This window comes from Micromys minutus (assembly GCF_963924665.1).
Source record: "Micromys minutus genome assembly, chromosome: 33".
Lineage (NCBI taxonomy): Eukaryota > Metazoa > Chordata > Mammalia > Rodentia > Muridae > Micromys > Micromys minutus.
This window is the reverse complement of record NC_137968.1, coordinates 19,147,790-19,291,968: the sequence shown is the minus strand read 5'-3', so window position 1 is coordinate 19,291,968 and position 144,179 is coordinate 19,147,790. Positions and strand designations below refer to the sequence as shown.

General features: G+C 42.8%; 4 protein-coding genes and 1 pseudogene across 9 annotated transcripts in view; 2 read left to right on the top strand and 3 right to left on the bottom strand.

Moving 5' to 3' along the window:
* The window catches only part of SNTB1 (syntrophin beta 1), a 242,172-nt gene extending 220,774 nt beyond the window's left edge, over positions 1-21,398 (top strand). Inside the window, exons 5-7 of the mRNA XM_080909349.1 lie at positions 12,754-12,950; positions 15,623-15,813; positions 18,536-21,398. Coding sequence (XP_080765475.1) covers positions 12,754-12,950; positions 15,623-15,813; positions 18,536-18,628 — 481 coding nt within the window. The 3' untranslated portion in view covers positions 18,629-21,398. The remainder of the gene's footprint in view (positions 1-12,753; positions 12,951-15,622; positions 15,814-18,535) is intronic.
* A 7,238-nt stretch (positions 21,399-28,636) lies between these two features.
* LOC308414225 (G patch domain-containing protein 4-like) lies at positions 28,637-29,830 on the bottom strand (annotated as a pseudogene). Its single transcript has one exon. The product of its transcript is annotated as a G patch domain-containing protein 4-like (transcript).
* A 4,981-nt stretch (positions 29,831-34,811) lies between these two features.
* On the bottom strand, positions 34,812-104,694 carry MTBP (MDM2 binding protein; the record flags this gene model as incomplete). 4 transcript variants are annotated; one of them, XM_080909357.1, is made up of 22 exons in its annotated part: positions 34,812-34,974; positions 35,648-35,713; positions 46,138-46,251; positions 46,846-47,083; positions 48,360-48,626; positions 54,144-54,239; positions 58,204-58,359; positions 62,221-62,338; positions 65,356-65,517; positions 72,107-72,214; positions 74,641-74,811; positions 85,156-85,273; positions 89,250-89,322; positions 90,668-90,762; positions 92,237-92,371; positions 93,755-93,872; positions 94,676-94,820; positions 96,321-96,379; positions 97,881-98,032; positions 98,190-98,263; positions 103,757-103,837; positions 104,577-104,694. In XM_080909357.1, the coding sequence occupies 22 exons, from the start codon at positions 104,692-104,694 to the stop codon at positions 34,936-34,938; spliced, it is 2,703 nt and encodes a 900-aa protein (XP_080765483.1). In that variant the 3' UTR covers positions 34,812-34,935. The 4 variants fall into 4 exon arrangements, with proteins under 4 accessions (XP_080765483.1, XP_080765485.1, XP_080765484.1 ...); XM_080909359.1 differs by having other exon boundaries at positions 74,755-74,811; XM_080909358.1 differs by lacking the exon at positions 72,107-72,214.
* A 107-nt stretch (positions 104,695-104,801) lies between these two features.
* On the top strand, positions 104,802-124,790 carry MRPL13 (mitochondrial ribosomal protein L13). Its single transcript, XM_080909352.1, has 7 exons — positions 104,802-105,054; positions 106,806-106,929; positions 111,574-111,667; positions 116,632-116,692; positions 119,510-119,596; positions 120,625-120,746; positions 124,552-124,790. The coding sequence occupies exons 1-7, from the start codon at positions 105,028-105,030 to the stop codon at positions 124,571-124,573; spliced, it is 537 nt and encodes a 178-aa protein (XP_080765478.1). The 5' UTR covers positions 104,802-105,027; the 3' UTR covers positions 124,574-124,790.
* An 18,861-nt stretch (positions 124,791-143,651) lies between these two features.
* The window catches only part of COL14A1 (collagen type XIV alpha 1 chain), a gene marked incomplete at its 5' end in the record, with an annotated part of 113,635 nt that continues 113,107 nt past the window's right edge, over positions 143,652-144,179 (bottom strand). For both annotated transcript variants that reach the window (XM_080909345.1, XM_080909344.1), the window contains one exon: positions 143,652-144,179. This exon is cut by the window's right edge and continues 290 nt beyond it.

The window sequence follows — 144,179 nt, the reverse complement described above, 5'->3', positions numbered from 1 at the left end:
AAAATGGATGAATAATGAATTTTTTTCTTTAAAAACACTTTCAGAAACCAATTATATTTGCTGGGAGATAGAGGTAAATGGTTTGGCCAACCTGAGTTCAGACACATAGTAAAGCTTCATTTAAAGTTGGCATGACCATGAGGTAGTTACTTCTTTCTGATCTCACTTTTGTGTGTAAAGGGGAAAAATAGCATGGATTAATAATGTCTACCACAATATGAAAGTGATTATATAATTAATGTATTAGTCAGTCAAAAAACATAAATGTTGGGGGTTTGTTATGTGAAATACATTTTTGAATTTTGCTCATAATTTGTAACATTTATATGTAGGTATTTGGGAGAAGGAGCCCTAACACAGAAAAAAAATTATTTATGTTAAATGTGCATCTTATCAGTGCTCATGATGTTGAATTTAGAGTTTGAGAAACAGAGTGTTCGACCTACAGTTAGTCTGGGGAAAATAAACATTAGGAACTCATTCGCCTAGGACTCTAGAGGCTGAAAATCCAGGGTGAGGGTTCCAGGATTATTGCTTCTGATGATGGTCCTTTTGATGGTTTAGAACAGATACCTTCCTTCACGGTCCTCACGTGACCTCCCTTTTTGTACATATCTGGAGAATGTGCCAGCTCTTCAGTGTTTCTCCATTAAGTACGACACTAATCTTGTGGGATTGGTGCTGTTCTTTATGACCACAGTTACCTGAATCAGTTCCATAGAGGTCCTAATTCAACATGTGATCAAACTGGGCCATGAAGACATTAGCATATGAGCTAAGGATGGTGCACAGTCATTCATTCACCACTTTGCTCAGAGCAGTGACCTGAACAGCCTTATTTAATGGAATGTCTGGTCAAGGCCACCTGTGAAGTACCTTCTTCCCCTCAGCAGTGGTTTGTTTGGGTACACACAGAAGGTAGACATGGGCTGCGCCACAGCCAATATGAAAGGGTTCTCTCTAATCTAGTTCCTTCTTGACTCACCCATTTCAGAGCTTACTTATTAGGTTAGGTTTCCTTTTTGTGTTGTTTTAATGACCAGACATATGTGATATGTATTGAATAGAAAATTTGATTGTTTTCCATAGTGGTGGTACCAGAATTGCTCACAGCATATTTTTGATGTGAGTTACCACACAGAAGTTTACAAGCATCTGTCCTACTTACAAGCATCTGTGGTCTCTCTGAGTTCTGGGAATTTCGGTTTACAAGAAACTTCCTATTTACAAGAGCACACTCAGGACATCTGAAAACATGCTATAACTTTAGCTGTTTTCTCCCTCTACTTTTTATGAGTCCCTGGGAAAAGATGTTTTGCTTAGCTAAAGTTTGTTTGAGATTGCTGAATAGTTTTCAAAAGATCCACTTACCCACACGAAGTGGGTATCATCATCATCATCATTATTATTTTCCTAATTGCTAAGTCACGTCTACAAAGAGTGAGGATTAAGGTCACAATTTTTCTAGAATTCTCAGGAAATTTTAATGAAGAAATTGTGCTCACCCAGTCCCAGTGGTTGATGACCGTTAGGAAACACAAAGCTTGCAGAGAACGAGGTTGTTACATGCACCTCACACTGACTCGTGGGCGTGACAGACGGGAGAGGGCAGGCAGCAGAGGGAGTGATGAGTATGCACTTCTCTATTTTCATGCCACCTGGCAGCCAGGAACATAGAACGTTAGGCAGTGCCTTAGGAATGAACCTGGTTTCTAACTGCTAAAAGTAGTCAAAGCCTCAGGCCAACCTTCACAAATTTAGACTCTCTTGCCCCCTGGAGAATATGACCAATTGCATTTGTTAAATGTTAAATTAGAAACAGACTGTGGTGTTCATACTTAGCCCAGAAGGCGTGCTCACTCTGGGAGTTTAGGCTATTCCACAGGCCTGCCCTAGGGTGGCATGTACTTAGTACGTAGGTTGTACTCAGACAAATCATCATATGAGGTGTGCCTTCTCCCCACTGCCATTCCATCTGGGCCTAGCATTCTCTCTTTGGCTGGTGGCCCCTGCAATCCTGCCTACTAAACTAGGGGTAGTCAGGGAATTTACTATTTAGCTCAGGTTAGCTTCCAGCTCATGGCCCCGGCTTTGAAAGTGCTAGCGTCTTTGGCATTAGACAAACCAAGAGTTGGATGAATCTAGAGGCTCACTTATAGTATAAACTTGGGGAAATTAACATCATGTCTCAACATTCCAATTTTCTTCATCTGTGTAATGGAACAGTCTCATCCTCTGGTTCCTACACTTATTGCTAAACCTCGTTGAGATTATCATGTGAATGTGAAGCTTGAAAATGAGACGTGCTAGACCAGCAGGTAGTACTTGCCTTTAATTCTAGCACTAGGAATACAGAGGCAGGCAGGTCTCTGGTTAGAGGCTAGCCTGGTCTCTAGGGTGAGTGCTAGGACACCCATAACTGCACAGAAAAATCCTGTCACAGAAAATTAAAAAACAGGAAAAAAGAAAAGAAAAGGAATGAGAAGTTGTTGGGATCTGAAACTTTATCTCAGATAAAAGTGCGAATGTCTCAAAAGTAGGTTGGCCCACATCATTCTAAAGCAATCGCCACGTTGCATCAAAGATACCTGATGTCTTAGTGTCACTGAGATACGAAGACTGGGGCTAAGAAGAGTCATTAGCTGCTCTGTAGAGGGGGACAGAAGGTGTGAAAAGGCTCTCATACCACAGAGCCAGCTCTGAGTGTGACTGAGACACCACAATACTGTAGGTAAGGTGGCCATTGGGTGGCTTCTTCTGAGGCCATGCATGTTCAGAACTCAACACTGCAGAGAGAGATGTCAGCAGCAGAATTTTTGAGAAACAAAAATGTGGGAGAGAGAAAACTGGGCACTGTAAGAGCTGTTTGCTCAGGTGATCATACGTGGTTCATTTCCCCTAGGAGAACAGATCTGATTTTGATTAACATTGCCTTACACGGGGATGTTCTCAAAGATCTCCTTGGAACATGTCTTCTGTGCAGGCTGAGGCACATGTTGAACTCATTAAAACAGAGATGAAATAGGAGAATATTAAGAGATGACTAGAAGTCGCACATGATGTCGTGAAACGGGCAGTTCTAGCAGTGCTGCATAATAAAAGGACAATGAATTTCAGAGGACAGTTTCCTAAGGCTTTGTTTGAAGGATTATAAATGAGACTATCCATAAAGTTACATGTCTTGCTTAGCTATAGTGAGGAACATATAATGAATAAAAGAAACCGTTTTTATTTCCTTCTCTATCTATATCTGATGTCCTGGAGCCCTCCCCCTTCCCCCTTCTACTACAATGGATAAAGTATGGTTCCTGTCGGCTTATAGAACAAGGTTCTAATTCTAGACTGTAAATATGGGTTCCTGGGCATCTAGTTAACTGCACATAAACTTTTTATTTAAGTAAACTCCAAAATATCATGTCCAGAAAGGTACTGTAGAAACAGGTTCTTGGTGAAAGCTGCCATGGTGATAGGTCATGGGTAAGTCAGAGAAGAACAGCGGGCACCCAACCATCTCCATTTGGTTAATACCAGAAAATAGTCAAGAGCAGGCTCCAAACTGCCACCCTGTTCATCCTCATCCCTTACGCTCATCTCTGTGGCTAGTCAGAATTGCTCAGTACTGCAAGCTTATTGGAAGATAGGGTCCTGAGTGATGTTCCCCACCATATTCAGACGAAAGGATTTTAGAAAGTAAAAACCTAGCAACTAATCAGCCTTTCCTGGCTGGGAAGAAGTAAGATCCTAGACCACCACTCACACCCAACTGTCTGATACTTGCTATTGATTGTATATTTCTCAGATGTCTGTGGACAGCTGGTCCCCACTGGGGTGAACAAGGAAAGAAAGTATTTGAGGTCAACAAAAACTTTAGAAGATCCAAGTGGCTCTTTCTTTTTTTTCCTTCCCTCCTTCTTTCCTCTTACTTCCTCTATTTTCCCTCCACCATCCTCTTCCAACCCCTTTCCTTCCTCTGTCCCCCTCCCCCTGTCTCCTTGGTTTGCATTGTGGCATCTGTTGGGAGATGCTAATTACAGCAATTAAGTAAAATGAGTATGTAATATTGCTTAGCAACAGAGTTACCTAATATGTAATTTTCCTAATTTGACTGAATCTGTGTGCTGCAACTGTTGTTGTGTTAATTAAGGATATTAATAATAATATTTGTACATGGAACATTTTATGCAACATTCTCTAATATCTATCTGAAATTAAATTAGTGTAGAAGTATCGCTTGTGAGACAGTTTTTTTTTTTTTTTTTTTGCTTGCTTGTTTTTTTGTTTTTCTCAAAGAGCAGTCAGGCTAGGAACCATATCTGAGGACTCAAAAATGAATTTGTAGCCTATTTTATATCTTCTCGGCTGAGGAAGAAGCACTTGCCATGGTCTCCTGCAAGAACAAGTATCCTAAAGCAAGTTTCCCTAAATATTAAATAAAAAATTGGGCTTAAAAGTGGTCTTATCCTGCAGCTGGTCTAAGTGTCATGTAAACTACACTTTGGGCATGCAAAGTAGCCTCTCTCTCTCTCTCTCTCTCTCTCTCTCTCTCTCTCTCTCTCTGTGTGTGTGTGTGTGTGTGTGTGTGTGTGTGTGTGTGTGTGTTCAGGCAGGTACACTTGAATATGTGAGTAGTTGTTTATGAAGGACAAAGGTGAACATCCAGTGTGTCCTTCATGTGCTACACTTGATATTTTTTTAGACAGTTGACTCTTACTGAGCCTGGATCTCAAGAGTGCAGCTACAGTGTCTGGCCAGCAAGATCTCCTGTGGTGGGCTATGAACATGAGACACAACTCTGACTTTTACATGGGCCCTGGGGCTCCAGCTCAGGCCACTCCGCCTACACAGGACCTGTTTTAATGACCAGTAACTGATGAACTGCTCCAGTCCCAGGTTATATGACAATTTTAAATTATCATTTTAAATCTCTCATGGGGACCCATTTTCTATATATTTCTGAGTAGGAAAATCATATCGATGAATGGAAAAATCTTAATGAGTTTCACGTTTTTGAAAACAAAAAGTGAACTTCTACCCACTATGCCAACCAAACTGATCAATTTAATTCCTTAAGACAGAACGTTACTACTAAGAAACACTAACTGCTGGAGATAGACTTAAAGGGGAAAAAATAGGAGTGGCAGTCAGACATCCTGGGAACTAATTCATTCTCATTACCGTTAGGTCTATTCTGCCTACTCCGTGAGCAGAAATCCAAGTGCTTTGGATTGAGATTTGCTATTTTTGCTTTGAGTGGTTGAGGGACTGAGGGCAGGGGAGTTGGAGTAGAGCTGCTGCCGTTGGCCACAACTTTTTATGTAGGTGTCTACTTGAGAATCTGGTTCTTCCTTCAGCCATAGAGTTAGTAAATATTTACTGAGGTCTACTCTTGCCTGGAACTGTTTGGGATGCTAACGATACAGCGGGAAGTGACCACACAAACAGTCCTACCCTCCTCTAACTTACATTACAAAGATAATGATGGTGCCCTAGTTAGGGCTACTGTTGCTGTGGTGAAACACCATGACCAAGGACACTCAGGAAGAAAGGATTTAACTTCATTTATACTTCCTTAGTACTGCTCATCCCTGAAGAAAGTCAGGATAGGAACTCAAAAAGGGCAGGATCCTGGAGGCAGAAGCTGATAAACAGACCATGGAGGAGTGCTGCCTACTGCCTTGATCCTCGTGTCTTGCTCAGCTTGCTTTTTATAGAACTCAGGACCACCAGCTCAGGAATGGTACCACCTATAATGGGCAGCACCCCCCCCCACACACACACACAACTCACTAATTAAGAAAATGCCATACAGCTAGATCTTATGGAGATATTTTCTTGATTAATGTTTCCTCCTTTCAGGGACCTGTTGCTTGGGTCAAGTTGTCATAAAATGAGCCAGTACATTTGCCCTCCAATATATATTCTGTGCTAAGCAGGGCTATGTGCAGCATTCACATATCATGTTACTTAATCCTCACATGAGGTAAGAAGATTATTATTCTTGCTTTGGAGTTGAAGGAACTGAGCTAAGCAGAGTCTGAGAAACCAGCCAGCCAGTAAGTAGTAGATCTAGGTGTTAAATCCACGTGGCCAACTCTCCCCACCAAGCTTCTTCCTGCCTAAGGGTTCAGTCTCCTGCCCCTTCCCCCAGTGTTAGATTGTCCTACTCAGTTTGCATTGGTTGGCTATTTACTCATATTCTAACTAATGAAAATGTAAAATATGGCACAAGGTTTTGGCTTGGCTTCCATCCATGGGAATGCACATCTGCGTGTTACAAACAAGGTACAAAGTCATCCTTGAGTTGCTCAGTTTCAGACGAATCTTGGAGATTGTGTCTGAATGGCAGCTGAAAGCCCGTCTCGGGATGCCAGTGTGCTTTTCTTACTGGGTAGACGAGTTACCTTTTTAGGATAAAGCATTTCCTTCGTTGCTATAGTTTAGTTCCTGTTACAGATAAGAAACAGATGGTCATATTTTTAAAGATACACAAATAACCTAAAATGTAAAATAATTGAAAGATAAATAGTAGCTATTTCTGGATTCCCCCCTTGAGACTGCAGAACAGGAAAAAGTATCTTTGGGAAGAATCTTGGGAGGGGAATAAAGCTGCTGGCAGAATAAGAAAAAACTCAGGCAGAGAGATGTCAGCCCTGCCTTTTCAGTCTCCAAATGATGACTTAATGTCCCCTGTCATTTCCTGAGCATGTGCTTCCTCAAATCTAGCTGTGGCAATGTGCTCCCACGGGTGGTCCACAAATAAGAAACCCACTGAGAAACTCCTTAATGGGCCCAAATTTTGAAAGCATTTCAAAATAGATCAGTTATATACATGCATGGTTTCCACTGCAAAAATTAAACTTGAATTGTAAAAACATTTAGAAAAGCGCACATCTGTGCTGTTATCCAAGCTATGTCTACCATGTGTCAGGAAAAGTGTTGAGATCATTGGACCAATGAGGCATTAGAGCAGGCTCCTGCTCTGGTGAGTGTGGCTAAGACATGCTGATCATGAAAGAATAGAACTATGGCTTGGTGATGATACCCGAGAAACCAGAGGAGGGGCCTTACCTTCAGAGAGGTACTATACTCAGTAGCAATGAGCTCCATTGTCAGGACTACTTTGTGGGCTGCAGAGATGGCCCAGTGAGGGAAAGCACCTGCATGCAAGCAGGAGGACCTGAGTTCAGATCCTCAGCACCCATGTGAACAGCCAAGCATTGCCTGTTTGAACACCTAAGGTCTCAGCACTGTGATGGATAGAGACAAGACACTCTTGGGAGCTTGCTAGACAGCTTGTCTAGCTGAAAATATAAGCTTCAGATGCCAAGAGACTCTGAATCAATAGACTAGCATAGAGTCTAAAGGGGGAAGAAACTCAGTGTCATTCTCTGGCTTGTGGATGTGTACCGACCAAGTACACACAAACACACACATGAGCAACTGTACTTACCAAATGAATATCTTCTAAACAACTTCAACCTTGCTGGAAGTATTACCTCATCTGAGTTACCAGGGGAAACCATGCATCCTCAGAAGGCCTCTGCTAGATGAGCCAAAATCCAGAGAATATAGCAATGGAACCATACACTCAGGTGTGTCAGGCTGCTACAGTTCTGATGTGATCAGATCAGTGCAAAAACACAGGACTGTCACCTTCTTAATTCTTGTTATGTAGGGGTTTCATACAGTGTTATTGGCAGCTCTGCCTAAGTACACAGTACTCAGAGACTTTCAGGGACTTGCTGTAGGCTCCTTCTAGGCAAGAACTTTAATCACTTTAAAGCAGGGTGTGACATTTTGAGAAGTGACACTTCCAGGCTTGCTCTGCAAGCCTTCTTGTGTTCAAGTTGAAGCCAACACCACTGATAGCAATAGATGTAAAGTTGTTGCTTCCTTTATCTGTCCATCCCACAGACATCTAAAGGTGTCTCTAAAGTAGCACTGTCTTTAGTGTTGTTAAAAAGGCTGTCCTCATCTGGAAAGTCTTTGAACATCATTTGATTCCATGAAAACTTCTCTCCTTTGTGGTGAATACAGCCCCCTTTGGAGATCCTGGTGCTCTTCGACTCAGAACCAAATCATGAAATTGTTAAGAACCCAAAGCACTTCTCTACATAAGTTCTGAACCTCTGCTTCAGGATGTGTTTAGCTTGGATGAGTGTGAGACACTAAACAGGATTGCCCAAGGAGGCAGAGTGATTCTTCCCCAATTGCCCCCACCCTAGCTCACACTCTCCACTATTCATCTGTTGGAGAAATGTGTTTCCTGAGATATTACAGAGGCTGGACCTGAAAAAAAGAGAAAGTGTGAATCAAGATGAGTAAAAACTCTCTTCTCAAACTTGCTCATCAGAGCTAGATTCATGTTTGTCCTATTTGCTTCAGGACTTGAGTGGATGGTGTTTTACAGGTGTTATGACAAAACCATGTAGACTGGGTGGGTTAGCAATTTATTTCTTTCTCCATTAAAAACTAAGATGTTCAAGATCAATCTGTTGTGTGCTTTGTGCAAGCTGTCTTCCTAGCATGCAGATGGCTGCATATATCTTTTCCTTCATGTATCTCAGTGTCTGTGCTTAGAGAGATGTCCTAAGACACTGTGATGCCATTGGACTAAATTTCCACCCTTACTATCACAGTTAACATCCTTATAGGAGTTATGTCTAAGTATAGTCATATTGGAGATTACGCTTCAGTATATGAGTTTGAGGAGGGTGTTCTGCCTATAACTTTTTCAGGACATATAAATATTGATTATATATATATTTGTTACCTGGTAATTCATAAAATTTTTATTGATTGATGGGATGGATAAATTGGCAATTTTTGTTTGGTGTTCACTTGGAAAGATGGGAGAAAAGACACGAACAGGGCAGGAAGTGAGTCTGTGGTCCCTCAGAAAATACCTGAACCCAAGATGAATATTAGTTCAATCTGATATTGAACAGCTACTTGCCTGTGTCTTTACTGGGGCCCAGCTGATTGAAGATAAGGTACTAATGGAGCTATAGGAACTATACGCATAGTTTTACCTTGTGTGGATAGTTAACCATAGCCTGTGCATACTGTGTTGTTCACACACATGGACAGTATAGAGTAAACCTACACACAGATAAATGCAGAGGACTCCGATGGGAAATACCCTATTTCATCTCTGAATTATCACTAATATTAAATAAGAAACACTGAAAACAAGCTGAGTCTGAATTTCTACATTTTCAATGCCAAGTCCTAATTCTAAGAATTGGAGACTTGGGTTCATTTTGGTCTCAGGGCTTTTAAAATTGTTTAGTGTGTGTTTCTTGAGGGGAAATCTAATTCCAAAAAGATGAATTTTTTTCGGAGATAAATAAATCACCTATAAAATCGCTTGACATTTTAATGGACCTGTTTCTACACTTCCTTTGCATGTATTTGAGTGTTATATTAAGAAGTTTACAAAAATTAAATGCCTTTCCCCATATTGACACATTTAAAATATCTATAAAAATAATTTTAAGGGTATATCCAATACTCCACCCAGAAGATTTGCACAGAGGCACACAGTCGGTACTTGTATTCTGAGTAGAATCTGTTTGTGGAAAGTATCCTTTTGTAATTAGGATGCACACTAAGTACCAGAAATAGTCTTTTGTTTTTATCTCAATGTTTTAAGACATTACTGTACCAATATTGGTCTAGTTCTTTAAAAATCCACAACATCTACATGTATGCTGTCCCTTGGATGGAACAGCCTATAATATAAACCTTACATAATTCACACTTGACGTGTTGAAAATAAAATTTCCCTTTTTCTTTTTCACTCAATGAGAATTTTGTGATGAGGCAAATACTAATGCCAGGAGCATCTCTGAGACTTCCCTTCATAATTACTTCTTGGACACAGGCGCATGGCAGAGGCTGGGGTTGGCCTGGTCTATGGCTTTCTCATACCTGTGACATTCCATTAGCATCCTTCATCCTCAGAGCTACAAAATGGGTATTTCCTAACAAAGTCCATGTTCTAGTTACAACTGATTCCAATATTAAAGATTCTCTTAAAAAATGTTAGTTTAAAATTCATTTTATGGTTGTGAGGAAAAATCTACCCTATACTCTGCAGTTAGCAACTTTAGCACCTTCAGAAGAAAGTCTTCAAAAGCATTATCCAACTGTTTTTCCTTTCATTCCAAAATAGCACCCCCGTGTGTGTTTGTCTGTGTCTGTTCTTTCTCTTCCTCCCTCTTTCCTTCTTCTCCCTCCTTCTCTCTCTCCCTCATCCTTTCTCTTCATGAAAATTGTATTTTTTTTCTCAGCTTGTTTCTGCCCCTATAATAAAGTACCAACAGCCCCTAATTATGACCCATTTGGGGACATTGATGAAAATTATTTAGGGATTGGAAAGTTAAAAACAAGTTAGAACAGGTAAGTCTTAAAGAAACGAGTTGTTGTTGGGTGCTGACTATAACATACAAGACACTGAAGTAAATGCTTTTATTTATTTTTTTATTATATATAATCCTAGTCTTATTTGCCAGGAATTAAACTTGTAAGTGTAAAGAATAAAAATACTCATACTGAGTATGAGCCACACACTGGTTTATGAGCAAGTAACAGTGTATTTCTAGTGTTACTTTATCCTCATAACACTCCATTATGAGGAAATGATTCTCTAAAACTTTTAAAATATGTAGCATATAAAATCAGTGACATTCTGGCACAATATGTTATGTCTCCCAATCCTAGGTTTCCTGTTCAATTCAACTTGCAGTCTGGCATTTGGGCCCAACTAATCTTGATATTAAGATCTGAAAAGAGAATAGATGAATATATTTCTTAAAGCAACTGAAACTTGAACAACTTCATATACAAAAATGCCTAAAAGCCAGGTGTGGTAGCACAAGTTTGCAATCCCAGCCCTTAGGCAGAGTAGACATAGAGAGGTTCCTAGCCAGCCATTCTAGTCTACTTAGTTTCAAGAGAGCGAGAGACCCTGCCTCAAAAATAACAAGGTGGACAGTACCTTAGGAACAACACCTGAGGTTGTCCACTGATCTCCCAAACACACACACACACACACACACACACACACACACAGAGAGAGAGAGAGAGAGAGAGAGAGAGAGAGAGAGAGAGAGAGAGATTCTTAGAGCAAGTTAAACCACCATATATTTTGTTTCTCTTAGATAGTTAAGAAGATACTTTTCTGATGAGTTTTTACCTCAGTCCCATACCAGAAGGTAAAACAATGTGTTCTCTCTCTCTCTCTCTCTCTCTCTCTCTCTCTCTCTCTCTCTCTCTCTCTCTCTCTCTCTCTCTCACTGCAATTTGAATCCACAAGCAGCATTACACTCACTTCCGCTCACTTCTCACTCCAAAATGGCTCTTGCCGGAACAAACAGGACTTAACCTGTAAATGTTAAATCCGTCCATGTACCCACATGTATGTGCATGTTAGAGGCTACCTACCTACCTTCAGTGCTGGGAAGGTTAAGAAATGAACCTCACAGGAAACAACAGACTCTGCAGTAACTGTTTTTGCTCTTACAGCTGCATGGCAAACTCCGGCTTTCAGTTACACAGGCTTCTTCCTCGGAATCCCACAAGTTGAAATATGCTTTCTTCCACTGATTTTATTCTCTACTGTTTAGCATTACAGGGGGTAAATAAATTCCCTTACATGAATTTTATTTAATCCTCAAGGTCACAAACTCTTTGGCTAAGAAAACAGCTGGCCCAACAGGTGTCACCTGGCATTTTCCTACTGAATAGTTGAGTTGCTTTCCATATTAAAAGATAAGGATGAAAATGTAAATTCCCTGGAGAGAAATAACATGTATAAAATTACACTGGTGCTGCCCTGCGAACAATTGATATGAGAGCCACTCTGAAGAGGAAGTTGAAATGTCAAGCTGGAGAGAATGTGCTTCCAGGGGACATGTGAGAAGCAGGAGCTGGTGGTGGTACTTAAAATACTTTGATTTTTTACATTTTAAGTCTGGCTATCCAGGGAATTATTTACTTTAAAAGTCACATTTTATGCCAAGGGGAAGCTCTAAAGTCAGTGTGAAAATCTTGTGTAGTTGAAAAACAATGCTTCAGAAAGTTCCCATAAATACCTACCAAAGGGCAATCCTCTACCCTCTCCTCAGAAGTCTAACATTTCTAGTTCTTTCTGTGGCTTGAATAGATAAACAGATTGCTGCTTCTTCAATGGAGTCCCCGGTTGTTTGCATGTCTGTGGGGCCTGTGTGCATAACTCTATGCGTGCCCAGAGGTATGCTCAGCACAGCTAGATGCTTCCAGCTATGAGATGTGACAAATTGAATCTCACGCCCATTTAGTAAAATAGATTCATTTTCCTCTCTTCTGCCCATCAGAAATATGCACATGTGTGGGGATGGAATTGGGCTGGAGAAAGTTTTACACAGAATTTCAGTCTTTTTTTTTTTTCTCACTTATTTATTTATTATTTCTAAATAAGCATAGTTGGATTTGCACAAGTTATATTATTCAAATCTTCTGTATATTTAACAAAATGAAATTCTTATATGATATTTAATCTCACTCCATGATTGGAGAGAAGATGGTAAAAACCACTTAAGAGCTGTAGACATCTTTGATTTGAGGTCACCATGTGTATTGCATTGGTTTGGGGCTTTTACTATGTGATGTGCCAAGTGGATTATTTTAAAAGGACTACATTGGTGCTAATCTCTGTTCTTCTATCCCTGTTCCCATCTTTCCCTCTTTCCCCCACACCCTCCTTTCTAGGTTGGTCCATTCGGGTCCAGGGAAAGGATCACCTCAGGCTGCTATGGATCTGTCCTTTGCAACACGAACTGGTACCAAGAAAGGAATTGAAACACATCTCTTTAGGGCAGAGATCAGCAGGGACCTCTCCCACTGGACTAGGAGCATAGTACAGGGGTGCCACAATTCAGCGGAGCTCACTGCCGAAATCACCACAGGTGAGTGCTGCCATGTATGAGCGACCAATGTCCCACTAACACATGATTCCGGGGAAGATAAAACCCTAAATGCTCTGGCTGCAAACTGTTTCTATTCCTTGCGTTATGGGGTACATAAAATTATAGCGTGGAACTTCAATGATTCTCAACTAGGCACTGATTGTCCTTCTAAAATGTAACCAGAGGCTTTTGTTCTATCCCACCTCATCTCACCTTCATTGAAAAGAAACTGGTAATTAGGATGACCACTTCCAATCCTCCCAATTATAACCCCATGGATGACTTCTAAAGGAAGGGAATTTGGGGGTGGAAACTAGTAGGGTTATTGATTATAAACAATAAGAATCTCTGAGTGACTTATCAGAGAATAGTATTACTACTAAACTAAGCTCAAAACTGATAACTCAGTCTGTTAGACATGACAAGAAAGAAAGGCAACTGAGTTGTGGAAAGCAGAAAAGGAAAGTTCCAGAACTTCATCAGAGCTCTCTCTATCCCTGGCACTAATGAAGGGGCAGAGACAGGTTGAAATAAGTCTACTGTCGGAGAGAGCAACCCTTCCATTCCATATTATTTACTACATCCTTACTCTATACTAAGCAGTTTTCCTTATAGTAAAAAAATAAAATAAAATAAAACAACCCACTGTGTGTCCTAAGTCAATCAGTTGACACAAAACCAATATTGTTTTGATGAAATTAGAGATATCAATGTCTATAGTGTCCTGTTTGGTAGAACTTTTAATTCTGGTGTGTCTGTGTACATGTATGCGGTATGTGTGCATACATATGTGTGTATGTGCAGGTATGTGTGTGTCTGTGTATATTCATGGCTGTGCTTGTATGTGTACAACACACATCATAAAATTATGTATCAGCGAAGGTGGACATGTATTTAACACAGTGTATACAGAATATCCTATACAAAGCCAACAGTGTCTGTGATGCTGTGGGTTCTGGCCCCAAGGCCTGTACAGACAATTTCTAGTCTTGAGATCTACAGCCAACCTCTGTCAAGCCTCCTTCTGACACTTATAAAGAGGGGATTCTGTGGCAATCAAGCATCTCCCCATTGAGCCTCCCAGGAATTCTGAGTTCCTCACAGTCATTGCTTGTGATACTCTTCCCCTGTCCTGTCACACTTCTGTGTATGTTCTTATGTGTCTTCGAGGAGGAGGGCAAGCTTGTAGTCACACTTGATCATTTTGAATAGCACCTGACCTAGACTCACATCCCAGCTGTCATTTCCTAGTGATTTACTTAATCTCTTTGTTTCTTCCAACCCACAGCTATAACCAGAAAGACAGGACCCATTTCTGAGGGTTCTGAGAAGAACCATTTACAGCCGCTACTCATATAGCTATTATCCAACTTGCACAGCCTAATGTAATAAGCTCAAGGAATCTATATAAATTTAAATTAATTAAAGCTTAATGATTCCCCCAGTTGTGTCATCTTTTCTGCTTCCTGGTCACATGTGCTCAAGAGCTACTTGCCCAGATGGTGCTAATCTCCATGAAGCTCCACCATGCTAGTGTGTTCTAGAGGATGGGGACTCCCCACATAACAGCTAGAAAGTTTGGGCCAAGTTTTCCTGTACCAATAAGAAAGATAATTTCATACTCAGAGGTATGAATAGCTGAGTCTTTCCTCACTCCAGAGATATAGACTCAGTACAGAGTGGTGCATGAGAATTCTCATATAACAAATCTAGGAAGAGATAATGCTATTGAGGCATGAGCCTCTCTTTGAGGAGTACTGCAGTAGGGTATCACCTCTCAAATACCCAGGAGTGCTCTAAAAGTTGGTACACACAGTAGCATGTGATGGTGCTTTTCAAAATGTCTCCAAATGTGTAGTAGAATTTCTGCTGTAGTATACCCAAGATAGTCAGTGCTTTTTACTTTATTTTTAAAGATAGGATGTCGGCATGTAGCCTAGGCATGCCTCTAACTGACAGTCTTACCAAATGCTGACATTAGATACATAGTCCACTGTGCTTGGCTTGATGTATTTCTGTTGATGATTCTCTTAAACTAATTTGTGTCCCTAAACATTTCTTGCCATTGCTGATGACCCATTAGGAGTGTTCCTGAAGGTTGTGAGCCTGTGGTATCTGGCATGGAAGGCAGGCTCTGAACACAAACACAAAAGTTGGAAGGAACTCAATCCACTCATCTGCTGAGTTTAATGAAGTTATAGGTGTATGTCAGTAAGCTTCAGACTCCATGCAATGATTTTTTAGGAAAGAATGAAGGTGTCCATAAGGATTTGGTGATGTGGTAATGGTGGTGGTGATCATGATGATGATGATGATGATGATGCAGAGGTGGCTTGCTTTATATAAATAAAAGGTCTATTGTTTCTGGCTGAAAGCCAGGTCCACCTGGCCATAGGAAGTCATGCATCGCTTTCCTGTCAACACACGTATTGTCAGAAGGCAAGATAAGGACTGTAGCCCAGAAAATATCAACTGAATCTCCATTCCTGATGATTGCTAACATCAATGTCAATCCAAGAAGTGTGGGAACTCTGTTCCTTTCTTTCCGCACTTTAATAAGAAATGTGGCTGGACACTGGGCTATAGAAATAAAACAGGGAAGTACCTGAATTAAGGGATAAAAGGACAGATGGACTGATTTCTCCCTTGTCTCCCCAACCCCTCTCTCTCAGCCTGCACCTACAGAAACCAGGAATGCCGCTTGACCATACATTATGACAATGGGTTTTCTATTTCCACGGAGCCTCAGGATGGTGCCTTTCCCAAGACAATCATACAGTCTCCATATGAGAAGCTCAAAATGTCTTCGGATGATGGAATCAGGATGCTCTATTTAGACTTTGGAGGCAAAGAAGGAGAGATTGTAAGTGTGATTTTCTTGTGACCACATGATCTCAGCTGCTGCATTATGCGTCACATCTGCAATGACTTGGAAGTGATAGGCTGCCTTACGACTTGCTAAAACACATTCTTCTGGTCGCACAATGGTGACAGGCTCCTGTTGCAGTTGGCTCTTGAAAGAGTAGTATTGAACTCCCCTGCTTCAAACAGATCCAGTTATCTCTGGCTCTTCCCTTTGGCTTCATTTTTTCATTAGAAAACGACATAAATATTTGAGTCTCGGGAAAGAATCCTTTATAAGGTTAGCATTAAATTCTCATCAAACGGGATTTCTCAGGTGTTTTAACATGTGCCCCGTTCATTTTAAGCAGCTAGTATAACCTTGGCATTGTACCAGGCAATGGGGCTGAGGGCAAGTGTGTTGAATAAGTGTTGCCAGGGCAGAGCATTAAAGGCACTGGGGGGACAGCATCTGAGCCGGGGGGGGGGGGGGGGCAGACAAGACTATGGGAGCTACTTGTCAAGCAACAGTCACCCAAGAACTATTAGTTCTAATAGTCACCCGAGTTAGTCTGTTAGTGGTTTACATAACATCATACAGCACACCAGTGCACATAGACCTTGTGTTTACGTTGATGACTCTCTGTGGCCATCATTCCCCAACCATAGTAAAGACATGTATGAACTCCACTTTCCCAGGGACTGACAATGGGACATCCTTCCACCAGTAGGCAATAGTGGTCGGTGGCATTTCTTAGAACCTGAAGCACCTCACCATCAGGTGTCACACCCTTGACTTTGTAGTCATCAGGCTACCCAGCCATTTTGTTCATCACGATGGACTGGCTTCCTGTTACAGCAGGGACAGAAAAAATTTAAAACATAAATTAGTCACTAACTGGAAAAAATAAAATTGAGTTGTTTCCAGTCAGCTGCTGGACCTCCACTCTCCTGCCCTCTTTCCTGTGCCTGCTTCTTGCTACAAGTTGTCCAGGTGATTCTTTGGTGGGCTTTAGTAGGAAGTGTCTGGAGAGCGTTTTTGGAGCTCCCAGAAGCAGACTCAGGGGAAGGACCATGCTCACAGTGAAGATATAAAGGGCATTTCACCTCAGACAGAGACACATCACATGACCCTGCTGACCTCAGTGCAAAGCCAAGGTGTTGTGTGTCAGCAGAGGTGACCAAGCCCATTCCCTGAGGGCTGACAGTGGACCCTTACTCACTGTCTGAGAATTCTTTCTATTTTCTAGTGAATTTGCAGAATTCCTCCAGGCTTTGCTTTTTATATGTCTGCATTACAGTTCTTTAAATGTAGCCTGAGACCATAACTGAAATGAGGTAGTGATGTGGACGTCCCTGTCACTAAAACACGTTTCATTTGTAACTAGTGTATCTGTCATTCATCTGTGTACTTGATTTTTTTTTTTTTTTTTTTTTTTTTTGTCCTTTTGTTGGATATATTTCTGTGTACTTGTTCTTAAATGCAGCTGCTTTATAGCAATGGGAAAACATATAAGAGCTGGTCTTTTGTTTTATCCTCATTTGTATTCAAGGCTATTTTGCTCCATTCATTTCTTTGGATTCAAGTAACCCTAAGCTATAAAAGCTACAGAGATTGAGGGAATTTTTAAGGTCACTGTTCAGAATTGTGTCCTTGTTTAGTGGCATGGGATATGGGTAATTGATCTCCACCTCTGACCTCAGATAGACCTGAGTCCACACTTTTTTATTGACTGTAAAAGCTGCAGTTCCATGAAGTTGAAAAACTTCTCTAGATCTTAGTTTTCCCATATGAAAAATGGCACAATGACCATTGCTACCTCTTAGGATTTTGACCGTGGAAGATTATCTCGACTACATTAAAGGAGGTGGAAGGGTCCCCTCCATACCTGGCCATTATACTAGAGCAGCATCCATCCCTGTCTCCTGACTGTGGATGGAGTGGGACCAGCCCAGCTGCTTCAAGTTCCTGTTGCCTTGAGTTTCCCACCATGATGGGCTCAACTCTGAGACAGCCTTGCGTTGCCTTTGTAGGAATGCTTTCATATTCCTTCGAAAGCCGAAGGGAATCAGGAAGTTTCCTAAATTTTTCTAAATTAGGTCAAGTGATAATTCTACTTCTGAAAGTCTCTATGCCCTGGCCAGGCATGCCCTGGGTTGTGCAGGAGGCACACTAAGAAGGTTAGGACTTTAGAAGTTGCCATCAGAGAGACACATGTCCCCAGTGGTTGAAGAGCCGAGGATGGCAAAGATAGGGAAGTTTAGCATGAGCTCCCTAATCCCGATTCACAAGGCACTTTCACATGCAGGGCAGGGTCTTATTGAATACTCTAATTACCTTGCATATTAGTAAGGCTGAGGCAGATTTTAAGTGAGCTGGCCAAGGCTAGCCATCTAAAACACTGTCAGACCCAAGTAACAAGCAACACGAGCTGTAATTCCAACTTCTGTGCCAAACGTGGCATAAACATCACTAACGGGAATCTGCTCAGATGGCGAAGGGTCTTGTCCATATTTATGGAATTATTATAGGTAAATACGTTGGAACTCTTTAGGAGCAAAGGTATGGGCAACGTAAAGAATAAGTTGGAAGAGTTATTCCCTTATGTCATTGAGAACATGGATGGGGGGACAGAGCTGCTCTAGTTAACACTGTGGAAATACAAGTGTGTACAGTGTGAATATCACTGTGCCCCACGAGGCATTCACTGAAGATCTGATGCTCTCTTCTTTCTCGATTTCAGCAACTGGACCTTCACTCCTGCCCCAAGCCGATAGTTTTCATCATCCATTCCTTTCTGTCTGCTAAGATAACAAGACTGGGCTTGGTGGCCTGAACAGAGAGGCGACTTGCCTTAGGAAAAGGAAGCCTGCCCATGCCTCAGGACTGTGACATCAGGCAGTGCACCAGCTGTAGCAGGCGCATCCAGTTTCGGGTCTCAGGAGTCACATGGAACAACCCAGGCTCCTCTATTGGTTTCAGAAACATCAAGGGACACCCTAAAGAAAACACCGCAGGGGACATCAGAATAAAATTTCATAGAACAAAGATGAGGGCAGGGGAATATGCACCTCATATTTTTTTAAAAATGATGACAACCAAGGACACAGCCATCACAGCAGCATGAGGAGATCTTAATCGCAGCAGTTTCTAGGCAACTGGTTCACCCAGGTAAGCCAGAGGCGAGAAGAAGAGAAACAGATGGCTACACCTACTCCTCTGCCGCTAGTAACAGCCCCTTGCTTCCCGGTGACCATTTCCTGACTCAAGTTGAGCTGTCACTGGTAGGAACAACAACAATACACACTTTTTAAAAAAAAGAACGAAGCAGTTGTCACTTAATTTCCGTAATAAGGCATTTTTCTGTTGGTCTAGACCGATTGCAAAGTGTTCTCGTTAGCGTATGTGAAACAGGAGTGAATGAAGCATCTGATACTGAACTGAGCTCTAAGCTGGCAGAATCTGAGCCAAAGTGTGCCTGAAGAACCGTACACACAGAGGATGATTGATCCTGGAAATCTACTCTACACCCATGGATGCTGTCTCACAGCCAAAACTGGTACCCATTATTACAGAAAACAAATTCTGGGCAAGATTGTCATTACAGGCTCAGACACACACAGGCACACACACACACACACACACACACACACACACACACACACGCACACACACACGTCACATAGTTGGGAGTTAACTGATGTTATAGTTTTCAGTGGAACTCCCTTTCAATGGTCCCTGTTTCTCCCCGTTCTCTTAGAAAACTATGGAAAACATCTCAGTTCTTGATGATGCAATTTTACATGTGCAGAACCAGAGATATGATCCAATCTACAGATAGTATGCACATTAATTTTGGAATTCCAGGGGAATGATAACAGTGGCCTGATTCTTTTCTACAAGTCTAGGCATACTAAATGCGTTTTGTTTTCACTAAAAACAACACCCATTATTTGATTTTGGAGCCCTGAAAATTAAGCCTAGGATTTATGAATTTTCAGTACTTGCTTTCCATGCATTTTTACACCAGCACATGCTCTGTATTCTGCCTGCGCAGAAAGGGTTGTAGTTTAGCACACTCCTATGCAAAGCAAAACTGCCTAAAAGCCCAGGATTCACCGTCTCAGACCTATGTGTTCACAGAGTGACAGTTCTACTTTAAACCATCCTCCCAAAGCCCTTCCCATCAACACTATTCCCAAGGGACACTGTGTTCTCATGTGGGGGGTTGGCAATTTAGGAGCTTGGTGATAAAAATATCTGCAAAATAGCGAGTTAAGATATGTTAGGCCCCTTGTTGAAGTTACTAGCCTCCTCAAAAATTCTGGTCTTCATGGATCATAGTCTTGAAAATGGGGATGAGGGTCCTATGTCTTGCACTTCTTTGTAATGGGGCATCTGTGAAGCTAGTGGTTTTTATAGGTGATGCGTGAGGAAATAGCACCACAGGACACTGACATTTGGTTGGTTTCCTATTTTAAAATGTTGAGGAGTGGAGGCCAGCTTCAAACCTGTTGGAAAATGTTGATACATTTGTAAATTATATTGTACTCTTTCACACTATATATTTTCAGAAATCACTGGAATGTTGTTATACAAGAGAATTATACTTATGTATTGTAAATAACATGATACATATATAATTCCAATAGTTTAATTCAACAAAGTGTAATCTAAGGTGCTCGGTACTACATGAAGTTTGAGTTAATTACTCAAGTTGCAAAGATTCTATTATATATTTATAGACAAATTAAATTGACCATAGTTACAGATATTGTTTCTTTATTGCTTATGTTTTAGACTGATTGATATCTGGGTAAGAGTCAACATAAACTGCCTTTTCCATTTTTAAAATTTTAATTTAAATATTTATATTTTAGGAAAAGTATATTTGAATAAAATCAATGCATTTTTCTGAAGTAAATGGAAATGTGTTATTAGCAAGAAATAGAAAATTTTACCATGAGAGTTGTGCATATGAATGAAATTTTCTCCTAATTAAAGTATATCATATGAGAACAGCTATGATGAGTCAGTCTCAAATATTCACTATTGTTTCTCAGCTTGGATTTTAAGCATCATCTTTCAATAATGAATTTAGAGTGTATCTTTTATCTTGTCTTTGGTATTAGTGGATGAACAAACTAAATCTGTCTCATATCTTGGTGAGTGCTTCAACTTAATCATTTGGGAGAAACTCACTAATTTTTTTCTGATTTGCTTCGTTCTTAGTTCTGTGAAGTATTGAGCCCATAATGTTTGTTCCTAAATGAAAACCAGATGAACAATCCTTACTTGATAGATTCTTCCTCAGTTGCCAGAGTGTGAATTCATTAGTTTGGTAATATGCCCACACTTCTCATCTTATGGCCAGAGGGAGAGAGATGATGTCATCTTTCCCTAACATGAGCTAAATAATAAAATATATCAAACAATTATTATGAACTACCCAGACAGAGGTATTTAATGAATGGCATCATCAATGAGATGTGGAAATGATTTTGGGGTGTAACTTGAGTTTTTTTTCTCTAAATCTGCCTGTGTTTATAGCACCCATTAATGTCATGTACAATTTATATATAAGCTAAATAAATATTTGCCTCAGATCTCCGATGCATAAGCTTATATTGTAAGTATATCATGGGTGGCCTGGCCGGACGGCGGCTTCATGGCAGTCTTAGCGGACTGTGTGAGTGTGAAGACAAACCCATCAAGGCTGGTCTTGGAAGTGTTCACAGGGTGGGCGAATACACTAGCGATCCAGAAAAACACAGCCTGTCATTTATGCAAGGCAGCGGGTATTGCCAGGCTCCTGGGAGTATTCGTATTTATCCACAAATTCTTAACTTGAGTACAGTTTCAGATGGATTTTCATCTACAGTTTAGGGCTCTCGTTTTTTAACTAAAATGCACCAAGTTCAACACGCTTCCACTCTCTGTGGCACTGCAGTTGGGCTTTGTTGCAGTTTCGTGCAGTAAATGGTATGGTATTCAGAAGTCATTGAGCTAACTGAAACTTTAGCAGTACTAAGATTAGATTTGAAGAATAGGGACTGGGGTTCCAAAAGACCTAGAGGCTGTGAAGTGTATTTCCGCACAGTTTATCCCAGTGGTGCCCCCTTTGAGCGTTAATAAAGGTGTGTGAACTGACGGAAACACGATGCCAACATTGAAAGCTGCATAGACACCAATTAAAACTTCTTGGAAGCTCATACCACCCAAGCTCATCTCAGACATACACTGTGTCCCAGGTGCTGCATTCCGGGGCCACACTGACCTTGTAGCCTCTGTCACTGCACTCTGGAACTCTTCTGGAACACGGTGGCTTTGCGCATCCAGCCTGAAATTGAAATTCTTCAGTTTGAGGAGGACGCTTCTTATCTTGCCCGGCAGACCCACTCATTTGCTGGCTGACTAGCGTTGTTTGAAAGGTCTTGCATTCCGGGCACCAGAACTTCTGTTTGTCTGCCCTTCAGCCATGACCCCTGTCTTATGCTAGAAAACACCGGAAGTCCGGTTTCTCTTCCACAGCAACATCCTGTGTGCAGAGGCAAGTCAAGGCTGAGAGCAACTGACAAATGAGAATCAAACAAGCCGGAAACAAAGCTTTTAATTGGACGGTTGGGGCTGGGGAGGGAGAAAAGACTAAGATTAAAATCTTCTCGGTGATAAAGGTCACACAGGCATGGATAAAGTCACCAATCAATGTAGTTGGTAATAATTTGGAGAACAATTTGACAAACGTGTGAAAATTTTAAAGCCTGTATCTTTCGAGCTAGAATTGCTCAAGTGCGCAAGACCTAAGGTGGGTCATCTTTGTAACGTTTGTAACCAGCTGATAAAGGAGGTGTATATACAATATACCCTTGTACACTACTAGCTGGCACACTCATATGTGTGAATATTCTCCAACTGTCTGTGTTGGCACTGAAGTCACAAGATTCAAATCTTCCCCGAGTTTCTCATGAAGAGCCACAAGCACCAACCTGGTTACAATAGCTAGTTCTGCTTTACCTAAGGGTTTCTGCTTAGCGAAAACCAGTTGCTTGTTTAAAAACACTGCCCCCTTAGCTCCATCCCTCCACTGCAGAGCAATCAGACAAGGGAAACCTGGTTTTCTGGGTTCTTTCATTGGTCAGTTGCAGGCTTGGATAAAAAGCCAATCTGTAGGGTATAAGACCTGGCTTCCTGAGACGATGCTAAAAGAAATAGGCTGAATGTTGTGAGAGTCCTGTCCCTGGGGAAGCAGAAACAAAACATACCCTTCTTCCCAAGATCCTAATAATAAACCAAAGTCTGATTCCACCAGGGTCCAACTCAGGAATGATTAGCTTCTTGGACTTACAGCAGATTATTTGAGGAACTTCTTACAGGAATGACCCTGGGGAAATTGTCACTCAGGGTGGACAATGACTGCCCTTAACCACATCAATGTTGTTTCTTCCCATAGTGAACCTTTCCCAGCTTATAGCTCTCGCACCTCTCTGTCCAAGGCTACTTGCAATTAGAGCAGAATTTCATACAAATAGCAAGAAGGTGCAATGGGATCAGGTGGAGGCTCAGGTCCAGTGATGCTCCCCATAGCCTTCCCTTTCTACGAGAGACTCTTATAAGTTGGCATTGGCTGATCTGATGAGAATGGGGGCTTTGCTCAGAGGACAGCACTTGAAAACACTAAGAGAAAGAAAAACTATAGGGAACATGAATCTGAGAGGGCAAGTGGAAGTTCACAGTATGAAGGAATTGAGCAGGTAATGCTTGCTACCTTCCTCTTTGCATTCTTGGCTGAGACGAGGTTAAAACATTCATCATCTTGGGACAAAGGATACCTGCCACCATGGAATGGTCCTTGCCCCAAGTTTTGTTTTCTAGGGAATTTGATTCAAGAGCATTATTACTTTCACTCACGACATAAAACTGTTAGAGTAAATGGGCTATATGTGGCCAGACGCTGTCTCAAACACACACACAAACACACACACACACACACACACACACACACACACACACACACACTGAAACATAAAGAAGATAGAAGGATATCTGAAGGGAACATTATAAAGATGTAATAGGCTATGTAAATTGTTGCTGGGAAATAGTTCCAGAGATCACGGGTATGACCTAAAGCCCTTCAGTGTTACATGAACTTCTTAAATGTGCTCTTGAAAATTGTTTTTTTTTTTTTTTTCCCTAAAGAACTCTTTCTGTGGGTAAAATTCCGAGGATGGTAAATATTATTTTTAGCCTGTTTATATAAAAATTTTGAATAATAGAACTGTTTGAAAATGTGACCATAAATCAATTATTACTTTACCTACAGCTCTCTAAATGACATTGCATTTCATTTCACTCAGGGAAGCAAGTTTAATAGCTCATTAAAACGATTAAACCATGTCTACAGAGGGCACAGCATCAGGTCTAAATGAAGACAGAAAAAGCAGTGGAAACATCTCTTTTGGCTTTTTCTTCCTCCCCCTCCCCTCCCCCTCCCCCTCCCCTCCCCTCCCCCTCCTCCTCCCCTCCCCTCCCCCTTCTCTCCCTCCTACTCTTTTTCTCTTCTTTATTTTTTTTCCCTTTTCTTGCATTTAAGGCTCCAATAGCGAGGGCATTGATCAGTGTTCCAGCCACAGCAAAGAGAGCAGAAGGGGGGGGGGGGCGGATATGGGAAGACGGCCAGCTTGGGGAAGACAGAAGACAGCAAGAAGAACTAATTTGAGGTCAGACCATCTACAGCCTTTTGGCAGCTGGGTGAAAGAAAAGCATGGCAAACGCAAACCTTTTCAGGATGGCTCCAGTCTCAGGCAGGAACTGCCTTACTCTCTCAAGCTTGGCCTGAAGGCTGCGATTCTTTCTTGGCTTGGACTGGGTCCTAGGAATGCTGAAAGAAAAGAAAGCCAGCTATATTTTTAGCAACTTTTACTTACAATTCTTGGATGAATTAGAGCTTATTTTTCTCACAAGAACCCAAATGGCCAAGAAAGACCTTCAATAATGCCTCCTTAATTGTCGCTGTTCTGCTTCAAAATCCTCATCGGTACAGCAGTGGGGGCTTGGGGATGGGAGTGTCTTCCTCCACAAGCTTTCTGGGTCTCCAGGGAAAGCAAAACAAGGCAAAAAAGAAAACGACTCCCTCCCTCGTTCTTCAGTTATAGTCTTGATAACTGAAGTCTCTGCCACCTTCTTTCTTGCAGTTCATTTGCAGATGTGAATGAGACCTGAGGTTTGTCTACAGTGAGTCGCCTTACAACCCAGGGGCTTGGCACAGCAAAAGCCAGCACTGTTGTTCACTGTTGTGTGGCCTGGTGAGGCTGGTCCACCCCTCCCACTGTTGTTTAGATGCCTGGGCTCACTAATGTGGCTGTATTTGGATGGGGCTTTACCCTGGGTGGAGAGTTTCTTAATGCTGCATACACAGGTCTATAGCTGCTATCACACAAGTATTGTGAGGTACTCCCTATGACTTTCCCCATGTGCTCAGGACTAGGTCCCAGGAGAACAGAAGTGACAAGGTCCTAAAATTCTAGGTTCCAGCTCACAGTAGTCATTGATATTTACTGCCAACTTAGGTGCAGGGATTAGGGACACAAAAACCATCTGCGTAGATGAGAAGTCCCAGGGCTCTGTGGAACTACTTCATGTGCTGCATTCTTTTCTCTACACAAAGTTATTTTTATTGTTTCTGTAAACAAAATTTACACAGGAAAAAAGGGCCAATGCAACCTGTTTCCTCCAGACTCTTCAGGCAACGGCTTTGCTCCGCACACTAGCACACATAGCACGGCTCACCGATACTCAGGTCCCGTGGCTCTCTGCTTTCCCAAGGAATGAGGCATCAATGTCAACTTCCCATTCTAAACCATGGGAACTTTCAGCCAGCAAGTTCCCAGTGGTCTAAAGTCTGTTCATGCCTTCTTCCTCTTTCATGGACCTGTGAAGGTCATTCAGGTGCAGAGCTTCGTAAGCGTGGACAACTGGCCAGCTCAGCTCCTCTCCTGGAGCACAGCCCGAGTAGATGCAGCTCTACCTCAGCCCCTCTTTGCCCCTTGTCTCATGAGCTTTGGATCCTATAAACTAGTGTTTGCTAGAGCTCCCTACAGATCGCCCGGGTAGTCACGAATCTGCCCGTGTGCCTGTTTCCTGGCTCATCGGAAATATTGTTGACCACTCTTTATTTTTAGATATTTTTTCTGGGTCATTGAAAAAGAAAAAAAAAGCTATGAGAATAACACAGTAGCTAAATAGAATTTGAATTGTGGAGGGATAATGCAATGACTTACACAAGAAACGTCTCTCATACCATTGGGCATTTGAATATTTGGTCTCCATTTGGTGGTTCTGTTTGGGGAGGTTTATGTGGGTCAACCTCACTGGAGGACATGTATCAGAGGAACAGGCTTTGTAAAGCATATGTTCCTGAAGATGTGAGCTTGCTCCCCCTGCCAGTCCTGACATGTGCTGCTGGTACTTACCAGGCACAATGGACTCTTGCCATCTGCATCTGTAAGTCCAAACCCGCTCTTCTACAATTTGTTTTGGTCACGGTCTATCACACAGCAACAGAAGAGTAACTGAGGCTGATGGGAATTGCTTGCAACTCCCCTTCCAATGCAGCCGTGATGAGGACCCAGTCAGAACCTCCTTGCTATAAGTGTGGGCCAATCCTTGAGGTACAGAGTACAGAGATGAGGCTGGTAATCAAAACCACACATCCAAAACCTTAAAGAGCAGTTCCTTTGAGCAGTGGGCTTGACTGAAAAAGCTTCCACATCCCAAGCCTTAAACAGACACAGTGCTAACAAGACAGGCTTCCAAGGCATCAGTGAATTGGAGTTCTTGGGTCTACAGAGAAGCATCTATCTAGCCTTTCTGACAGTTCTCACAGCTCCACCTGAAGGTCATGCAGCTACAGACATCTTCAGAAGACTTTCTTCTTGGCGATGGGTGGAAACTACAGGCACACAGTTAAAAACATGAAAGCTGTTGACACCAATTTCTGTGAAACTGGTGATTTTTTTTTTTTTTTTTTGAGGGTGCTGTGGTTTGTATGAGTTTGTGCCTTATCTCTTAAGAGTTCCTGTGCTGAAAACTTGGTCCTTGTTATGGTCAGTAGGGTAATGGCCACAGAGGTGTTAATGGAGTTCATGGGACCCCCGAGTTACTTCTCACTAGAGAAGCTGCTGTGATAAAGGGCAAGCCTGGTGCGGTTGCTCAAGCTCTTGTCTAGCGCTGTGACCTTTTCACACATGCTGTGGCTCTGATATGCCATCCTAATGATGCCCTTACCAGATTCTGATGCGGACGCCATGCCCTTGAATGTCCAGAACTGGAAGCCAGATAAAACGCTTCTTAGCAAAGTTACTCAGCTTTACATCTTTCATTACAAGGATGAAAGAGCCAACTAAGAGAGCAAGAACTGTCCGGATACTAGCCCCTTGCTCTGGACCAACCTATTGCAGTAGAAATCACACAATGCTTATAAACAAAGGACACCAAATCAAGGGTTTCAGAACATACAAGATAGATACTTTCTAAAGGCACTGGCATTAAGAAAGGAAATCAAGGCACAGTGACTTTCCCGAGCTAAAGCCTTAGAGAATACTTAACACCCAAACTGTTGCCACACGCTGCATCTCTAAGGAGCAGCCCTCAGCAGCGGGAGAAATGTCCTGCTAGGTAATGTAAGTATTAGGCACATGTTATATATTACACAGTGAGCGTTTCTGTACCACCCAGGACAGAATCTTACGGAGTCATCGCTGTCCGTGTCTATCAGTATATAGCATGGGAACAACAGCTTGCTGAGCTCTGGTTGGTCAATGTATAGACCGGTGAACCACCATATATTCAGGACCTAGAACACTTATATCATGGGTTCAAGCCAATTATTCCAGCATCTGAGTATTGCACCTTCCCACGAAGGTTCTAGTCTACCATGTCCAGTAGCTCCTCTGAGCTCGGTGCAAACTGGAGGGCTCCCTTTTCATAGAGGAGCTTCCTCTTCTCTGCCTTATCTGGGGGAGTGTGCACCCCCCCAATCTTCTGAGGAATGTCACATAGTCCTTGGCAAATCCACCCCCAATCCCCAAGAACCTGCCCAGCAAGTGCCTGGTATTCCTGGAATGTCTCTCCCTACAAATAAGCATTCACAGTACTTGAAACTGTAGCCAATGAAGCTTCACCCTGAGAACAATCCCTTCCCACTCTCCAAAGGCCATATATAGCCTAGTCAACCCTGATCAAGTGTGTGCATACAAGCCAACTCCAATAAAGGTACCCACACGAGCTAAGATTATTTTTATCCTGAACATTTTTGGGGGGTTGGAGGGCAAGCTCTCATTTAATAATCATCAGAAACAGGCAGTCTGGGAGGGTAACTCAACCCGTACATATAAATTGATGTTCTTCTTAACGTTCATAGTGTTTAAGATGAAAACATCTTTCAGAGTGTGATATAGTGCATGCCTCTGATCTAAGCACTCATGAGGCAGAGGCACAAGGACCTCTGAGTTCTAGGAAAGCCAGATCTGTATCAGAGAATCCCTGTCTACAAAACAAAGACGTTTCATATAAATCTACATTTTCAGACTTTTAGAAGAGATTCCTTTAAATATTCCTCCACCCCGATTCCTCTTCCCACCATCCTTTAGCTGGTGAGCCGAGTAGCAGCAGGATTATACTTGTTGGACAGGAAGTTTCACAGAGGACCACTTCCACCCCTCAGCTAAATTAAAATGCTTTGTCTCTCCTCAGCAGACTGGTGCTCCAGAACTGCTTACAGAGGAGTGTGCAGAAACCCTGCGGCAAACCAGGCTACCCCTGAAAAGCTGAGATCCGCTTCAGACCCTCAGTCCTTCTGCTTCTTTTTGGCTCTCTCCTTTGGGTGTGGCTGACTACTCTCACCTTCTTCCTCTGCTTCCCAAGTACTGTCATCATCTTTGTTGCTTGCTTCCAAGACCTCACAGCACTGCCGTCTGTCCTCGCCTTTTCTTCTGACCTTTCTCTCTCCTTTTATTAGCTCATCCTTCCCTTCCTCACCTTGGGTCTCCAAGACCTCCCCATTTGTCTGTCACTTCTTGTTGCTTCTCCAGCATCTGTACTGGCTCCACCGTTGACTGTCCTTGGCCCGGCTGTCACATCTGTGACTCCTTCATCGCAGACTCCCATCTCCCCCTCTTCTTCATGGTGCTGCCTCCTCCTTTCCTTCTTTTTCCTGGAAGACTGGTCAGATTGCTTCATGCTCAATTCTCCAGGCCCACTGGCTACTGCAGCCTCCTCCTCACTTCCTATAGCCACTCCCTCTCTCTCATCCTTCTTCTTCTTGCTTTTCCTGAAACTCTTGTCAGTGTGTTCCAGGAGCTCCTCGCCTAGCCTCTTTTCAGTTATTGCAGCCTCCTCCTCCTCTTTCCACTTTCTCTTCATTTTTGGGGAGGGCTTGCTGTCAGTCAGTGGTTAAGAGGTACCCGTGTCCTTAGAGCCTTTGAGCCAAGCCACGATGGCCTGCTCTTGGGCCTCCAGGCGAGCAAGCTTGGCCTTCATGGTGATTCCAACCCAGGCAGCCTAGTGTGCTGTTCGCCCCTCACAGGCATTTCATCAGTCAGAATCTTTGGGGGCATAGGTTCATGCTTGTCAACATCACTGCAGCTCCCCACGTCTCTGCTGGGCTTCTCTTCACCTAAGGTTAGTGTGGCTGTCTTCACAAACTTCTGATACAGCAAGCTGGGCTCGGGGTGACTTGCTGGGCCACCCCGAGCCCACCCCTTCCTTGGAAAGGCACCTTATCTGCACTCCATCCTTCCCCGAGTCCACTACTAAGCTGGCTGCAGTCTTCCTGAAGAGATCACTCCACCAGTGGTCTGTAAATTGTCTTGTCCCACCCCATGGGTATCTTGCTTCAGTGTCACCTTGAAGGCCTGGGTGATGCCATTCTCTTTCTGGCCCAGGCCTTGGCCTTGGGTCCATCCGTAGGCCTTGGCCTTGAGTCCAGCTGCTCTTCAGCAAACTTCATCCCATGGCTCTTGACTGCTGGGGTGACACTCATGGTTGGGAGAGGCTCTGTCCTCAGGTTTTCACCAGGGAGAATGTGGCACCATCCTTGTCAGTGTACAGTCCCCTCCGTGGAAGCACGTGCCATACCCGACTTGGGTGCCGCCATCTTCCTATCCTGAACTTTTTTTATTATTTTTTTTTCGTTTACATTTCAAATCCCCCTTCCCAGTTAACCTTCTACCAACCTTCATCAATCCCCAACTCTTCCTCCTCCCCTTTGCCTCTATGAGGGTGCTTTTCTACCCATTCATTCACTCTTACATCACTCCTCTAGCATCCCCCTACACTGGGGCTTCAAGCCTTCCTCCCCTCCCATTGATGTCAGATAAGCCCATCCTCTGCTATATATGTATCTGGAACCATGGGTCCCTCCAAGTATACTCTAGTTGGTGGTTTAGTCCCTGGGAGCTCTGGGTGGTCCAGTTAGTTGATATTGTTCTTCTTATGGGGTTGCAATCCCCTTCAGCTCCTCAGTAAGAGCTTCCTATAGCTCTTTCATTCTCTGGGCTTAATCTGGTGGTTGGCTATAAGTATCTGCATCTGTATTGGTCAGGTGCTGGTAGAACCTCTCGGAGAACAGCCATACCAGGTTCCTGTCAGCAGGCACTTCTTGGCATCAGCAATAGTGTGGGGGTTTGGTGTTTGCAGATGGAATGGATCCTTATGTGGGGTGATCTCTGAATGGCTTTTCCTTCAGTCTCTGTTCCATTTTTTTTTTTTTTTTTTTTTTTGGTCCCTGTCTTTTCTTTGGACAAGAACAGTTCTGGGTTATTTATTTTATTTGTATGAGCCCATGGTCACTATCTTCAGACACACCAGAGAGGGCATCAGATCCCATTACAGATGGCTGTGAGCCACCATGTGGTTGCTCACAACTCAGAGCCTCTGGAAGAGCAGTCAGTGCCCTTAACCTTTGAGCCATCTCTCCAGCTCAAGATAAGATCTAAGAGAGCTCTTTCTCCCTGAAAGGGAGAAAACAGAGTGTGGAATGACAGGAGGAACGTCAGCATGCATACCACAGTGAGCCCAGGAAACCACTTAGTTTTCCGCAGTCATTTTCACAATTTCATATTTTTGACATTTTCTTTTTAGTCTAGTACTTTGAGTAATTATCGTGCAGCCTGTTGCAGAAGTTAATTCCTCAATACTGGAGAATAGTACTTCATTGTTGAAACTTAGCCATACTTCTCATTTGGGATTACTGAGAACCAAGTTTGTATGCATGTTCTAATTCAATTCCTTGTATATGTCTTCATTTTTCTTGGGTTTAAAAATTACTGTAAATGAAGCTTCATAAAGAGTCAATTGTTTTCCATTCCTATCAATAGCATTACGATTTCCAATTGTGACATACAGTCATATCGTGGTATTGACAATTTTAAAATTTTATCCTTCTTTGGGAGTGTTTACAGCTTTAATTTGTATTTGATTAATGATGTTAAACATCTTTACATGGCTTATCTCCATTCTGATATCTTCCTTTGCAAAATGATTTTCTCAAACTTTTTGCACATTCCAAAATACAGAGTTATATCTTAAGTCTTTAGAGTTCCTTGTACTCAATTTCTTACAGATTATAGTGTATTTCCAAGAGCAGAACTTTTAAGCTCTAAAGTACAATGCTATTATACTAATTGATTGGAGTTTATGCCTTCTGTGCATACTATTTCATTGTTGAAACTTATCCATACTTTTACCTTCCCAGGAAAGCTTCATCATATCCAGTAGTGAAGGTTTTTAAGTTTTTTTCGGTGTGTTTTATGGTTTTAAATACAGAATTATGATCCAGATGGTTAATATTTACAGATTGTGTGGTCATTCACAGCTTATCATTTATGTTTCCAAATGGACAGGTATACAGGTCAAGTGAACATTTGCATATGGTATAAGGTCATTCATGGTACATCTTTTATATTTCCATAAGGAGAAATATTCATGTCTAAGCTGTGTTTCTTGACAAAGAGAGTGGTGTGTTGTAGACCATTAAGCAGGATGTCTCAATCTCTGTTGCAAGTCTCGAAGATGTGAGTCCTTCAGCTTTGTGGCTACAGATAAGAATACTTCCTGGTGGGGGATTCAGTGTCTGAAATGGCCACTTCCTGTAGCCAGGCAGGACTCCCAGTGAAGGATAAGGACAGCAAACCACCCAAGAAACCCTTCAATCCAAAAATGTGTACTGCCTACAAGATGAGCAGACAAAGTTGGAACAGAGTCTGAGGAAATGGCCAACCAATGACTAGACCAAATTGAGACACATCCCATGGGAAAGAGCCAATCCCTGACACTCTTACCTGTCCTCTGAGAGGCTCCACCCAGCAGCCAATGGAGAGAGGTGCAGAGACCGACAGCCAAACACTGGAAGGAGCTTGTGGAGTCTTGTGGGAGAGTTGAGGGAAGGGATGGGAACCCCATAGGAAGACCAACAGAGTGAACTATCTTAAGCCCCTGGGGGCTCTCAGAGGCTGAATAACAAACCAAAAAGCAAGCATGGACTGGACCTAGCCCCCACCCCACCCCCATATGTGGCAATGTGCAACTTGGTCGTCATGTGGGTCCCCTAACAACTGAAGTACAGGCTGTCCCTGACTTCCTTGCCTGCCTGTGGATCCTGTTCCCCTTGTCTGGCCTCAGTGGGAGAGGATGTGTCTAGTCCTGCAGTGACTTGATGTGCCAGGGCGGAGCAATAGCCGGAGATGGGCTGCCCCTTCTCAGAGGGGAGGGGGAGATGGAGAGAGGGCTGTATGAGAAGGGGCCGGGAGGAAAGGAGGGTGACTACTGGGATGGAAAGTGAACAAATAAATTAATATAAAGAATACTTGATATATTAAGTAGCTGTACTGAATGATCAATTCCACGTAATTTGTTTATGCATTTGCCTTTTATTAAATGAACATAATTTACATTTGACAAATTTCAAATAGCATTACAAAAGTTTATTCAAAATCCTGAAACTCTGCACATACTAACTTAAATATTAAAAGTGCTATCAGCTTATAACTTTTCCTCAAAGTGGAATATATATTTTAAAATTTTATATTGCTATTAATACATATGCTTATTTTTAAAATTTATTTATTGGGATATATTCATTATAGGTAGTCGTCTTTACTGCTGTGAACAGACACCACGACCAAGGCAAGTCTTATATATGACAGCATTTAATTGAGGCTGGCTTATAGGTTCAGAGGGTCAGTCCATTATCAAGATAGGAGCATGGCAGCATCCAGGCAGACGTGGTGCAGGCCAAGCTGAGAGTTCTACATCTTCTTCCGAAGTCAGTGGAAGACTCACTTCCAGGCAGCTAGGATGAGGATCTTAACGCCCAGGCCCACAGTGACTAACCTACTCCAATAAGGCCACGCCTACTCTAACAGGGCCACACCTTCTAATAATGCCATTCCCTGGGAAGAGCATTTGCAAACCATTGCAGCAGTGTTGGGCTTCATAAAGACATATCGTCTTCTTACGTAATAGAAAACTAGGATCCGTAAAAGAAAACGAAACGCTGTGTATGTTAACTTGAGAGACCCCATAATTGGATAAATGGTGGTTTAAAGAATCAAAATCTGCCTCTGGCTCTGTAACTTCTAAGCTATGGGATACCGGGACACTGCACTTCATCTCTGCCCTTCAGTCTCTAACATAACAGGGAGTATTTACCTCATCCGTCAGCAGTAGACATATAAAACATTTGGCACTGTATCTGGCATAGCTCCTCCACAATACTCATGATTGGTATCAACCTCTATTATGCCCATGGAGTCGGGACTATTTTCTGCTTTCAGACTAGGAAACTGAGGCCATAAAAGTTTTTGTTTCTATGGTTATTATTGTTTTTCTGTAAACTTTTCCAAGTTGCCCCTGCTAATCCATTGCACTGTGAAACTAGCTAGAACCTTTTACCTTGTAAATTTCTATTAATCTGTTGAATACATTTATACCCAAAAGGCCTATTGCTAGAGAACATTTTAAAAGATAATTCTGATGATCAAAGAGAATCTTTCAAATATTCCCTCATTCTTTGCAATATCCTATGATGTAAAAAGTTTAGATAAAAGGAAAAAATTTAAAGTCAGTAGCTTCAAGGATACCCACACATACTTTTTGAAAGCCTTAGTTTGGTTTCCACATGACCAAACAGAGCACACACACGGAGCAAACTCTGAGAAGTGGAAGAGACTACAAAAAAAAAAAAAAAAAACAAAACAAAAAAAAAAACAAACAACAACAACAACAAAAAAAACCCAACCAACCAAACAAACAAACAAAAAAAGAACCCAGCAAATTACTCCCGAAAACCTGAAGGTTTCAAAATACCAAAAAAAAATGAAAAAGGCCAGTACTCTCAATATGTAAAAATTCTTCTAAACCAACAAGCAAAAGTTAGACTGTTCAGAATGAGAAAGAGCCAAAGCTAGGAATAAATAATATAAATGTTGCTAAAGTGTTTTCACACTTTCACGAGTTTCCGTCTTCAGAGAGTGGAGAGGCATTGTGGGAGCAGAGAGGCATTCTGGGAATACAGGCACAAGACTGTCTGGAAGGTTATTTGCAAATACTGAAAGGCTTAAAACCCATGCATTTGACTTCTAAGAAGTCGTGATTGAGCAGTAACCACTGGGCATCAGTGAACTGCCAGCAGGAAGCAGAGAGAGCACACTCAAAGTCACAGTGACACAGTACAGTAACACACTCCCTCCAACAAGGCGCCTCCCAAGCTTCCCCAGACAGGACACCATCTGAGGACCAAGTTCCAGATGCCAGAGCTTGTCAAACCTTCACAGGCAGCAAGTCAGGTAGGCGCAGCAATAAGGACATGCAATTTGTGAAGTAATCAAATATTTTTGTTTATTGAACAATTAAATAACCAAGAGTTAAAACATTTAAAATATATAAAAACAACAGATTAAAATGTTGGGAAAACTGTAAAAGTAAGTGCATTAGTTAGAAACACACTAACCGAGCGTCATAGAACGAGCGCCACACAACTATAAACACAGGGGGCGCTGCGCATCTTCTTTACAAAGGCAACATGTATTCTTTGAGTAAAGTTTACAGGTTGTGTGCAGTTTTCTAAGTAAAGAAAGACGTAGCAGCTTATTTCTTGCTCATCTTTTCTACCACCCATTGGATCACCTGGGGAAGAAAACAGAAGTGCGGTTATACAATCACTCTGCGCAAAATACACGTGGCAAACATTTAACTCTGCAGCTTCAAAACTCAGCTCTGGGTGTGCTCCCTCTGGGACACCTCCCTTCCCTTCCCTTCCACCTCGCCCCCACCGTTTACTCCAATATTACAGTATCCTTATTAAGCCTCAACCGTTCCTTTTTCCTCCCCAAAGATAGCACAGAAAATATAAAGTAAAAAGACAACATTTGGTCTTTATACTTATTTTCCAAACTAAGGGTATGTTGAGCCCCACATGCAAAGCTGAGTCCTGGGACTGTCCTCAATGGATGATGGCTTAAGCCACTTTCTTACCTTTATTTGAAGGGACCTTTGGAAATGGTCACTCAAAAGAGTTAAACCAAACCCAGAAAGCAGCTAATCAAAACAGAATGTTTCTTCCTAGTTCTTTGAATTTTTTTTCTCTTTGAATATCATTTGAGAAACTTTTTTGATTAAAAACTACCTATTAAGTATTATTATACTTTTCCTGAACAAGTCTATTGTTAAATATCAAGGACATTTCAGAAGGGTGGTGTTGAAAAGACCATCTTTATTTCTACCCTAAGTGTTACAGCAGAACAGAAGCCCTTAAACAAATCCCAACATAATCAAACGTGGCTTTTTGAGAATTACTTACCTGTACCACATTGTTGTTGGCTGTTTTCTTCATTTCTTCAAAGAGACCCCTTGATGTTTTTAGATCCTAGACATTAATGAAGCACAGCATTTGGAGCCTTGTTTATTAAGTTACCAAGAGCTCATTACAAGTGAACCTGAGATTATCCTAAAGAGCACTACAAGTACCACTGCAATTAGCAAAGTATCGCCCAGAATCAATGTGGTGACAGTCCCGTGAAATACAGACATCCTCTCACCACACAGACAGACAGACACGAAGATAGACAGACAGGCACAGGCAGGCAGACAGACAGACACACACACATGCTCGCACATGCTGTCCCGAATCACATGCTCCAACAGTGCTGGCCCGCGTTCACCCTCACACTGTACCACAGATGCTTTAGTACTTGGGAAAGAAATATGTGGATTCTACTAATTGTTCAGATATGTATTTTTTTCCTTCTTTTTTTAGCTATCTCATTCCACCACAGAGAGGAATAAGATATAGTCTTACTTTCTAAACTATGATAAGACTGGAGATTTGGCTCAGTGGTACCTGTGTACCATGTACAAAATCCTGGGTTCGATTTACAGAAATGGGGGTGGACAGAGGAGGCAGTGAACACATCAAATTAAACCACAAAACTAAAATTCAAGTAAGAGCTTAATTGTACAAAAGGAGGAAATGCAGTCCTCTGACAAGCAGGTGGTATCTCCCAGAGGCAGCCACTCTGATTTCTTCTAGCAATTCCTCCTGTGTGTACCTTCACGCCTCCATCTGTCAAGCTTTGCTGGTCCCTGATGACTTAGTGATTTCAGAATGACTAGGAATAGCACAGCTCATTCACAGACCTGGGTCTCTGCAGTACGATTACATCATAGCTTGGCACCGTCATTAGCGTGTGCCCGCTTTACTACATCTAAGCAAAGGTGGTGTAACCATGAGGCACTCAGACTGTGGCCATGTATGTTTCGTTCGGCTTCTATACTTGCTCTAGTGAAATGGCCTGGTCATTGCTTGTTTCTTCTCCACCAACACTGTTCCATCTCCATAGTGCTGACAACGGGGACCAAATGCCTTCCAACTTCAGTCTCTTTCCTTAACCCAGAGAGCTTCCTTCTGCCTGCCCCAGACACCTGCTTCCTTCCTTCTGCCTGCCCCAGACACCTGCTTCCTTCTGCCTGCCCCAGACACCTGCTTCCTTCCTTCTGTCTGCCACAGATGCCTGCTTCCTTCTGCCTACCTCAGATGCCTGCTTCCTTCTGCCTGCCCCAGACGCCTGCTTCCTTCCTTCTGCCTGCCCCAGATGCCTGCTTCCTTCTGCCTGCCCCAGATGCCTGCTTCCTTCCTTCTGTCTGCCACAGATGCCTGCTTCCTTCTGCCTACCTCAGATGCCTGCTTCCTTCTGCCTGCCCCAGATGCCTGCTTCCTTCCTTCTGCCTGCCCCAGATGCCTGCTTCCTTCTGCCTACCTCAGATGCCTGCTTCCTTCTGCCTGCCCCAGACACCTGCTTCCTTCTGCCTGCCCCAGACGCCTGCTTCCTTCTGCCTGCCCCAGATGCCTGCTTCCTTCCTTCTGTCTGCCACAGATGCCTGCTTCCTTCTGCCTACCTCAGATGCCTGCTTCCTTCTGCCTGCCCCAGATGCCTGCTTCCTTCCTTCTGCCTGCCCCAGATGCCTGCTTCCTTCTGCCTACCTCAGATGCCTGCTTCCTTCTGCCTGCCCCAGACACCTGCTTCCTTCTGCCTGCCCCAGATGCCTGCTTCCTTCTGCCTGCCCCAGACGCCTGCTTCCTTCTGCCTGCCCCAGATGCCTGCTTCCTTCCTTCTGCCTGCCCCAGATGCCTGTTTCCTTCTGCCTGCCCCAGACGCCTGCTTCCTTCTGCCTGCCCCAGATGCCTGCTTCCTTCCTTCTGTCTGCCCCAGATGCCTGCTTCCTTCTGCCTGCCCCAGACACCTGCTTCCTTCTGCCTGCCCCAGATGCCTGCTTCCTTCCTTCTGCCTGCCCCAGATGCCTGCTTCCTTCTGCCTGCCCAGATGCCTGGCGCCTTCTCCCTAGGCCAGGCCCACTGGGGCTTGTCTGTCCTATTCTAGGTCAATTTTTGTTTTATTTCTTGGTTTCACCTTTTATGTGCTCAACTTGGTTTCCTAACAGATTCTGTAACAGAGAAAGATATATTTAAAACCCTGACGTGGGTTTAAAGTAGTTGTTATTGAGTCACCCATTTGATTGGATTATAGACCAGATAGTAATACCACATTAATATCACTTTCTCTCAGAATTAGAAGATGCTTTTGACTGTCTTCTAGTATACCAAGATGCCCTGGAGAAGTAGGATACTATTTAATTCTTGGTCCTTTCAATGAATAAGCATCCATTCTCTTTGGAAGTCTCAGAAAATATTCTGGATCCATGGAGATATGACATTCCAGTGGCCTGCTGCCATTCTTACTCATTGACTTGAGTAAGAAGAATCTTTTCCAGCAAGAGGCCAAGGCTTCTTATTTCTTGCAACTTTAGAAAAATAGAATCCTTTTTATTTGTTGAATTTATAGTATAATTACATCATTTTCCCCTTTCCTCCCTCCAAATCCTTCCATGTAAGACCTCCCCCCTCTCTTCTAAATCTATGGCTTTCTTTTTCTTTAATTATCGGGGTGCGTGTACGTGTGTGTGTGTGTGTGTGTGTGTGTGTGTGTGTGTGTGTTTCTCCATCCTTGTTCAGGCCATGTTTAGGGAACCATGTTGGTAAGACTTCATCACCGACAGTATACCAGGAAGAGACCTATATCCTGAACAGATCTATTAGAAATGAGCAAACTGAAAGAGTAACAGAATGTCTTCCAACGAAGAAGTCCCGAGCCTGATAGATTTACAGCAAAATTCTACCACTCTGAAAGGTCTACAGCCAAACTTCCTTCAACTATAAAAAATAAAAACAAACTCGAAACATCCCCCACCAGGAAAAGCAGAGACCCAGACAACACAGGACTGGCGAGAACTCTGTGAGAACGGATTCCGACTAGCCAGGGGGCAGAGAGATCTCAGCAGAGCATGCGGAAAGTGTGCCTGCCTGCTCTGCTTGATCCAGGGCCCCAGGAACCCGGTGGCATTGGGCCCTCTGTTCCCAGGCGGCGGCTTCCAGGGTGCACAACAGGCATTCACTCGGAACATCCACCACCAGGAACAGCAGAGATCCAGGGACACAGGCCAGGTACAAGGGAAAGGCGAGAACCAATCACTGACAACAAGATGGCAAGAAAAAAGCGAAAGAACGGACCCCAGGGAAACCAAGACAACCTGGCAACACTAGAACCCAGCTCTCCCACCACAACAAACAGCGGATGCCAAACACTCCAGAAAAAGAAGACTCAGACACAAAATCCTACGTCAAGATGATGATAGAGATCCTTAAACAAGAATGGGAGGAAAAGCACAAAGAATTGGAACCTTTTAAAGAAGAAACAAGAAAAACACTCAAAAAACTAGAAGAAAACAGAACCAAAGAGATGAAGGAATGGAAGAAGGAATTTAAAAAGGAAATAGGCACAATAAAGAAAACACTAAAAGAGACAACCATAGAGGTAGAAATCCTAAAAAAGAAATCAGGAGTCACAGATACAAGCATTTCCAACAGACTCCAAGAGATGGAAGAGAGAATCTCGGAGGCCGAAGACAACATTGAAAACATAGACAAAACAGTCAGAGAAGATGCAAAAACCAAAAATCTCCTAACCCAAAATGTGCAGGAGATCCAGGACACAATGAGAAGACCAAATCTAAGGATAATAGGAATAGAAGAGGGAGAAGAATATCAACTAAAAAGTACAGTAATATCTTCAACAAAATCCGGGAAGAAAACTTCCGTACCCTTAAAAATGAGATGACTATGAGCATAAATGAAGCCTACACAACTCCAAATAGGTTGGACCAGAAAAGAAATTCCTCCTAACACATAATAGTCAAAACACCAAGTGCCCAAAGCAAAGAAAGAATACTAAAAGCAGTAAGGGAAAAAGGTCATGTAACATATAAAGGCAGGCCAATCAGAATCACACCCGATTTCTCAAGAGAGACTATGAAAGCTAGAAGAGCCTGGACAGACATCATGCAGAACCTAAGAGAGCACAAGTGCCAGCCCAAGCTGCTATACCCAGAAAAACTATCAATCACCATAGACAGCGAGATGAAGATATTCCAAGACAAAACTAAATTCACACAATATATGACCACAAATCCAGCACTAAAACAAATTATAGGTGGAAAACCCAATACAATGAGGGGAACCACCTCATAATAAAAACAAGAAAACTTCTAAGCAATAAAACCAAATGAAAGACACACAGGCACAATTCAACCTACCAGAGCAACAATAGCAGGAAACAGCAACCACTATTCCTTGATATATATTAACATAAATGGACTCAACTCCCAAATAAAAAGATATAGACTATCAGACTGGATACATAAACAAAATCCAGCATTTTGCTGCATGCAGGAAACTCATCTCAGAGACAAAGACAAACACTATCTCAGAGTAAAAGGGTGGGAAAAAACCTTCCAAGCAAATGGCCCCAAGAAGCAAGCTGAAGTGGTTATTCTAATATTGAATAAAGTAGATTTTAAACCAAAAGTTATCAAAAAAGATAAGGAAGGACACTTTTTACTCATTACAGGGGAAATATGACAGGAGGAAATCTCAATCCTTAACATATATGCTCAAAACACAAGAGCACCGATATTCATAAAAGAAACCCCACTAAAGCTCAAAAAATACATTTTACCAGCACAGTAATAGTGGGAGACTTTAATACCCCACTCGCACCAATGGACAGATCATGGAAACAGAAACTGAACAAGGACACTGTAAAACTATATGAACCAACTGGAACTAATAGATATCTATAGAACATATCCTCCTAAAACTAAAGAATACACCTTCTTCTCAGCACCACATGGCACCTTCTCGAAAATTGACCACATAATTGGACACAGAACAAGCCTCAATCGATACAAGAAAATCGAAATACTCCCATGCATCCTTTCAGATCAACATGGTCTAAGGCTGGTCTTTAGTAACAACAAAGACAATAAAAAGCCCATACAGATATGGAAACTAAACAATGCTCTATTAAACGATAGCAGGGTCAAAGAAAAAATAAAGAAAGAAATTAGGGATTTTCTAGAATTCAATGAAAATGAAAACATGACATACCCAAACCTATGGGATGCAATGAAAGCAGTACTGAGAGGAAAACTCATAGCTCTGAGTTCTTCCAAAAAGAAACTGGAGAGAGCACACACTACTATCATGACAGCACAGTTGAAAGCTCTAGAACAAAAGGAAGCAGATACACCCAAGATGAGTAGACAGCAAGAAATAATCAAACTTAGGGCAGAAATAGACCAAATAGAAACAAAAAGAACCATCAAAAGAATCAACAAAACCAAGAGCTGGTTCTTTGAGAAAATCAACAAGATTGATAAACCCCTAGCCAGACTAACTGGAGGGCAAAGAGAGAGTATACAAATTAACAAAATCAGAAAGAAAAGTGGAGAAATAACAACTGAAACTGAGGAAATTCAAGAAATCGTCAGATCCTACTACAAAAGCCTATACTCAACAAACCTGGAAAATCTGGAGGAAATAGATGAATTCCTAGAGAGATACAAGATACCAAAGTTAAACCAGGACAAGGTAAACCATCAAAATAATCCCATAACACCTAAAGAAATAGAAGCAGTCATCAACAGTCTGCCAACCAAAAAAAGCCCAGGTCCAGATGGGTTCAGTGAAGAGTTTTATCAGACTTTTATTGACGACATAATACCAATACTCTCCAAACTATTCCACAAAATATAATCGAGTGAACACTACCTAACTCATTTTTTTAGGCTACAATAACCCTCGTTCCCAAACCACACAAAGACCCTACAAAGACAGCGAACTTCAGAACAATCTCACTTATGAACATTGATGCAAAAATACTCAACAAAATCCTTGCAAACCAAATCCAAGAACACATCAAAATGATCATTCACCATGATCAAGTAGGCTTCATCCCTGGGATGCAGGGATGGTTTAACATAAGGAAATCCATCAATGTAATCCACCATATAAACAAACTCAAAGAAAAAAAACCACATGGTTATCTCACTAGATGCTGAGAAAGCATTTGACAAAATCCAATACCACTTCATGTTAAAAGTCTTGGAAAAAACAGGAATCCAAGGCCCATGCCTAAACATAATAAAAGCAAATACATCAAACCAACAGCCAATATCAAACTTAACGGTGGGAAACCTGAAGCAATCCCACTAAAATCAAGGATTCGACAAGGCTGCCCACTCTCCCCCTACCTAGTCAACATAGTACTGAAAGTCCTGGCTGGAGCAATTAGACAGCAAAAGGAAATCAAAGGGATACAAATTGGAAAGGAAGAAGTAAAAACATCACTATTTGCAGATGACATGATAGTGTACTTAAGTGACCCCACAACTTCCACCAGAGAACTCCTACAGCTGATAAACAAGTTCAGCAAAGTGGCTGGATATAAAATTAACTCAAACAAATCAGTAGCCTTCCTATATTCAAAGGACAAACATGTGGAGAAAAAAATTAGGGAAAAGAAACCCTTCACAATAGTCACAAAAACTATGAAATACCTTGGTGTGACTCTAACTAAGCAAGTGAAGGACCTGTATGACAAGAACTTCAAACCTCTAAAGAAGGAAATCGAGGAAGATCTCAGAAAATGAAAGATCTCCCATGCTCATGGATTGGAAGGATCAACATTTTAAAAATGGCCATCTTACCAAAAGCAATCTACAGACTCAATGCAATCCCCATCAAAATACCAACCCAATTCTTCATTGAGTTGGAAAGAGCAATGTGCAATTTCATCTGGAATAACAAAAGACCTAGAATAGCTAAATCCATCCTCAAAAACAAGAAAACATCTGGGGGAATCACTATCCCTGACCTCAAGCTATATTACAAGGCAATTGTGCTGAAAACTGCATGGTACTGGTACAGAAATAGGCACCTGGATCAATGGAATAAAATAGAAGATCCAGAAATGAGCCCTCATGTATATGGTCACCTGATTTTTGACAAAGAAGCCGTAAACATTCAATGGAAAAAGGACAGCCTATTCAACAAATGGTGTTGGTCCAACTGGCACTCAGCATGCAGAAGAATGAAAATAGGCCCTTTCTTATCTCCTTGTACAAAGCTCAAGTGTAAGTGGATCAAAGATCTCCACATTAAACCAGGTACACTGAAACTATTAGATGAGAAAGTAGAGAAAACCTTAGAACTCATAGGCACAGGAGAAAATTTCCTGAACAGAACACCAATGGCTCAAGCTCTAAGGTCAAAGATTGACAAATGGGACTTATTGAGATTGCAAAGTTTCTGTAAAGCTAAAGACACTGTCAAGAAAACAAAATGGCAGCCAACAGAGTAGGAAAAGATCTTTACCAACCCCACATCAGATAGAGGCCTAATATCCAAGGTATACAAAGAACTCAAAAAGCTAGACACCAGAGAATTAAACAACCCTATTAAAAAATGGGGTACAGACTTAAACAAAAAGTTCTCAATTGAGGAATATCGAATGGCTGAGAAACATCTAAGGAAGTGTTTAACATCTTTAGCCATCAAGGAAATGCAAATCAAAACAACCCTGAGATTCCACCTTACACCAGTCAGATTGGCCAAGATCCAAAACTCAGATGACAACAGATGCTGGCGAGGATGTGGAGAAAGAGGAACACTTCTCCACTGTTGGTGAGGTTGTAAACTGATACAACCACTCTGGAAATCAGTCTGGTGGTTCCTCAGAAAAATGGACATAATACTACCTGAAGTCCCAGTTATTCCACTTCTGGGCATTTACCCCAGAGACGCTCCAACATACAACAAAGACACATGCACCACAATGTTCATTGCAGCTCTATTTATAATAGCCAGAAGCTGGAAAGAACCCAGATGTCCTTCAGTAGATGAATGGATACAAAAATTGTGGTACATTTACACAATGGAGTACTACTCAGCTATCAGAAACAATGACTTAACAAAATTCTTAAGAAAATGGATGCATCTAGAGAATATCATACTGAGTGAGATAACCCAGTCCCAAAAGAACAGACATAATATGCAGTCACTGATAGTGGGATGCTAACCTCAGAGGCTCACACTGCCCCAGAAACAACTCACAGACTGTGAAGCTCAACAAAAAAAAGAAAAAAAAGAATATATTTTAATTAAAATAAAACTGTATCACATCCCCCTTTCCTCCCTACAGCCCCTCCTAGTCTCTCTCCTATCCCCTCAAATTAATAGCCTCTTTTACTATATTATTGTTACATATATACATATGTGTATGCATATGTACCCACAAATACGTAATTACAACCTTAAAAAATGTATTTGAAAAATAAATAAATAAATAAATAAAAACAAAACAACAACCAAAACCAAACAAAAACCCATCAACAGAAAGATCACTCTCAACTGCTTCAATAAAGCTTGTCTCTCCTGACACCCAACCAGGAGAGGATATAACAAGAACTACAGGTCAGTCTCCCTGAGGAATGTAGATCCAGAAACACTCAATAAAATGCCTACAGCCCAAATACAGACATACATCAAGAATATTATCCACCAGGGATAAAAATGGCTTCATCCCCGATAATGCAGGGACGGTTCAACATAAATGGACTTAAAGACAAAAGGCATAGAAAAAGCACCTGACAAAATCTAAAGGGCCTTCATGACAAAAGGCCTAGAGAAAGTAGTGAAGAGAGAACATACTTCAATATAATAGAAGCTGTAGAAGAGAAACTCACACCAACATCATCCTAAATGAAGAAATGCTTGGGGAAACCTCGTAGAACTCAGGAAGGAGACAAGGCTGTCCATTATCCACACTCCTTTTCAAGGCTGTGTTGGCAGATACAGCCAGAGCAATAAGAAAAGAGAGGGGAACTAGAGGATACAAAGGGGACAAGATTAGTTCAAGGATTCTCTTTGCAGAAGGTGTATCATACAGCAGAAATTCCAAACGTTCTACTGGACAACTTCTAGAAACAACAAATTTAACAATGTGACAGGTATAGAGTCTACTTGCCCAAATCAGTAGCTTTTCTACACCTCAACAGTAAACACACAGGAGATCATGGACACACACCCATTTGCAACAGCCTCAAAAAGAATAATCAGCAGTAAGTGAGTCCCTAAAGAAAGCTTTGCTTTATTTTTGATGATTTTCTCTCCCACGGTGTCTATCTTCCAAGTTCCCTCCTATTATCAGTGGAGGGCCTTCTGGATCCAGCCTCCATTTTCTCTTTCTAGAGTTCTTCTCGTTTATTTCTTACTATTTGAAAAAAAATCCAGCTCAGCTGCTCAGCATTTCTATTAAATTGTTTTCTTCACACCTTTAATTAAAAGGAGCCTTTGTATTATGTGTATGGTTTTGGTGACAGCATGTAGTTCTAGTTTTATGGGCAGTTTTATTTCTGGGAGAATTCTAGTTTTAATAGATTTTTCTCCCACTTTCTACCCTTTCAGAGTTCTCTTTCCATTCTGGCTTCACTTGAGTCAGAAGTTATCCACTGTCTGCTGGTCCTTGGCTGCCCTCCTCTATTTAGAAGAGAGACACTGAAAATATGGGAGCATTGAGTGCTTAGTTTGGTGGTTTTACAAGGAAGGGGACCAGATGGCCAGCTGGCTTCTCACTGCCAGAGGTGTGGGCACAGAAACGTCCAAAGGCCGTGTAGTCACTACTGTGGAAGGAGGTCATTTAGTTCCTCTACTACTTCTAGCTTCTGCTGGCTGGTTAGGCCTCAGGCAGAACCCTGAGGTTCTATAACACCCAAGTTTCAGAGGGCTGACATTCAACTGTCATCCTGTGGCGGAAGAAGTTCAGTGGGAAAGAATGCCTACTGTGTAAGCACACGGACCCGAGTTCAAATCCTTGGCACAGATGTAGAAGACCAAGCATGGCCATGTACTCCTCTAAGTTCAGAGTCGGGAGGGGCACAGGAGGACCCTGGGAGCTGGCTCAGCGTCTAGCCATGATAGTCAAGATGGCAAGATGAGAGATGCCTGTAAACGCATGCACAATACACCGCGCACTCACAGCACACAAAAACACACAAACTGAAAGGCAAAGAAAGAAAACTATCACCTGAGCAGCCCCTAACCCCCACCAGAGTCCTTACATCTGGCCAAGTAGCAGCTGCCTCTTTATTACTTTTGGTAATAAAATACTATACTTACCATTAAGCTTCATATAGGTTAATAATAAAATGATTACCAGTTAATGAGCTCTGACTTCGTAAAGGCCTCTGACTGAAGCAGCTGTACACAAGGCTAATGTTAGACACCTTTGAAAATAACCTGGTAACAAGTGTACACAGATGACATAAAGACTTGTGCGCACACATCTCACAGAAACATCAGAACATGAACACCCAGGTAGAGTAGAGGAGACACCACACCTTTAGGTAGAACTTGGAGATGTCAAAGAGTCTCTGGCTGCAGGCATCGAAGCTCTCGTGGGCCTCGGTGACGTGGTGTCTCTTCAAGGTTTCTGTTACCACCTCCTTCAGCATCTTCGACAGAAAGAACACCTGGCTGATGTTTCTCAGAAATGGCACAACTATTTCAATTTTGATTGAAGTGTATTGTGAATTATACAGACATTTGCTAGTACTAAAAATAAATATGGCCGTTCTGACAAAACACTTGAGAAGAAAGCAGCCTGTTCACATCTGCCTGCTTGTCTGCATCTCAGGACTCCTGGTCAGCGGGAAATGCCTGGCGCTACTGGGGAAAGGAACTGAATCGTGAGCTATGACCTGAAATCTGTGGCAAGTTAGACACAGCAGGGAAATCGTCTTTAGAAAACGAATGTTCCTGTTTTGGTGCACTGACATGCCAACTTTTACAATTAATAATCAATTTCTGCCTAATTTGTGTCCCTTGCACCCCCATGGACTTTCTTTCCCAGCCACACTGTCTACTGCACACATGCTAGGCAACTGTTCTACCTGGGAGCTCCAGCCTTCACCATCCTTCTAGCACCTGAAGCTTGTAAGTTCTGGATGTGACTTCATTCTTCATAAGACTGTTAGGCATATACTTTCTTACAGATTCACACAATGAAGTTTCTTTTCAGCAGAACTGAGAAGGCGGGAAGTCCTTACCCGCGTATGTTTCTGGGATCGAGATTCCTTAATTTGCTTTGACGACTTTGATTCGTGTGCTCGCTTTTGTCCGGAACTGGTCTTTGCGGTAGCTCTGGAAGCTTCCCGACCAGGAAGTGGAGGCACTGACACACAGCGCTCTGCCTGAGGCTTCCTGGACGACCCCACGTGACGGTACTGATCACTATTGCAACTTGCCTGAGAAAGCAAACAATCCGAACTTTCTGATCTCGTGACTCTGTAAAGAGGACAAAAGTACAGACGGAATGAGTCAACAGTGGAGCTTTACATGTTACAAGTGATGGGTGCACTGCCCCACGGTCTGACTGCAGTGACTTCCCCTGCCACCAAGGACTGGAGACCTCCACTGTGAGGTGGAATGAGACCTCTCTCTTCGAAGCTGCTTTCTCCAGGTTATTTTATCAGAACAACAGAAAAGGAGCTAGGGCAGGGCTCGAAACAGAGGGCAAGAGATAACTAGACAAGCTAAGAGGAACGTGATAAACAATATTAGGACAGCTCCGCTCAAACACTTCATAACCTATTAAGCACTCCTACCTTTCATTAAGGACTTTGAGGAAAGAAACTGCAAACCTTTGTGCAGAATTAGTAAAGAAAAACAAATACAAGTAGAAGAAAGATTAGTTCTTGTTTCGGTTTTGCTAATGACTTGGAAATTTCACAATGACTTGGAAATGTTCTCCTTTTTCAAAATAGCCACTAGAAGAGCCTCCTCCTACTCCTCTCAGTCCACAGCACACTGCCATAGTCAGTGTGCTTTTCCTGAATATAAATCTTTCTAACTGCTTTGCTTTGCGACTTACTCAGACAAAAAAAAAAAAAAAAAGCCATGGACTAACAAAGTTGTCATAAAAATCATTTCACAGCAGGAAACAGTATTGTCATATTTTCACCTGTTCAAAAAGCCGTCAAGGCTTCATTTCTACACGTTTTATAGTTACTTTAAAGGTTTAAGTGGTGTCAGAGCTTATAGCATATTTTATATGCCCAGGGCCTAAATCTACCACATGGTCTAAAGATCTATATAAATTCAGTACTTATTGTATCAGCATCTAAAGTCTAATATACTTGGACTATTAGCTAGCCAAACAACGTGTCATGAAAAGTTCCACAGAACGTACTACCACTGTATATATTAAAGCTTTATTTACATGTGATGAGTAGTTTTAAATGGCCCTGTGGTGGAAGCTCTTGGTTGAAGGCCAATGCAAACAGGAGAAGGTGCCAACGCAGAGAGTTAACAGGAAATCGCACCTCCAAAGGGTGGCTGAGCCCTCGCCCACTGGTGCCCACTTTACCTGCCCACCCACTGTGCTAATGAGTAAAAGCTCCATTTTCCAAGTCATTTCTTCCTATCCCTGATAAGCCAAACCAGTTAAATACTTGAAATGCAAACAAACTTCCTAGCATTAAGGAATGATCTAAAACCCCATGCAGAAAGTAGCATAAAACTAGGCAGACGAGAGAGCGCTGCTGCGGACGTCACAGGTCACCTTTTCTGGGGGTAAAGGCCACTGGGGTCTTTGGATCTCCGTTTCAATCCAGAAACTTCAGGTCGGAGTTCGCCTTGCAGTGCTTCTCCTTCGGGGACACTCTGGGGCTCTGAAAGAACTGCAGGGGACGGAAGAGGGCTCAGCACGGTGGGGACTGGAAAACTGTCCCTGGTGCAGGTGGTCTGGGTCTCATAACGAATAAGGCGAGACTGCAGTTCAGAAAAGCCCCCATCTCTCTCTAAAGCTTTTTGGTCATCCAGGCAATATCTAAAGTGAGGAAAGAGCATTAAAGTCAAACATCTGGAAGAACAGTGGGACCCTTCCCCTTTCTGAAAGGAAACAGCCAGGCACCATCTTAAAAGTTACCTAGTTTCCTAACAACTGTCACAAGTTGGCTGAATGGCCTACTTCTCAGTAGCTCACCTTTTTTTAAACCCTAGTCTGCAGGAAGATTTACAAACGTGAAGTACAGTCTCATTCCCCTTTGACTGCACTTCTGTGGCAACAGATTCAGTTCATCCTCTGGACTGTGTCCTAACTAGCATGGTTGCTGTTTTAATACTTCCTAAGACTCTAGCCACCCCTGACTTCTCAGCATGACGTGGATGCAACTGCGGGAAATGCTGACTCTGCGGGAAAGGGCGACTTGACTGTCCACAAAGATTAAGATTTATAGGTATAACGGTTTTCAAAACCAAAATGCATTCGTCACCTGAATTACTGATGTTCTTTTAACCATGTTGGTTGCCTGTATAACTGGGTTCTGGTTCAGTCTAATCCATTGAACCAATGACCTATTAGCTGAGCATCTGCTTCTGGACTCCAGTCCCACGCTCGGCACAACAAACACACAGGCAGGGAAAGCATCAATGGCCTGGTAAAGCTCCCCACCCCTACTGTTTCCAAACACAAATGACTTCACCAGGAATGATGTCCAGGCAGAACCAACACAAGCCTTCCTCCCGTGTCCTATACCAGACCTCTTCTGTAAAAGTGACCTGCCGTGTCCTATACCAGAATTCTTCTCCCAAGGAATGCGTTGTTTTTTAGACCCCTGCAGCCTGATGAGGTTTTCAGAACCTTATTTTTCCCTCAGGTGACATTTTTGGATTCAAAGATTATAGACCACAGATTTTATATGGATTTACCTGGTTCCTTTACTGTATTAGCTATGTGGGCAGAGTACTTTATGGTTCTGCTGCCTAATGTGCGAAATGTGGTTTGTACTACGTATGGAAAGAGGCCCTATCAGGATTATCATCAGGTGTCCTAGGGTCAGACTTGCAAAGGCTGCCGGCACCATGCCCAGGTTTGTCTTCTACCGCAGCGTGTCTTATAGCACACCAGTCACGTAGCATAATCAGAACGTAACCTGCAGTTGGTGACTGCAGAGCCCAGTAACCATTTAACCACTTGTGTTCCTTCCTTAGGTTAAAGAAGGGTCATCTCTACTCAGCGCATGGCTGGATCTTACAACCCACTAGAAACCTGAACACACACCATACACGTTATCTCAGTCACCGACCCTTCCAAAAGGGGTTTGGAGATGATTCTGAGCAGAAAGAGAACATACAGAACCGCTGAGGAAAAAGGTCACGAGGGACAGTGGTGTCAGTCCACGTCCTGTAGGATGACTGAATGGAGAGCTCCAATGTGCAGCGCGTGGAAACCATGCTCTATTGTGCACACTTCCCAGCATTAGACTTTCAGTGCTTATCACACATGGTGAAATGAAGTGGCCGTGTGAGGTGGTGGCCACGTTTACCTGACTACTGGAATAATCCCACTCTGCAGATGTGCAGATCTACAGAAACGGCCGGAATTCAAAGTGGTTTGGGTGATCCCGAGGTGCGGTAGTGTAGACTGGAGGAGCCCTGGTCTAAACTTGAACTCTGAAGTCAGTGCTTCAGAGGGCTGACAGGCAAAGGAGACCCTGATGTCTGATTCTTTCTCTAGCCTTTGGTTTAGCGTATTTTGTAAAAAAAACAAAACCAAAAACAAAAAAACCTGGCAATAACCCTGAGGTTACTCACACTCAGTTGTCTGGGGGATATAAATAAGATATTTGTGCAGACCCGGGGAGAAGCAATCAGTATCTGATGAGCCTGCATGACTACACGGGTGTTTGTACTATAACGATTCTAATATGTGGGTTTTTAACGCCCAGTGTCCTTCAGCTGACTTGTGTACAGTGCACACGCTCCCTCCACTGCCACTAAACCACCCTCTAAGACAAAGTGACACGTAAAAGGAGAGACATAGAGTACAGGGTACATATCTGATGTCAGGGAGATATTTATTGTTGGACAAATGATTAACAGTTTCATATTTTCAATAGAAGAATAGCTAAATGTTTTATGGGCCCTGTGCTGGCTAGTTTTATGTCAACTTGACACAAGCTAAAGTCATCTGAGAGGAGAGAGCTCCATTAAGAAAATGCCTCCCTAAGCTGGAGATTTAGAGGAGCCTGTAGCTCAGTTTCGTAAGTGATGTAGGAGGCCCAGACCATTATGGGCATGGCTACTCCTGGGCACACCGTCCTGGGCTCTATAAGAAATCAGGGTGAGCGAGCCACGAGGAGCTGGTCAGTAGCCAGCACCCTCAGATTCTGGCCCCATGTGAGTTCCTGTCCTAACTGCTTTCTGTGATGGACTATGGCTATGCAAGAATAATCCAAATAAAGCCTTTCCTTCCCTCCCTAGCTACACTTTTGGTCATGGTGTTTCATAGCAAAAGTAATTCAAACTAAGGTAGTAAGACCGTGATAAATGTTTCTCATGACACTATAAATAAAACACCATAAGGTTAGTATTGCACAGTAATGCACAAGCAAGTATTCATTAATATTTTAATGAATGAACATGAAGAATATGCTGTTTATGAATTCAGTTGTACCATTGATATTCTTCTATATTAAATTAAAACAAGAGAAAACAGCGAGAAGAAGCACAAGATAAATTACTTGTGGAAACACAATCTCCATGCGGTCATACGACAGGCACTCCAGCCAGCCCAGGATGCAAGCGTTAATGTTTCATTCAGAGCACTGTGTCCATGAGCTTCTAGGGCCAAAGAAGCAGAAAGTGCGTGTGCACTGGGGAGTCGGTCTGTCGGTGCTGCAAAGCAGGTAGAACTAACACTGCTTTTGCTCAGCACAGACTCAGTCCTGACAATATAAACCATGCTTACTGGGTTCAACTCCCGGCTGTGAACTACATGCAGACTATCTACAACTCCCACTTAGGTTTCCTTAACAGATTAGGGTCATTATATATGCACTCATGAATACTAAGTAAAACACTAAAAATAGAGTAGAAGGCGCTAAACCTACCAAAACGAGGGAGACAGAACTTTATGGGTCATAATATAAGGAATAGGGTTTTAAATATAAATGTAAAAATGCAGGCACGGGGTGTAGTGGTGCACACCTTTGCTCTGCACTAAGGAGGCAGTGGCATGTGGGTCTCTGGGACATCAGCTCTGTCTACAGAGCAAATCCAAGCTGGCCCGGGCTATACAATGAGACCTTGTTGAGAGAGAGAGAGAGAGAGAGAGAGAGAGAGAGAGAGAGAGAGAGAGAGAGAGAGAGAGAGAGAGAGAGAGAGAGAGAGAGGAAAAAAGAAAAAGCAAGCAAGCCAACACCAGTGGGAGATGGTTCAGTGGGTAACAGTGCTGGCTAGGCATTCACAAGGTCCCGAGTCCAGCACATGGGGCGGAAGGCTAAGGATGGCCGCGTGCTCCTGAAACCCCAGCTCTGCAAGGGAGGACATGGGGAATCAGCACCACAGAGTGTTGCTGGCGTCCACCCTGGATAAAAATCATTAGTCACTGGGTTCAGTGAGAGATCCTGAAAGTAATAAGACAGAGAACAACACAGGAAGAAATTCTATGTTCAACTCTGGCTTTTACATATGCATGCACACACACACACATACACACACAGTCACGTACACACCTTTATACAGACACACACAAAACAACAATAAATGAAATAGAAGTAAATACTAATCAAATCAATGAAGAAAGGGGAGATGCATCCCACTTTTTCAGAGTAGACAGTTTTCTACGGAGACATTGAAAAGTATTGCCAGAAGGTATTCTGAAGGAGTAAACACTCAGGAAAGCTGAAGCCAAATGAAGCCAGGAATGTGCTGCTGAGATGCAGGACTGAAAGCAAGCACCAACCAGGGATGTGATATGGAGTGACCACAGGGGAGGTGTGAGTGGGGATGGGAGAGATGGGGTGTGAGAGAGAAGGGGTGAGGGGTGAGAGAGAAGGGGTGAGAGAGAAGGGGTGAGGGGTGAGAGAAGGGGTGAGGGGTGAGAGAAGGGGTGAGGGGTGAGAGAGATGGGGTGTGAGAGAGAAGGGGTGAGGGGTGAGAAAGAAGGGGTGGGAGAGAGAAGGGGTGAGGGGTGAAAGAGAAGGGGTGGGAGAGAAGAGGTGAGGGGTGTGAGAGAGGAGATGAGGGGTGAGAGAGAAGGGGTGGGAGAGTAGGGGTGGGAGAGTAGGGGTGAGGGGTGAGAGAGAAGAGGTGAGGGGTGAGAAAGAAGGGGTGGGAGAGTAGGGGTGAAGGGTGTGAGAGAGGAGGTGAGGGGTGAGAGAGAAGGGGTGGGAGAGTAGGGGTGGGAGAGTAGGGGTGAGGGGTGTGACAGAGGAGGTGTCAGAGAAGGGGTGAAACAATGAATTGGGGAGCTGCTAACCAAAGCTAAAGGTGGCTGAAAAAGCTATACAGAAACCCACTACTTTGTAAACCAAGTAAAAACTTTAACTTAAAAAGGGTTTGCATGTGCGTGCGCCTGCACACGTGGACGCTGCCCCCAGAAGACAAAGGTTATTAGTGAAAATCTCATGCCAGATATAAGGTATCTTCCTATGAATCATGGGTTAGGTGGGGAGTAAAAAGCAATAGCATCAAGATACAGAGTACCAATGTATGGAATTACCAGAGTAAATTAAAAGAAAAAGTGCTGCAGAGGTCACAGATCCTGGAAGGCACCTAGCACTGCTGTCTGAAAGACTGCCCCTTTCCATGACCAGGGACATCATGGAAGTGCAAGCGGCACAGTCGGGCCTGGAATCCAGGGAGAGGCGCTGGGAAGGAAATGTGTCTTCCAGACACGACATGGCCACCAGCACAAGAGCTGCAGAAGACAGGGCCCATCAGTGTCCCATCATGGGTTCAGGAGAGGCTCCACCCTCCCTGAGGAGGGGTGGTGGAGGTGGGGGGTATTTTCTTCAGTGGGGTAGCCATTGATGAGTTGCTCTTATTTATTTTATCTTATAAATGCTTATGTAAGCAACACTAGGTAAACTAATGGCAACACGACGCACAGAAAGGTAAGAGAGTGGCAGGGGAACGGGCGGGGAGTTTGCTGAGGGAAGTGAGGTGAACACAAAAGTCAACTGAAATGATAGAATGATGTGCACATAACTAGCATGTCCCCATTCAGAGTTCATCTCATCTACACCTTTCTAAGCAGTTACAATATAATCAGAGACCGGACAACCTAAATGCGACCTCCAGAGAAAACACATACTAATGATATATGGCCAAAGAAATCTTGATAAAAATACTGTGTAACTAAAAACCATACCTAAATGAACCAAAACAAATTAATAATCAAATCATGTTCTTTAGTAGATATGCACTGTATACTGGTTTGGGCACATACTTTGTTTGGGGTATGTGTTAACCGATGCTGTTTTGTTTCTCATGTACCCCACACTCATAACCACGTGGCTGTAGCAACAATACACAAAAGTGTAAGTTAAAACTCACTTACTCAATTCCGTGGTAATGGCATTCCGAGGCTTTTTCAAAAGGTAAGACCTGAAGTTTTCCAGGACTAAGCTCTGGTGTCAAAACAAAAGGCTTTTCCCTGAAACGAAAAGGGTTTTATTTGTACTTAAGGTTTACTTCATGACAGAAAGTAAAACGTCTCTTTCTCTACATGAGGCGTCTTTGTTTTTTGACATGAGCTAGAGTCGTCACTGGGGAGGAGGAAACCTCCGCTGAGAAGATATCTCTAGCAGATAGGGATGGAAGCAAGCGTGTGGGGCACTTTCTTGAGTGATGATTTGGATACGGGAGGGTCCCAGAGGGAGGGTATGAAAACAGCCTGAGCAATCCATGGGGAGCCAGCCAGTAAGTAGCGCTCCTTCACGGTTTTTGCTTCAGTTCCTGCCTCAGGTTCCTGCCCTGACTTCCTTCATGAGGGACTTTGCAGAAGTGTAAGCCAAGTTGCTTTTAGTCAGTAAGTTGTCATGGTGATAGAAAGCCCAACTAAGACATAAAGCATACAAGTCAAGGTACCTGGCTGTGGAGACGCAGGCCTGCAATTTCCCAGCAGCCAGGAGGCAGAGGCGCACCTGGGTTCCAGCCCAGCCTGGGCTATGTATTGGGTTCAAGGCAGGATAGAGAGTGAGACCTGCTCAGTGAAAGGAGTTAACGTACCCTGAAAAATGTAAAGACAGTGTGACAGGCTAAGTCCGTGCCCGTCCTCCACTGGTTTTCTGTGCCTCCATTTAAAAATGACAATGGGAAGGCACTCACTGAACAGAACTAGGAGACTGAGTAAAAAAGAAAAATGATTTGGAGTGTAAATTCAGGAAGCAACATTATTTCTAAAACGGCTTCACTCTAGCCCTTGGTGTAATGAATTTGTGTCCAGACAGAGGAATAAAGTTAACTTGAATCTTTGATAACAAAAACTGCATTTACTTCTTACTCTAACTCAAAGTGTAGTCAGCTTACCACTTATGTTAGAAGTGAGCAAATTCACAAGGATCAGAAGGTCTCCAGACAAAGTGCTGAATTGAGTTCTTCTGAAAAATGTTCCAATCAGCAAACCCTTAGAACTAATCTTAGGTGGAGTCTTCACACAATATCATTAGAGTTCTTCCTCACCTAAACCTGCAGGGCTCCTGTGAACCTGCTGCAGTCAGATTAAGATCACTGGGTTATCCTGATGAGGGCCCCGTTTCTAATGAGTTACTACCCACTAGTCTAAGGGTCAGTCACAGTGCCAAAGCTCAGAATTAGTTCCATGGAAATAGGTAAAGTCTGCCACAGAGCTGGTCAAGGCTGAGTGAACAGAGGCTTGGATATGGGGCTGGAGACAGGACGCACGACGGAAAGGCAGGTGAACCCAGAGAGTAAACAGTGCTCCTGCTCTCACACCCCACCAGCGCCTGACAGGAGCAAGAAAGGCTGGCCTTCTGCAAGCAAAGATCATGCACAGAACTTAAGCATTTGAAATTATTACTTAAAATGTCAGACAAAACAAGAACAAACCCCATCTAAGGTGCTCTACAAAAAGGATCCTCATTAAATTGCAATGACCGCACTGTTCAGATGAATGATCTGTTAAACAGGGCTCTTCAGTTTGCCACATTTTACCCCTTTCTTCATCATTTCTTATGTCAATTCTCCACAGTGCCTTAATTTTATTTAATTCCACTCATATTTCAGGTTTTTTCTAAAAGAAATGTAACAAATAGTTTCTTATTCCCTTGCTGCGCTCTAAGGCCCCAGGCTGTCCCTCTGTTTATGAAACCCGGCCACCGGGCAGTGCCTTGCACAGGTCAGCGCGGCTTTCACCAGTCAGGTTAGGTCAGTGGTTCTCAGCCTTCCTAATGGGCCACCTACTAATACCGCCCTTCACTGTCACGGCGCCGACAATACTGACTTCCGTTTCTACTTCAGGACTGCATAAATCATAATGGTAAGTATCTATGTTTTCTGATGGTCTTAGGTGACCCCTGTGAAAGGGTCTCTAGGTCCCCAAAGGGGTCACAAATCACAGGTTGAGAACCATGGTGTAAAGTGAAGATGCAGTAATAATAGTGCTCTTCTTTCCTAATGTCAGAGAACCACCATGTTTGCCCTTCTTTCCTAATGTCAGAGAACCACCATGTTTGCCCTTCTTTCCTAATGTCAGAGAACCACCATGGTTTTTTTCTAAGGGCTGGGCAAAGTGGCATGTGCCTGTAACTTCCACATTTGGGAGGCACAGGCAGAGAGATTGCAAATTCAAGGCTAACTTGGACCACATAGTGAGTTTGAGGTGAGCCTAAGGTATGTAATGAGACAATGTCAAAGCAAAACCAAACCAAAAAGAACCTTTTCTAAGTACATCACATGTAAGAACTTCCCTCCTCCGCAACCTGAAAGGCACTGCAGTAAAAACACACATTAGATAAGTGTGCAGTGTGGTTCCAGCATATTGATCTGCAGCTGGGGCTGTCTGAAAGGACAGAAGGAAAGTCCATCACCCAAATTCCTCGGTCAAACTATGAAAGCTTTATATTCTGTCAGACAGTACTGAATCTCCCTAAAGCAAGGTTTGAGAAAATAGCATTGAACACACAAGACAATGGGGTTTATACGGCCCCCAAAACTGCAAGATTAGGGGTTCTTCAAGGGTTTTTGGCTACAGAGAAACTTGGTAGAACATTTCAAAGTTATTTAGCAAAACATCTTATCAGAGTGAAGGTCAGAGTATAGGGAGTGGAGCATGTCAAATTTTAGGAAACGGGTCAAGACCGGCTCAACCCCAAGTATTGGAGCAAACAGGAATGAACTTATTTTGACCTTGTAAGAAGCTGGGCTCTAGTCTTCAGCTGAGTCAAGCTGGTCCGTGAAGGACCTCGGTGTGATAAATAGAGATGTACCTGTGCGAGGCTCTGCTCCCCAGCCCCCTTTAAAGGGGGTTTTCAACCTCTCAGCGCCGGCGGGAGTAAGCGACTCCACATTCTGTATGTTTTACCTCATTAGGAGCACTATGTCACCATGCACCCCCTGCTGTCAGGGACACTGTGGACCCCTTCGCCCCAGTAACTTGTACAAAAGGCAACCATGCTCTTTCTGAGATAACTCAAACCCTTCTCAAACATACCTTTACGATAAATATCATGGCACAATTCAAAATTAGTGAATCACAGTGACCAAAGTGAGGTCCAACCTTTTGATCCTTTAGAAGGTGTTTAAAATATTGGATTAAAAATAAAGAGGAATCTGGGGAAGTAAGTAAATTATACAATCTTCACAAGGAATTGATGCTCCAGTTTTATTTATACTGTAGGCAATGTCAAGAGCAGCCAGCATTTAACTCTAGTATGTGCTGTCTCCAAAGTAAATTGAAAATAAAGCATTTCTGCAGGTGCTGGGTTTGTATGTGGTAAGGTCTTAGTTTCCAAAGAGCCGTGAGTGCTTGCTCGCCTCCTTCAGCTGGCAGGGGTGACTTCTGCCATTAGCAGTCGTGAGTGACAGCCGTCATGCTAAGTACTGGCAACAGCAAAACGAGACACTAATGCAGAAGAGGGAGATTGAAAAATCCATATTTGAAAATCAAACTCTAACTTCTTCAATGAAACTTTCCAGGCCCGCAGATAGTTCAGCAGGTAAAGGCTTCAGCAAAGCAACTCCACCTGACCTGGGTTTAACACTTGGCCTCACAGAAAGGAGGCAGAGGGAATGGACTCCAGAAAGCTGTCTTCTGGTGTGTGCATGCACACTGTGACACCTGAGCCACACACGCACAAACACCCCAAAGAATAAACGGAAGACAGGCAAGAACAAATTCCAACCTAAGTCCATTGTACACAGAAGACTCCCTTGCCCTGACTTCTGGGGAAGATAACTGAGTTGTCTCCATCACCTTTATTTTCTTCCAATTCAGCGCCACAAACGGACGGGCACCTGGTGAATAAAAACTCAAGGCGACTGGCTAAACCTGTGATTTCTGCCTCAGCACAGAGCATCAGCTAATTCCAGGGGGAAAACACGTGCTATTTTTAAATGACCTTTTGAAATTAATTGCAAATTGTAAACTTATAACTCACCCCCTTTGAATCTGTAACGGCTGAAGATCTCCAACTGGTAATCCATCCGAGGTGAAATATTTTAGCAATTCCTTAGCATCCAGTAACGTGATTGAGTCCCGGGGACCCTCTTTATGGCCCAGCAACTGTTCAGAAGGATGCAGTAATGAGCCGGTTCTGGGAAAATGATTTGTAAGATTTTATTACAGGTGCATTCAAACCCACCACAGCCTTGAAATGATGATGGGAGCAAAATCCACTGCAGATACAAGAGGGGAGGCACGGACAACACACCCACAGCAAGTAGACTCTGCGGCGTGACCTGCGCTGTGAACAATCTGTAGGCCACACTACAACCTGCCGCTCGCTTTAATCATTTTACTAGACAGATTATCATGATTATGTTGTTTATTAAATATAACATTTTAACAATTCGGTAATACATAGTTACTAGTTCTATAAAGGGTAAATTTAAATTTGAAAGCCAACAATATAAACTGCAGAAGCAAAGAACTGAATGCTTCAATTTTCTCCAAATTTAAAAGATTATTTAAAGCACAGCCCTGAAATGAGACGGTAATGGAAATTCTCTCCCAGGTCTCTCCCAGCCATGCTTACAACATCATGAATACACACTGAGTCATTATTCTATCTGAAATGCATGCAGGACTCTGCATTTCCAAATGATCTTACCTAAAATAGATTCTTAATCTTTACAAATTTCCTTGAAAAATACGGAATAGGTCTTATATCAAAACAAAGTAAGACCTATAAGGACTTCACAAAGTGCTATCTGCATACCATGCCTAAAAGAGCCATTCCTCCCACTTACCAACTGAAGTCTGCAACCACACATCAGTCACACCACAGCTCGGGGACAGCAGAGTCGTTTAGCTCAAAACTAGACAGACTCCAGCTAGGAGCCACCTCTGCCTTTATAAACCAAAAAAATCACACAACAAGCTACTCCACAAACCAGAAAACCACACAAGCTACTGAATTAATTAATTAACTGAGGAAAACACTTTTATCTCAGGAAATAGTGAACATTTCATTAGGTCCAGAACCACTCACTGCTCTATCGCCATAGGATAAATAAAAAACATTCACTATGTCAACATGAATTACCTGACTTCATATTAATTTAAAAATTTAGCTTTCTTACATTTGTTTATTTAGTGTGTTTATGTATTCATGTGTGCACATATGTCCAGTGCATGCACATGTGTGTATAAATCCAAGGACAATCTGCAGAAGTCATGGGGACCAGAGGAACTGAATTCAGGTCTTCAAGTTTAGCAACAAATACTTTTCTTTTCCTGCTGAGCCACCATGCCAGCCCCAACTTGATTCTATTTTACTTATTACTCATTGCTCTAAATTATTCCATGATTAATTAATAACACTGGCATTGCATTTTGGACATTAAGAACCAGCATATGCTGGCAGGTCCATTTCCCCTTTCTACCCATTTTTGCTAAATGGAAGAAAAATCTAATAAAAACAGTCAAACAAGGAAACACACGAACATTTTCTCTGAATTTCATACTCTGGGTGGGCAAGAACTGCACTGTGATTTTAATGTAATTTCTACGTAGCTTCTTTAATAGTATCTTACAATGTTCCTTAATCAGTACTAATGACAACCATGTTACAGGCTAGATACAATGGAAAAAGTATATTTTGCATTAATATAGACTCCAACCACAAAGCTTTGAAAGCAGTTTTTCAAAGCCTAATTAGTGCTGAACTGCCCACCAAGATCTATCTTAGGTTAAAACCCAGCCTGACACCTAAGCGTTACATGTGCGCATGCACTGTCACAGGCTTTCACAGCAGTAAGCGAAAGCTAGCATCTTTTACTCCATTCTCGGGTAGTGGCAAAAGTCAAGACACAGTTTGATTAGTGAGTCTAAAGCTGAGTTCTTCTGCCTTCCGACTTTCACCACAGAATGATTTTCTAGTTAAATCCGTTTCAACACTAACAAAATTCTGAAAACATGCAACGTGATGTTTGTTGTCACACAGAAACTTGATGTGGTTTTCCTATCAGATCACCTTAGTCCTTAAGGACCGCTTGGTTTATATACGTCACACAGCACACAAGGCTCACTCTGCTTTGTAAACCTGCAACCACAGCTCACAGGTCCGACTCCTGCAGAAGCAAGGACGTGAGGGTGGACGGAGATAAATCCAGCAATAAAGGCAATACAGAAAATGCATTTCCCAGAAGTCATAACATGGCCATAGTGTTTAGAGAAGGAATGCAACACCAAGCTGTAGTGCTGTAAAGGACAAAAGAAAGAAAAACGATGCCTGGCCAAGATGCTGAGTGTCAAGCTCTCTGAGGAGGATAAAGAACACCAATGCAAATGCTACCTGCTTATACACCCCCAGCTATCCACCTGCTCATACCCCCCAGCTATCCACCTGCTCATACACCCTCAGCTATCCACCTGCTCATACCCCCTCAGCTATCCACCTGCTCATACCCCCCCAGCTATCCACCTGCTCATACCCCCCCAGCTATCCACCTGCTCATACCCCCCCAGCTATCCATCTGCTCATACCCCCTCAGCTATCCACCTGCTCATACCCCCTCAGCTATCCACCTGCTCATACCCCCCCCCAGCTATCCACCTGCTCATACCCCCTCAGCTATCCACCTGCTCATACCCCCCCAGCTATCCACCTGCTCATACCCCCCCAGCTATCCACCTGCTCATACCCCCCCAGCTATCCATCTGCTCATACCCCCCCAGCTATCCACCTGTTCATACCCCCAACTATCCACCTGCTCATACCCCCCCCAGCTATCCACCTGCTCATACCCCCCCAGCTATCCACCTGCTCATACACCCCCCAGCTATCCACCTGCTCATACCCCCTCAGCTATCCGCCTGCTCATACCCCCTCAGCTATCCACCTGCTTATACTCCCCAGCTATCCACCTGCTCATACACCCCCAGCTATCCACCTGCTCATACCCCCCCAGCTATCCACCTGCTCATACCCCCCTGAGCTATCCACCTGCTCATACCCCCCCAGCTATCCACCTGCTCATACCCCCCCAGCTATTCACCTGCTCATACCCCCCCAGCTATCCACCTGCTCTGAAGATATGAGAGCTGTGGAACTGTTTGCAGTATGGGTGCTTGTCTTTGGATCGTTGCTCCATTAAAGGGAGCTCACAAATAAGACAGGCACCGGTGTTCATCCTCGTGTGTCCCCAGTGCCCAACAAATGATATTTAGTTGATACTTGTGGACATCTATGAAAAAGAGGTTATAGTAGGTCATAAAATGCTATCAACAGAAGAGCTACGCACTGAGAAAGAAATGCAAGAGATCTTCTACTCCACTACCCACCAACCACAGAGTGCCTGCTGTCCACCAAAGCCAAAGGCAGTTCTCTCTCTGAGACTACCTACTTACTATCTGGACAAGTGACTTCCCTGAGAAGAGGAACTTCATCCCATCTTACAGACGTCTGTATCGTGTGTGTGTGTGTGTGTGTGTGTGTGTGTGTGTGTGTGTGTGTGTGTGCCCAATTTTCTGTTAACTTCACAAGCTAGAGCCACGTGGGAAGAGGAGACCTCACCTGAAAAGCCGCCTCCATCAGGTTGGTCGGCCTCTGTTTTAGCTCTTGACTTGAGTCCCTGCCTTGACTTCCCTCAGTGATGGACAGTGATGAGATGTGTAAGACAAATAGGCACCTTCCTCCCCAAACTGTTTCCGGTCACTGTTTTATCACAGCAGTAAAAAAGGAAACTGAGTGTGTGTGTTGGTGGAAGATGCTGTACGGAGCTAGAATTACAGAATTCACTGGTTATGCACACTTGCAAAGTAACAGAATAACTGGAAAGGAAAATGATCTCTTTTTAACGGACATGCTAGTCTACTGATTAGCTACTTATCAAAGAAGGTATAGATCTTTCTTTTATAATGAAATTATAATCTCCTGCTATATTAAGTAATTAAATATTAAGAGAGCTCATTTGAAATACTGAACATGCATTTCTACAAACTCAAATTTTACCTCATTTTTTGTTTAGCTTTTTCAGAAGTTTCTAAATTCTGAAGAACATATCTTTCTGGCCATTCCAGAGGATTGGTTTCCATTAGAGTTGAAGAATAAGGCTCAGCTGTACTGGCATCTAAAGAGAGCAAAAGACACATCAGCACGAATCAACAGTAACACACTGAAGGCTCTATAGAAACATCTCTGGGTGATGGTACCCACCCAGGACACTAACATTTGGGCGGTTAAGACAGGAAAACCACAATTTGAGCTTAGCTTAGGCTTTACAGTGAGTTCAAAGCCGACCTGGATTAAGCAGTCAAACTGTCTCAGAATAAACCAATAAATACTTAATGACAGGTGTATTTACAGAGAGAGAGAGAGAGAGAGAGAGAGAGAGAGAGAGAGAGAGAGAGAGAGAGAGAGAGAGAGAGAGAGAGAGAGAGAGAGAGAGAGAGAGAGAGAGAGAGAGAGAGAGAGAGAGAGAGAGAGAGAGAGAGAGAGAGTGAGAATGTGTAGACTAAGAACTCAACTGAGGCATTTGTTAGAAACCTGTCAAATGACTTAACTGTATAAAATGTTACTGAAAAGATTGTTGGATACAAAAATACCTCCAAATGACGTTTATGAGCTATTACTGATAAAATGCAATGAACCTATTAACACAAGTTAGCCATGGTTAGCGAAAGAGTTCAGATGAAAAGGGAGCACTATAATAAATGCTATGTGACTTTCATGCTAGACACGCAGAAGATCGTGTCTTTAAAAAAGATTACCTCATTCTCGGAGGTATAACAAACGGCCAATATAAGCTTATATTGTTCAAGGTCACGCTGAAGTAATTCCCACGTAACTGAAGATGCCCTCAAAACACTAAAAGTCAGTATTATTTGACTTCAACAGTGGGCACCATCCTGCCGGTTGCTTTGCCGCAGTGAGTGACACAGAGTCTAACCACGGAACTCAACAAACCCTGAAAGGACAGCTCCCATTCTCATCAGCGCGCCAGCTCAAACACTGCAGTCAGTAAAGCTCACCTAGTTCTAGGAACTGCTTCAACCTATTGTACAGCATTCTAATAAATGCCTCTAAATTGCTGGATGTTTACTGCGTAAATCTCTGCTGACAGAACACCTGCTTTGTCTGTAAAGTATTATAAAGATGGGAGCAAATATCTCTTACTTTCTTTCTACTTATGCAATTATTTAGCCTTCACTATTTCAAAGTATCTTCTAATACCTACATTTGGATGTCCTCAACAAACATCAAAACACACCATTTCCCATTTCTTATTAACAATGAAATCCATTTCATAGGGTAATGAGCTTTATAGCAAAAGCAATGTGCTTCTTAATGGAGACATGGCTTTGTAATAAAAACATACAGAAAATAATCAATACCAACTCTGCACCATTGCACAGCCTGTGCTCATAAGAGGATTCAAGTTATCATTAACAAATAAACAATGTATCCCTCCCTGCACATTACAATAAAATAATTGTTAGCTGAGTATGTAACTTATGTAGATATGAATGGCACAGTCTAATATTGAAGAACAGTGAACAAACATTAATAAATGTCAGGTCTTTAGGGTAATAACTAAACATAATTCTTACAGAAAAATAAAATAGTATTTTCTTTATTTGCTTCTCAGAATACTTTATACCATGTCCCCCTAAAAAATGTCGGAAACGGCTCCCTGAGAAATAAAGAAAATTACCTTACTTTTCAAGATAAAGGAACAGAAATGGAACCAATACAATTAAGAAACGAGGGGAGTGGCCTTCACATCAGAAATCCCAGCAAGCAGAAGGTTGTAAGATCACGATGTGTGACTAATGAGGGTAAGCCATTGATTCTTACAGCCAAAGTAAGAACAAACCACAATGAAAACGTGACATTATCACTAGTGTAAACTGTTTCATAGAGCAATCTGACATGTAATGCTACATGTATGGAAATAATGAACGGATTACATTCTACCTAAGAAACTCATTCATACGGCCTTGCTGTGTGCCGGGAGAGCCAGGACACTCCCCGTGTCAGGTAAGTCCTCCCAACTTCAGCGGTGAGCCAGTAAGCAGCTCCATCACGGCCAAGTGGAGGCCCGTCCCGAGGCAGACTTGCTAGGGTTCCACAACAACAGCAGCGGTGCAACGCATCCTGCTAATAACCACAGCTGTGCCAGGATATGAAACTGACTGGACCTAGTCCTTTTATACGCTTGTCGCTGTATTTACTCAAATCCGAGAACGTCACCATTCCCACTGTATTTGTAGGAGCCCTGCTCAAATGAGCAGCATATCAGTTTTCAGTTCAGGATGACAAGTCTTCACCCGTTTGTTTAGCGAATAATTTGGGGAGAGCCTTCTCCTATATGCCAGGCTCTGGGCCAGGCTGCGCAGCTACAGGGACAAGTGCCTTGTACCCTCAAGACACCGTGGTGTGCAGAAAAGACAAATATCAGTGATAAGCAGGTAGATCAATTAAATTTATGCCACGTCAAATGCTGGGAATGGTTTAAACTGGCCCAGAGAACAGCAGAGCATCCAAAGTGGATAAGCAGGTACAAACCGAAAGAAAAGAATTCTAGGCAAGGTGTAGAGAAAGCCATGGGGGAAAGAACAGGACATGTGCGAGGATCCACTCACTGACCTAAGGACAGAAATGTGTGACTTCGGAACCAGATGGAGAACAGGACCAGGCCCTGCTCAGGTTCATATAAGCCAGCGTGGAGGGCACGGTCTGTGCAAATGGTCTGAGCTAAGGAATGACACATGGCCTAGAGGACACGGCAGACACACCTACAGCACAGTGCTAACAGCACACTAGGCTTGCTTGCTCAACTCACGCCAAGGATGTCTCACCTCTCAGCTCCCATGTGCAGACTGCTTCCTCCTCTGCTTTAAAGCAGTCAGACTAAGATGGTCAGTGAAAGGTGTTAGCAAAAAGTCTGCCATATTTAAATAAGTCAAGTTCAGATACACACATGTGTAAACAAATATAGCATTCTTTATGTATAAAATATATTTTGGCTTGCCCAATATAGCTCCTAAAACTTTAAGTAATAGAGTTGATAGAATTTAAGTTAACAGAAGTGCTACACACACACTATCACCACCACCAAAAACTCTAAAGTAAGAAAGCTCTTACCATTTCCCATGCCAGCAGTTTTCATAGTGTCTGTTTGTATTAAAACTGCTTGAGGCGTAAGGACATCAAAGTGATCCAGGAAGCGCTCCCTCGTGAGTGCCAACAGACTTTTGAGTTCATCAGCAGAAACGGCTTCAGGCTGGTTTGCAGCCTTTCTTCTTTCTACAGGACAAATAGACAGTTAACCATGTGACATTTCCAGAGGAAGGGCAGTAGTAGCTCCTGTGTCGATTTTTGCTAAATACAATTTTGAAAATGAGACGAATGTCTACACTGCTATGAAGCCACATTAACAGCAAAACCTTGAGTTATGAGAAGTGAGGGGGAAGGAGTAACTGGTTAACACTAGGGGCTGATGGACAGTGAAGGCAAGCTCACAAGTGCAGAAACACATTACAGAGCATCAAACACGCTCTTACATTAATGTGTTTATACGATGGCTGTTCTTGGCTGACAAACTCATCTGGAATTAACTAAAACCCAACAAGGGCAGGGACACCAGTGAGGGATTTCACTTCATGTGAAGAGGGAAGATCTTGAGGCTTCAGACACACACCTATAATCTGGGCCACACCTCCTGGAAGCTTACACAAGAACAGGATGGAGGTTTTGCTCTGTGCCCACCACTGCCTTGTGGGCACATCCACACCTTCACTGGCATTAGAACCCACTTCTTCAGGATTCCAGCACATACTACAAACCAGCTGAAACTTCATGAACTTTCCATCTACAGCCAGCCATTGTTGGATTAGCTGGGCCACAGCCTGTAAGTTATTACTCTAGAGAACCCTAACTAATACAGTATATAAAATTAATACCCCTAAACCTTTTTATTAGATACAGTAACATACATCATCCTTGTTTCCTTCTGTCTCTAATCCTAAAGGCAGGGCGAAAAATTAAAACAGAGCAGTACCTTTCTTAACAAGCTATGGAAGACAGAAATAAGTGGTAAACTGAGTCAGCAGAACAGAGGCGCGATCACTTCGGTGCCAGGGAGTGTGGGCGGATGTAGTGAGGCACCAGCCTCCAACCAGACTGGACATAAAGGGCTAATCAAAGCTCCATGGTTTAGCCTCGGAGACAGGTGTCACTGCTTTCATTTTGGTTTTGTTCTAGTAGTTCCAAACTGTGAGACCTCAAGTATGTAGAAAGGTCATGTTAAAGACAGGGTTAAATATACGTTAAAGAAGTCCTATAGTTCCAAACATCAGATCTTAAACCTTGCCACCAGTGGCTGCAATGCCCCACTGGAAGGATCCAATGACTACACTGGAGACAGATGTAATCAACTCTGTGGCATCACAACAAAGATTGTCACCTACGAAACTTGTGAGTCTATCCGGGCTCTGGCCGCATGCAGCTAGTGGGCTTCACGAGGATTCTAAGAACAGATCATGAAGCTGGACACCCACAGAGAGAGGAGCCCTGGATGCTGACGCCAGGGTGTGATTAGAAGCCGGTTGAAATCAGAGTGGCTGGTCCTCCCCTCCCACTCCCCAGTGATGTTTACCCAGTGTTGTATGAGAGGCTGGAGAGAAAAGCTGCAGGATGGACAGAAAACAATCAGAAGCCTTGGGAGCTGAGGGAATGGGGCTCTGCATTTCCTATGCTACCATTACCCACGCAAGAACTTTAACACAGAAGGACTTCCTGCTCCATCTTCCCCAGTCACTCACTGAGCTACATGTGACCAGGCCGACTGATACCCTTCCTCTTTGACATTCCGCAGAGCCAGCCTGTCTCTAGGCTACCTGCAGTGTGGCCAGGGTCCTGCCCTTGTGTGGCTAGTCTGTAGTTACGCAGTCCCAGCAGCTACAGCTAAGTCCAAGGCTTGGTATGTGTATGAGACAGGGCCGCAACCCAAAGCATCACACCACCTTCTCCCATAGCTCATCCTTCCATCCCTTCAGCCTGCTCCTCAATTGACTCTGCCTTTGGAAAAAGATATTAATGGGGTCTTTCAAGCTAAAAATCAAAACAAAACAAAGTTAAGCCAGGGTAACAAGAAGAGGCAAAACCAAAGAAAAAAGGATTCAGAAGAAACCAAAACACTGTAGAGAACAAGAGAAAATGTAATATGATTAATATATTTCTAAATAAAGAAGATACAGGGATAGGCACAGGCTGCTCTGATGGGGAACCATCGTGGACCAGAGGAGGACCCCTCGCAGGTGCGACAGCGTCTGCCTTCGATCCCCGCGTGCAGAGTGGTACTAACGAGAGTTCAAGGGCACCCTCAGCTACGCACCTACTTCAAGACAAGGCCACATAAGACCTTGTCTGAAAAATCAACCAGTAAAGATTACCACAACTAAGTAACAAGAACTCAAATGTTTAAAACTCTATAAACTAAAGTGCTGTAAGGCCAGAAAAGACAACATGGTAAAAGAAAGAAAAAGAAGTGTTCTGACTTGGAACATAAGGTCTAGAAAAAAAGAGAACTGGGGAAAATTGATAAATATCTAAGAAAATGGCCTGTCGTGCATATAGCTCGGAAAATCCGGTATGGGTCGGGGCGCGGAATACATACTGTGATTCACAGTAGCCCTTCTGGAGACAACACCTTCAGGGCATGGGTCAAACCAATAAAACAAGGTCACTGCACCAGACAGGACTGGGTTAGATTTCTAACAGCTGGGCAAGCAGACAGCCTTGTTTCATAATACAGTCCACTGGGAAGGGAAAGGGGAACAGAGGGGAAGTTAGAGACATTAATTCTCTACCTGCCACAGTTAGATGGTAAGAGAATGCTAACCGGATACCTATAACCTCACAGTATCTGAATACAAGAAGCAAGGCCTGAACGGCTGGAGGGCTGACCACAAGCCTGAGGACAGGCAGAAGGGGGAGTCGGAAGGACTGCTGCTTTTCATCTCAAGTTTTCTGGTGTCTGAATTTTCACACTGACCGTATCTATGTATTACTCTGACATAAACATTTCTTTTAAAAACACTTCTAGACCAATCACATTCTCTTCTACAATAACTCTGCTATCCTATAAACTGATAGGAATTCAACAGACACTGAGTACTTACGCCTACGAGGCGCTCTCCCCGGGCAGCAGGCTCAGAGGATTCAAGCAGATTACATTACAGCGGGTGCAGCTTGGACATGAACAGGGCAAGGCCCTTGGTAAGAAAGCAGCGACCACCTTCCCTTTTAGAACACCAGCTTTATGACCTGAGCCCGGAACACCTACCTCATTGAAGTGGGTATTCTCAGAGCCTTGCACATTTAGCCCAAGGTAAGAGAGAAAAGCTTTCTGTGGCCATAAGATTAACAGTAAAATCAGACGTGTTGTTTTACTTCTAAGAGATCTTCTCAGGGAAGAACTCCATCACCTCGGTGTATTTCCTTCCTATACCATCGGCTGGTAGTACCTCTAAAGCAGTGCTCTCACCGAAGACACACAGGGACAGTGTGCGTCAGGAGGCACTCCCTCCTTCTAACTAGAACCATACTGACATCTCAGGCCGCCCCAACTTACGAAGACATCCACTTGCACACAGTTTGGAAAGCAGGACAAGACAGCACAGTGACCTTAATAACTGAGATGAGGGAAGCCATCTAGGTGAGGTTAAATAAACGATGAACTATATATTCAAGATAAGTTTAAAAAAAAAAAAAACCCATACAGATAAGCTTGCAAATACCTGAGAGATAAGCACGGGAGGAAACGTAATACTCTGAAGAGGACCAGCAAAGGAATGCTATGCCTTTTATTAAATAGCTAACACTAGTAAATTAACAGGAAATAAAGCCAAAGAGCCATCAGGTGAGTATGAGTCAGGATGTAGTGGGCTGAGTCTGGAAAGGATGTGAAGACACTGGTGTATTACACGCAAACCTGAAGACAGCGCTGCTGCTTTTATACATTTTCAATCAAATTCTGAACTCTCAGCATTCTAAGACATTTTCTGGAAAAAATTACTGAGTTATGGTACTGTTAGCTCTTTCCAAGTTTAAGTTATAAATTAAAAAAATTAATAGTATTACAAAGTTATGTTTTATGTCTCATTAATACAATGGATCAGATACTTTTAAAAATAAAATGAATGTAAACTCATTTACAAAGTTAAACTCTACCAAGCTTTATTTGATATTCATCTATTTTAAAAGGCAGCATGTCTCCACAGCATCAATAGCACATTCTGCCAGTGACTCTGCAGTTCCTCAGAATCTAAAGTGGAATATCATAAAAATGGTAGTTTGTCCTCCATATTATTGGTATTTTAAGGATATCTTTTTGAAGGTTTGTTTTATGCAAAGGAACTTTCAGCAATGTCAAAGGACTGATTTTAAAAGATCTTTTTTCACTACATTCTTTACTTTTCACAACATATATGTGTGCTTAAAATTACTTCTCTTTAAAATTACCCACTTTACACATGGGAAATCATTGACAGGCACACCCAGACACTCCTCACACATGGAAATCACTGACAGATACACACAGACACTCCTCACACATAGAAATCACTGGCAGATACACTCAGACACTCCTCACACATGGAAATCACTGACAGATACACTCAGACACTCCTCACACATGGAAATCACTGACAGATACACACAGACACTCCTCACACATGGAAATCACTGACAGATACACACAGACACTCCTCACACATGGAAATCACTGACAGATACACTCAGACACTCCTCACACATGGAAATCACTGACAGATACACCCAGACACTCCCCACACATGGAAATCACTGACAGACACACCCAGACACTCCTCACACATGGAAATCACTGACAGACACACCCAGACACTCCCCACACATGGAAATCACTGACAGATACACTCAGACACTCCTCACACATGGAAATCACTGACAGATACACCCAGACACTCCTCACACATGGAAATCACTGACAGATACACACAGACACTCCTCACACATGGAAATCACTGACAGATACACTCAGACACTCCTCACACATGGAAATCACTGACAGATACACCCAGACACTCCCCACACATGGAAATCACTGACAGATACACCCAGACACTCCTCACACATGGAAATCACTGACAGATACACTCAGACCCTCCTCACACACTGATGGGCAAACTCAGATGTGTATACACAAGCACTTTTACTACCAAAGCTTTCATCCAGTATTAACTGTCTGTAAGGGCTGACATTAGTTCAGCAAGAAAGTCATCATGAATGGATTCACAGGAACATTCACCAAAACCAAGATTTAATGCTTTAGGTTGCCAGTTAGATGTTTACACGGTGTGTGCCAAAGAGAGTAAGTGCACACATGGGCACACATGTACACATGTGTGGAGGCCAAAGTATGTTCCTTTATTACTCCCCACATTCTTCTTTTAACATTTAAATCATCTTGTGTGTAGGGGGATGGGTGCATGTATAGACCAGGGGACAATTTGTAGGTATGACTTCAATTCCTTCTAATGTGGTGACCCAGGGATAGAACAAAAGTCATTTTGCAGCAAGTATCTTCACACCACTAGGCCATTTTGCCTGCCTAGTCTCATGTTATTTCTTGAGGTAGGTTCTTATCAAATCTGCAGCTCATCAATTGGCTAGGCTCGCTGGCTACTGAGCTCCAAGGCTCGTAAGCGGCACAGGTACAACCACCACACTCAACTTCTACGGAGATTCTGAGCATCTTAAATACGGTCCCCACACTTACAGAGCAGGCCCATTACCAACTAAGCTATGTATGTCTCCAGACAAACATGTATTACCATTTAATTGTTTTCCTTTTTCATTTGTATACCTGTATGTGTGTGATTGTGTGTGTGTGCGTGCACCAGTGTGCCTGTGTGCTTAGGTGGAAGTCAGAATCATTTGTGTCCTTCCACCAGGTGAGTTCTGGAGAAGAGTAAAGCCATCCGGCGCGGTGCCGGCACCACTGCCCACTGAGCCCTCTCACTCCATGGCCCACTGTTTACTGAATTGGCTGCTTCTTTTTAATAATTCTTTCCTTGAATCAACATTACAAATTAATGCAGTTACCTTGATACAATTAAGAAAACTTTGTGGTGCTTACATGAATAACTGACTAGTGTATATTCTTTCTAAATATTCTAAATTAATTCTAAAATTATTCCCTGCTGAATAAATATGCTACTGACTCCAATTTAAGGACACACCTAGATTTAAAGTATACTAGTATTAGAAAAAAATGCAAGCTTAATATTTATAAAAATTCAGACGGATAACCAATTTACTATTAATAATGAAAGAAAAATACCTAATCGCTTTTTAAAAAGTATTAAGTATTCCAGCTGAGGAAAACTCATGATGACAACTCACTATGTGAATTGTGCTTAATTTTCATTCGTTTAGTGATGGTTCAACTAAAGAATCAATGTTCCAGCTAACAGACTAATCTCACTTTCTTCTATTTTCGGACCCTGCCTTCCTGCTACCAAAACTACACAAGGCTTATACCCATTAAGTAGAATAACATGCCTCTATGTCTTTTCTAAGATATGGCTCAAAGGATACATTTTTTAAATATGAAATTTCCTTGGCTGTAGAGGTTTTTAAAATACGTACAATGACATACTGACAGTCCAGATATTCTGAGTCCAGTAAAACTAGCACGGCTGACTTAATCTACACTAGCTCCCTATTAACAGAGCTCTACGAATCACACCGGAAGACAACGTGCACAGGAATAAACCTGCAGACGCAGGCGGCTCCCATTAAACAGACCGACTTTCTTACAGTAGAGTCAAATGCCCAAGCTGTCACTTACTCAGGCATTCTTTCAAAGCCAACACTTGAACGCTGGCTAATTGCTTCTCTCTCTGTAAAACCCGCTCCTCAGAAAACCTTGGGAGTGATGAGAAGTCAAAAGGGAAACCTGAGAAATAGGAAAACGGCAACATTAGTGATTCTCTGGTAACAATTCCAATTCAGCTCCTAGGGAATGTGTCAGAAGACTGGAAAGGCAGAAGGCAAAGATCACCTCTCTTGATCTCACAGATTTCAAAGGAACAATTAAGCACGGGAAATAAGCATGCTACCTTGTTCTGTGTTTAATCTTTGGTCTGACTTGGGGTAGCACAGCCAACAGAGCAGACTGCACTGCCTGGTGTTCTATTCTGCCTACTTAAGAGAACAAGGACGGCAGGTTCTTTTCTCTAAGTCCAGAGTGCCCACAGTCTCCACAATGCACCAGGCATCCACTGCCACCCTCCATCCAGTCCTGTGCAGGGAGTATGGGGAAAACTATGCAACATGGTCCTAGGACTGACTTGGCTGTTCCCGTCTCAGCCTCTTTTCTGCTTGTCTGTAGTTCTCAGATAACTAGAGCATGCATGAAATCTACGACCAGTGCACACTGAAAGAAGCTTGGGGCCTGATCCTCCCTCACCTTCAATGGTGGGCTGCTCTAGGGAGTCATGTGACCCAGGAAGCACATAACCAGGAGGAGAATACCTTCTGGTGTTCTCAACTGTGCTATAAGTAGACACAAGCAGTCAAGACTTTATGTGTACCACACAGCTTATTAAACTTGGGAGGCTGACCTGTGATGGGTCCTGGGCTGTTTCCCTCTGCTCCCTGCCTGTGAGTAATAAGCTACTGACATAGTATATACATTACACACATATTCATATGTATGTATATATGTGTATACATGTATATTTAAGTCCCATGAGCAGAATTCATATATATATATATATGTATTCATATAAACATACATGCATGTATGTATGTGTGTATATGTGTGTGTGTGTGTGTGTGTGTGTGTGTGTGTGTGTGTGTGTATGAGTCCTACTCATGGGACTTAAACAAATGGTTAGCCAGGACACGACAGATTTAAACTGGAGCTCACTGCAGTAGCCATTAGTACTTGCTTCCTCTGGGTTTGGCACAGCAATAATCTTTACTGTTCTCCATGCTGTAGGAGTCTTTGCTTAGCAGTATTTACTACCGAAAACATTTCACACTACAGACAACAAGGTAAGATGGAGAAACTTCTAGGCTAGGTCACAGGAACAACAGTTCTATGGGAAGTCAGCAGCTATGTAAGAAGCCAGAGTGCACTTGGACCTGGCCGTTCTGAGAAAGTCTAAGGTGGACCTGGGAAAGACAAGACGGAAAGAAAAGCAGATCCACGTGTCCCAGCCATTTAAGCCCGGATGCCAAGCATGGAATGGAGGAGCTGTCCTGGACAGCAGGCCCTGTGTTTCCAAATGACAGCAGCCCTGGTTATGTGCCTATAACATGTAAGAATTCAAAATCCAGGTGAACCCCCTGACACAACAGACCACGACAGGTAATAATGTGCTGGCCTTTGCTAAATGTGAGGTAGTTTATCAGGCAGCAGTAGACAGCCAAAATACAGAACTTGGAGGAAAAAAAAAAAAAAGACAAAGCCAGAAAAACAAGAGGCTTGAGAGAAAAATGATTTAAAAAAAATTGCTTTGAGTTTTTAAAACAATGAACATTAATAACTTGGCATCTGAAACTGAAGGCTAACAGCTAATTTTTATTCTGTATCTTATAAAGAAATTAATTCTCTTCATTTTTTTAATTGGGTATTTTATTTATTTACATTTCAGATATTATTTTGAAATGGTTTCCCCTCCGGAAAAACCCCTATTCCATCCTCCCTCCCCCTGCTTCCATGAGGGTGCTCCCTACCTACTCACCCACCCACTCCTGCCTCCCTGCCCTGACATTCCCCTACACTGGGGCACTGAGCCTTGGTAGGACCAAGGGCTTCTTCTCCCACTGGTGTCTGACAATGCCATCCTCTGCCCATGTGTACTATTCAGGCCCTGGAAGCTCAGGGCTCTGGCTAGTGTTACTGTTGTTATAGCAATCCTATATTTAAAACCTCAGCTTAGAGACATGGAAGTTGGTGCAAAGTCCCACCTCTAACTTGCCATTAATACCTGCCGGGAAAAGAAAACTGGGTTTTCTGTGGTGGAATGTCACGGGGGATATCAGCCACACTCCAGGGCAGACCTCAGGCCAGGAATAGTTTGCCAACACAAAAGGGACCCGGTGGTTTTGTGTGCTTTGTGTTGTTGTTTGGCATTTTTTGCCTTATTGACGTTTGTTTGTTAGTTTTGATTTTCTGTCTTTGGCTATTTTGAGGCAGGGAGAACATGAAGGTCGGTAGGTAGGGAGGTAGAGAGGATCCGGGAGGAGGTAGAGGAGGGGGAAGAATAAGGGGAGATCGTATATATATTAAATAATGCCATGCTTAAGATAAAAGGTAAATTGAGGAAACCTACCAGGCAGGGTAGAAAGGGGTTTCTTCTAGCTAATACTCACTCGGACTGGCTTCTGCCGTTGTTTTCATCCTTCCATGAATGAAACTCAGCGCAAACGAGCCGTTGATCTGGCTGGCCGAGTGAAGCAACGTGGCTCTGCACTTCCTCTCGCCACTGCCTTGCAGCAGGAGGTGATAGCCAGAAAACTCTCCTTTCACATCGACGTCAGGAACTGGGAAACAAAGGTCAGGCTAAGAACGGGCAACGGTGCTCGGCGACTGTTAGATCCCTCAGAGCACAAGGCTGCCCATCTCCCTGGTGTGCAGGATAACAACTGCCACTTCAATACATTTGGGACCGTTTAGTTGAGAAGGTGCTGAAGCAGAAAGTCATAAAGGCAATAAAAAGTATGAACTCACTACGTACTCATTCTTTTGCCCCAACTAAAGTTCCATATTTTTCTTCTTCTACCTACATGTCTATAATTTCCAGCTGCTGTCTGTGTCCCATGCAGCATATCTGTGGTGTATATGTGGCATGTGGAAGAGCGTGTGCACACACATGCATGTGGTAGTGAAGGTTGCTCAGCCAGTCTACACATTATTTTTGAGACAACCTTTCTCAATGATCCTGGATCTCACCGACCAGCGAAGCTGCCTGGTTAACTCTAAAGGTCTGCTTGCCTCCACATCCCTTCCACCTCTGCAGAGCACAATACAATGACACTTGGAGGAACAGACAACTCAGCCGGTGAAATACCGGGAGACAAATGCACATACATTTAACATGGACAGACTTCTTCTCCATTTGCATAGCAACTGCATTATGCAAGGATTAGAGGTGATCTATCAATGCCTTAAAGTACACACACGCGCACACACACACACACACACACACACAAGGTTATTGTCTAATGGAGGTTAAACACGGTAACACCAGCCAACAGAACCGGAGCTCTGAGATGAAGACAGTGACCACTGGCTGGCGCAGAACGCTCAGGTGCTCAGCACCCAGTGCCCCGAACATGTCCGTCCCTGCAGGATTTCCAGAATTAGGGAGTGAAACACCATGACTGAACTGTTTTAAATGTATATGGGTATTCCGTGCACCCTGTATGGAGGCAGGAGAGAATGCCAGATCTCCTGAACCTGGAGTTACAGATGCTTTTGTGTGTTGGGACTAGAACCAGGTCCTCTGGAAGAGGACTCGGTGATCTTAACTGATGAGCCATCTCTCATTAATATATATTAATATAATAATCTGATATTCATGTGAAAAAATGCCAAAACAAAATCACCAAAATAATTTCATCACAGCGACAGTCTACTTCATAGATATGATCTATGAATAAAGGCTTATTCCTAAACAGGATGAGTATCAAATAATTTTGGCAATTAAATAACAACAAAAACATCATTCCTGTTCATAAACAGTTCTAGAAATGAACACTGTAGAAATGAACTCATTAATATATATAAAACTGACAGATAATGAGTTTGATCTCATCTGTATGATTTGAGATGGTAATCACTCAAAGTTTGAACAAATGTTTTTAAGAGTCCTCTGAAAATCTGGGCACGTCTCATGATACATCTGGCCTTCCATGAGAACTGCAGATAAAGTATCTTTCCAGATACATTGTCGATACCCTCTTTAGTGCGCACAATGCTTTTCCAGTCTTCTTCGAAGGATGACTTCTGAGTGTCTTCTTACTATCTTTTAAGAGCATTGTTTGCTACTAGTCTCTAAAGCACATTTCAAACTGAGCCCGCTCTAGTCCACACCACAGGGACCTGCTGCTACCTAAGAACTTTCCGTCTGTGAAAGCAACTGTGGCTCAGTTGTGATAAAAACACACATGTCCTTTACGAGGATAGGGACCTGAGGAGCGGAGAACAACTGAGACGCGTTGGCTCTTGGTTCATGAACGAGTCCAGGTACATTCAGTCGTTGTCGCTGAGACAGTAGTGACTGTCTGGGAACACGCACCTCACTTACAATCCCACACTATTTCTAACGGTACCCGTGAGTGTGAGCCAGGGACAAATGCGCAATACTAAACAACAGCAATAGCAAGGAGAAGCAATGCCGACGGAAAGGTGGGGACACAGCAGGGCCTGCTGGCAACAGTGGGTGTGACGGCAAAACTAATCCTGAGAGAGAGAAAGCAGCTTAGCAGTGAAGGCCTGAAAACCAGGAGCCTGGGCTACATGACAACTCAGGGTTAAGAACTAAGGGCTCATCTCTTCTACACTGTGAGCTTCAACATTTTGTTTAATGTGGGTCCAGTGTATAAACAGACCTAGTACACCATAGGTGCTCAATTAAACTGTCTTGCAAAACCATGAATAATGCATATGCAAATATGTGTGGATGTATTAAGGTGTTCCCCCCACAGACAGCTACTTAACGCACACCTTGCTTTTTGAATTCAGTGTCTTGTTCCTAATACAGAGCTCTACTCAGCATTTATTTCCTGTGCAACAGCATGAAGACAGTGAGTGGGGAATAGTGGACTTCCAGCAGTAATCCTCAAATCGCTGCATCTAGGACAGTGTCCATTCATGCTCAGATAAACGAGCCAAAGCATGCTCAGCTGATTGGCTGAATGAATGAATGAATGAATGGAACGATAAATCACAAAGGAAACTGTTCAGATAATTCGGAGACTTCAAGAACAATGATAAAGAACCAAGAAACACACTTATGGTTTGAGGATGACCTGCAAGCTAGTGCGAGCTAGGGAGAGAAGCTACTGTCGGTGATATACATGCAGGGGTGTGTTTTCTGGATCATAGGCATAATTGATTAGTAAAACTAATCAATAGTTATATTCCCTGTTTCCTACATCACTTGGCTTCCCAATTTTGTCAACAGAGTAAGTAACAAATATCCCCTTTAGGAAGGGTCACGGGTAGGAAAGACCTTAATCAACTATCCTGTTTGATTTTGTTCTGCTTCTTAGATTAAAAGAAAAACTCCTGCAAGGAGCAAGTTTAATCAGTGTTAATGACCTGGACTAATCAGTAATCAACAATCTTCAAATCATATCACGTGGTCTGTGTCATATTATGATTCAGAAGCTTCCGTTATCCACCCCTAAGTTTCAAGAGGCAGTGAGTCTAAAACATGCACTCAAGCTACCAGGTATTTTCTTAGGTACAGTAAAAACCATGGGAGGAAAAAACGTCAAACTCTCAATCAATAACTCTTAAACTTACAACTGTCGACTTAGCAGGTACTTGAAGTTGTACAAAGGTATAAGAAAAACAAGCAATGATGAGCTACCCGGATACACTGAGTATATTTAGGAGTGACAGATTGTGTGTGTGTGTGTGTGAGTGTGTGTGTGTGTGTGTGTGTGTGATACATACTATGTATATAACTAGTCATAAACACAATGATATGCATAGTTTCCCAGACTCCACGCAGCACGAGGGAAACCTACCACACTACTATTCTTTAATCTACTTCTGATTTTGTTGAACCACCTTAAAAGACACCAGCTGCATCCATCGCCACGAGCAGCCGAGACGGGTTGAGCCTGCACTTACAGGTGTTCTAGCATTGCACAGTCGGAGCCTGCACTTACAGGTGTTCTAGCATTGCACAGTCGGAGCCTGCACTTCCATGTGTTCTAGCATTGCACAGTCGGAGCCTGCACTTACAGGTGTTCTAGCATTGCACAGTCGGAGCCTGCACTTCCATGTGTTCTAGCATTGCACAGTCGGAGCCTGCACTTCCAGGTGTTCTAGCATTGCATAGTCGGAGCCTGCACTTCCAGGTGTTCTAGCATTGCACAGTCGGCTGATGCTGGAAGTGTGCGGGTCTCTGGAACTGCCACAGACAGCAGTGTCAATCTGGGTGAGGCAGTGACGAATCCTTTCAACATGGCTCGGTAGCTACTGTTGGTTTGTACATCTAGAGGCTGACTCTGAGCAGTTTGCTTCAGATACATTTAGGCACAGAACAATTTAGAACAAAAGTTTTTGGTAATAATTAACTCAATTCCATGTGCACTATAGAGCTTAACATGATTACATAGAACACTTTGTGAAGTACATGTGACCTCTTCCATACAGACGGGTTCTACAGATTGATACATGTGACATCTTCAGGGTCCGGGGAAGGATCTGGTGTGGTCTCATTCGCACAGATAATCAAAGGTCACCACCAAGCTAGAAACGACCACTACTCCCAGTCTTCTGGACAGAAAACAGGTTATATATCTCTTCCTATAAAGAGACAACTCCTGAGAGCTGAAGAGATGGCTCGGTGGTTAGAGCACTGACTGCTCTTCCAGAGGCCCTGAGTTCAATTCCCAGCAACCACATGGTGGCTCACAACCATCTGTAATGGGATCTGATGCTCTCCTCTGGTGTGTCTAAAAACAGTGATAGTGTACTCCCACACATAAAATAAATAAATAAATAAATAAATAAATAAATAAATAAATAAATAAATCTTTTTTTAAAAGGGGGTTTCTTGAAGTGAGACTGAGCTGCGAGTAGCCAGGGTGCAGAGAGGTCTGGGCCGAGCCCTCGGAAAGCGCCCCCCCCATTGGTTCAGGGGAGCAGGAACTCTGCCTTAGGGACTAGGTTTCCACCTGGAGAGCCTGTGTGTGCTGACCAAACGCTCAGGCCATCTGCCTCCAGGAACAGTGGAGATCTAGGGACACAGGCAAGGTAAACTGGAGAGACAGGAACCAATCACTGACAACAAGACCACTTATAATCAGAGACAACAAGATGGCAAGAGGAAAGCGAAAGAACTTACCCCCGGAAAATCAAGACAAACTGGCAACACCAGAACCCAGCGCTCCCATCACAGCAAACAGCTGAATGCCAAACACTCCAGAAAAAGAAGATTCAGACCCGAAATCATAACTCAAGATGATGATAGAGATCCTTAAACAAGAATGGGAGAAATAGAAGCTTTAAAGAGGAAACAAGAAAAACACTCAAAGAAATCAAAGAACTAGAGGAAAACAGAACCAAAGAGATGAAGGAATTGAAGAAAAAAATTAAAATGGAAATGGAAACAATAAAGAAAACACTAAAAGAGACAGCCCTGGGGGTAGAAAACCTAAAAAAGAAATCAGTAGTCACAGATGCAAGCATCTCCAACAGACTACAAGAGAGGGAAGAGAGATTCTCAGGGGAAGAAGACAACATGGAAAACATAAACAAAACAGTCAGAGAAGATGCAAAAGCCAAAAAGCTCCTAACCCAAAATATCCAGGAGATCCAGAACACAATAAGAAGACCAAACCTAAGGATAATAGGAATAGAAGAGGGCGAAGAATATCAACTAAGAGGCACAGAAATTTCTTCAACAAAATCGTAGAAGAAAACTTCCCTACCTTGAAGAATGAGATGACCATGAGCATAAAACAAGTCTAGAGAACTCCAAATAGGTTGGACCAGAAAAGAAATTCCTCCTGACACATAATAGTCAAAATGCCAAGTGCCCAAAGCAAAGAAAGAATACTAAAAGCAGTAAGGGAAAAAGATCAGGTAACATAAAGGGAGACCAATCAGAATCACACCCGACTTCTCAAGAGAGACTATGAAAGCTAGAAGAGCCTGGACAGACATCATGCAGACCCTAAGTGTCAGCCCAAGCTGCTATACCCAGTGAAATTTTCAATCACCATAGATGGAGAGAACAAGATATTCCAGGACAAAACTAAATTTACACAATATCTGACCACAAACCCAGCACTACAACCAATTATAAATGGAAAACCCAATACAAGGAGGGAAACTACATCCTAGTAAAAATAAGACAACACCTAAGCAAGAAAACCAAAAGAAAGACACACAGGCACAAATCAACCTCCAAAAGCAAAAATAGCAGGAAACAGCAACCACTATTCCTTATTATCTATTAACATAAATGGACTCAATTACCCAATAAAAAGGCTATCAAACTGGATACATAAACAAAATCCAGCCTTTTGCTGCATACAGGAAACTCATCTCAGAGACAAAGACAGACACTATCTCAGAATAAAAGGTTGGGAAAAAAACCTTCCAAGCAAACGGCCCCAAGAAGCAAGCTGGAGTGGCTATTCTAATATCAAATAAAGTAGATTTTCAACCAAAAGTTATCAAAAAAGATAAGGAAGGACACTTTTTACTCATTACAGGGAAAATTTGTCAGGAGGAAGTCTCGATCCTTAACATATATGCTCCAAACACAAGAGCACTGATATTCATAAAAGAAACCCTACTAAAGCTCAAAAAAACATTTCAGCCCACACAATAATAGTGGGAGACCTCAACAACCCACTCTCAGCAATGGACAGATCAGGTAAACAGAAACTAAACAAGGATGCAGTGAAACTAGCAGAGCTTATAAACCAATTGGAATTAATAGATATCTACAGAACATTTCATCCTAAAACAAAAGAATACACCTTCTTTTCAGCATCTCACGGCACCTTCTCGAAAACTGACCATATAATCAGTCACAAAACAAGCTTCAAGAGATATAAGATTGAAATACTCCCATGCATCCTATGAGATCACCATGGTCTAAGGCTGGTCTTTAATAACAACAAAGACAACAAAAAGCCCATATACACATGGAAACTGAACAATGCTCTATTAAACGATAGCAGGTCAAAGAAGAAATAAAGAAAGAAATTAAGGAGTTTCTAGAATTTAATGAAAACGAAAACACAACATACCCAAACCTATGGGATTCAATGAAAGCAGCACTGAGAGGAAAACTCATAGCTCTGAGTGCTTCCAAAAAGAAACTGGAGAGAGCTTACATCAGCAACTTGACAGCACAGTTGAAAGCTCTAGAACAAAAGGAAGCAGATACACCCAAGAGGAGTAGACTGCAAGAAATAATCAAACTCAGAGCAGAAATTGACCAAATAGAAACAAAAAGAACCATTCAAAGAATCAACAAAACCAAGAGCTGGTTCTTTGAGAAAATTAACAAGATTGATAAACCCTTAGCCAGACTAACTAGAGGGCAAAGAGAGAGTATCCAAATTAACAAAATCAGAAAGGAAAGTGGAGACATAACAACTGAAACTGAGGAAATTCAAGAAATCATCAGATCCTACTACAAAAGCCTATACTCAACAAACCTGGAAAATCTGGAGGAAATGGATGAATTCCTAGACAGATACCAGATACTAAAGTTAACCCAGGACCAGGTAAACCATCTAAATAATCCCATAACACCTAAAGAAATAGAAGTAGTCATCAAAAGCCTCGCAACCAAAAAAAGGCCATGTCCAAATGGGTTCAATGCAGAATTCTATCCGACATTTATTGACAACCTAATACCAATACTCTCCAAACTATTCCACAAAATAGAGTCAGATGGAACACTACCTAACTCATTTTTCGAGGCCACAATAACCCTTGTTACTAAACCACACAAAGACCCTACAAGGATAGAGAACTTCAGACCAATCTCACTTATGAACATTGATGCAAAAAACTCAACAAAATCTTCGCAAACCGAATCCAAGTACACATTAAAATGATCATTCACCATGATCAAGTAGGCTTCATCCCTGGGATGCAGGGATGGTTTAATATACGGAAATCCATCAACGTAATCCACCATATAAACAAACTCAAAAAAACCACATGGTCATCTCACTAGATGCTGAGAAAGCATTTGACAAAATTCAACACCCCTTCATGTTAAAAGTCTTGTAAAGAACAGGAATCCAAGGCCCATACCTAAACATAATAAAAGCAATATACAGCAAACCAATAGCCAACATCAAACTTAACGGTGAGAAACTTGAAGCAATCCCACTAAAATCAGGGACTAGACAAGGCTGCCCACTCTCCCCTTACCTATTCAACGTAGTACTGGAAATCCTGGCTGGAGCAATTAGACAGCAAAAGGAAATCAAAGGGATACAAATTGGAAAGGAAGAAGTAAAATCATCACTGTTTGCAGATGACACAAAAGTGTACGTAGGTAACGCCAAACATTCCACCAGAGAACTTCTACAGCTGATAAACAAGTTTAGCAGTAAGTGACCCCAAAAATTCCAACGGAGAACTTGTACAGCTTATAAACAAGTTCAGCAAAGTGGCTGGATATAAAATTAACTCAAACAAATCAGTAGCCTTCCTCTACTCAAAGGACAAACATGTGGAGAACGAAATTAGCAAAAAGATACCCTTCACAATAGTCACAAACAATATGAAATACCTTGGTGTGACTCTAACTAAGCAAGTGAAGGACCTGTATGACAAGAACTTCAAACCTCTAAAGAAGGAAATTGAGGAAGATCTCAGAAAATGGAAAGATCCCCAATGCTCATGGATTGGAAGGATCAACATTGTAAAATGGCCATCTTACCAAAAGCAATCTACAGATTCAATGCAATCCCCATCAAAATTCTAACCCAATTAATTCTTCATAGAGTTTGAAAGAGCAATGTGCAATTTCATCTGGAATAACAAAAGACCTAGAATAGAGAAATCCAGCCTCAACAACAAGAAAACATCTGTGGGAATCACCATCCCTGACCTCAAGCTAAATTACAAGGCAATTTTGTTAAAAACTGCATGATACTGGTACAGAGATAGTCACATAGATCAATGGAATAGCATACAAGATCCAGAAATAAACCCTCACATATATGGTCACCTGATTTTTGACAAAGGAGCCGTAAACATTCAATGGAATAAGGACAGCCCATTCAACAAATAGTGTTGGTCCAACTGGTACTCAGCATGCAGAAGAGTGAAAATAGACCCTTTCTTATCTCCTTGTACAAAGCTCAAGTGTAAGTGGATCAAAGATCTCCACATTATACTGGGTACACTGAAACTATTAGATGAGAAAGTAGGAAAAACCTTAGAACACATAGGCATAGGAGAAAATTTCATGAACAGAACACCAATGGCTCATGCTCTAAGGTCAAAGATTGAAAAATGGGATTTAATGAGACTGCAAAGTTTCTGTAAGGCTAAGGACACTGTCAAGGAAACAAAACGGCAGCCAACAGATTGGGAAAAGATTTTTACCAACCCTACATCAGATAGAGGCCTAATATCCAAGGTATACAAAGAACTCAAGAAATTATACACCAGAGAATCAAACAACCCTATTAAAAACTGGGGTATAAACAAAAAGTTCTCAATTGAGGATTATTGAATGGCTGAGAAGCATCTAAGGAAGTGCTCGACATCATTAGCCATCCACCTCACACCAGTCAGAATGGCTAAGATCAAAAATTCAGATAACAGCAGATGCTGGGGAGGATGTGGAGAAAGAGGAACACTTCTCCAGTGTTGGTGGGGTTGTAAACTGGTACAACCACTCTGGAAATCAATCTGGCGATTCCTCAGAAAATTGGACATAATCCTACCTGAAGACCCAGTTATTCTACTTCTGGTCATATACCCCAGAGAAGCTCCAACATATAACAAAGACACATGCACCACAATGTTCATAGCAGCCCTATTTATAATAGCCAGAAGCTAGAAAGAACCCAGATGTCCTTTAGTAGATGAATGGATACAAAAATTGTGGTATAGTTACACAATGGAGTACTACTCAGCTTTCAGAAACAATGACTTTATGGAATGCTTAAGAAAATGGATGCATCTAGAGAATATCATCCTGAGTGAAGTAACCCAGTCACAAAAGAACAGACATAATATGCAGTCACTGGTAATTGGATACTAACCCCAGTAAGCTCTGAACACCCCAGAAACAACTTACAGACTGTGTGAAGTTCAAGAAAAACAAAGGCCAACAAAAGAAAAAAAATCATTATGCTTAATCTTTACATACCAAGAAAACTTCGACTAATTCCAGGTTGCATCTTGTTTTACATGTACTTTATGCTCATTGTAAGTAGTAAGATTTTAAGGCATACTATCAAACCTTTAAAAAAATCAAGTACTGACAAAAATGTGTTCATATACTGTTATGCAAAAATGCTTTTAAAATCTGTACATTTATCTTTGTTTTTTAAAATAAAGTTTTTCAATTATAAAAAAAAAACAGAAAAATCCCCGTGTGTTGTGTGTTTAACATCCCTCTTTCCCTAGTGTTCCTGTGTGAGCACGGGGACCTATGCGCCCCTACACTGAATATCCTGGACTATCAGAGCTTTACGTAGAGGTTACTTTTCTCAAGGTCCCAGCAAGACCCTGGCAGTGCCAGAACTCAACCAAGCTTCTGCCAATTATCTGCTAAGGTCTCTAAGCACCAGTGTCCCTATCTGTGACATGAAGACAAACCAATGTCCAGTTATTAAGAAAGGTCATATTGCTAACATACCTGTGATGTTGTAGGGCACAAGGAACCTGTTAATTAAGTTCCAGTGTCTTCAGAAAATTTTAGACACTGGCTCATGTAACAAATGAACCATTTCATTTTCACCTATCTTGTTCTTGAGATGTGTCTTAGAGCCCATTCAATCTAAGTAGCTGCCTAATTAGCCCAAGTCCTGCCTTCGGTCTGCTGTCCTTTTCAATGTCATGGTTAGAGTATTAAACAATAAATCCCATAAGGGCTACTCAATGCGTCATTTATGATATACCAACAAAACATCTGAAAGACTTGTTCTTACCACTGATCGTCTTGGGCTTTTTAGCTATGTATTCCTTCCACTTCCGTGAGGCCAGCTGGTTGGGAGGTGGGATAAGTACATTACTAACGGTACACGGCAATACAAAAAGAGCGCCAACCTGAAGAAGAACAGAGCACACTTTGACTATTGCAGACTGAAATCCGAAGCTGACAAATGCCATGTGAAACTCGTATTTCATACATTTAGCAGATACCAAGTAATGCTCTCTCGAGCACTTTTCTGCAAAAAGAAAAGAAAAAGGCCCCACAAAAACCAAAGAAGAGAAACAAGCAAAGCAGAAAGACAGACTCAAAACTACAGTCTCCTCTTTTCTACTAGGGTAATTGTTTCTGAAAACACTGTCTGATAGACAGTGTTGATTGTCAACTTGACAAAAATCTAGATATGCAGGAGCCAAACCTCCAGGCACAACCGTAAGAAGCCATTTAGATTGGGCTAGTTTACAGGCAAGGCTGTGAAGGATTATCTTAATTAGGTTAAATGAAGTGGAAAGACCTTCCCAAACAGTGGGCGTCACCACTGGCTGGGCTGGGGTCCAGGACTGTACAATGCAGGAGCAGTCTGAGCATGAGCAGTCATGCTTCCTTACTCTAGATGCACTGTGACCTGGTGCTTTAAGTTCCTGATGCCACACCCTCCCCTCCATGATGGACTGTAATGTACCCTTGAGCTGTGTGCCACAATAAACCCTTCCTCCCTTTGTCAGGGAATCTACCATGGCAACAGGACAAGTAACTAGCACATTTTGTAGTACATATTTTCTGTACTTGTGTGTTGTATAAAAAGTTGTTGAAATGATACCTTTGCATATCTTAAAAAATATTGAGAAACTGAGGGACTTAGTGCCCATAATGTGTGGTACCATAATTTTAAACACTTTATCTGTATTGATTATTTTTGTGGCTTCATAATCATATCAACTTCAACTTTATATTTATATTCTCAAGGCTAAGCATACAGATGTTTCCTAAATATTTGCGCAAAAGAATCACTATGATGTATTTATCTAAATTCTCATTTTGATTAAGGACAAAATAAAACAAATTACAACTTGAGGAGTTATATCATCTAGTTTAGAAATGCAGTTACATCAATCAGAATATTCCAATAAAGCACATTAATTTTATAAAAACTCTGGAGAAATTTAGGCAATGCATTAGTCAAATATCTTAAACCTAATGAAAATCTGTTTTAATTGCCCTATGTAAATGGATTAGTACTGTGAATGTGTGACACTAAATTAGTATTTTACAATGTTAGCTCAGCTGTTATTTATTATTTTTACTTCTGCACTCTTAATTACAAGTATAAAATTAATTACAGGTATAAAATTAGGCAAGTAGAGGTGTTAGTCTTCATTATTGTAGGGTTAAAAAGTATATTTTAAACAGCCAAATATTAGCAACTGGAAGTAAAGCATTTAGCAATAGAAAATAATCAATCAATAAAAGAATATCTAATTCTCTAAATACTAAAACCAGTCCTTTCATTAAAAAAAAAAAGAGAGAGAGACCATTATCCAAAATGGAGCCCATGGGAGAAGAGGTTGCCACAGCCACAAGGTGAAGAAAAGGCCGCCACCACTGTGAAGGGAACGTGCCAGATGAGTTCCCACTTACAGCTGTCTATAGGTGCTGAAGGCAGCTCTACAGATAACTTAGATACTGATTCAGGACCTACCTTGGTCCCATATTTTAAACACCCTAACTGTGGTTAAATATTTGCTATATATATTTAAAACAAAAATAAACACAACTATTTCTCAATCTCCAGCTTTGATGTCCTATAACATACATGTGTCAGTTGCTTACCCTGGATCATAACAGGACTTGGATTCTGATCACCCCTTCTTAGCACACACTAGCCCCGTGACGACCTGAGAGGACGGTGCCGTGGGCTTGCCTCTGTGAGTCCACATCAGCCCTCGCTCTCAAACCCCATGCAGTCATCACTGCAGCTCCTCTCTAACAAGCAATCACTCGTGAAAACAGACGTAAACCAGCAATTCCCCTGAAACCCAGCACTCTCTACCCACTGAGTAGTGTGGACATAAACCAGCAATTCCCCTGAAACCCAGCACTCTCTACCCACTGAGTAGTGAGGTAAGACTCTACTGTACGTGTGAAGCTTAGGAAGAGAAGCCTCACTAAGAACTGCTCATGCACATTTCAGAGTTAACCAAAGGCAAGGAGAGATAGAAGGATAATGCAAAGCCGAGACATTTCCCAATGATCCTGTAGATCTATACTTCAGCTAGAATGGGGGGCGGGAAGGTCTTGTCTTCCTGATATCACCAATATCTGAGTAGGCATCTGACACACAGTAGGACTTTATTTGATAAACAACAACTAAACAAGGGTCCAAACCCAACAAAGTGTAATGATACACATTATGAAAATATCACAATGAAACCCATTTCTTATATACTGAACAAAACATTTTAGCAAGATTAGTAGGAAAAGAAATGAGGCTACATACACAACACTGAACTTCAAGAAAGAAATCAGTTATTCAATTACTTTTTTTGAAAAATGTAAAGACTAGTTATGACCCAATATAAATAAAAACCCGAATGACTTCAAAATGAGATATCTGTAGTGTAAGTCCAAGGACTCCTGTACTGGCTACTTTTATGTCAACTTGACACCAGCTGGAGTCACTAGGGAGAAGGAGCCTCAGTAGAGGACATGCCTCCATAAAATCCAGCTGTGAGGTATTTTTTTTAATTAGCGATCCATCAGGGAGGACCCTGACCATTGTGGGTGGTGTCCCGCCGAGGCTAGGAATCTTGGGCTCTATAAGAAGGCAGACTGAAGCAAACTATAAGGAGCAAGCCAGTAAGCAGCACCCTTCCATGGCCTCTGCATCAGCTTCTGCCTCCAGGTTCCTGTCCTGAGTTCCTACCCTGATTCCCCTCAGTGATGGACTATGAACAGGAAGTGTGAGCCAAATAAACCCTTTCCTCCCCAACTTGCTTTTGGTCATGGTGTGTGGTCCAGCAAGAGTAAACCTACTGTGTGTACCTCCCTCTGCTGCATTGCAGAAAGGAATTTATGAGGCCTCACTCACACACGGTGACCTGTACATTATACACTAATGCCTGACAGCCAGAGTTCCAGGAGCAAATTTAAAACACAATAGCTACACATAAGGTACTAACTAAATTTATTAATTTCTCAGTTAAGCATTACCTTCAATACCTAGATAGACTAAGGGTCATTATGTATCTCCATTAAGCAAATCATAGGCACATGTGTGACTTGAACTTGACATAATCAAAGGCCAGTTCATCCAAAATACTACTCAAAATTTTAAGAGATCACATAAGCATATAAGGGATCATCTTAAAATCACACTCCCTTTAGAGCACCAGTTTTCTAAGGGAGTAACAACCACAGCCTAATACGCCACCCTGGGGAAACTGCTGAAGTCCTAGTAATCACTATCCAGGAGAACTAGTTAGTAGACTGATATGACTGAGGTAAGCAAGTGTTACACAAATGCAACCAGAAATGCAATGGTTGACAAAATTATCTCAAAAGGAAATAAAGACGTGTATTGTTCTTCTTTAAGAAGGATATAAAATGCCTTTAGACACAAGATGCTCTGTCGGATCCTGCATGTCCCAGTGTTTTTAATGTTAAAAAAGACATCAAATGTATCACATGATAAACACATGTAACCATTAAAATAGCTACACATCTCAGAAGAGAACTGTATCATACAGAATGACCATCCAATGACATAAGTCTTATGCCCATCTCCTGCTACCATGAAAAGAGAAGTCATACAAATGGCTTCCCAGAGCTGGAATGAGATATCGCAGAAGAGGTTAATGACATAGTCTGAAACTTAAAGTAACTTTCAAAGTCATTGCTCATAAGGTTTATTTCCGAAAGTCCTCAGTAAAATCAAGGGCCACTTTGTCTACAAAACATTTGAGCAATATCTTACCATGAGTTACTGTCAAGGCTGTGTTACGGTACCAAATTCATGAGCAAGAGTGTATTTTCTTGTTTTTAACATGTCCTGAAATGTAAACTATTAGATATGCAATGAACAGTCGTCTATACCTGGCCACACAGGGAAGAGATCTGTTCCAACAGCAGCGTGGAATCCTGCCTCCTGCAGTACCCAGTCACCTCTCTGTGCTGAGGAGTTAAAGAATGAGACCAGCAGCCAGGAAACAGCTTGACTTGGGTAAAACACTGTGACTATTACACGCTACCACAATTCACTGAAAATCATTCATTAAGCTTAAGTGTAAGAATTACCAATTATTCTTTCCATTACGTACTATTTCCTTAATTATTAGTTCCGAGTACCTACTACAAAGTGTAAAAACATGGAGTGAGTGAAAAAAGGGTCTCTGCCTTAGGAAATGTAAGGGTGCTATGCTAATGGTCCATTTGAAACCAGTAAGCTAGCTGTCCCCTGATCTATACACGTCACCCACGCCCCAAGAAGACTGAGTATTTCAGATATATGCAGTGGCATTTATAGTTACTTAAAATTACAGAAAGACGTATCATCCAAATAATGTTCATAAATCCATCATACTGATGGCAGAAGAAGTGTCTGAGCAAGTCAGAACTATGTTCTCTGCTTTCCCCACGTATTCCTAACGTTCTCCTCGGATGCTCATAAGCACAAAGGGGTCAAACAGGAGAAAGACCTCTGCCTATTCTAGAAGCTTAAGTTAGCACATGAAGCATGGGGTAGGAGTTGGGAACAGACCTTAGAATATTTCTTAAAACTATAACCAGGAAAAAATATACTGAATTATCTAAGATATTAGAGCATGCCCCAACATCTAAATGTAAAGCGAAATCACAGGAACAGCTTTGTATGTGCTTTTTCTGCCCCTGCTTGGTATAAGTGAGTTTTTGCAAGTGAGACCTTTTAGAAACCCAACTCTGAAATTGAGAGAAAAGTGTGGCCAAGAGTCACACCCATACACTCCACAATCTGTCTTTAGCAGAACAGGATCAAGAAGAGAAGTCACAGAGAGGCATCTTGGATTCCAGAAAAGAGAAAGTGACTCTTACATGACATTTGGAACTAAATAAAGCAGTAATGGAGAAAACACAAAACCAATGTGGGTGTATCCAGAGAGCGCTGGGCAGGACAGATCCGGTTCATGCCACTGTGTACAGACTCGGCTGTGCTCAGCTGCTCCACATCACAGCCCGCATCGAGGAAGCAAGCCTCACTCAGTTCAACAGCCTGCCCGCAGCAAGCGATCGACAATAAAAGAAGGGCTGGCTGCATGGCTGCCTTGAGGGAAAGATTCCTGACAGGGAATATGGAGAAAGCGGGACTCCCTTCCCCTGAAACCCCATGGTAGGAATTTCCACTAGGGCATGTGCATTAAACAATACAACAAAGTGAAAAGCAGTGTTAACCTAACACACATTTACCTGCTGGTACCAAACCATTCTATCTGACCCACAGGATGTAAAATAAGATGAACACGTCAAGGAAAGGATACAACTCAAATTCGATGTCCGACACGTAGCAGGAGGGAAGGTCTGATAATTTTATCATCTGCACAAATTCTAAAGCAGGACCATAATAATGGAAAACCTAAAAAAGAAGTTCAAATTGTTTACTACTTTCAATCCTGCAAATGACATGAAAGCAAACAAATTATTGGTTATTAGTTGAAAATTTAAAAGCCGCACAGGAAGCATGAACACATCCAAAGAGAAATCAGTTTTAGTTTTCAGAAAACAAAAGCAATCCCCCACTTCCTCACCCGTTACTTTTCCCCCACACTCCTATGAATGCTTATATGGGAGCATGTAGTGCTCTGAATAAGATGCCCCCCCCCCCCCTAGTCTGGGCATTTGAAGGTTGGTTCCTAGCTGTTGGCTCTTTGGGAAGCCTTAGGGGACTAGGGCTGGGGTAGCTTGTTAGATGAAGGGGGGTACTTTCTTCACTTCATGCTTGCAGTTCAGCATGTGTGCCGCCAGCTTGCTGGCCCTGATACCATGCCTTTGTTTACCACCATGGATCTAGCGCCCTAGAACTGTGAGGCCAAATAAACTCTCTACCTTGCTCATGCTGTTTCACCACAGCAATAGAAAAGTTACTGATACAGGGTAGGAATATTTATTACAATCAATTTTACTTTAACTCATTGAAAAGGTTAGACTTGAATATTCTCAATAGAAGCAAAAAAAAAAACAATTTCAACAATAAATTATTGTACTTGAATTTTACACTGACGTCACTAAATCTTCTCAGAGTAAGGTTTAGAAAGAACTGGGAATCCCTGTGAAAGAGGGGCATGGCAAGCTGCTCACAGTAAACAACACTGGAAATGACATCAGAGCAGGAATGGCGCCCTTTTCTCTACTGCCCCTTCATCAGAATGTATTAACCATCATTTGACATCCTGTGTCTTTACAACCTCTGTATTTGACATGCTCTTAAATTGGGCATTTTAAGATGGATTTCAAAAGCACACCCAAGGACCTCTTCTCCTGGCTTTCAATACTTAAAAACAAAAACAACAGCAAAAATAAAAAAAAAATCTGAGATAAACTCTTTTAATTATTATATCTTACAATTGCTTACATTTGAAGAACAAATCTTTAGAAGCTATAAGAGAACTGATATGCCTAATACCACAAACTAAGCCTATTCCAAGCTCTGAATCAGATGCTAATCTCTAATCTCACTTAATTTTCATGATAACTTTGTAACAAGGTGTTGCTCTCATTTCCTCAGTGAGTTGTCAGTCTAACCAGGGCTGTACCCGATACATATCAGGTAAAGAATCAGGTTTCACACCCAGGCCTATCTCGCCATCTAGCTTTCCACTGATCTGAGAAGGGTCACACGGTAACCTCCAACTCAAGACTGATCCAGGCTTACGCGGACTTTCAGAGTATTACCTCATTAAAAAGAATACTCTGCAGCAAATCATCATACATATTGGTAAGCACAAATCATCATACATATTGGTAACAGCAAGTAAGATTCAAGAGTATTTCCTGGAACAAAAACGAAACAAATGGATGGTAGCAAAAATAATTAAATGTATATACATTACCTTAGGTAAAATATTCTTATCCTTAGATGATGCTATCTTTTTGGCAAGAAAGCAGGTATTTAAATTATATGCACTAACATTTGTAGGTGTAACTCCTTTTAGACAAAATTCAGGAAAACTAACTTCAAATCCAAACTGAAAAGAAACCAAGAGAATTCAATTATAGGTGTTATGAGTAAAGATTAATATACTTTATTAGAACCAAAATATTGAGAAAAGACTGACCTTACTATAAATAGATATACAAATGAGATTTTTTTTTTTGATACCTCGGCTCAACGGGTAGTTCTTCCTGTTAGGTGCACATTGCACTATTAACTTAAACACCAGTTTTTCATAAAAAGCTTTCTGCGATCCTTTGTTAGTCAGCAACAGTATACTAACTCATTTCAAGCAACCTCGCTTGTACATTCAGTGCCTGCTTCCTGCCAGTCCGTAAGGTGTGGTCAGACAGAGGAGCAGCCAGTGTTCTTCACGACTAGACATTAGCACAGGGCCTCCCACAGTTAGCCTTCAGGGAACGTGGGTGATGAGCAATGTGGTTACTACAGAAGTAGCAGCAATACAACGGTGACCCGTAAAGATGTGACAATTCCAACAATTCCTGTGTCATATTGTTCAGTCATATTTTAAGTCAAATAAGTCCTATGAGCTATTAGTCTCATCACTGGCTTAGAGAACGACACAGCTCCGGGGTCAAGACGTCACACAAAACCGAAACCGAGTCAGGATTTCAATTCAGGCATTGCAGCTCTAATCACTACAATGGCTGCCGGCTGAAAGCTACAAATGACTCCAAGTCTGAAACACATACTGTGGTCTGAGGGATGTGTAGTTTCATACTAAAGGAGTAAAAGAACCCCGTAAGAACTCTGGCATGATCTGCCCACATGTAAGCGCATGACTTCAGAAAATGAAAACAAAGGCAAACCTCCAAATCATATTGTCAATTCTTCCACTATGGCTCAATGCTAATTAATTATCCAATCAATTAATTAATCAGCATGGAGCCATAGTGAAAGATTAATTGATTCATTCATTCTATTAACACCATTTGCAGAGACAGTTTACCTAAAGACTGAATCTTCGTAAAGCCTGGACAAATCTAGACAGACTTAGTTTGAGTGAGCTGGTGTGTATATGACCAAGTACTGTTTCTGGTAGATAAGCCAGGCAGCAAAACCAAGTGTCTTGGGTAAGCCACATGGCTAATGTCCAGTACTGTTCTCGAAATGCCACACCATACAACAGACATACCTAAACTATAGCACAGTGACTACTGGAATCACAACTAACAAGAATCTAATCAACAAGTCACAGTCTTCTGTAGCAATATGCAGCCCAGGGGCCACAGCTCTGAGCAGATGAACCGTTTGTATCATTGTAGAGAACTCCACTTGGTGTCCGTGGAGAACATCTTCCTGAGAGGAACGCTGGCATTGGCTTCAGCTGTACCATAAGCAAAGTCCGAAGACCTTCTTCATGGTACATGGTGAAGCGAGGAAACCAGTTGGTTACCTTTCGTTCCCGCATCTGAAGCTCTCCCCTCCACAGTTCCCTCGGGTCAATGGCATTTCTGAACTCCTCTAAAGGCACAACATTAGCTGAAAGGTATTCTGCAATTTTCTGACAATTTCTGTTCAAAAAGAAACAAGGATTTGATGGTTAATGGTTTTAAATGGCTACATTTTAACTTCAGCCTAGGAGAGGTAACTGCAATTCTCTATTAATATAAATTATCCATTAAGGCAGTCTCTGGGGAAGGGCTGCTACACTCACACATACTCAGAGTAGTCACCTCTACTATATAGAGACCTTCCGGTTACTGCTGGCTTAACTGTGTCAGATGCACGCACAGACTCAATGCCAGTCCCTCAGCTTCAGAAAACTGCCACCCTGAATGTCCTTCAAGGCTCTTCCTTAGCAGTCCCGCTCCGTCTGTACTGTGCAGGGGCTCTCCAGCATCCACTGCTATGCCTGGTTTAGTCAGCGTTCTTTACATGCTTCATTTGTTAAATCAAAAGCGAAATCGTGAGGTCCATAAGACCTGTTTGGGAACTGAGTCTGGATTCAAAAGCAGAATGCACAACTGGCCTCTACTTATGTGTTATGAACATAACTCTGTGTGCCTGGGCATGTGCCCACAGAAAGCAAGAGGGCCCAGTGGAGCCGCTGTCCTAGTGCACACAGGTACTACAGCCCGGAAGTGCACGGTGCACTTGGAGAAACGGTGCTCAGCAGTGACTGTGCAGCACTGACAGGAGCTATCGCCACCTGAAACATCTCAGAAATGCAGGGAGGAAAATCTCGTTCCTGACAAACATACAGGTCTCGAATGCGGTAGCACAGAGGGCTTTACCTCATCACATTGAGACTTTCAAAGGCTCAATCTACCGAAAACCTGGTGGCGGAACAGTGACAAGTGACAAAGGAACTCACGTCTCACTGTGACTTCCTGCTACGGTAACTTTTGCTGAATGCCATTCCTTCAGATGTTTCAAGGCCCCCACAATGGGCAAACACTCTTTTAGTTTAGGAGGATCTTTGTCAGAAGGCAACAGTATTACATCTATCATTGCTCTACCTAGAAAAAAAAGAAATACCATAATGTTTAAAACATGCTGGACCTAAAGCAGGTTCTAACGGCGCTCCAAACAACGGACTCTTGGGCTTAGTTAGGAAATAAAGGACTATTTTAAAACTGTACACATCTTCAGGAGTTCAAAAATCATAATACTCCATCACTTGAGGTCATGCCATACTGTCTGGAAAGAGCGAGCACGTGCAATGAACTACACCGTAATTCTCGCCAACTCTCTAGCAGTAGATAACTACATGTACTGCTCTGGACGTCACCAATGCTGCTGCACTCAACAGGGGGTAAAACTGCGCAACCTCATTATATCCTTCTACATTGAATTTTGTCATCCCAAAGAGAATGAATGACTATAAAACTGCGACGCTCAAATAAATCATTTCTCTTAAAGCATTCAGTACAACCAATTATATCAGCATCCTTAGAGTCTGAAAAAGAAGGCTTACTTCACACCAGTTTAAATGGCATGAAATTACACATTTATTGAAAGACCAGAAAATAAAATGAAATGAACACCAAATAAAAAACTGATAACCAAAGGCATTTAATTAGAAAAGATTGCAACTGTATAAAATTTTAGCACCTATTGCTAAACTGACACATTTCACTGAAAGAAATCTGATGGGCTGAAGGGTAGCTTAGCATGGACAAGGTTTGGGGTCAATCCTTGGGTGAAAGAAAGTTACAAAAATGTTTATTGCTGAATATACTGTTATTGTCTTTTTAATTTTTTATGTGTCTGAGTGTTTACATATGTGAATGTGCATTTCTGATACATGTGGAAGCCAAAATAGGGCACTGGTGTTCTTGGAACTGGAGCTGTCATATGAGTGACAAGAACTGAACCCAGGTCTTCTGCCAGAGCAACCAAGGCCCTTAACCACTGAGCCGTCTCAGCAACCACTGTACTTTCTATCCAGGACTGTAAATACCAGCTCCTTGAGGGAAAGAATTTTATCTGTGTAACCCCTTAGCACTATCTAGCTTTACACAGCACTGTACATTCAGTTCCCAGAACTCTGCACGACACGCAATACAGACACCAAACAAACATACGGTCAATAAATGCTGTTCAATAGGGAAAACGTTCATTTAAAAGAAACTGCAAACGTATTTGTGAATAACAAACTGTACCAAGTTTGCCAACAACTCTTTGAATAATACAAAGAAAAGCTACTGAGACCAAAAACAGAAGGATTTAAAGATAATATCATATAGTGTTTTATAAAATATGCTTCCCATTTTGGGAACACAAAGTGGTTTCTATTTTAAAACTGCTGAGCAAAGAGCTCCATCCTACCGCAGGACATCCCGTTAGCTGATGTGTGTGCTGTCTGCACCATAGAAGAATGTTATCCCAACAGTCTAAGTTAAAGAAGCAACTGGTCCTGGAATTTACAGAACCGGTGTTCTATAGAATATGCTGAAGTCATCACTCACTCATAAAGTGTAAAAAAAACAAATCATCTAAAACAGTTATCACAGTACCAGGAGCAGGAAGCTTGTCTGATAACTGGTGCAAGTTTTCCGCTGCTTCTTCATATAGGCTACAATAAAAGAATACAGTTAGAGGAAAATGCCCTATGCAAATATGCATATGTATCATATAATAATAGGCAATAACAGTCTGTGTGCACCACAGTCACACATGCTAGACACATCATCTTATTTGACTCAGCTGACAAGCCCATGTACCATGAAGATTAGTATTTCTCCTTTAAATAAATGTCCTAAAGTTATGTAGCTATTATGTGTGAAAGCCATATTTCAACCTGCAAGTACAAGCTCTTACTCACACCCAAAACCAAACAGAACCAACAGTAATAATGGAACAAAGCCCACAAGTTATAGTTTATGTATTCAATATGAATCATAGACCAAACACCTTTCTAATCTTCCAAGCAAACCAGCAGTAGGTTTTAATAATAAAGGGCACTGCTTTTTCTCTGGATTAGTTAAGTCTTCAATGAGAACATGACATTTTGTTCAGATTCCTAAAAACCTATAAATTTTATTCAGATAGTGAAATTCTGCTCTCAAAATAAGTTCTTATACAGGGTAAAGGTATGTAAATCCTTCCTCATAAGGTGAGACTGTCTAAAATAAAAGCTCAAAGCATTTGTGCTAACTACAGTGTCCAGGCTCCCTCTTGTGGAAATAAGGTGACTCCCGCATCATTTTTTCAGTGATAAAACATGAATCGATAAGATCCTTTCAAGGCTTAGTGAAGGCATCTTGGAAAGTGCCCAAAGGAACTTCCACACTTGGTGAGTGAGGAAACAAAGGACTAGACTAGCTAACGCCCCAGCTTTGCCTCACACAACCCAACAGTACCTTCCTAATGCCCACTATTCTATATGCTTCCCGCATTAACCAACACGATGTGAAACCAGTAAGAAGGAATTCTTAAAGCCTATACAGGTAGCTCACATGAATACTAAAACAAAACAAAACCATTTCCCATCATACAACAAACACTAAAAGGAACTTAACAATGAGCCAGAAATGGAATGTCTGAGGAAGAAAAGGGTTATCACAATCTTAGTGCATAGAGCGTTCTCAGATTTTAACAAGACGCCATAGGCTTACAAGTGAAGTCAACTGACATTCCTCAGAAGCCCTAGAGATTACAAGAAGCATCAGAAATGTTGAAGAGGCATATATAAACTGGGGGGGATCCCACACTTCAGTCTCAGAGACTCCAAAACAAAATGTGCTTTGATTCGAGTGTCATCTGTTAGCATTCAATAACTCCCCTAGGCAGCTAACACAAGGTTCAGCAGCACTTAGCTCCAGGAAAATGATAAGCAAACAGCATTCTAGCAGTTTGGTAACCCAAATGTTTTCAGGTAGCAATTAGATGAGAGGTCTAACCTGCCCAGTGTCTTCCTTAATACTGCCCCAAACTGAAGTATTAAACATTGCGGTTGATTAAAATCCCCCTACTATAGTTAATTATAATTGATAGAATATCCAATATTTTCCCTTCTGTCTCAGAAACAGAGTACTGTTAGATGTCTGCAGGGCAGTATAGGCACATAAGCATACTCAGCCAAGGATAAGGATTCTCTGCTATTACTGTCATCTTCTTCAAAACACTCAACAGCACTCTGACATTCTTCTATATTTGCTTGAAGGACATCTTCAATTTTATCTTTTTCGGCATCAAAATGTATCTCTTGCCAATCAGAGCTACAAAACTAACAGAAGACAGCATTAGGTGATGGAGTCACGTCACCATTTAAAGCACAGACATTTCCCATAGTTATCACAGAGCCAGCAAATCAAAAGGTGGCATAGAGCAGAGTACATTCGTGACATTCTTTACACAGGGACGGGGTCGCTAACAGCTGTTACCTGGTAAAGTCTGCACATTGCTTGCACTGCAAAGAACCACTTCCTGGAATGAGGTGTGCCACCCACCGAACAAGCTTGAAAACAAATCACACTTATTAGAAGAAAGGCAGAAAATAAAAAAGCAGTCACTGTAACAAATTACTGCTTAGAGAACTGTATAATTCTGAAACATAGTCTACAGTTTTCTAAGTTATAAATCCCTCGCAAAAAAAACCCAACCTGCTTAAAGGAAAAATTACACGTTTGTATTAATTCAAACTCAATATTTTTAATCATTATTTAAAATCTACTATAAAGATGTTTTAAGAAAATATAACTATTGAATTATGCCTAGGTGACCAATACCAGTAGGCTACTAATTAAAACCAATTAATTCCCTTTCCAAAGACCACGTAGGCATGGCTCAACCAGCTCACAAGCAAACGCTCTACATGGAAAATGCAATACCATAAAATAAACTAGAGAGTGGAGACAGAAAGACACAGAGAGAGAATGAACTCAAAGGTCACCCTGAAGTGCATCTCAAAGGAGCCAAAAGAAACTGAGAGCAATGGGGAAGGAAAAGGGAACCATGAGTTAATTTGTGGGACCAAGATAAGGTCCTGAGCGTCAACTGAAACCTTTCTTCCAGAGAGCTCAGCAGAGTTTCCTTCCTGGGAACCACTGAGCATCAGTCGTTTCGGGAAATGGACACTCCACTCACTCCACTTGCCTTCTTGTTAGGTCTTTCTTCACTCCTTCCTGACAACATGCAAGAGGTACTGACCTTCCAAAAAAAGGCAATTCCTCAAAACAATCCCCATTCAGGGACTCCAAACCATTCCGCTCACTACTGAAAACAGCAAACTTACTTCTCAAAGCGGTACTTCCCTGGGGAGTCCCAGCTTCTTGTGATCAATGACTCAATCCCTTTCTTCCCTCTTTTCATGACCCCCTGATATTGCTGCTCACCTGTGACGGTGTCTTCCTCATCAGCTTTGCCACGCCCGTCAAAGGTATTTTAGTGGACTAATATTCCACTGAAATTATCCTGTCACTAATAACTGACTTTTAAGAAATGATTACTGCTCAGCTTGTTGATATTTAAGCTCTCGGTGTAAGTCAGAGAAGGATCAAAGGTGAATGCAGGGACTGTCTGACTACTTCCCCTCACATCAACTGGATCTGAGGCACTAATTCTGGCTCCTCCTCTACAGCCTCTTAAAAACAGCAATGGGGTGCTTTGAACACTAGGACTATTGAGATTTTTTGGGTTTGTTTTGTGTCTTCTCACCATGAATAAACAATTGCCTCTTTCTTACGGCTTCCATCTATACACAGATGGTTTTATAACAACATCTCCAACACTACCCTCCTGCAGTTTGAGATACAGGCATATTGTCCAATCTTTATATCTTCAATATCTCATTAGGTAACTATCCATGTGTCCTAAACAAGCCATCATACCTCCTTCTTAGTAATGCCACCAAAGACGTTTCCTTCTCAGTAATGCCACCAGTCAGACTTCTTTTTTTTTAATGCATTTATTTTTTAATTGGATATTTTTTATTTACATTTCAAGTGTTATCCCCTTTCCTGGTTTCCCCTCTATCCCATCCCCCCTCCCCTGCCTCTATGAGGCCATTCCCCCACCCACCCAGCCCTTCCCACCTCCCCACCCTGACATTCCCTTACACTGGGGCATTGAGCCTTGGCAGACCAAGGGCTTCTCCTCCCATTGATGCCCAACAAGGCCATCCTCTGCTGAGAGGCTCTGTCAAAGCATTATCAACACACTGACCTGAGAACTGGGTCCCCAACAGAGGAGGTGGAGAAAGGCTTGTAGGAGCTGAAGGGGTTTGCAACCCCTTAAGATCAACATTAGCAACCAACCAGAGCTCCCAGACACCAGTGAGATGTCTAAAGTCAGTTATGATTCCTTTCTCCTGAACTAAGCCAAGTCAGCATTAAGGCAGGCATTCTCCCTCTAACTCCCTGCAGAGCCACTTCTCCACTGCCTACGTGCTCTCTGAGCCCTCTGCACCCCCGTTCTTCAGCTGATCTGCAATGATCCCAATAGCAGTAACTTTCTATAACGTGCCTAATGTGTCTGGAACAACTGGGGTACTTCAGAGCAGATCTGCAGGTTGTGAAGACAGCTCACAGATAAAGTGTATGCCATGCAGTAAGTAGTGAGGACTCCAGCTCACATTGCCAGAGCCCACATAAAAGCCAGGCGGATATGGCAGACATCTACAATCTCAGCACTTGGGAGGCAGGGAAGGGGGATTCCCTAGGACGTGCACACGGGATAACAAGCACAGACACATGAATACCCCACACCCACCTAAAAGAAAAGCAATGAAGATGAGGAAGAGGAGGAGGACGTGGTAGAGGAGGAAGAAAAACAGGAAGAACAGCATCTGATCATCTTCCCTGCATCAAAACCTTTAATGGCTGTTGACTACAATTAGGAAAAATAACTTGACATAATTTATAAAGATGTCTGTTTACTATACCAACCTAGCTTTTTAGTACACAAACCAGTACCAAAAAATAAAAATAAAAAGTGTACCATGTAGTGACTGATCATACTACTTTCACAGTTTGCTAACTAATCACTGAACGTCTTACTATTCAATCTATTCAATTTTACACAAAGAAAGCAAAATATCTAATCTTTGTTTCCTCCTCGTCTTCTGATAAAAACTCACTGTAGTATCTCCCACCCACCCACCCACAAGGGGTAACTAAAAAAAAGAAAGTACTTGCTGAGAAAGATGAAGAACAGCAAGGAAACAAAATTATCGGTGCTGAAAGTGCTACTCAAATCTAAGTCAATGTTTTAGGTTCGTGACTGTGACAAACATGTTAAAACAGAGAAGCATGTCTATCCCAGGGAAAATGATGCAGAACACATGCATATTAAAGAAAATACACCGGAAGCTGATACAACTAGAGTATAAGTCGCCAAAGCAGAGAAGATGTTAAGTCTGTGATGGTGGAGCAAAACATGATGCCCCACTACTGTCAATAGTCTTAACAAAGAAGCCGATACCTCAACTGTAGTGTGTATCATGTTTTAATGTACAGAACACACAGTGAATATTACCTCTATTACTTCTTTCACTGCCTTAAATATTTAAAGATGGATCAGTGTCTGATATTTTTTGAAATTGCATTGTGTGTGGTGTGTGTGCGCACACCTGTGTGTGACAGCTCTGTGTGGAGATCAGAAGACAATTTGCAGGCATTGCTTTTCTCCTTCAATATGGGTCCTGGGGAATGAACTCGGGTCACCAGCCATGACAGCCAGCAACCCTACCCATGAGCCGTTAAAAACCAACAAGAGTTTTTAATTAGCTTTAATACGAATATTACAAGTCAAGACACAACTCTAATGTCTGACTGATTATTGTATTGGGATGGACTTCCAATGCCTTCAGTACACAGTCACCTTCTGCATTTCTGTGCAAAAGAGGTGTCTTATAAGAAACCCTGTCCATATAAGCAGAGTGAATACTTTCATGAGAACCCAGTCTAGCATGTTCCCAAGAGCTCTGTTACACATACATTTAACGCATGAATGAGGGAAAATCTTGGCTGTAGTAACAGTAGTACTGTCTAAATTTTAACAACTTCAGAAAATAGTAAGAGTACCACTAGAGCTTGGACAACAGGCTAGTGCAGCGCCTGCATACTGGAAATCAGTCCTCAGTGACAGAGCCGCCCTGAGAGACTGCAGGTCCTGTCCTAAGGAAGGGAGCAGAACAGCACAGAATCGTGTGAGCAGCAGCTCTCAAAATGAGGACATTTTTCCTGAATCTATACACATTTCCATCAGCCTGTAGGATCTGAGCTGTCTCCATACTCCTATTTTCTGGGCCTTTAAAGGATATGATCAATGGAGAAGTAAAAGAGAAGAAAATTACCAAAGCAAATAGATATATTTGTAAAATACCAATAAAGATGTCTTGCCAAAAAAAGTCAGATAACTTCAAAAGGTCAAAGCAGATGAGAACTGAGAGGGAAAGCAATATAGATTAAAAAAAAAAAAAAAAAAATAGATAGAGAATAAAATAAAAATGAAGCAATAAAGATATCTTTAGCAAGCACAAAGTTGTTTTTGCTTTAAGAGAATCAGTAAAAATGGACAAGAAATAAACATGTGGTAGAGAAGTCAGAGTGGGAATTAACAATGTGTCTTTACTCAAGACAAGAATCTCTCCACAAGCAGGGCAGTGGTAGTGGCATATGCCTTTAATCCCAGCACTAAGGAAACAAGCAGGTGGATCTCTGTGAGTTCAAGGCCAGCCTGGTCTGCAGAGAGCAAAGGTGTCAGGACTCTCAAGTTGAGAGTCTAGAACAACTTTTATGACAACTTACAACATTTGAATAACAGGAAGGAAGAGTAATATAGTTGAGAATTTCATTAAGATACCCCCATATATCTGTGCCTTATTCAAAGTCAACAAGTAGCAGCCTTATTTATAATAGCCAGAAGCTGGAAAGAACCCAGATGTCCTTCAACAGAGGAATGGATACAGAAATTGTGGTACATTTATACAATGAAGTACTACTCAGCTATTAAAAACAATGACTTCATGAAATTTCTAGGCAAATGGATGGAACTAGAGAATATCATCCTGAGTGAGGTAACCCAGTCACAAAAGAACATACATGGTATGCACTCACTGATAAGCAGATACTAGCCCCAGAAAGCTCTGAATACCCAAGAAACAATTCACAGACTTTATGAAGCTCAAAATGAAGGAAGGCCAGAATGGGGATGCCTCAGTCCTTTTTAGAAGGGAGAACAAAACACTCACAGGAGGGAATATAAGGAAAGTCAAATAGAGGAACAGGTTATTATTGGAGAAAAGGACATTCAGAGACTGCCTCACCGGGGGATCCACCTCATACGCAGCCACCAAACCCAAGCACTGTTGCTGATGCCAAGAAGTACTTATTGGCAAGAACCAGATAAAGATGCCTCCTCAGGGGTTATGCCAGAGTCATACAGATAAAGCTGAGCATGCTTGCAGCTAACCATTGGACTGAACATGGGGACCCCAATGAAGGTGCTAAAGAGGTTGCAACCTCATGGGAAGAACATCATTATCAACCAACCAAACCCTCCACAACTCCCATGGACTAAAGCACCAACCATTGAGCATATATTGAGAGACCTATGGCTCCAGCTGCATATGTAGCTGAAGACAGCAGCGTCTGGTATCAGTGTGAGAAGAGGCCTTTGGTCCAGCGAGGCATGCTCTCCCAATGTAGGGGAATGCCAAGGCAATGGGGTGGAGAGGGTGATTAGGAGTGAGTGCACCTTCCTGAAGACAAGTGGAGGGGGAGAGGGGATGAGAGCAGGGTGGGAGAAGGGGAAAACATTTCTAATGTAAATACAGAAACTAATAACATTTTTTAAAAGGGAAAAAATGACTAAATGCATTATTAAAACCTAATTGTCACTATAAAAAAGCCAACAAGTAATTCTTATATTCCTAGGGTATCAAACTAACTGATTTCCAATAAAATGCCTTGCCAGACTTGGAGGGTGGGGTGGATTTCATTGTACTTACCAGGGAATGTACTATCATCTGGGTGGATTGAATCGTTAATGCTTCTCTTCAAGAGGTGATAAATATTGGTTGCACTCAAGTCTATAAAAATAAGGACCAAATTCAGTCATCTAATTCAGTGGGCTCAAGAGTTAACATGATCAAGGCCTGTTTCAATTTCACCATCAGTAGCTCTGAAGACCAGCAAGTTGTATACCAAATACAAGTTGGTCACGTCTATTCAAGCGCTGATACAGCAGAGAAAACAGTCAAGTCTCCTAAGAAATCAAAATTTCCTTCCAAAAGAAGTGTATACGAACTATATACACTCTTTCTCAAAATGCCTGCTTAATCAAAACAAACGAAAAATGTGATATGAGACTAGTCAAGTACATCAAAAAGCGGTGCAATCAAAAGCAGCTAAAATCTTTTAAAATTGTTTTTTTTTTCCTACGAGTGGTATGTTTCCTTCATAGAACGTAAACTCAGATCTGCAAGCAAAACCGATCCTTTCGTGTTTTCTTCAAGGTGGAAACCAAAGGTACTTTCTACAAGCGTACCTTTTCAGAAAGCAAAAATTCGATTACTAAGCCACCGGGAGACTCAACCTGGTAAATATTCAGTTCACCGAGTACTTGGGGCACTGGCATCCGATACCCACAATTTCATATCATTTCGATTGACATGATACTACTGTTCAGTTCTTATAAAAACTACTTCTGAGAGTTGCTCGTTCCCGGGACCATTCGACTTATGCTCCTCCCTCCAGGACTTCATCAGAAACTCAAACCCTTCCCCTGCCCGCCGGTCTTTTCCCGCCTCTTCTCAGCCCAGAGCTTACGAGGCTGTTTCTCGGTGCTCTCCAAGGATGACGCCTCGGTCCCGGGCTCGATCTCCCCACCGGCCAGGGATCGAAACCTTCCTTCCCTCCAGGTGACCAGCAGCAAGTACCGATCCATCTTTTCCGCGCTCAGGCTCAGTTTTCCGTCTCAAAAGAGCCGCGCGCCACGCGCACTTCCTGTTTCCTGCCGCTTAGGTTGGCTGGAAGATAATGTCCTACGTTGGTTTTCCCGTCGATTATTTGGGCAAATTATTCTCTCAGTAGCCACATTCTTTGCTTCTTTCATAACGAAACGGCTACCGGCGGGGACTCGACCGTGGCGGGGAAGCAGATGAGCGTACGACGGCTGTAGGAACCTTCGTGCTAGGCTGTCTGTGTTTCCGGCCGGACAGGTTGTGCTGGTGCCCCGGCTGGGCCAGTGCAAGCCAAAGGACGCTGCAGGTCGGGAAGCATGTCTAGCTTCTCCAAGGCGCCTCAGGTGAGTTTGCGCGCTTCGGGCAGGGTCGTGTGCTCAGAACACTGGCGAAAATGAAGAGCAGTAGTTCACGGAGATTTACTACAGAGGCCGAGCTTTCAGGGAAGCTGACTCCTGTAGCCAAGAAGTGCTTTAGGAAGTCACATACCAGAGAGTTGTGAGTCTGGCCACCATTTGATATCCTTAGTTTTGGTGCTCCTTTCTCTCCTCAGCCTACCCTTTTCGTGTCTTTAGTTCCTTCAGGAGAGAAGAGAAAGAACAAAAGTGAGATGATAGGTCGAATGACGTGGGAACCACTGAAAGATGTTTGGTTTTGTTTAGTACAGTGGAGACGGGCGGGCGGGGAGGAGGTGGAACTGTAGTGATGTAGTGTAGCCCTGGGTTCTATCCCCAGCACCGCCTAAACCTGGAATTATGGTGCACGAATGTTATTCCAGCATGTGGAAGTTGGAGGGAGGATGATCAGAAGTTCAAGGCCAACCTTCTCTGATACATAAGACTGTTTAAAAAGAAAAAAGAATGGAGCCCTGTTGTAGGGTTTTGACCTTGAAGTCTTAGACAGCAAACATAGCAAAGCACCCAGACCACCAGATGGAAGATAGACAAAAGGGAGAATTTAGTTAGAATACTATTCTAGTATATCACACAAAATACTCATGTACAAATCAGGCTAAAACACTGGAGTGCTAAGATATCCACAGTATGTATTGAAGGATTGAATGGTGGTGTAAGAAGAAACAAGAATTACTTTGAAGAATTCTGGTTTGGGCTACTGGAATACTGTCACAGGGAAATACTGAAGCCAAAGCAGATTTTAGGTAAAGGAGAAAGAATTAGTTTGTGATATGTTGATCCAAGATGACTCCTAGCCTAATGCCACTTGAGTACATTTCCGTTAAACGTAGTTGTTAGCTGTCTGTAATGAGGTAAATGCCAGATGTGAAAAATCAACATTTTAAAACTTTGACAGCAAGCAACTATGGCAGATACGGTTTATCAAACTTTCTGAAAGTATTAGTCCTCCCGGGATGGGATAGATGTGTCTTTTTGAATGCATAGGCTAGTTTAAAGTTTAGGATAACTGATATGAACCACAAGCTTCAGTGTATTTTTCTAGCATATAGCTTCTGTGCGTGTGCATATGAAAGCACCTGGACAAGATCTTTCTGGAATAGAGGTGATTTCCTTAGTTTGGAGACATTGAAGACCGTGGTTTTATCAGATGACCTAAAGATGTCTTGGAAGACCAGCTATTCTAGACAATGACGTGGGGAAAGTTGTGAGTTTAGGGCCTTGGGGTGGGGTTACAAAGCCAAACTGAGTAATTTAGTAAGACTCTGACTCAAAAGTGTGAAAACTGGGCTAGTGGTGTGTCTCAGTGGTAGAGTGCTTGCTTGTTGTGAAATATATCCAAGTTGGAACACACATAGACATGTTGAATCTCAACTACACTTTTCTGATTGCATAGTTGTGTTTAGCTCTCCTAGAACTGAGTTCTTGAGTTATTTTCAGTTGTCAATTAGCCACTCAGCTTTCTGTATAACATGCCTTACTATCTTAATGCAATAATGAAAAAAGACTTCAGAACTGGTAATGAAAACAAAATCATACACACACGCACAAATTAATGATAGTCGGTTTTTCAAAGTGGTTGCTGGCATTAATTATAAAATACATATGTTATCATGTAGTGATGTTTTTAATTATTCCTGTTTTAACTAGAATTTTCTTCATCTTTTTTTTTTATTCTCCAGCAATGGGCCACATTTGCTCGGATGTGGTATCTCTTGGACGGCAAAATGCAGCCCCCTGGCAAACTTGCGGCCATAGCATCCAACAAACTTCAAGGATTACATAAACCAGTCTACCATTCGCTGAGTAAGTATTGTCTTAGACCCATTGTTAGCAGCCATGGTTTACACTCCAGAATAGCAGCTTTGTGAAGTTTCACTTGGCTGTGTTTAAGGGCTCCTTTCTATACATATATAAGGAGACCATATACTGTTCCTTCTGGAAGAACTCATTGGTGCTAAACTGAATTTGATTTAAGAAAAAAAAAAAAAAAACAGAACAAAATAAACACCAACACACACACACACACACACACACACACACACACACACACACACACACACACCAGTTTCTACCCTACAGCCATTAACAGTGACAAAAAGCAGACACTATTAATAAAGATGGGGAAAAATGTGAAGGCCGGTTGGTTTGGGTAGGAGAAAACAGGAGTATGATGTCTCTGACTGGGCTGATTTACTGAACATGACTACAGGACTCCCAAGAGGACATGCTGAGCAGACAGCAGACTCTGAGTTCAGCACACAGGTCAGAACTAGAGACAGTCATATGGAAGTATTGTCACACATGTAGGTTTTAGAGATCCGAGGCAGAAATTAGTAACTTGATGAGTGAGAGGGGATCCAGCGACTGGACACTAGGATGCGTCCACTCTTTAGTGTGGCAAAAATTTGAGTGTGACAGGAAAATACCTCAATAAAAGATCCCATTGAAGTGCCTACATGCAAAACTCTTCTAGAATAAAAAAGTTTATTTTATAAACAGCATACAGAAAACAAATCTTTAATTCAAGAGTGGAAGGCACCTTATCACATCTAACTGGCTTTATCTTCCCAGAGCAGGATTTTTAGGAGAACCTCTCTACTCAAAGGCATGTCATCGTGAGAAGATGTAAGTGTAAGAAGAAACTCAATTCACAGTGCAGATCAGGACAGCACCGGAGTGGAAGTGAGGCTTCCACCAATAGTGTCTGTGGGTGGAAACTGGGCTGTGTGTGTGTGTGTGTGTGTGTGTCAGGGGTACGGAGGGGCTGTTCTTAAGGCATGGAACCCACCTCTGCTGTCTGCTGCAGGTGAGAGGTGGTGGGCCTGAGTCCCAGCCATCTGGATCCGTAGTTGAGCGCCCGTCTCACGTGCCGCTGCTGGCACACACAGGCCCCAGCTCTGCTCCTGCAGCAGACAGCTAGCTCTTCACCGCCTCTCCCTCTGTGCTGTCTTGAGCTGCTGTTCTCTGTGCTATCTTGCTCATAGTTTCTGCACAAGACTAGGCTTAGTTATCTTTTGCCAAATGACAGAATAGAACACATGCTGGGCGTATCCCCTACAGGGCTTATTAATGTGGCTCCTGAGCGACCTCTACCAGTATACCTGCCTTCCCAGCTAGGGCCTTGGCATTTGAGCTGCTAAATTTTGAGATCCATGGAGCTGAAGCAAGAAAGAAGGATCTCAGATGACTGGATTTCGTAAAGAACAAGGCTGTATCGTTTTTTGTATTTGTTAATCCTGTTGCTCTTCCTTCTGTGATAAACTAAGTGGAGTATGGGACTAGCCCATACTCTGAAGTCTGTGTGTGGAATATGAATCTGGGGATCCTGCCATGCTCAAGCATCTCAGCGGTATGTGGTCCATGCCAAAACTCAGTAGCAGGAGAAGTAGCTTTTACATGACATTTGCAAACAGATGCTTCATAAACACAGGTTCTTCCTGGGATTTTGGTTCTGTCCTCAGTGTGACAACTGAGTCACTGAATGTTGCACGGCACATTGGCCTCACTGTGTTCAACACGTTAACTCGACATCAGCAGAGCTTCTCGTGACCACAAGATGTCACTACAGTCAAATTTCTAAACCGCCAGCATTTGATAAATACAATGCCTTTTAAGAACTTATTTCCAGCATTTAGTAGTTTAAGGAGCAGTTATTAACTAGGGATTGGGGATTCATAATCACGGCACACTTTTTTTTTTTTTTCTAGAAATGAACAGCAACAAATAATGAATATAAAGTTGACCGTTCGGTATCGGAGTATAAGACAAGTGATATTTGAACTGATTGATTTGTCAAATGGACCTTTGCAATATACTGTGGGAAAACACTTTGACACATACCCGTGTTTTCCTCTCTCTCTCTCTCTCTCTCTCTCTCTCTCTCTCTCTCTCTCTGTGTGTGTGTGTGTGTGTGTGTCTTACTAGGGACCTACCTCTGAGATTTGACTTGTGGGACATTTAGGTCAAGGAGGAGATGACAGGGACTCATCAGCATATCGTCACAGTCCTCAGTCAGGGTTCGTGGTGACACAGTGATCTGTGGCTGAGCACAGGCTGATGCCGGAAATCATGTTCACATGAAGCTCTGTATATTTAACCTTACAAAACTGAAGTAAACATAAAGGCCAGTACCAATTTTTATTGTTTTACTGCTTTTGGATAGTGATTTTCAAATGTTTCTCATACAGAATCCTAAAGTCTATAAAAAGCAGTGCGGTATTGAATTGAGCCTTAGTGCCTTGGCCATAAGTCAACATAGAAGGATCCTAAGACTCTTAGGTGTGGCTTAAAAAAAAAAAAAAAAACAGTATCTTGCAGTAAGGCTTGAGAGGAGAGGGGTAAAAAAGTTACAGACCAGAAGGAAATATTTGTAAACTACACAGTTAACAAAAGACTTGGACCTAGATGATATAACAAACAAGACCAAAAGCCACTGCCTAATTCGAAAGTAAGCAGGTGCTTGACCAGGTGGCTGGCACACACAGTACAGGCCATTAGGGGAGATGCAAACCAAAATCCACAGTATGCTCATGAAATAGTAACAGTGGTAAGAAATGGAGAAACTGTCACTCCTCTTACTGGTGGAAACAAAATGATACAACCTAAGAAAAAAAAGGTCGTAGGAATTCTGATTTATTTTCATTCCATACGGACAGAAACTATACACTTTGTATGCAAATGTTTAAACTTGGCCAGTGAACACTCAGTGAGTGACAAAGCTTGCTGTACGTCTGACCACCTCAGCTCAGTCCCTGGAAGGCTGAGGAAGGGGGAAGAGGACCACATCCAGACGGTTGACCTCTGACCTCTGTGTGAGCTTCATGGCACATGTGTTCCCGAATTCACAGTCACAGAGCAACAACCTTTAAACAGTTTTAACTGAAAATTATATCTGCTTCATTAGCAGAAATTAGACAGAAGCAATCATGCTAGTCAGGACTCTTAGCGTTCTATACCAGTAGTTACTTTTGTTCTTGTCCATAGTTCACTCAGGCACAATGTTAAGTTGCAGATCCATTTTACTGTGAATAGGAAAGAGATTTGACATACCTTACTAAGAAAAATGATCTACATCAGATGTGGAAGAACTTGCTTTCATCTTAACTGGTGTTTTAACTACTCTGCCTGTCCAGATTTTGACTTCCATAAATTTTGTAAGCAACTCTAGATGTTTTGTACGTGTTTGCAGCCTTTTTAGAAATTCCATTTTGGTGAAGAGTTAGGCGATTGGATTTATCTTCAGGTAGGTATCACAGCAGAGCCAGACTCAGTGTGAACTTGGGCAAATCGCCACCCTTGAAGGCCTCAGCTGCTGCAGCTGTGAACTCTCTGAGCTGGGGTCATCAGTTCAGCACACAGAGGCATTCGGGCTCCTAGCTGGGTCTCTATCCAGCTGCTTTACTGGCCACCATCTGTCACTTTTAGGGGCTCCCAGACTTTCCCTTTCAGGCCATCAGCAGCAGGCTTTCCCGTTCCTCCCTTCTCTGACTCCGTTTACACTGGTAATGAAAACTGACTCACCTCCCCTACCGCTGTTCCTCTACCCTTGATCAAAACTATGAACCTGTCTGAAAATTTTGTTTACATTCATTCTTTGCATGGAATCTTTGCGTGAAATTTGGAGATTATAGTAGTACCGTAACTTATACTTTGTATTTTTAGTGGCATTTTAAAATACAGTGTAGAATCGTTTGTTGAAGTCTCTTCCTAGTAGTAGAATAGTGATGTGATGTTTCAGGTTCCCCAGCGATGTCATACACAGTGGTTCATGTGGAAATGTTGACATTTCAGCTTGTTTTTAGATGGACACAAACTTGAAGGTGTTTTTCCAGAGGAAACTGTTACAGTATGTGTGTTTTGGTTTTCAGGTCTTCTGTCCTAAACTGTTTACAGTCATTGCTGAGAGTGCCATTTTAGATTTAATTAGTTTACCGTGGTTGGAAAACGCCTCGTGGCCATAGTACTCTGTTCTCTGAAGTTGAAAAGAACAATAATCAATAGTAATGTTTCACATTTGTTTCTAATTCGCCTATTGGCAGAACATACTTTGCGCTTTTATGTACAGACTGTTTTCATAGTCTGTGCTATTTGTAAAGGAAAAGTTGTATCATCCACTAAAAGGTAAATGCAATAGAAATGTTCAAATGTAAACGTTTTAGCCGAGATTTAGTTATCAATGAGAGGGATACAGGGAATGACAGTACCGTGCTCTAAAGAACGTGTTGTCATCTTTTACATTTTCCCTTTACCGCTGTGTTGGTGTTGAGATTTGGCAGCCAGCTCTGTCTGCTTACAGCAAGTGAGACAAATGTGTTCGAGGCTGTTGTGCTGGGATTTTCAGTTTTGAGTGTTGATAGCACTTTAGTAACTAAACAGTCAAGCCATGTTTTTCCTTAAGGCTTTGATATTCTCATATACACTCTCTGTCTCGTTTCTTTTTAAACCTAGGTGACTGCGGAGACCACGTTGTCATAATAAACACAAGACATATTGCGTTTTCTGGAAACAAGTGGGAACAGAAAGTGTACTCCTCACACACGGGGTAAGAGCATCTCTAAGGAACACAGTTCAGATGTGTGCTCAGTGAGACTGCCGTCCTTGGCTTCACGGAAAAGGAGAGCCTTTAAATGGTGTCTAAGGAAATACTGGTTTTCCTGATGCCGTGCATAGCTCAGTGAGCAAAACCAGACCACACCATTCAGCAGTCTCTGTCCTGTGATTCCTCAGCTGTTGTGAGGGTTCCCGGGAACAGTGGGGCTCTCCACCATCTTTCCAGTTAGGCTGTTGTTTACTGTAATAGGCTTTGCCTATCAGCGTTAGGGTTCATATTGTCTACTCAGCCAGAACTCTAAGGTTTCATCACACGTGCTCCTGCTAAATTACGTCTCTTCCTTTCTACATGTTTTTATTAGTCCAATGGCAGGAAATCAACTGCTCCATTTCAGGTTTGAGCTCTATCATTTGATTCTGAAGTCAAAGTTTGCCGTCTGTGTCCACTTAACCCATAATTTCAGGTGAATGGCAGAATTTAATTAAACCTGTCTCAGCGCTGTCATCCAAGTTATGATTGTAAGTGTTGACCTTCCACTCATGTTTTTAAAACTTTGTGCATATAAATATTTTGCCTCCATGCGTCTATGTGGCCCACTTGAGTATAGTGCACAAAGAGGCCAGAAGAGGGCGCCGGAAGCCCTGAAACTGCAGTCACAGTTGTGAGCTACCATGTGGCTGAAGGAAGCAGGCTGGGTCCACTGTAAGGACAGCAAGTGCTCTTAACCACTGAGCCATGTCTCCAGCCCCGTCGGCCACTCCTGGTTAAGACCATTCTTCATTCTTGATCACACCTTCACCTTCCACGTCATAGCATTCTTTCTCTCTTACCCAAGTGCTTCAGATACCTTTAGTTTTGTAAAGTCAGAATTTGTTCATTTGCCCCCTTAACATGTATTCTAGAAAGTTTGATACAGTTTCACAAAAAATAAACTCACAAGTGTCTCCAGTAACTTCTGAATCTGGCAGATCTCTGTGAACTGAGTTCTGTTAAGCAGAAGTAACTGGGAAAGAGATGAAAAGTCCTGAGAGCATACTGAGAGCGTGTGTTGCATTGGAGACGCCTTGTCCGTCCCTGCAGCGTTCCCTGTGTCTACAGACGCAGGGCAGAAGCAGGGCGGGCAGCGCAGTGCACTGATGGGCAGCTGATGTGTGGTGAGGATGTCAGAGGGCACCCGCTCACTGGCAGGAGAAAAGTCACAGTGCTTTGTGCGCTATCAGCTCAGCTGCGGCGTATCGTGACGCTGTTCAGTGCACACACTGCCCCCTGGATGCCTCTGCGTGGCTGTGCCTCTGACGGAGTGTCACTCACCCTCTTCTTGGAGGACTCCAGCTGATCCATTCACCCTCGCCTCTTGTCAGCTCCTGGAATGCCTGCCCAGTGTTCTTGCTGAGTGCTGTTCACCATGCCTGTGTGTATGTTCTTGTGAACTGTGTCACTGTATGTATCCAAAGCTTACCTCTAGTCATAAACTTAATATGTGATTTTAGAAAATGAAGGCTTTTTAAAAGGAATGACATTCAGTTCTTATCCATGACCTGACACTTTGGGTTGCTTTCAGTTTCATAAACTACTTCAGTCATTATATAGCAGCATACTGTACGTTTTACCATGCTTAATTATTCTTCTGTGCTTAAAACGAAACAAAATTTAGATATCTATAGAGTTGGATAGTACTTTATAAAATATGGAAGTTCATTTAAAATAGTCCTCTGAAAAGATGAATTCCAAGATGAAAGGAATGAATAGATCTTTTGATGGGCATTTCCAGAGGCATTCTACTACTCTGGAAACACACACACACACACACACACACACACAAAATAAAATGCTTCTTGATGACTATAGCCATAATATTAAAATCATTGCCAAAAAGGCTTTGAATTTTTTATGGATAGCTGATTATTTTCATTTGCTCAGTAGTGAGGTTTCTGCCCCTTTATGTTTCCTCCTTTTTTTAAAGGGAGGGAGCATTATTTGGGGCTCTTTGACACAAACTTTGAAGCCCAGGCCTGTGTTACACTCATTTTGTGTCTGAATCTGGGTTTGAACTCCTGACCCTCCTGCCTCTGCCTGCATGTGCTGGGCATGTAGGAGTGTGCTACACACCAGTTTCTCCACACCAGCTTCTTCACACCAGCTTCTTCACACCAGCTTCCTAATCCCTGCTTCTGAGCTTTCAGTCTCCTAGGGAATTAGTCTATTGTCATTTTTTTTCTTATTAACTTTATGATTTTTTTTAACTCTCACTTACTTTGTATATAATTTAACGTAGCCTTTCCATTGAAATTTTTCTGATTTCTTGTCTCGGAAAGTCCTTTCTGACAAATAGTTGGTGGACAGCGACCTCTCCCAAATTTCAGTGTTGGAATACCTCGTCTAGACTCACTGAAACGTCTTGACATGGCTGACGAAATCTCCTCAGCACACTTCAGGTCAGGGTCCCATCTGACTTACCCGTGCATGTCCAGAACACAGCGAGACACTCATGTCAGTCACATCAGTCTGTCCCCACGTGCGACAGTCACCTGCACACTGCATTATTCGAGCTTTTCCCTTTGGGGATTTGCCTTTGCTCTCAGGTCCTCTGGGAGGAAGTGCAGAGCCTGAAATGCAGCGTTTCCCGGCCCGCGGTAAAAATAGAAAGACGATCTGTAGCACAGGCGTTAGAGTCGTTTTCCACGGAGGGAAGCCTATAGGAATAGATGTCTAGACGGCTGTTCTCTCTAAAATCGAAATCCCATGAAACAAATAAGTTGTATGACTTGGAAAATAGCCCATCGTTCTCGGTAATTTTTAATTTGATTTTTTAAGTTGAATTCCTAATATGTAGCTTCTCCGGTCTTTTTTAAATGTTTTAGAATTTCTTGAAAAAACTGTTTGAAAACAAACTTAAATTTGTGTAATCCTAAATTTTTCTCTAAGAATCCACAAATGTCTCTTTCTCACCTTATTCTTTTTGTTTGCTTTCTCTTTTTACAAACATTATTTAATTTTTTTTAATTTAAAGTTACAAGCCTTTACAGCCATGTAGTATCAGTTTCTTATACGTTTACAAATATAATTTTCTCCTTTGACATACAGACTTTTTAAAAATTGGTTGGGACAAACAAAAATAAAAAAACAAAGTCTTTTTATTAGACTAACCCTTAGACAAATATAAAAGCAGAGTCTCACTGTTTTCCTGAGAGCCACTGACAGAAAGATTTCTAGGTCTGGCTCAGGTTACCAGCGTGCCTCTAGTCTGCCAGTTAAGTCTGACATTTGATCTGAGCACTAGAAGTATAATTTACTGCCTAGAACCAGCCATTATTCCTAGTTATCGTCACTGACTTTTAAAACAGGATAGCTGCCTGTGTGATGAACTGGTACCTACCTACAATCCCAGTGCTTGGGAAGTACAGGATAGAAGAGCAGGAGTTCATCCTCAGCCGTGTGAGGAGGGAGGGGCCAGCCTGAGCCCGGAGAGCATGTCTCAGTATAAGAAGGAGAATGAACTTGACTTCAGGACCAAGTCTTCTGCCACCAGCTTTCCCCAGTTTTCACGCCTAGATTGTGCAGTTAGTCTCACTTGGTAAAGACCATGAGTTACCTGGCTCACTACTATTTCTTTTTTTTTTTTTAAGTAAACAAATGGTAACCTAGGCATAATGAATGGGTAAAAGAATGAATGAATGAATGAATGAATGAATGAATGAATGAATGAATGAATGACAAAATTAACATGAAATTAAGTATGCCATAAAGTTTTCTGAGATAACTACCTATGAAATAGTCATAGCTGTTCGAGAGAATATTTCAGTTACCGTAGCTTTAATTTGTGTGTGAGCATAGGCGCATGCCACAGCGCATAAGGAGGTCAGGGGACAGCCTCGGTTGGCATCCTTAACCTTCACCTAGTTTAAGGCAGGGTTTGTGCTTGCTGAGCTTTGTGCTGTGTGTGCTTTTCTGCTTCCAGACCTTCTCTGTGCCTCCCATTGCAAAGGGGCAATAGGACTGCAGACGGCTGCTCTGCCCCTGCCCCATATGGCTCCCGGGATGCAGACGCACGTACTCATTCTTGCATAGCAAGCACCTCACTCACGCACTTCTTCAGCCTCCTCACATTTCTTTCTTGTTCCATGATTGGTTTAAAGGGAAGACATCCTGGAGCTGCAGAGATGGCTCAGCAGTTAAGAACACTGGCTGACCGTAATTCCATTTCCAGGGCATCTGATACCCTCTCTTGCCTCTGTGAGCATCAGGCACACACATGGTACATACACATACGTGCCCCATAGCAAAATGATTAGTGATAAAATTTGAAAAAGAGAGACATACTAAGGCTGGAGAGAGATTGGAGGATTTGAGCAGTGAATAGTGCTGACTGCCCTTGCGGTGAGACCCCAGTACCCACATGGCGCTGAACTGCCTGTAACGCCAGTGCCAGGGAACACTTTCTTCTAGCCTCTGCAGGCTCCTGAACACAACACACGTGATGCACATAAATACACGTAAAAATAATAGATCTGTAAAGAAAGATATCCTTTTACTATTTTATTCAGAGAGTGTGTGTGTGTGTCTGTGTGTGTGTGTGTGTGTCTGTGTGTGTGTTCCTTTTACAATTTTATTCAGAGAGTGTGTGTCTGTGTGTGTGTGTATGTGTGTCTGTGTGTATGTGTGTCTGTGTGTCTGTGTGTGTGTTGTACATGGACGGGTGCCCAATCATAAGGGTATGGAGGTCAGAGAACAACTTAGGGGAGTCGATTCTACTTTATGGGTCCCTGGGAACAAACTCACGTTGTCAAGCTTTGGTGTAAACACTGTTTCCCACGGAGCCATTTCACTGGTCCCATTACTATTTAATTTTTAAGAACTCATAGACATAGTATCCAGAGGAGAAATATAATTCGTTAGAAGTGCTATCTTGTTATAAAAGCATGATCGTCTTAAGAACATGTTTCTTCTCTTAACAGCTACCCGGGTGGCTTTAGACAAGTGACAGCGGCGCAGCTCCACCTGAAAGACCCCGTGGCGGTAAGCTTGCTGTGTGTTGGTTGTGTAGGCAAGACTGAGTCAGACTGTTTCTACCATGGTTCTTCCAATGGGGGCACCGTTCAGGGCAATACGTGCTTCTTGTATTACACAAGGCTTCTAGAGGGTTTTGTTTTTTTGCTAGGTTGCTTTTCTGAGACAAGATTTCTCTGTGTAGCTCTGGCTGTCCAGGAACTCACCCTGTAGATGAGGCTAGCCTCAAACTCACAGAGACCTGAGATGTCACGTTCATTACCATTCAATTCTATTTCCTAATTACTATCATTAGTTACAGCAACTCAAAGATTTTAGATCCTTTTTTTTTTTTTTTTTTTTTTTTTTTGGCAAATCTGCCATTGACTAGAATATGATGAGCTCGCTGCAGATACCTTGGAGAAAGAAAGGGATATAATATATTGCTTAGTGTATTTTAATCTTACCAGCTTGCTTGCCTGATTAATTATCTGATTAAAGGTTTAGTCGATACTAAAATCTAAGCTATGGACTTGTTCATTTTGATATAGCTCTATCAGTCGGCGGATTATATATTTTAGAGGTTTGGTGTTAGGTGAATTTAAGTTTAGAGTGATAATCTCACGGAACAAATAGATCAAGGTCAGAGTTTGGCCTTCCTCATCTTTAGCAGTGTTTCTTATCTGAAGGTCAACTGCTTGAATATAGTGTATCAGTCTCCTTTTGATTTGCATTGATCTGGGATATAACTTGCTGTAGTTTAAATTAACCCCCTCTAACACCTACAAACCCTACCAGAGAAAGAAGACAGGGGAACAATGGATTATAAGCAAATAAAAAATACACAAACCAACAAAAGTCAAATGCTATGGAGATAAATAGCAAGAATATTGAATTAGAAGGAGTAATGTGATTTTGAAAGGGAGCATTTGATAAGAATTAAATGCAGTGTCTAGTTTGTGCTAGGCAACCACTCTACACTGAGCTGCATTTCTAGCCCTATAAGATATTATAATGAGCAATTAATAGCTCAACTATTAATTTAATAAATACATTTATTATTCTTGAAGTATATAAGATAATAAACCCTGTTATCATTATTACAAGTGTAGCTCTTCACAGTTGATAGCTTCTGGCAGGGGCTTGGGGAAGAACTTGAATATCTTTAAGGAGCTGTCCTCTGGGAGTTCGACCGTGCCCCAGTGAGTGGGCAACACAGATTGGACTCGTATGGTTTTCCGTTTTTTTGGGACAGGGCATGGGAGGGAGGGCTGGGAGGAGTTGGAAGTAAATGTGACTAGAGTGCATTGTATGAAATTCCCAAATAACCAATGAAAATATGTTAGGAAAATAATTAGTATTATTATTAATATTTATTATCATTTGAATGATATACCCAGCAAAATTATAGTCTATATGTTTGACTTACTACTGCTAAAAATAAGTCTCCTTTTTGGTATTTTATAACTTATTTTTCCTTCTTGGCTGTCCATAAACCTGGCCTTGAATGGTACTCTTAGAAAAAATAGTCCTTTTGGTAACTATTAGCTTTTTTTTTTTTTTTTTTTAATGCATTTATAAGTGAATAAGGTATCACTTCAAAACACTCCTTAGTTTCACAAAAAAAAAAAAAAATTGTAGGGAGGATAAAAGCGCTGGCTGTCATGATGCGGGAGGAGTGTAGGAGAGGGGCTCTGTTGCGCTTGGGCTGGTTGCAGTGGACGTTCACAGTTGCCGTGTGGATCATCCTTGCAACCTTACTTCTGAGGAAGCAGTTGACCCCGTCTCACGGCCCCCGTGCTGTGCCCGGCTTACCCGCTGTGGCTTGCACAGAAAACTGGGCGGGGTTCGCTCATAACTGTTACTGCAAAGTGGAGTCTTACTCCTGAGTATCTCAAAGGCTGAAACTAGTCTGTGTCACTCAAGCATGCGGACTGTACACTAGGAGGCTGCATAATTCAACTCTAACACCGACACAATAAAGTTTATAAAAAGTCTCTTAAACTTTTCTTACTTTTCAGCTTACCACGCAACAAATGGGTTTAATTATTGCAATTTTTATATATGTGTCTTTATACTTTGTTCTAATGTTAGTTTTGATGAACAGAAAATGAAAAATAATACAAAACATTTGGTGGGGGTTATAAGACATTTCATTCAAACCTATCTGCATTGTTACCTCATTGAAAGATCTCAATTTGCTAATGTTTTATTGATCGTTTGTTCTGTGATGAGTGTTTTACATGTATGTCTGTGCACCATGTGTGTGTGGTGCCACAAAAGTGTGTGTCAACCTAATGACTTATGGGGAGAAGTGTATTTTGCATGTGATTGCACACACTGTGTTTCTCTTCCTGGCAGTAATGATGTTTAATTTGAATTCCAGTCCAGCATTTGATTGATAGATGAGGTCAGTTTTCTCTGACGCTCAGTGAGGCTGGATATAGTACTTGCTTCACAGCATCGTGAATACGTTGTTGAAGTGAGACACACTGACACCTTACGCGTAGTAGGTTGTTGGTGGGTGTTCACTGTGACCCTTGCTGCCGACTGTCTTACTATCAGTGTCACGACACTCATTAGTTTGTGCATTTAAAGCTCACCATCTTCCTCCCAGCGGAGACAGGATTCAGGTCCCTTGGGTTTGAATAAGCTTAGAGAATGAAGTTAAAATGAGCATGTACAGAGGTGCTCTCGAGTCCCTTCCGTGGCCCGCTAGGCAACAGCAGTATAGAAAGTGACAGAGGTCCCTTCCTGGTTCACACAGAATCCCAGCGTCCCCAGCAGCGCCTGCTCCGTCTGCCCTGGGTCTCCCCTGCGCTAAGCCCTCTGTGGGTCTGTTTTCAGATTGTGAAGTTAGCTATTTATGGCATGCTGCCCAAAAACCTGCACAGAAGGACGATGATGCAGAGGCTGCATCTTTTTCCGGAGGAGGTAAGTCAGCAGCGCCGCAGGCACTGCTTCTCCTTGGCACAGCAAGAAAGCACCGCTTCCTGCTGGCAAGTGCTGTCGGCCTGCTGTCAGTAACTGGGTGTCAGCCTCAACATATCTGTGTCACTGAACATGGTGAACACACACATCCCAAAACCGCCCCAGTCCTGTTTGCCTGTCACTCACCGCTTTCTTTTAGTGGGAACGATTTGGGGAGGTGCCCTGATAAACGGGTGCTCAGTGATGGAAAATAATAGTGATTTGTTTCATTTTATGTAGTAAGTTCTCTATGGATCATAGGTTAGTAACCCTGGTTGCTAATTCTTGCTCCTGACTTAACAACTTTTTAAATGACAACTTGTACAAGCTCGGTCACTATCTGCATGACCAAGCTTAATTCGGAGAAGGAAAATTAACATTGAGAACCAGTAGCCCTGGATACAGCAGCTGGCATGCACACTCGGCCAGATGGGAAAGTGGAAGTGTGGACCAAGACAGCTCCTTTCGGTATCACAAAAGAAAGGAGTACATTAACTACTACTTTTAAAAATTAAACTGCCAGGGTCTGGAGGGACGGCTCAGCAGTTAGAGCCCTGGCTGTTCTTCCAGAGGACTGGGGCTCAATTCCCAGCTCACATCCAGTTCCAGGGGATCTGACACCCTCACACACAGGATCCAAGCAGACACCAATGTGCATAAAATAAATAGTGAAATAATTTTAAAAATTAAATTGCGAGGTGGTACTTATCAGTAACCCAGCTTTTGGAAGGGTGGGGTGGGATGATCACCAGTTCACAGGCAGCCGGGCTGTCTAGAGTATGTTCCTGGGTCCAACAATGGAGAGGAGGAAGAGCAGGAGGAAGGCCAGTTGCAGCGTGCATTGCCGCTCCGTTGAACTTCTCGAGATTTATGCAAGGTGCTTTAAGGATTGTGGCGCTTTCTCATTCCTCTTGCTTGTTTTTAATACTAAGTTTATTGTCTATTAATAAGTATACTTTAAGATTTCTAAGTCCTAGATGTGTTTAATGTAGGATATTCCAGAAGACATTCTTAAGAACTTGGTGGAAGAGCTTCCTCAGCCGCGGAGAGTGCCTAAGCGGCTGGACGAGTACACCCAAGAAGAAAGAGATGCCTTCCCCAGAGTGTGGGCTCCGTAAGTGTGCCTTCCCTGTGTCTTCCCACTCTTCTGACTTCAAGCTGAACTCTGAGACGTGTAAGACCCTTAAAGGTGTTAGGAGCAAACAGTTTCAGATCCCCTTAGAAACTCAGCAGCTCTGAACCTCAAACTCCGGTGGAGATGTTGGACCTGAAAGTCTGTAAGCCCCGTGACCATGTGAGTGCAAGGTTGTTGGATACACTTGAGGCCACCTTATGTGGGGTGACTGTTTGAGTGCTAACTCCACCGTCAGCATCCTAAGTGGGGGGGGTCTGCATTTCCATATTGCATCATAAGACAAGAATGTCAGTGAAATCCATTGAATCAGAAATTTTAGTTTTGATCCAAGAAGAAGAAAGTAAAACATTTTTCTTTCTTCGACACAAATTCCCTGTACCTTATACCCATAATGACTAGCCGTCTCCTGTCTAATTGTCTCCGGGCTCCTTTGACTTGGAAATACAGGAGATGTAGTATGTGGCTTCGTTTTCTTGGGCTCCACACTGTAGGCTGTCACGGGGAAAGTTCCTTCACGCTGCCGTGTTTCTCGTAGTGCGGGTTGAGCGTGTGTGCTTGAGTCTGTAGTGTCTTGTGTTACACTAGATTTTACAGCTCACAATAAGACTGTCCTTCTCTTGCTGAGTACTAAGCACAGCACCCAGTACACTGCATGAGCAGTGAAATTCTCAACCAGGGAACGCACGAGCACACGTACTTTTCTTCACCAGCTTACAAGTGAAGTTCAAAGGATCTAGAAAAAAAATGAAAACGCATTTCAGGTTTTATAGCCATTGATCGATACCCAGAATAATTTAATTTATATCTTATCTTTATTGTCCTATATTAACAACTACATACAGCAAGAGTTGGGAAGCATTTGCAGTGCTTTACATGTAATTACTGCTTTTTACACAGAGCTATAGTTCGATCCCATTTTTTATCGATTAAAAAGTACAGGCAGGGAACGATGTGGAGTCGTCACTAAGATTGTGTACTAAGCAGTGACTAGGGACTGAGCGGACGCTGGAGTGCCTTGTGCGTCCACGGCGGGCCAACCTTCCGTGTGTCCGCTGCTGCTGCCTACAGTGTGCACACAGAACAGCCAGCCATCAGAGCAGAGGAGTTCCATCAAGTTGCCTTCCTGTAACAACATCCCATAAATATATTTCGTGTCTAGTATTCTCAATCACCATCAGAAGTAAGCTTATACTCATGACCAGCAGAATCGTGAGAGCATTGCTTTTAATTGGATATTTTATGTACTTACATTTCAGACGTCATCTGCTTTCCCGGTTACCCCCCTTCCATTCCCCCTTTCCCCTCTTCTATGAGGATGGTCCCTCTCCCCCACTCACTGCCACCTCACCACCCTGACATTTCCCTACACGGGAGCATCGAGCCTTCACAGGACCAAGGGCTTTTCTTCCTGTTGATGCCAAACAATGAATACCATGCTCTGCTCCATATGTGGCTGGAGCCATGGTCCCCCATGTGTGCTCTTTATTGGTGGTTTAGTCTCCGGGAGCTCTGGCTGTTGATACTGTTGTTCTTCCTATGGAGTTGCAGACCCTTTCAGTTCCTTCCGTCCTTTCTCTAACTCCTCCATCGGAGTCCCCATGTTCAGTCTGATGGTTAGCTGCAAGCATTTCAGTCTATCAGTGTGGCTCTGGCAGAGCCTCTGGCCGGCATCCATACCTGGCTCCTGTGAGCAAGCACTTCTTGGCATCAGCACATTATCTGGGTTTGGTGTCTGCATGTGGGATGGATCTCCAGGTGGGACAGTCTCTGGATGGCCTTTCCTTCAGTCTCTGCTCCACTCTTTGTCCCTGTATTTCCTCCCGTGAGTATTTTGTTTCCCCTTTCAAGAAAAAATGAAGCATTTTGGTCTTCCTTCTTTTTGGTCTTTCTTCTTCTTGAGCTTCATAAGGTCTATAAATGTATCTTGAGTAATCCGAGCTTTTGGGCTAATATCCACTTATCCGTGAGTGGGTTTCTTTTTGAGGGGGTTAGTTTGTTTTTGGGGGGTTCTTTGGGGGGTTGTGATTAGGTTATTACCTCACTAAGGATGATATTTTCTAGTTCCATTTATTTGCCTAAGAATTTGATGAAGTCATTGTTTCTGATAGCTGAGTAGTACTCCATTGTGTATATGTACATTTTCTGTATCCATTCCTCTGTTGAAGGACATCTGGGTTCTTTCCAGCTTCTGGATATTATTAATAAGGCTGCTATGAACATGGTAGAGCTTTGGTCTGGAAAGACACCATTGGTGAACATTCGGTATCTGCTTTGTGTTTTACTTTCTCACTTGTTAGCTCAGTGTGCTTTATATTAAATAGTCACCTTTGTAGAGAAACCGAGTGGAAAGTCTTGGCATCAGTGGTGCTTGCACACTCAGAGTGAGCCCCACATTCCTGTGTACACACGCGACAGTGTATACATTTAGGAATGTGCCTGCCAGGAGAGGGCGCAGAGGGTATCAAGATGACCATGAGTGGCCTCCAGATTGTCCTCCCACTGAGTGGGATCAGCTTTAGAGCGTTTACTGAGGACACATGACGCTGCGAAAGCAAAGTGGCTCCAGGTGCTGGTACAACGGCCCAGGAAACACCAAGGGAGCACCCTGTCCAGCTACAGCTAGTGAAGGGAGCACCCTGTCCAGCTACAGCTAGTGAAGGGAGCACCCTGTCCAGCTACAGCTAGTGAAGGGAGCACCCTGTCCAGCTACAGCTGGTGAAGGGAGCACCCTGTCCGGCTACAGCTAGTGAAGGGAGCACCCTGTCCCTGCAACTACAGCTAGTGAAGGGAGCACCCTGTCCCTGCAACTACAGCTAGTGAAGGGAGCACCCTGTCCGGCTACAGCTAGTGAAGGGAGCACCCTGTCCAGCTACAGCTAGTGAAGAGAGCACCCTGTCCAGCTACAGCTAGCGAAAAGAGCACCCTGTCCGGCTACAGCTAGTGAAGGGAGCACCCTGTCCGGCTACAGCTGGTGAAGGGAGCAAGGGTTTAGTCTTAGGGCATGCCCTCTGAAGTGAAAGCCATTCATCCTAATTATGTGCATATTGTCAATTTTATTGTAAATAATATTAAAATGAGTTTTGTTCATGTCCTTGTAAAATGTGCATTAGTCCGTAAGCTTGAAGGTACTGAGTAAAGATTTCACCTTGTCTGACCCTGTAAGGAGCATGAATCCAGAGAGACAGCATCAGGCTTTTCTGTCATGGTACTAGCTAGCCCCTCATGTGGGTACCCACTTAAGACTTAGCTGTTCCTCACAGTCAGGAGCTATTAGTGAATTTGGGAAAGAGGGTGTGTTCCAACTTCCCAGCCAGTTTCAACCAGCCCAGCACTGGCCTGAACCACAGACATGGGGATCCGCAGTGCTAAAGCAGCTGCTCTGGGTATGAACAGCTCAGAGCCACGTGTTAGCATGAAAAGAAGTCTATGTTAGAGGGAAAGCCTTGGGAGCTTAGGGTTTTTGCTTTCCTGGGTTTGTTTAAAGCACATAAACATGAATCTGGAGGTCTCATGGCAGTGTGTGGGAGTCAGTCATCTCTTGCCCTGGTGTGGGGTCCAGGGCCCCATCGGGTCACCGGGTCTTCACACGGCACCTCCACCCATTGAGCCATCTCACCAGCGGAGAACCTGGTTTACTGTGTAAAGTACTCTGAAATTGTCACTTCTGTTTTAGAAGTGCTCCCCTTATGTGATCAATTACTTCCATTTTGAAGTGGAAAAACTTCATCCAGGAGAAAATGAAATAGCGGTTCATAAAGAAATACACACTTTTCTTATCTTTCAGACCTGATGATTTTCGGATGTAAGAGAGTGGAAAGAGTCGAAAACTGCAGCGAGAGACTGAATGCTTCATGGAGTGTTCCCATGACCCCAGGCAAAGAGCAAACACGGAGCCGCCTGTGGAGAGCACTCACCACGGCCGGGCCGCAGTGGGAACGTGCAGAACATACTGTGTGACAGAGTGTCATGTGTAGCCTGCTTTAAATGCTGTAAACGTTAATAAAATGCTTATTTGGTTACCTATCCAGTATCTCTTGCTGAAAACATCTATAGTATTCGCTTGTTAGTACGCAAAAATCCCATGTGTGTATTTTCTCCCAAAGAGATGATTCTTCCAGCGGTGAACAAGGCCCATCCTCCCTGTTCCTTCCCCCCTGTGTCTCATCCCCTGTGCTGTAGAGCAACTTGTGCTGCCTCAGGACGGACGCTGCTGCCTTTCTCTACGTCCTCCACAGCCACTTCCATTCTTTACGGTCCTGAGATACTAGAGGATGTAGGGGGTGTGTCCCGCGCAACCGTCTCGCCTGCAAGAACGATGCGGCACACAAAATAGGATTCTTCTGAGGTAAAGCTTTAATGCTCTCGAGAGGCAGAGCATAAGCTTACATCAAGTAGAAGCGAAGACCACGAACTATCTAGCCCGTCCCCTTATATTGGAATCAGTCCTCACCTTGGACGTGGAGCTTCCTGATTGGTTGAAACTCATCAGGCCCTATGACGCCACGGGAGAGGCAGAGCTCAAGAAGTGGAAAGTTACCCAGCATGTGCACACATGACTTGTTTACTGCTAACTCCAGCCGGATGTCAGTGCCATCTTGTAATGGAGAATGTGCAGGCAGCGCCCCACATCTCCCCCTTTCTTTTATTCTTTAAGCAAAGTAGGACACCCATATTAGGAGGGCGGAGATAGAAGTAAAATCCTCATTAAGGTGTATAAAGACCATGTACAGGAGTAACCGCTAGACTTTTTGTAGCCCGTAGTACTCTTGACCTGTCACTCTGCCGTTTTTCTGAGTGAGGGACACTGGGGCAGGCAACCCTCATGCAAAATGACATATCTCCCAGAGATACCCCGCAACAAGGGGCTCTCAGTGCGATGCTTTGCTCGGCATCCCTCATGGGCTGCTCAAACCAGACACTCTAATCCTGTGCAATGAACCGAAGTTCTAGGAGTGCAAGAGCTGTCTGGCCGGCGACCTACTGCTTAAGCATAGACAACCAGATATCGGCTGATGCTCTATGTTCTAGAGCGACAAGCGCTTGGGCAATAACCACCTTGTCTCTCTTTTTGTTTGGGCCTTGAGCTTACAAACCAGCCAGAGAAGCAACACAAGTCCGCAGCAAAGGATTGCTCCAAAGAGTCTCACCCACACCCAAGTTGATATCGGTGGTGAAAACTCAGGGAAGACTGTAGCATCATGTTCCACTGGAATTGGTTTCGGGAATGCCGACAGAATCGCCCATCTCGCCTCTCCTCTGACTCTCTGGTTCCAAAGCATCAGGAGCAGGGCTGTCATCAGGAGTCTCCACCATTTTTCGAGTGAGCCTCTCAGGGACCCAGAAGGGATTATTTTCATCCTGAGGGAAAACACAAACAGCTCCCCTGGATCTGATCAACACAAGATCCGGTCCTTTCCATTTATTAGTTATGACATCTTTCCATTTCACCATCTCTCTTGGTTTGTCCATGGGTAGGCAATGCCTTTCAGCCGCCGTATGGCCGTGGTCATCAAGATTTAAAAAATTTAAGGTGAATAGTGCCATGGATACTGCGGTCCTAGGCACAGGGGGCAAAGCCTGCATAATTCCCCCTTTTTGTTTTATTAGATATGATTTAAGGGTGCGGTGAGCACATTCCACAATACCTTGTCCTTGTGGATTATACGGCAAACTTGTAAGATGAGTCACAGCCATCTGGCTACAAAATTGTTGAAATTTTTGTGAGGTATAAGCAGGTCCATTATCTGTCTTTAAGAACTTTGGTTTACCCCATGCACTCCAAGCCTCCAAATAATGTTGGATGGCATGTGAGGCCTTTTCTCCAGATAAGGGAGTGGCTGCAATTACACCCGAACAGGTGTCAATGGATACATGTACATATTGCAGCTTACCAAAGGAGGAGACATGGGTAACATCTATTTGCTTAATAGAAGGAAGGGAAAAGGCAAACCTAGGCCTATCTTGAGAATGTAAAGGTATGGAAAAGAAACAATCTTTAATATCTATTATCATTAAAGGCCAATGTTTTGGGAGTGCCGTGAGAACCGGTAGGCCACCTTGTATAGGGCCAAGCAAATGCATTTGTTCATTGATGGCTCTCAAGTCATGCAACAATCGCCATTTTCCTGATTTCTTTTTAATCACAAAAATGGGGGTATTCCAAGGTGAAGTAGAGGGTTCTACATGACCCAATTGTAGTTGTTCTCTAATCAATTGGGTAACAGCTTCTAATTTTTCGGAGGTAAGGGGGCCATTGAGGAACCCATACCGGATCCTCCGTTTTTTAAGTATGGGCCGTACTGCCTCAATGGCGCTTAGGAAAAGCCCAGACCCTGCCTTTCTTTGGGTCCAAGCCTTCTCGCTCATCATCATCTGAAGTCTGGGGGCTATCAATGTTAAGAGCCTCAAGGTCTTCTACAGGGTACAAGCTTGCTCCCCTTTTCTTAATATTAGAAGGCATAAGGGAATGAAAATCTGAAGGTTTGTGGGTAACAACTCTCCCACTGTGCAGCATACCGGGAGGTCCTTTTTCCTTAAGGGGGGAATATCTTTTCCTGCGCGCGCCCATCCTCTCGCTCTGTTCGGCTTCTGATAGTCTATCCTGGACTTCACTCAATGCCTCTTGTCCCGCAGCGATAGCGGGCCTACAACTCTCATCTTTTAAACAATTTTGTACCATCGTCCAAATGGCCATGGTCCCGGGCCCGAGGTCTCCGGCAGTCTGCACACGGCCTAAATCTCTACCCAATTTTTTTCATGAGGATGGTGAGAGAGACCCAGAGACCGCAAACCAAGGGGCAGCACGCTCTACCTCTTTTACAAAACGCTGTAAGATGCAGGCGGGCAATTCTAAATCTCTCTGCTTAAGAATTGACTGCAGGGCTGCAATGGTTGAGTGTGAAGAGCCCATCACAGTGATGTAATGCCCGAGGCTTATTTACGTTGCAGCACAAAGTGAAACTGAAAGGCGAGTAAGCACAAAACTAACACCAGCCCTGTTGGACACAAGAGGATATTAAGAGAAAGAGAATAAAAACTGCACTGACAAAGACCAGAGCCTCTATGGACCCTTCCCACAGCCGTGGAAGATTTAAACCAAATTTAAAGAAAGATCCAGGGTCAGACATACCTTGCCGAACTTATCTCCCTGCAGTTCTGGATCCTCCCTGCCCAGAGACAGGGGATCTTCGCTGGTGCTGATGATGGAGTTCCCGGGTTTTGGCACCAGATGTCCCGCGCAACCGTCTCGCCAGCAAGAACGACATGGCACACAAAATAGGATTCTTCTGCGGTAAGGCTTTAATGCTCTCGAGAGGCAGAGCATAAGCTTACATCAAGTAGAAGCGAAGACCACGAACTATCTAGCCTGTCCCCTTATATTGGAATCAGTCCTCGCCTTGGACGTGGAGCCCCCTGATTGGTTGAAACTCATCAGGCCCTATGACGCCACGGGAGAGGCAGAGCTCAAGGAGTGGAAAGTTACCCAGCACGTGCGCACATGACTTGTTTACTGCTAACTCCAGCCGGATGTCAGCGCCATCTTGTAATGGAGAATGTGCAGGCAGCACCCCATAGGGGTGGAGGTAGATGAGACTCCTCCGAAGCCCATCAGGAGGTGTTGGCCATGCTGGATGTGAACTTTTTGGTGAGCGGCTCTCTTGACCCACTTTTGCTCTCACAAGAACCTCCAAGCCATGCACAGGTGAAACTTTGCTTTGTTGATGCCCTGTTAGGTCGCTCAGTCTTACAAAATCCTGAACATGGGTGTGACTTCTGCAGTTCACACCTGTCAGGCAGGCATCACATCCTGTACCTACAGAAGTCAGTGTTGCTTCCTGTCCCGTGGAGCTGGGAGGCCGCTTGCCAGGACCTGAGAGACAAGGCCACGTGATTCGTTGAGAGATGAAAGTTGTTGCTGAAGGCAGTGAGGGAGACACTGTTCCCAACCACTGTCCTCTGGGCCTGCATTCTTTCTTCATACTACATGTGACATTTAAAGTACACGTAGCAGGACTCTTGGTTGAGTAAGTACAGGACTATGACTAGTGAGAGATCTGTCACATTTGCAGTTTTGTGGAGATCAGGATCAGCCTTATTTCAGTCGTTCAGGAAAGTATGCCCATGGCAAACACCAAGTCTCAGGACTTAAATGTGAGTGACAACAAAAATGTGGTCAGAACGGGATGGGTTCGGTCACCTGGATAATCCAGTTGAAGGTGAGCACTGACCAGTTCTGAAGTCTGCATGGACTTCAGTCCTCAAGGAGCCGGCTCAAGCCTGACTTTATGAATGGACGAAGTCTCCTGGAATTCAGGAGGTTGTTAGAAATTCCTGTAAGCGTCTTCTCCGTCCAGGCTGACAGAAGTCTCTGAGGTGACATCTTCTCCATTGATAACGTCACCTGGCTTTACCTTTCACTCACTTAGATCTCCATTGACCAGGATCTCGCTGTAGAACGCTAGTTCTGAATTTAGTAACCATTTGTACGATTCTCTGAAAGTGTGTAATGTAATGCTTTTCTTTAGCAAAAACAACTCTGACGGATCTGCCCTGCCCTCATTTTATAAAGTGATAATTGATCCCCCATCCCCCGAACAGAACTTAGATTAGAACTAATGGGAATGTCTTTAGATGAGAAAGCCAACGGCTTTAGTCATTTTATACTATTGATTTTTTTATAGTTCCATTTATTAATCCTCGATTCAGAGAATTAACAGTTGTAGGCACAAGGAAAGTTCTGCAATAAAAGGCCAGATTTTACAAACAGATTTAGTATGTGTTCATTAAGATGAGTTTTACAATCACTCTGTAATTTAGCAAAAATGCTCCAAGAAGGAAGCAGGAGGAATTGAACAGAAGTTTCCATGCTAGGGCAGTGGCTTTCTGATGGCCACAGCAAATGCAGGAGAGCTGAAAAATGCAACATTCCCAAGATTGACATTACTATCACTCAGGAATATACCACTGTTTAAAATCCTAACGTCCAAAGGACCTACGGGGCAGTTCAGGAACCGTGGCGCTCCTTACTGGGGTCAGCAGTCGGTGGAGCTGATTGTCATCGGCGCTCCAGAGCCCACTGACGTGTCCTCAGATGAAGTCCACACAGGATCGGTGTGACAGAGGTGAATGGAGAGCTCCCCTCCACCTTTGTAGGACGGGAGAGGTCAGAGGCACCCGGACAGAGGGCTTTCCCTCCAGTCAACTTTCATGCCAAGTCCTTTTTTACCATCTGGTTTTCTTCATCTAGGGAGGCTACCTAATTCTACCCAGTCCTGGGTTTTTAGTTACCATATTTAAAAGGCCTCTATACCGATGTTTTATCCTTTAATGGAGGTGGGCCGTACACTTTTCATTGACTTTTGATGCCAAGTCCTTATATTTTTATGGAATGGCAAGTACTTGTTTTATAAGATACAGGACAATATTTTATACATGGACACATAAGATTCCCATTAGTTCTAATCCAGGATCTATTTGGGGGAAAGTGAGTTGGATCAAATGATGGTTGACAAGGGGATAAAGGATGTTTTCCTAAGCCAGAGCGTTAGTTAACTGTCAGTTTATTAAATAGATTTAAATATTTATTCATTAAAACGTTTCACTGATACAGAGGCCATGGAAGAATGCTGCTCATGGCCCGGCCTGTCTTACAGAACCCAGGATCACTCGCCCAGGGACAGCATCACTCACTATGGGCTGAGCCCTGCCCCCATCACTGAGAAAACGCCTTTCAGGTCGATCTCCTGGAGGCGTCTCCTCAACTGAGGTTCCTTCCTTCTCTAATGAGTTGACACACGTCCTTTAATGTGATTGGACGATAGATGAACTAGCCTTAAAACACGTCCCACAGTACTTCCTGCACTGCATCACCTTCCACACTCAAGCTCGGCTCCGTCCGTGCTCAGATGACCCTTGTTTAGCCACGTTCCCCTAAGAAGAGGGGTTAGTACCACATTCAGGCAGGAGCAAGGCTAGATGCCAGAAACCTCCTGGCTAAACCCCCTTGTGAAGCACGTAGTAAGATGAAGACTTGCAGAGCTTAGAAAACCCAGAGGGATTTGCAGCCAACCTGGGCAGGGTGGAGTCTGAATTGGATAGAACCCTGTTTAAGAAAGTGTCAGCTTTCCAAGACAGACATTAAGGCTTCATGTCAACCTAAGTATGAGCGCCTGCAGAAAGATAGTATTTCTCTACTCTGCCCGAGACATCTGGACAGAGAGGGCCAAGTAGTTTTGCAGCCTTGCTGGCTGCTGTTTGGGGCTTCACCTTGGAAGAATGTGAGTCTCAGATGGGCACCAGTAAAACAGATGGTCAGCTACCACCGAGGGCCAGCTTTTTACTAGGCTAACGGCCAGCAAGCTTCAGTGAACGTCTTTCACATGAAGGAAGCGTTAATAGGGCCCCTGAAGAGACAAGCATTTGCAACCAGGCCATTTGGATCACAAGGAACAAACCTGTAGTTCCAGATTTAATTGCTTTTGCTACCTTTGGGCTTCGATTCCAAAGTGAATACCGATTGAACCCTCACAGACAGTGGCTTTGAGAAGACGGTTGAGTGGGGGCTTCAGTTGCTCTTCACAGGCTCCTGGAACCGTTCTCCAGCGCCCCCGACTGCACTAGATCCACGCAAATGGGTGCTTTGAAATTGTGATGCCCTTTGGCTTCTGCAGCAGTCACAGAACTGAAAGGAGTCCAGCTCTTTAGAGGGAATTCAAATCCACATAATCCAAATAAAATATTTGGATAGCTTGTTAAAGGAATATTACCGGCGATTTTTCCCATCAGTGCGCTGTTAGCCACAAGGGGTGGAGGCAGAGCCAGGAAATCATGCAGAAATGTGAATGCCTGTATTCTTCAGAAAGTTGACCTAGAAGTCTAAACTCTGCGAGTGCTGAGTAAGCAAGTCTGTACGCCAGTCTGCACCGTGCCACCTTTGCCCTCAACCCTCTAGGCTGCGCTTGTGTCCCAATGTTGAGCATCCAGAGCAGTCTGTAAGATGAGCCTGGGATGCGTGTGTAAGTGAAGCAGCCCCCCACTGTGGAGCCCCACTCCAGTGAACGAAGGTGGAGAAAATAAAATCATAACATTGAAGTTAAACCTTAGTTATACATAGTTACTTGGTAGTAGTTAGTACATATATAGACTTCATGTGAGGTCCCTCAGCTGTTAACATAATAGTCCTACAAAACCCTACACCCTAGAACAATTTTTTATTCATGTATGCATGAGATAAATGGAGTTCTGCTGACTGTCACTGGGCTCAGTGGGGCACTGTTATACCATTTAGCCTAACTCCAAGTCTTGTCCAAGTGTCCCTGGTTATCCTTGGGTCTGTGTCAGGGAAAAGCAGGAAGGCACATAAGCAAGACTCGATGGGCAAGCTTGTCAAACCACTGCTCTATTCTATATTCTAGCAGACATGGGCTGGTGTGAGTGAAGTCGTGGGCTTGGGAGGTCTCATGGAATGGGAGGAATGGAAGGGCTGCATGTTTTATGTTTTATCTACCCCAAATGGCAAGAGAGCTAAGAGGCATCTGGAATGTCACAAGTAAGGCATAGTACAGTGCAGGAAAAGATTTGAGCAAAAGCTTCAAGGAGGAACATTATCTTGGGAACGAGAACCGAAGGCATACAGGAGTGGCTAGTGCAAGCATCCTAAGGCAAGGGCACGCCCAGCATCTTCATAGAACTACGTATAGAACAGAGGTTAAAATGGCCGGCCGTGGGGCAGGTGGTGGCCAGAGAGTTGAGATGAGGAGAGTTGTAAAGCCTTTGAAAAGACAGGAGAGAGCCCGTCTTGGAAAGAGTGTGATGGCTAAAGGATCAATAACTAGCTAGAGAGAAGCCAGAACAGGAGCAGAGAGCAGTCAGAAGTGAAGAAGCTACCTTGTGCCAGGCAGGGGGAGAAGACAGTGGGTGGACGGTGCAGGGTTAGAGAGTAAGACAGGCTAGGGGATGGGAAAAATAAGGTGACTGTCTCCACCTCAATCTATCCTCATCCTCTCGGTACCCAGTAGCCCCCCTAGATCTCCCTTCCACAGTGTACCATTAGCAGGAGATAAGGAAGAGCAGGAAACAGTTTGATCAGGCCCTGCCAGGGGTCCGGGCAAGGTGTGTCAGCAGGATCTCCCCACATAGGGCCTTGCGCACAGTGGGCTGTGCCTGACTCTGAAGTGGTGCAGGCTCCTAATCCTGGAGGGAGCTGGGTAGCATAGGTGCAGCCAGAGGCCAAAGCAGCGGCGGCCACACCCACTTACCCAAAAGTGGCCTGTGTTAGCATAGAGTTGGCACCATGTGCAGACTGTACAGTGCAACTCAACTATGGTTTGTGTGTGTGTGTGTGTGGTATGTGTGTGTGTGGTATGTGTGTGTGGGTGATGTATAATGTGTGTGGTTGTGGGTGTGTGTGGTTGTGTGTGTGTGATGTATATGTGTGTGTTTGTGTGTGTGTAGTTGTGTGTGTGATGTATATGTGTGTGTGTGTGTGTGTGGTATGTGTGTGTGTGGGTGAGGTATAATGTGTGTGGTTGTGTGTGTGGGGGGGTGTGTGTGTGATGTATATGTGTGTGTTTGTGTGTGTGGTTGTGTGTGTGATGTATATGTGTGTGTATGTGTGTGTATGTGTGTGTGCTGTATATTATGTGTATGTGTGTGTGTATGTGTGTGTGTGTGTGTGTGGTATGTGTGTGTGATGTATGTGTGTGTGGTTGTGTGTGTGTGTGGATGTGTGTGTGATGTATATGTGTGTGTTTGTGTGTGTGTGATGTATATGTGTGTGTATGTGTGTGTGTATATGTGTGTGTATGTGTGGTTGTGTGTATGATATATGTATGTGTCTGTATGTGTGATGTATATGTGTATGTGTGATATATATGTGTGTGTATTGTGTGTGGTTGTGTGTGTGTGGTTGTGTGTGGTTATGTGTGTGGATATATATATGTCTGTGTATGTATGATGTATATGTGTATGTGTGATATGTCTGTGTGTCTCTCTCTGTGTGTGTGTGTGTGTGGTATGCCAATACAAATCTACCAACGCTGCCCCATCCTAACAAAGCAAACTCAGCAAAAGTGTTGTCTACACATTTCCCATGATCACAGTCTTTTATGAGCACTACAGAGAACAGAAGATAAGAAACGTTTTGCCCTCAGACTGTCCCCAAAGCACACAGGACTACTGACCTGAAACCAGAAGTTGAAAGTTTTAAGTAAGCACCACTGTGAATTATAAGTTCATTATTATAGACGGCAATTCTATGATCCCGACTGATCACTGCTCAAATAACCTATTTGTGCCATGAGTTAAGACTTCTATGTAAAGAATTTGTAGTATATTGTTTGGATTATTATGGAAAAGAACTGGGGGTAGGAAGCATTGGATCAAACAGAAATCATGCCAAGAAGGTGTCTCTGAAGGCCTGCCTGTCTCAGATTTTACAAGATAAAGTGATGGACACTCATTTTACAGCACTTTTTTAAATGCTAGGAAACTAACATTGCTTGTTCATGACAAGTCGGGCCTAGTCATAAGCTGTTTGAGGATTCGGGGTTTCTAATGTCACAGTGTGCACAGGTCCATGGGTCAAATCTGTTGCACAGTAGGTTAAGAACCACTGCACCCAGCAAAGTCTTCTCCCTTCCATTGGTCACTTACTTTGCTGATGGGGACTCCTTGGTCCCCGTCTTAAGCTTCTCTATTCTTCTTGCCCCCTAAATGCCACGATCCCTCGGATTCTGCACCATTCCCACATGGACTCTCCTTGGTCAGTTCTTTCCACATATGTACTGTACACACGTCTACATATACACTATACTATTAGTTCTTATTTCATAATGAAGTCTATACCTTCAGGTCTGAAAACACCCTCCTGACACCCTCCTGAGATACAGTTTAGTTTCTTCACTAGAATTTCTTCCTTTTCCAATTTTCTTATTATTTTGTTTATTTATATTTCAAATGTTATCCCCCCTTTCCAGTTTCCCCTCCACAAACCTCCTCCTCCTCTTGCCCCATTCCCTTGCCCCCCCCACCCATTCCTGCCCTAGCATTCCCCTACCCTGGGAGCCTGCTCCTACCCAAGGGGCTCCCCTCCCATTTTTTAAAAATGGCTTATTTTATGTACATAAGTACACTATAGCTATCTTGACCCACCAGAAGAGGGTGTCAGATTCATTACAGATGGTTGTGAGCCACCATGTGGTTGCTGGGAATTGAACTCAGGACCTCTGGAAGAGCAGTCAGTGTTCTTAACCACTGAGTCATCTCTCCAGTCCTCCACTAGACTTTTCTAATTGGGATTTCCTAAGCCTCTCAAACAAGGTGTCATATAAGAAAGTCAACCTTCATCTCCATTTGTGTCTTTTATGTTTATCATATGTATGTCAGAAATTTGGAGGACTCATTAAAACAATCCTACAACCAGGATCTGCACCATTCAACATTATAAGCCATCTGTCTCTGATTACAGGTCACCAAGAGCTTAGCATCTTAAAGCAACACATATTTACTATCTCCCTGTCCCTTCTAAGCCTTCCGGCTAAGATCAAGTGTACTATCTCACCATTGTTGTGGGCAGATAATCTGGTCCTAGTTAGCAGGGTCCTTTAACAGTCCGTGAACAAGTCATTCTTTGGTGTGGAGAGTTGGCTGAAAGACTGAACCGCCAACGTTCTATACTGTGATTCCACCTTTCTACGTGCTCCCGATGTCCTCTGCATTTATCACAAATCAGAAAGTGACAGGTGGCAACCACGTGACGCTTTTTAACTTTCTTCGTTTCGAAGCCACTTTTTGTTAAGCAGTCTGGGAAGTGACGGCCTAGTTTGTATCTTAAAAGCAGAGAAACTAAATTAAGCTGTGTCCAGCTAGTCTCAGACATAGAGCCATTACCAGTGGCTTACTACCTAAGCATGGGGAAATCATACCTAACGTGTGTTGACGTAGGGTGATGGGGACTCCAGCTATGATGAGTTGAAGAAAGAATGCAAGGCCAGCAGCTGTGGAGCTGGTGTGTCTCAAGAACAGAACAGGTGATGCTTTCCAAGGACGACCGTCAGCTGCAGTCTGGGCAGCACAAGTGTAAATACAGAGCTAGACGTACAGCTCAGGGCTAGCTTGGCCCTATCAATCTAGAGTGTGTGAGGCTCTGGGTTCAATCCCTGGCATCGTAGAAGTATCATAAATGTATAGACTGCAGCCTTTCTCCCAGCAATATCCTTTTTCAGTTGTCTGGAAAGATGACAGCCAAAAACCCCCAGTCTGTTTCCACAGGACCACCATGCTAGGGGAAAGGACGGTCCAGCCAATCAACTGTTCTCCCTTTTCCAGCCTTGAACCCCGTCATTAGCCAGTATACATGCAGTCCCCTCTGAAGCCACCCTCAAGATGTGGGTGGCAGCTGTTCTAGAAGAAGCTGGGGCTTCATGCTACTTCATGCTGATGATTTGAACTGCACCCAGCTGTTGAGCTTTACTCTGGCTCCTAGTCTTCTGTCTTAGTCAGGGTTTCTGTTCCTGCACAAACATCATGACCAAGAAGCAAGTTGGGGAGGAAAGGGTTAATCAGCTTACACTTCCACATTGCTGTTCATCACCAAATGAAGTCAGGACTGGAACCCAAGCAGGTCAGGACGCAGGAGCTGATGCAGAGGCCATGGAGGGATGTTACTTACTGGCTTGCTTCCCCTGGCTTGCTCAGCCTGCTTTCTTATAGAACCCAGGTCTACCAGCCCAGGGATGGCTCCACCCACAATGGGCTGGGCCAGGGATGGCTCCACCCACAATGGGCTGGACCCTCCCCCCTTGATCACTAGTTAAGAAAATGCCTCACAGCTGGATCTCATGGAGGCATTTCCTCAGCTGAGGCTCCTTCCTCTGTGATAACTCCAGCTTGTGTCATGTTGACACACAACCAGCCGGGACATCTCCAAAGTTGGGGCTGTCTGCTTTAGAGGAAACATACAGTAGAATGACTGGACACAGACCCCCTGGTGACCCCCTGGTGACCCCTGGGAAACCCTGCAGGCACACAGTGGTGTGCTGCTTTCATAGTGGGGCTTCTTCTTGTCCTTCCCAAATCTGGTCAGTGGAGTGTTTATAAAAGAAACTTTATATGTGAAGTTCGATGTTGTCTGCCTCCAAACTTCCCAGCTCGTAGGCAGGATGGAAAGGTATACATGAAAAAAAGGAGAAGGAAAACTGGGAACATTTGAAAAGCCTGAGTTTCTTGACAACTTACATTCAAATACCAGCCATTTTTAAAATAGCCATCTTGGTTGTTTAGGATATCAAATTTAGAATATAGTCGGGGTATAATGTTATTACAATTCACTGAATTGGGGCCAGGTGACTGCTGAAAACAGAAGACAAATACGTTTATTATTTTATATTTCTACTTCTTATTTGTATTTTTAAAACTTCAGTGCTCATTATAGACCTTAAAATATTTTTGTTGCGTAGGTTTCATTATAAAACTTCTTTTTTCATTAGGTGAATAACAGGCACTTTTACTATATTGGCCGTGAATAATTTTTAACCAACAAGGAAAAAATAAATTAATAAGAACAGAAAAGCACAGAGATTCATACTGCCATCTGTTTTTTATTACACAATAATATACAAAGAGAGACTAAGCCATCAATACGTTTGTAATCACTACCAGTCCTGTAGAGTAGTGAGCCCAATGGTCCTTTCTGTGTTTAAAGAAACTGCTGTCCAGCATCTTTCTAATGTTTGTTTTAGACATTTTTCCCACATCTATCAGTGTACCATCATTTTTTCTTCCCTCAGTTCCTACCATAATGAGAATATTAAAATAATACATTCTTTTGTGAAGTTAGGTTGTATTATATGAACTCTTTGGTGATCCTTTTTTCTAATAGTGCCTTAAAGTTCTCAGAGCACAAGCCTCTTACAAAATTATTTTTCAAACAATACATAAATAACTAAATATAACACATGAAGCATTTTTTAAAAGAAGTGTTTCCTTCATGGTCCCAAACTCATAAAAATTACAGGTACTCAAGCGGTTAGCAAGCTGGACACTTGGCAGTTTTTTAATCTCAGTTTTTCAATATGGATGGGCGAAAAAAGTAAGAACTTAATATGTTTCTAAAAATTAGATAATGGAAAACCATTATATTTGTGTGCTTTTTTTTTTTTTTTTTTTAAGGATGTCCTTTAAAAAAAAAAGCAATTCTCTAAACTGAGTTTGAACCCTCCCTTCCCTTACTGTTTCCAGCACCACACCAATCAACAGCTATGCTTTCTGAAACCAAATATTTTGGAAGCCTTGGAAACCTCCATTCTTCATTCGAATGTCACTTGATGAGGACTGACCCAGGAGATTAAGCCGGACTGGCTGTGGGAGCCTGTTGAGTCATCCCAGCCGGCCACCTCATCTCTCCCTCGAATAATCACGTGCCTCCTCGGCAAAGGTCAAGAACTTCAGGGATAACACTGTGTTTAAACAGATTCCTCTCCTTACCAGTGTTTCTGTCTCCTTCTGAAAATACCATTCGCCCAGGTTCTCCATCTTGAAATCCTGAAGCCATGCTTGCCTTCTGAGTGTCTCTACCGCATATCCCATGAGGCATCACGTTTCACCCATAATCCTTTCAGACAGTCCACAGAACAGCCATTTCCTCTTATGGCCCCGGCAGTGCACTGCTAGTGCGAACCTCTCTTATCACTGAAACATGGGCAGTATAATCTATAGAAATCAATCAATCAATTTAAAAAAAAAAAAACCTGCTTTGCTTCTTCTTGTTTCTGTGCAGATTCAAATGTGTGCCTTACTTTCTGTATTTTGACACTTTGTACGGCAGGAACCTTGACATATGGAAATCAACCTTCAGCGATGTGCCCAGAATCTAGGCTCACAGGGGATTTCCTCACTGAATGTTCCTCTCACCCCAGTCTATTCTAAACATCCTTCATACTGCTCCAAAATAATAGTTCCAACCAGTCGGTTTACTCCTTGGCTTAAAACTATCCCCTGCCAGAATTCATGTTGCCCCTAGGTAAAAATCTGAGCATTTTAGCATAATCTGCTCCAAGTTCTCTAACTCACTAGCATGCCAACATGGCTGAGTGCACAGCAGATGTTAGTTAAAATTCGATGGCTTTAATTTACATGCATGATGAGATAAACATGTGCAGGCACAAATGAATAAACTTATGGCTTAGATATTTCCCTCATATCCTGAAATGTCTAAAAAACTTGAATTTGCAAGCTTACTACAGAAGCTGACCTTTCATATTTCTTGTCTCCCATGTTGTCTGCCTCATGTCCAAAGAAAATTCTTCCCGCTGTAGGTCTAGGGTGGTGTCTGAACAAATGTAACCCCAGAATGGGATGCTTCTGAGAAATATCTATCTCACAAATACTTATGGAGCCATTTTTCTGAAAAACCGTGTGAGATGCGATCAAGATTGTGCACTGTATGAGATCAGATATGGGAGTCTGTTGCCGTGAACACCAGGGGAGGGTTCGGAGAAGACATCGTTTGAGAAAGACAGCCTTGGGCAGAGGCTGAGAATGTGTCTACGCAGCCCATTTTACCCTCGGGTGAGGCAGAGGCCTTCCCAGTGCAAGGCATAGTATGTCGGAGATACAGAACAAAGAGAGAGCATGAATGACTGGTTTTGCAAATTCATTTATAGGCTGTAGCTGTAACTTTAAAATCTTAGGTTGAGAGGTCCATTTGAATATAATTCTTAGACAAATACGAATAATTACTTGATAATTTCCTGCCTCACAGAACAGCTTTCAGCCCACATACTGCTAAATCTTAAATGTTGCTCTCTGGTCTTGATTTGTGTCCTAAGCTTCCATTTGCCCACGTAACTCCCGACAGGGCAAATGTATCTGCTAAAAGGAACCTTCCGATCTCAGCTTCACTCTGTTCTTTACACCAGTACTGGGCTATCCTACGGTGACTTTCTCCACCTTCACCCATGTTGGCCACAGTGGCTTTTCCTGTTTGCTCTGATCTCCTCCAATCCATTCTTCCCCATGGATGGATTTCACACTGGTTAATCTCAACTGGTTGGATACTCACTGCCTGTGCTCCTTAACTGTATGTAATGTGGTGTGGTGTGGTGTGTGTGTGTGTGTGTGTGTGTGTGTGTGTGTGTTTGTGTATGTGTGTGTGTGTGTGTGTGTGTGTAAGGCAGTGGGGGGGGGCATACATCATTCTCAATTCAAGACAGCCAGAAAGGATTTCTTAGTAACTCACCTGAGTCTTGGAATCTTCATATCACTGAGTTCCATTTCCACTATGTATTTTTAAAACCATTTTAAGAATTACCAACCCACAAATCCACAAGTAGTTACTACAAGTTAAAAGGACATCATATCTTCTGCCAGAATGCCTGAACCTAAATTCTATCTGTAGGTCTTGGGGTAAGTAAGCTACTAAGTATTCTTCTGCATCCTCACTGGGAAAATTGAGATGCTTGTGAACTAACCTTTGTGTTCCCATGAGGTCCAAATAAGTTACAGTTGAAATGACAGCTTTTAGCGAACCCTGCCAACCATCCTGGGTCTCTTCTGCTTTGTCAGCAAATACTTATACCTCCAACCCCATCACTGATAAAAAGACCACCTGCTTGTCTGTGACACATAAATATAAGCAATGTGTGTCACTTCTGACAGATGCTCAGAGGGGAGTCTAAATGCCATTTTTTTTCCTGCCACAACAACCACAGATGTGCATGTTAAGACCGGAAATATTGAATATTAAATATTGAAGCAGAGAAGAATCTTTGCTCGAGATATACCAGACAGCTGCCGTGAGTGTATGAGCAAGAAAGGACGGTTCCCACTCGCCTCTCCTTTACCATTAAATGTTAGTGGGCTGAGAGCATCTATCTCTGACTGAACGCCTAGACTGGAACTGTCACTCTGAGTGTGCAGTTCCTAATTTCTTTGTGCCTAGCCCAACTTTACAATGTGTACGACTTCCTTGGGGTAGGCCTTTATTCGTCCTACATTAGAATAGGCTTGACCAGGTAGTTTTCTCCTTTGACAATGTCTTCATTGATTCCAGGGAAATTTATACTGGCGATCTAAGTCATTAAGGGCATGCTTTGGCCTCCAGGCTTACAGGAGACCCCTCTCACATGACAAGCGGCTTCCTGGAACAGCTCACTGAACTCGGGGATGCCGCGCTCCTCCAGCCTCGTGCTTACCTCCCTTTCTCCACTGATCTGTCAGCCAACGGCTTTCCATGTGCGCCCTCCATGTACACCCTCTATGTGCACCCTCTATCTGACCCTCTATGTGACCCTCTATGTGCACCCTCTATGTGACCCTCTATGTGCACCCTCTATGTGACCCTCTATGTGACCCTCTATGTGCACCCTCTATGTGACCCTCTATGTGCACCCTCTATGTGCACCTCTATGTGCACCCTCTATGTGCACCCTCTATGTGACCCTCTATGTGCACCCTCTATGTGACCCTCTATGTGCACCCTCTATGTGCACCCTCTATGTGCACCCTCTATGTGCACCCTCTATGTGACCCTCTATGTGCACCCTCTATGTGCACCCGATTAGATGCACATGCTCCTCCCCTCCCTTCCTGTCCCAGTGCCTTTTTTGTTTCCACGTCGCTTCAGTTTGAATTCCTTTACTGCCCTCCTTGTGCGCTCTGGGTCTTTCTCCATAGGGAAAGAAAGGCAGCTCCATGTATTGAGAGTTCTCATCTCTCTTGTTCTTGTTTTTATCCTCAGACATAAAATGGCAATGTTACGGGCAGGGAAAGATGAAGCCAGGAAGAAAAGGCAAAGATGGGAGGGGGGACAAGGTCATCCTGGAGTTCTCAAAAGAAACAGAGATTCTAACAGATATGATGACAAGTCTGAGGAGTAACTGTTTCTTATGATAGGATGGCCTGCTGCTTTGGGGAAATGCCATACACCTATGAAGAGAGAAATGCATGCCTGCCAAGATAAACGAGTCAGTAAAAATGCTGAGAGTCAGCTTGCATTACAGGCAGTGTATTATAAACACACGCATCCAGAATCGGAGTTACACCTTTTATTCTGAACATTTCACTCAATAGACGGCCGATACGCAGGGTCCACATGATGACACATGATAAAGAGACTTTGATGTGGCTTAGGTAAACAAATTCAAGTCACCAAAGTCAAAGCCAGGTGAATGTGTGTGTGTGTGTAAGACAAGACTGCTCTGACTAGATTAGCGTCTCTAGTGGCTTCATCTTTTGTAAAAACTGAAAGTCTTTGAACTAACACAGTATTAGACCATCTGTTCTCTCCTAAGTCATCTAAAACATACTGAATACCCATCTTCATAGTCATCATGAAATGTCGCAGAGGAACCTGACGAAGGACCGTTACAGAGCAATGTATCACCACCCACTGGCTTAAGCTGGAGGAGCTCCCCCAGGGGACCCCAGCTCTATCTGTGCGGTTTTCCCTTGCACTATGGAGGAGTTCCCCCAGGGGACCCCAGCTCTAACTGTGCGGTTTTCCCTTGCACTATGGAGGAGCTCCCCCAGGGGACCCCAGCTCTAACTGTGTGGCTTTCCCTTGCAATATGGGGGAGTTTCCCCAGGGGACCCCAGCTCTAACTGTGCGGCTTTCCCTTGCAGTATGGAGCAACTCCTATTCCTTCCTGGTCCTGTTTTTTTATGGCTCACTGGCTTCCTTCATTACACCAGAAAGGTATTTGCCTGGGTCCTCAAAGGCACCCACATACACGACGCCGGTTAAATCATTTGTTAGCAAAATTCCTTCTCTCTAGTAACTGAAACCAAAGGCAGAAATGAGATCTGCAGAAGGATGAGGGATGAGAGGAAAAAACTGTTGTGACTCAACACACAAAGCGCTTCTTCTGAACCTTCTTCTGACCCAGACAGAACCTAAGCTAGGTTGTAAACGAAGCCACCAAACTTCCTTAAAATGGTTGTTAGCAGGAAAGAGCAAGTGAGGAGTTGGACCAAGGTTCCCTAGGAGAACTCCTCCAACTGAAGTAACTGGGAAGATGACACATTGCTCCACAATGGTCCTCCTCCGAGTTTCTCGGTGTGAACATTTAAATGATGACTAGTGAGATGGATAGTCTGTATGCCTTAGATGGGTTAAGTGAGAACACGTGGTCTAATATATAATAAATAATAGAACAACTAGTTTAACACTTCGATTTTTTTCTCCTTTGAAATAAAAACAAAAGTTTTAATTTAAGGTCTAGAGTCTATGGGGTTCACTTTAATTTCCTCTTTATCATCTAGAACAGAGGATCTCAACCTGTGAGCTGTAACTCCATTGGGGGTCCAACGGTCCTTCCACAGGAGTCACCTAAGACCATCTGCAAACACAGGTATTTACATTATGGTTCCTAACAGTAGCACAATTAAAGTTATAAAGTAGCAAAGAAAAGAATACGGCTGAGGGGTCCCTACAACATGAGAAGCTGTATTTCAGGGCTTCAGCATTGGAAGAATGAGAACCGTTGCTCTCCAGGTTTTTAGGAACATCTTAGTACAGACAGGCATGACACAGGCGTTCCCTGGCTAACCACTGCCTTATTGAGTAAACCCGGCACGTTTGTGTGGCCTTCACTGCCTGGTAGATGATATTAGGTGTGATAAATGACTTTAAAATGATGCTGGGTCCTTGTGTGATGTCCATTGGTTCTGGTCAGCTTTGTATCCACTGAGGATAAAGGGATGAAGGAGTGAGTGAGAGGTGGGCTGCTTAGCTACAGATCCACAGCTTTTCAGGTAGACAATCAACTAAGACCCCAAAGGCTGAAGGTGATGTTCAGAACAGTAAAAAGAATCCACACATAGTGTTTTAAGTTTTTATTTGCTTATAAAAAAAGAATAAAAACAAGTCTTCAAAAACATCTGCATTTACAAAGTAATCCCTGTATTTAAGGGGAGGCAAGCCCTGAAACATACTCCTGGACAAATGATTTATCAAAAAGGGGGGGGGGTGTCTCTTCTGTGTCGGAATTGGTAGAAAGTCATTATTTTATACAAATCACAACTATCAGAAAACAGGCTCTATGGTTTTGTTTTGTTTTTTAATTACCGAATCCAGAAAGGTTATGTTCCCTAGCTCTTACTTCCAAATACCCGTGAAACCAGTTACCGAGTGATCTATGAATGTGGCAGATTGGGTTAAACAAGAAGGAGGTAGTTTCCTCAGTGATGGTGTGAGTCCTTTACCAGCAAGCTCACTGCCACGGGTGTGGGGTCAGTGGCATAAACAGGGATCTGGAAATTCGCTCTTCTGCTGCTATGACCCCAAACAACCTCTGATATAACCACACTTCTCTTCCTCATTTTACAACTTGAAATGATGCGACCGAGAAGACACTCTGGGATTCGGTTCATCCTTCTCGGACCTCTTCTTTGGAAGAAGACCAAATTATCTGG

Coding starts and splice junctions, on each gene's coding strand:
- MRPL13 (XM_080909352.1), top strand. CDS start 105,028: ATGTCTAGCTTCTCCAAGGCGCCTCAG. Junction 105,055..106,805: donor GCTTCTCCAAGGCGCCTCAG/GTGAGTTTGCGC, acceptor TTTATTCTCCAG/CAATGGGCCACATTTGCTCG. Junction 106,930..111,573: donor ACCAGTCTACCATTCGCTGA/GTAAGTATTGTC, acceptor TTTTAAACCTAG/GTGACTGCGGAGACCACGTT.